Below are 144179 nucleotides of genomic sequence, written 5' to 3' on the forward strand. Positions count from 1 at the left end.
ACACTGAATCATACCCAAGAGCAGGAGTTAACTTCCTCGATCTTGCCTAGGACAAAACAATTATTTTCCACTTTTGTGTGTGATGTGCATTGGTGTATGCATTGTTGTCACACTCGTGTGAATGTATATTCATGTGTATGCATAGCAGTGTATGCACACCCAGGCTGGAGGTTGATGGCGGAATCATACTCCATTGCTCTTCAGTCTTATTTACTGAGAGGGTCTCGCAATCAAATCTAGAGCTCAGCAACCTGACTAGCCTCACTAGTTGCCATACTCTTACTCTGGGGGTTCTCTGCTGTGCCTTCTGAAGCTAGACTCATGGACGATGAGCTACTCTACCTGGCATTTATGTGGGTTTCTGGGGATCTGAACTCTAGTCTTCATGCTTGGCTCAGCAAATGCTTTAATCACTGAGCAATCCCTAGACCCCAAAAGTTTTATTTTTTTAGAGGTATATTCCTTTGGTGAGGAAAAAAAAACACCTCATTAATTTAGAGTGAATATATGTACTACATTTTAATCTCCTATTTTCTTTCAGGTTGTTTCTCTAGACGTAAGTTTTAATGTGGCCTCCACAGCTCAATGAAGACTGGAATGTGGCCAAGAAATCAGGACAAAGATGCTGGTTTGATTAGTTTGGAAGCAGTTTTAATGGAGATGAAAATGTTTATCAACGAAACACAGGTACCCCAAAATACAAATCAAAATATCATCTTCAGCTGCATAGCAAATATGATTTAAGAATTTAACATCATTTGATCACGAGCGTAAATATAAGTTCACCATAAATAAATGTAAATTCATTGTACAAAAATCCCCAACAACTCTTAATACAAATATGGTACACATTTGACAGTTTCTGAAACAGAATTCTTTTTAAAACATTTTAAAATCTAAGCTTTTTTCCTTGATTTTTAAATACATTAAAAAAAATCAAAAAGGTGGGGGAGGGGACAAGGACCACTAGAGAGGAAACATTAAAGTTGTCCACTGTCCACAGACAAGTGCTGAGGAAACGAGAGAACTCTACCCTCAAAGCGAGGACCTCAATTTATTGGGATCAAATCTCTTGAGACTGACTCTTCCCAGAGGGTTCATTTTTGGGGTCACAAGTGCAGGGTGGGAGGGATGAGCTGCCAGGCGGCGAACTTGTGAAGGGAATGGTCCAAATCTCGACAGAGCAGTGATGGAGGACTTAGAATGGACTCTAGAATATAAAATTATTATTCTGAGAGAGTCAAGTACTACTCCCAGACAGGACTGGAGATTTGGAAGGTGGACTCTGCCTCTGGATGTATCTATGGTCATCAAGGGAGACAAAAGATCACAATAGGAGGTGACAGTGCCAGACAGGAGGGTTGACCAGCTTCCGTTTCAAACCACACCCCTAAACTCCAAGTGGTGCCGGTTCTTCCTTAGAGAGACCTCTATAATCCACTTCCTATATTTTGGAGGCTCAGGGCTATGGCCTCTCTCTCTCTGCAGGTCAGATGACTAGCTCTGTACAGAGACAAGGACATCTCCGTAAAGATCTCCCACATGTGGAGATTCTGCAGGGGTGTTTTAGTTAGTCTGGGAAACAGAAGTCAGTCACACTCCTGTGACAGAATCCCTACCCCAGCACTGAGCATGCACAAAAGGAAGAGACCAGGAAACTGAGGGCAAAAGAATAAACTGCTCCCAGAATCTTTCAGCAGCTACCATGATGACAATTCCAGTTTCCTCAAAGACTTCTTTTGTGAGTGTGTCTCGGGATTGAAAGCATGTTGACAAGCTTTTTTCTCCTTGCTTCCCTGTCTGAGATGTTTTAGGTGTCTGTTGAAGTAACCCCTTAGCATTTTCCTCCTTGTGGGATTTTCTTGGATGAGGTCCTGTGTTAGGAAGTCACTAGTGGGTCACTAGCTTGATGGTATGTGTCGTGCCATGACTGACATGTCTATTACCCACGTGGTTCAGTGCTAAGCATCTGTATGAGGGACACGGGCACCTCATCTTCCCACCTGGTGACAAGACCTAGCAACTCTCCTTTGGGATCTGAACTTTTGGCCAGTGCTGACAGATATGCTTCAGCACAGCAGGTGTGGCCACTTTCTTCACCCAGTCCCGCTCAGTGTGATGCGGTTTTGAAAGCCTCTAGGACTGTTCTGTAAGGAGGGACTGGGGTGGGTCTTAAGAGACTGTGAAAAGGTCCTGTCCAACATCATCTATTGTCTTGACCATCAGAAATCTCTTCCTGGTTCACCAAGCGTCAAACCTTGGTGGTAGGATCCCTGACACCTAGAGTAGGAAGCAGCGTGACCAGGGAACTGGAGGGGGAAGCCACAGAAGTCGGGTCATGCTGACATCCCTGCTATGGCTATGCCCTTTTCTTCTCAGTCCCTAAGACTATGTGCTGATTCGCATACGGATACTGGGTTACGACGTTAGGAGGTGGTCTTGGGAAGCAATCACAGATGGGGTAGGGAGCTGCAGGATGGAAACAGTGGCTCTTCGATATAGTTAAGGTTAAAAAGAAGAAAACACACACTGCCCCAGGTTTTTGTTGTTTTTCACTTACACTATGGAAACCCCAGCATGGAGATATCACGGGAGAACATGCAGGAGCCCAGCCCTTGGGAATGTGCAGATGTGATGGGAGACTTCCTTTTCCTTCCAGGCTGGTTCCACACACTGTCAGCTGGACCTGCTGTAGGCTGAGCACTGTGTTCCCTCTCCTGCTTCCCCTCCTCCTCCATGTTGAAGGTCTGCAGGACTTCCTGCCTAGCAGGTGGTGGCCAGTGACTGGTGGATTGGGGGCTGGAAGCAGCGCACGTGCTCCACAGTGGAGCTGTCTGTCTCCACGGACTTCATGTACTTGTTCAGGATGGCAAAAACCTCATTGTTCAAGATCTGGTACTTCCTGATGCGGTCAGCCATCTTCTTCAGGGGCTGTGGAAGGGCCAGGATGCTTAGATTAGGATGGGAGTAAACCATGGATGGAAACCAGGTTCCCAAATAAGATGCTAAAGGTTACCGATAACCTTTGCAAGTTTCAAAGCTTACAATAAAGCTGCCATAATCAAAGCAGTGCAGCACCGTCGTGAAGACCAGGGAAACAGGACTGTAAGGCTAGACACAAACCCTCGTGTGCTAAATCTAATGACTTTAGAATAGGATGATAAGACCATCTGAAGTATGGGTGTGTCAGGGGCAACCTTTTCAACAAATTCTGGGAAAACTGGATGCTGACATGCAGAAGAACGCTGAACCATATTTTCTATACTGTATACAAGAATAAGTTGGAAATGGATAAAAGGCTTCAGTATGAGTCATACTATGACGTTCTCAGAAGAAAGCACTGGAGTAAATCTTCATGATGTTGAATTTGGCAGCCAAGGCAGAGTGAACTGAAGACTTCAGTGCCTTACAGGATGTCATGCATGGAATGAAAGGGTTTGAGAAACAGGTAAGAAGTTGTTACTCTGAATATATAAAGTGCTGTGATCCACGGTCAGTAAGATGGCTCAATGCGTAAAAGAGCTTGCTGCCAAGCCTGAGGATCTCAGTTCGATTCCTAGACCCTACATGTTGGGAGGTGAGAACTGACTCCAGTTAGTTGGCCTTAGACCTCCACATGTGATGCTGTGGCAGGTATGTTTTTTCAAACATACATGAATGCACACAAAAATGTGAGAACATTTAAGCAGCAATTAAAAATTACAGAAAAAACTTAAAGACATTTCTCTACAGCAGATACACAAGGACCCAAAAATATATGGAACTTTGGTGTTATTGGTGGGACTGTAAAACACATCCATTAGAGAAAACAGTATAGCCATTCCTCAAGAAATTAAAGAAAATTACTATATGACCCAGCATTTAGGCTTCTGAGTGTATATTCCAAAAAAGCAAAAGGTGCCTAAGTTCACAGTTTGTTATTATTCCTAACTGCTAAAGATGAAGTCAAGGCAAGGGTTCATCAGTAGATTGTGTTTTGCATTAAGATGAAATACTAGTTAACCATAAAAGCATGGGATTGTGACACTATAACAGGGAGAAGCCTTACAAGATAAGCCAGTCACAAAGGACAGATAGATACTGTGTCACTCTCTTATATCAGGTATGCAGAGTCCATGGACACAGAAAGAAAAATGGTACTGGGGGGTTATTTAAATGGACACAGAGCTTCAGTAGGAGAAAGTGAAAATGCTTGGGGCATGATGATGTTGGTTGCAAGATACTGTGAGGGTATTTAAAGTAACACTGAACTGTATACAAGGAAATGGTTAGTTACAACGACCACTACTCTTAAAACCCTGTGTGTGTGTGTGTGTGTGTGTGTGTGAGAGAGAGAGAGAGACAGAGAGACAGAGAGAGAGAGAGACAGAGAGAGAGAGACAGAGAGACAGAGAGACAGACAGAGAGAGAGAGAGAGACAGAGAGAGAGAACAGACACTTGACCGAATGGTTCCATGCTGTGGTACCTGCTCCCCGTGTCTAGAATCCATCCAGGCCACCCGTTTCATGTGCTGCCAGCCATGCTATTCCTAGCTCGAGCCCCAGCTCCTATGAAGACTTCTGACCTTGCCCCCACCACTGCTGTCTAGTTTAAGGGCTCTGTTTTCTCACAGCACCCATCCTCTCCCAGTGTCTGCATGACTGGAGAGTCCAGTGTGCTAGAAATGAGGGCCAGGACCAGCAGGGTCCGCCTGGGACAGGGGAGGGACATTTGACACCAGAAGTCCAGGCTTGCTTTCAGGGTGACCCACTCTATCTTGGCATGTTATGTGCAGGCCCTTTCCAAGCAGGCCCCCAACTTCTGAGTGTCTGTACACAGAATCTCCCTCCTTCCTGGAGATAGCCTGCTGCCAGGCCCGGCTTCCCAGGCCAGTCACATCTGCTTACCACGTTCTTAATGATTTCGTCCTTCCCGTCCTGCCTTTGCACCTTCAGCAGATGGTAACAGAAGTCAAACAGGTCAAAGCGCCGCTGCTGGCCCAGTAAGACGATAATGGAGCAGCCAGCCCAGTTCAGGCCGTCACCGAAGCACTGTCTGGAGGTGGGGAACGGAAAAGGTGAAATCTGGGAAGTAAGGACCTCTCCAAAGCCAGCAGTACAGCTGCTGAGTGGGCCTGCCCTTCGGTTAAGATTTTCTTTTGTAAAGTAGGTACAAGGCAGTTTCGAGGGTGGGTTTCTCCTTCTTTCCAGGGACTTTGGTTATGAGTCCTTCTAATGACAGAGGGGTGTTGGGCCCCAAGGAAACAACAGTCAGCATGGAGGAAAAGATGACTTTACACACACTCCCTCTCTCTCTCCCTCCTCCCTCATGCGGGGAGGCCAGAGGCTGTTGTCAGATGTTATCCTCAATGCTCTCTACCTTACTTTTTCAGTCTCTCCCTAAATTTGGCTTGCCAGTGCAGTGTGAGACTATCTCCTGGGCGATGAGCTTCCCGGCATCCCCACCTCAGCCTCTGTAATGTCAGGATTATAGGCGCATAACACCTCACTTAGCTCTTTTTGAGATGTGTTTTTATTTAATCACATGCATGGATTGCACAGGTTCCCACAGGGGGCAGAGGCCAGTGGTTACGGATCCTCCTAGGGCTGGACTTGCAGGCAACTGTGAGCCATCTAATATGGGTACTGGGCTTTGAACTCTGGTCCTCTGCCAATAGCAGTACAGTGCTCTTAACCACTGAGCTATTCCTCCAGCTCCTCTCCTGGCTTTTAAACATGGCTTCTGGAGGGTAGAACTTGGGTCCTTCAGGTTTGCTCGGAGCCATCTCCTCAATTCTAACCAGCCTCAGAGACTTACATTCAGGCTATAGGGATAAGATACTCCTCATACAGGAGGTCAAGAGAATCCCCAGGGCTTTCATAAAGCCCTACTGTGGGCCTCAACTCCCAAGAGACATGTGGATGACTGCAGGGTCACCCTTCTGCCATTTCTTCTGTTCAGAAGTTAGTAGCTCAGCCTGCCCTGGGTAGGTCCCTGCTTCTCTGTCACAGGGCTGGAAGGACATAACCCCCACAGCTTGCTGGGTTTTCTCTTCCCATTCCAGCACTACTTCCTCATGGAAACCTGACTTCTCCCTTGCCACCCCTTCCTTAACTGCTATTGGTTCCAAAAGGACCGGCTGGTCACCCCTGCCACACCACCCTCAGCATGGAGCTAGATGCATGCAGGAAGAAGGGGGCTCTCCTCCTGTTTCCTCTGACAGGACTGGGCAATCCAAAGGCTCTCTTGTCCCGAGATGGGGATGAGGGCATGGTGAGGTTCCTCAGGCTGATATTCATGGGGCTTTCTCACCTGTCCCTTGAGCCCCAATTGTGCTGACAGCCATTTGCTTAGTCTCCTGGACTTCCCCTTCCCCTTCCCCGACCCCATCCCAGACATGGCTACAGGATCAGCTCTAGTGCGAGAATTCGGGTCTGACACCTCCCCCAGCTCCATTCTCTGATGACTGTGCCCTATCCCACGTGACACCTTGACATACGTGCTTCCAGGTGACATTAGGCCCTTTTAACTTCTAGAGGCCAAGAACAGCCGCTTTTGCCTTGTGGAGCATGGACACAGCGGCGGGTATGCTTACTCTTACTGTTCATGCCACTCCAGCCCCTGTTCTCCTTCTGGGTAGCCCCCAGTAGCGAACTGCAGGGCAGGTAGCTGGGGCAGGGGTGGGGTGCACTCACTCAGCTGTGAACTCATTGGTCCCCACAGGGATGCAGTAGACAAACTGCATGGCACTCCACAGCCGGTGGAATTCCACACACTCGTCCACGTGCATGACGCCGTTGGTGGGTGGCGGGCCCCTCCAGATGGGGTCCTGCAGGTAGCTCCGAATCCGGGTCAGGATGACTTCGAACATGGACAGGCCGCAGCAGAGCCGCTCCTTGGTCAGCAGGTCCCCCTCCCGAGCAATGGCGATTTGCTGGGACGGGAAGGGTATATAAGCATTGCATCCACATCTGAGATCCCATCTGCCCCCACCCCCCCACCAGAGAGTCCTGAACTAGAGTCCCATTGCTAACCACATCTGGAACTTGTTCACTAGGGCTGGTACCCTGTCTGAGCAGGACACTGAAAGAGTAAGAACTAGAGGGCATGGTAGCCTTATGGAAACTATCACTCGGGGCAAGTGAAATCCAGGCACCCCCAGTAGAAGACTGGTTTTTGGAAATTACCTGACCACATACGGGCCTTAAATGCTGGTTGGGGCTGAGGGGGACAGCTCAGTGCAAGTACAAGGACCGGAATTCTGTCCTCCAGAACCCATAATAAGAAGCCAGGCATGATGCATGTGCCTGTCATCAAGGCACCAACCAGAGAGGCCAAGATGGCTAATTGGGTACACAAAAGTCAGCAGTCTTACTTACAACACTGCTAGAGTGTGTGTTTACAATGTAACACTGCTAGTGTGTATGTTTATAATGTAATACTATAATGTAAGGCTCTTGATGAGTAGTGACTGTTCAATTCTACCGGTCTATTATTCTTTCTAGTTCACAGATGAGGAAAACTGAGGCTTAAAGGCACAGTCAAGGAAAGGTACAAAGCGTAGATTCCGCTCAATGTAGCTGAGATCTACAAGCTAAATTATAACACGAATTCAGCAAAGTGGAGAAAATGGCATTTACTACAATCCTACCAAACACCAGCACAACCCCACAGATGAACAGAGCATGCATGAGGGGTGTGTGTGTGTGCATGTAGAAGACATTTCAAAAGGAGTCAAGTTCATCATGGGTGCAGATAGACTGGGGGAAATGGGTGAGCTTTTCACACTGAAAATAGTTTTGTGCAGTGGAACGTGCTAGAAGGAGCGTATGTTACTGCTTTAAGATTTGCCACTGACTTCACAGAGTTATTTTCACTCGTTAGAAACCCTTCTTTGACAATGGTGAATGGTCTCTATTAGTAATTCAAACAGGCTTCTCATCTGGTCCTGGCTACTGCATATCGAGTAATCAGACAGGCACACAGGCACATCAAACACACTACCGCCTTGTGCAACTGTCTGTGCTGTGAGTGAAAACATCTACGAGCAAAGGTGCTGAAAGCCATCTGCAAAGCACATATTAAAATCTAAGGTCAAACTCAGGTCTTCTCGTCTGGGAACAAAGCTAAAGAAAGCTAGTTTCTAAGACAGCCAGATTCTCAGAACACACACACATGGGATCAGCTCCCAGTTGGAGGAAGGGTTGGGGGGAGGGCATTTTGTAGGGAGTTAGGAGGTACCATGTGACCTCTCCCTCAATGTCCTCTTCCTTGGAGACCTCCCCCCACCAAGAGAAGCGGGGGCAGCCGCTAAGTAAAGCCAGGGAAGAAAATAAATCAGGAAGTATAGCCTGTGATGAACACAGGCCATGGGTGTCGTTGTCATGACAACGACAAAGTGAAAAGGCCTTGGAAGAAAATTAGTTGGAGAAGAGATGGTGGCTATGTGTTTGAAACACAAAGTGGAGAGGGCTCCCTGATTCATGGCGAGTCAATTTGAATCCACAGGCAGACACAGAGGACCACTCAAGCTGCTACGGGCAGCTGGAAAAAGCACTCTAAGATATCATAAAGCTGGCACTTGATTCTGCTCTTTTGTGCTTACTCTGTTCTCTGTTCACCACATGTCTGATACCCTGGAGATGCTCAGTAAATTAAAGACCCATGTATGTTCTCAGCAGCCAACTGAGAGACTGCTGGTATTCTAATTAACCTGTTGTCTGTTTGATTACTCAGGCTGCATTGGAGAATCCTACTTTGGGGGTGGGTGGGTAGAAACATTGGCAAATACTTTGTAAAGCCTGTGGTTTGACTCTCATCTCCCCATCTACCACAGCCAATGAAAGGGGCCTTGTCTTCACCCTTCTGTTTCTTTCTGTGAACCATAAAAGTAACATGCATTCACTGGGTAAAATTTAGGGGAAATTTAAATAACATACAAGAAAGATAATATTCCACTTATCCCATTACCCAGAGATGAGCTTTCTTAAAATACAGATATATGAATATTGTTTGCTGCTATGAGTATACATACAGGCATGAACACAACAGACTATATTACATTTTCATTTAGCACATCTCTAATTTAAAAACTCATTTCCATAATACATTCAGTGCCATGATCTAAAAACAGCTTCTGATAAATGTATTCCGTCCTCTACCCTTGTTGGTTATTTTAAGTTGTTCACAAATCTTCAGTGTTGGGGACAATCCTAGAGCAATTGTCTGTATACATAACATTCTTTGAGCATTGTCTCCTGTCATGTTGTTGGGTAAATCCTAGTATTAGAGGGGATGTAATTACTTTAAAGGGCTTTTGCTACATGATAGTGAGCCTCAGGAAGCTGCCCTGATAACTTCTCAGGGGAAGCCCATTCCTGTACTCCTACCAGACCAGCCAATGTGTTCTAAGGAAAAGGCCATTACCAAATGGAGAGATGAAATCGACCTTGGAGTATGCACTTCAGATGGCTGGTGATTGTTGAACTTTTTCCTATGTTCACTGGCATTTTTTTTAAAGTGAGCTTTTATTTGCCTTTTTTGGTAATCATTTTGTATGTGCATGCATGTGCGTGTGTGCACATGTGGAGGTCAGAGGTCAATTCTGGGTACCCTTTCTATTGTTAAATTGTTTTCAAGACAGGGTTTCTCTGTGTAGCCCTGGATATTCTAGGCCTCACTCTGTAGATCAGGCTGGCTTTGAATTCAGAGATCTGCCTGCATCTGCCTCCCAAGTGCTGATATTAAAGGTGTGTGACACTACCCCCACCTGGCTGTAGCCTTGGGTATCTTCATCTGATCCCTTTGCTTAGTTTTTGAGAAAGGGCCTGTCAGTCATTGAACCAGAAGCTCAATGTATTGGTTAGACTGGCTGCCAGCAAGCCCTTGAGATCTGCCTGTCCCCTCCTGTTGCTGGAGTGATAGGTGTGTCACCTCCCATGACTTTTATGTGGGTACTGGGGACCTGAACCCAGGTCTTCATGTTTGCAGGAAAATACATCCAGTGAATGATCATCCATTATTCTACCCTCATTTCCTTTTCACATAAAAAAAAGGCCATCTAGTGCTTGCTCAGATGTGACCAGTCTGTGGCTTGTCATCATGTATGGAGGAGAATGGTGCTTAAAATAGCTCTTACATGCATGGCTTCTCAATATTCTTTAACAGTCAAGAAATGCAGACCCTACCACATTGTGAGGACTCGAGTATGTGTGTGTGTGTGTGTGTGTGTAAATTCAATAACTTTTCTGCATACATCATCAATGTCAGGCTTTCCTGTCGTTTGCCCTGTAACGTTCAAAAGGCTGAGCCCTGAAAGTGCAGGCAAACTCGAGAACAGATATGAACAACTACAACGAGACTCTGGGGAAGAAAACAAGGTGCACACTGGTTTTTACCAAGTGGAATATCTGCAAAGACACCTTCCTTCCCTGGTGAGTGGCCGACCCTTTGTCAACCTGGAAATTATCTTCCCAGCTATCAATGGCATAACAGTCTAAAAGGTCCTAACAGTTTTAAAAAATGCAGGCCAGCTAAGGAGGCCAGCTATCATCCTATTTCACAGATGGGAAAACAAAGTTGGGGAAATAAAATGTTTCAGGTGAGAGTATGAGATTATGTGACACTTCAGGGTAGAGCTAGGACTTCAGTTTGTTCAGGAACAAATGCAGACGTCACACTGCTCAGACTTCCCTGGTTTAAATCTGCCATGATTGTTTCCTGTCACTGACCCAGATACCACACAAGATCTGGCAGACAAGACCTAGTGGCCAGCTTCAGTGTTCACAACTTGCTGGCATTTCTTTGGCCTATGGGCTGATGAAGTTGTATTTACTATGTATGGATGTATGCATGCATTTAGTATGTGTGCCCACGTGTGTTTGGCACATGTAGAGAGCTCAGAAGACAACCTGTATGAGTCATTCATTCCTTCCCTCATATGGGTCCTGGGATCAAACTCAGCCTGGCAAAGTTAGTAGCAAGTGTCTTTACCCACTGCGCCATCTCACCGCCCCCAAGTTTTCCTTTTCCTTTTCACATGTTACCTACACACATGCACCTTGATCCTACCCTACACTCTCTCCTCCATCCTCCTTTCCCAGCCCCTAGTAACCCAGTTCTACTCTCAGGTTGATCTGACTGTAGTGTTAGACTATCCCTTGAGAAGAAGCTGGCACGGCCTCTCTCACTAGGCTCCTGTTTGTTAAATACTCAACACTGGATAAACTGAGATTTCTATCAGTCCAACGGAAAAGGTGTTCATCAGAATGGGGGAAGAAATGCACAGCCATGAGTGAAAACACATGCCAAGCTCCCCCCAACCCCGACTCGAGAATCTGGATTCTTACAGGGTGACACCCCGAGAGCAGCAGGCATGCTGGCATGTCACTGGCTCGGGAGATTTCTCCCTAAAAGGAAATCATTTTTAGAAGATTTCCTCTGTTCAACGTCTGCTGCCAATAAAGTGGGAAGACTTTCTCCAGTGTCCGAGTTCTCTGCTGTGAGCTAAAGGCCCAAACCCCTGTGGTTAGTCAACACTTCCAGCAGGGCCTGACACACCTGTGCAGATGGGGCTTGTCTTGTGGGCAGTGGCTACCTCTTGCCCTCTGCTGAGAGTGCGGGTTCTGACCATGGTGATATTCCCAGAAGGGAACATGAGTCCCAGGGTGGCTTTAGATCCTGAACCGCTACAGCAGTCAGCGCAGCCAGCAACACAAAGCCGATGGATGGGTCATCCCTACGGTGTCCTGTGCTACCTCATCCCCTGCTCACCTCCAAATGGCAGGCTCACTTAAACCCACCTGAAACAGAAGTAGACATTTCGGGGCCTTCCCCTGTTTCTCTTTTGTCCTGCCTCCCTCCAGAGTCTGTGAGTGCTCTGAGGGCAGGAGTCCTCCCTTACCCAATTTAGTGTTCACAGTAACTGCTGCCATTTCTCAAAAGTTAACTTTTACAGATTCAACATGAGCCCAGGGAACTTTGAAGATATTAGAACATTAATTATAGATGAAACTCAAATTGCCTCTGATTCTTCATCTTCCCACCCAGTCCCTACCTCCATCATTCCTCAGAATTCACCACAGTGAACTGGTGTGCTGAATAACTTTATGTCAACTTGACGTAACCTGAAGCCATCAGAGAGGTGGGAGCTTCAACTGAGAAAATGCCTGCCTAAGAGCATTTTCTTAATTAGTGATTGACGGAGGAGGGCCCAGCCCATTGTGGGTGGTGTCATCCCTGGGCTGGTGGTCCTGAGTTCTGTGAGAAAGCAGGCTGAGCAAGCCATGAGGAACAAGCCAGTAAGCAGTACCTCTCCATGGCCTCTGCATCAGCTCCTGCCTCCAGGTTCCTGCCCTGACTTCCTTTAATGATGAGCAAGGATACAGAAGTGTAAGCCAACTAACCTTCTCTTCCCCAAATTAGGCTTGGAACATTCCAGAAGTTTTCAGAGGATGTTTTACTTACATGCATTTGGTATGTGAATGTTTTTAAAAACCCTATGTGAAATGTAACTTGAATTTAAGATCTGGCCACACTGAGTAATGTACTTAGATTTAATTTTTCCTTTTAATTATGCTTACCCAAAATGCCACATTCTACTGAGCTAACACTTCAGCCAACAAACCTTGTTACCACAGCTTCTTCTGATCTTAAGTTTCTCAAGAAAAATACCTAGATGTGAAGTGTGGACTTAGGTGTGTGCAGTTTGAATTTTGATAGATGGTGTTGCAGAATTCTTGGTACCTGGCAGGGGTGTTATGGGTACTGTTTTAAGTAGACTTCCCTCTTTCTTAGCACAACTCTTGACACTGAGAGAAGAAAGAACTCAAGCCTGAGAGGAAACCAACCTCATCCCAGCCTGCTGCAGCAGTTTTATGGTACTGAATATGCTCTTCCCTTCTCTGTGCCTTAGTTTCCCTATCTGTAAAATGAGGAGGTTGGGCACCAAACGCTCTATTCTTGGGACCCTTTGGGCCCGTGATACAGGGTGCGTACCTGAGGAGTTCCCAGCCGTTCTATCAGGGGGACCAGGTGAAGTGGGGCATACTTGGCCTCGAGACGCTTCATCCGGACTTCCAGGCGCTCTCCCTCTGCAAAAGGGATAAAGGAACAGAAAGTTGAGTGCGTGACCGGGGAGGAAGCTGTCTCAGAGGACCTGATGCTATCACTGTGTCCCCAAACTAGGATGGAGAGTGCAGAACCTCCTCCTTGGTTCTGGAGACTGTGATGAGACTTCATTATGAGAGACTATCCCTCCGTGAGCTTGGGTCAATAACAGAAGTGTCTGTCTAGTGAAATAGCCATTGCCCTATCACGCAAGCAGTTGAACTGACGCTAGACTGAGTGACATAGTAAGGTTAGCTTCAAAGGAGCAAGGCCTGGGGTGCCATTTCCAATCCCTTAATGATTCCACAGGCATCCAAAACATCAAACTCCTTCCTGGATGGCTGCAGTCCGAGTTGACTGGCATGAGGATGTGAGCACAGGGCTGGGGAAGTGTGAGGCTCCAAGTTTAAATCCCCAGAACCAGATAAAATCTGGATGACGAAGCGTGCACCTGTCATCCCAGCACTCTCACAGCGAAGATGGGAGGTAGAGGCAGAAGGCTTCCTAGAAGTCTGCAGGCCAGCTAGCCTGGCACACGCACAGGCAAACAACCAAGGGGTCCTGTTTCAAGCAAACTGGAAGGTGAAGACGACACCTGAGGCTGTCCTGACTTCCACATGTGTCCTGTCGTACACATTGCCCATACTTACACCAGTAGCTGTTTCAAAGGTGAGCATTAATTCAAATCCAGGAGGGCTGTCACTGCTAGTGGCGGTTTCTTACCTTTGATGTAGACTCTGGGCAGGATGTTCTGGAAGGGTGCAGCATGAAGCAGATCACAGACTTCCTCCTGAGACTGCAGAGACAGAGGGGGAGAGGAAGAGAGAACAATTTTCACCTTAAGTTAGAAGGATTTCATTCCGAAAATCTTGACTCCAGTTCTGCTGCCTCTAGCGTTCAAGTTCTCTTTATTAGCAGTGTGACTCTGGTAACTGAGTGGCTTCTCAGAGTCTATCTTCAAAATGAGGATGAGATCAGAATGTGGTTCAATGGGTTATTGTGAGGACCGACAATCCATAACCTATTGCTCAGTCCCAGCTCATGAGAAGGAGCTCTACACATCTTTACCATCATCTTATAAGGACTTTGCTGAAGAGTTAAGGTGAATGATGATAAGAGGGACCAGACATGGCTGAAGGCTACCAGACTCCATTCGGCTGGTGATGAGTTCTATGGTATTAAAGAAGGTAGTTAGGACACAGTAGGGTGTTGGGTGGGGAAGATGTCTCAGTTGGTAAAGTGCTTGACCTGAGTTTTATTCCTGCACATATGTAAAAAGTCAAGTGTGGTACTTTGTGCATATGATCCCAGCACTGGTGAGGTAGAAATAGGCAGATCTCTGGGACTCACTGGCCAGCTAGTCTACTCCACTCAGTGAGCTACCTTGTCCACAAAATAAGGTGGACTGCTCTTAAGGAGTGACATCTGAGTTGACTTCTAGTACATATGTGTGCATACATACACATACGAGATACTTGGGGCAACCCTGCCATCTGTTAGTGCAGAATGACTCTGGGAAAAGGTCTGTGTCTGGATTAGTTTTGGCCACATTAGTCACCAGCCAATGGGAGAAAAGTAACTAAAACTTAGGTCAGACAGGTTTTGATGGGGCCAAGACAGATGCAAACGCACCCTTACAACTAAAAGGAAAGTGATACCACAGTGGTGGGACGGCAAAGCTGGGTAGGACTAAAGGGAAGACAGGGCCAACAGCCTCACCATCAGCCTCTGACTGTTGACTTTAGGACAATGCAGGGAGAGCTAAGACAAGGGCCCCTCCGCTGTGTGTCTCCCTCCTCTTTCAATTGTGGGCCCCACATGAGATGAGATCCAGGATGCATTCAAACCTCAACTCTTAAGCGATAAAAGAATCAGGAACTCAAGACTGCAGGTGCTCCCGGGATTCCTCCACCCTAGGAGTGGATGGAGTTCTCCCACTGGGCATCTGAAGAGCAGCAATGAGAGGAGAGCGCTCAAATACCTTACTGAAAACTGTAGACCAGTTCCACGTCCCCCTTCAGCATCCCTGCAAGTGATACTTGGGACCATCCCTCAAGCGCTGATTTTCTCCCTCTTCACTTGTTTATCCTGTCTGCTCCCATCACTTGACAACACTCAGTACCTACAACTGACCAAACCTATGCTTCCATCCAGACTTAGACACTCAACCCCTTGCTGGAGTCCTCACTGTCTGCACCTCTAAGGCTGACCATTTCCCCTCATGCCCTGCCCGGCTTGTTTGCGGAATGGCACACGAACCTTGCCTTCCGTCACTTCATCACCTCTCGAGTGCACCTGTGTCTTGACTCTTTCCTCATTTCCTACTGTTACACTATGGCTCTTCAGGGTCGCGATGAAGCACCTCTGTTGTGATCTTAGTCCCAGCAATAATTTATGATCTAATGCCTTTTCTATGATAATTTATCAATAATCACTTCAGTGGGTAAATGCTTGTTACTCCTCATGAATAAACGAAGTTATCTGACTACATGATAGTCATACAAGCATGAGAAGACCGCCATCCATCCATTCATTCACCCAACAGATATTTATTAAACACCAGGCACAGTTCTTGGCTATGCAGGTATGATGCTGAACAAGTTAGACTAGATCGTTGTTCTCACGCTATTTAAATTCCTGTAGAGACTTAGGAACACAGATAACTTCAGATAGTGATTGCTCATGAGGGGAATAGAGAAGGAGGCAAGAGTTAATCTGGGCCACTTAGAAAAGTCCTTAGGAAGGAATAGAAGCTGAGCAGAGACTGGGTATGGGGGAAACTACCCACATAGATTTAGGTAAGACTATTCCAGTGCAAAGGCTAAGTAAATTGCAGTAGTGCCACAAAGAGATTCACAATACATGAGGCCCTAAAGGGGAGGGCAATACACTATGTGAGGGCTTAATGGCATGGTTTAGGTACAGATTTCATTCTCAGGGCAGAGAGGAGCTATTTAAGTTATTACAAGTACACATCACACAGTCTTGCCTTCTTACAAAAGATTCCCTTAGACATGTTTTGTTGCCAGAAGGCTGTCCACTGCCTGAACCACCAAGTTCTACTCCATTCACGTGGATGAACTGACCTTGGGAGACACCTGAGAGCTCAGAGGGAGGACAGAAGGCTCTGAAAGAACGACGCAGAAGCTCAGCTCACTTTACACGGTGAACTATGACTCTGGGGGAGATGAGGGCATTTCCTTTTCCCACTTTGAAGCCCCCTCTCTCCCATACTTGCACACTAGAGGACAAGGGAATCTTGGATGTGAATGTCTTTCTTACATGTCTTCTACTGTGTAAGCGTGGTTTGTCTAGGGACGTGAGAAGCCAAGTGAGAGGGAGGGAGTCTTCCGAGAGAGGAAGGGACATCCCAGAGGAGCAACCAAACAGCCATTTGCATAATGAGGTGGCTGCACACCTTGTGTGGGAGGTACTTGTTCGCTGTTCATTAGCTGAGGTCATTGCCACAGATAGAGACAGGCATTGGGCACAAAGGCCTGTGTGAAGGACAAACAAGCCTCCATTGTGGAGCCTGGGCTGAGGGCCGGCTTCCTGCTCCTCTGAGCAGTAAGTCAAAGCATCCAAGAGGAGCCCACCAGGCTGCGCCTCACTGGACAGGGTACTTTCATGGTCCGTGAAGACCACCCTGCAATGGTCCTGGCTCTGTAGTCACCCATCCATCACAAAAGCACTGGGTATCTAGTAAGTGATCAGTAATCACTCAGAATAAATGCTAAAGTTCAGGCCCTGGGGATATAGTTTAGGTAACAGAGTGCTTGTCTAGTATCTTAGTGCTTGGGAGGTGGAGGCAGGAGGATTATGAGTTGGAGGTCATCCTTGGCTACATGGCTAGTTAGAGGTCATCCTTGGCTACATGGCTAGTTGGAGGTCATCCTTGGCCACATGGCTAGTTGGAGGCCAATCTGGACTACAGGAGACCTTGTTCTAAAGATTTTTTTTAAGTGCAGGCATGTAACAGATTTGAGACATTAGAATCTGAGTTTGGGTCTTCCTATGTAGGCCTGGAAGTTTCTCTTTATTAATAATCTGAACTATGAAATATTTTGAACAAATGCTTCATACAGTGGAGTTTTCAGGTATTTCTACATTTTCTACCCTAGTCTTCTTGCTTAAAAAAAAACCTATATGTATAACCACTGCATTTTCTACATCAACCATATATTCCTCTGAAAACTAACCTTAGGGGAATAACACCTCTGCAGCAACTACTACTTAATTTTAAATCCATAGCTCCTGGCATCCTGCCCCTAAGAAGGAGACAGATCCTAGGCTTCGTCAGGAATGATGTCTGCGTAGGTGCAGTGCAAGCAGTATTTGATTGTTTTAGGCTACACTTAGGGGCAAATCACTGATGTAAAATAAAATATAGAACAAAAAGTTTAAAAAATGCAACATTGCTATGATAACACAAGCATGCAGCTGCCAGCAGCAAGAGGTAGTGACACTTGAGAGTGCCCCCTTCCTCAGTCTTAGGGTCTTCTTGGAATAGCTGCTATCCAATCATCCTTCTGAAGGAAGCTGTTGGAGGTTTGTGCATTCACTATGACTATAAGGAAGAACGGGAGAGGAAACGAGGAGAGACAGCATTGAGATAGAACCTCATCTTTCTAACCAGATGGTCCCTAAATACCACATTAAGTTGCTGTAAGGACAGGCCATCTTCTACTAAGCATTATGGAAAGAACAGAAAGACTGCGATTTAAGCAGGCCATGATGGGGACAGGGGTAGGTGGGGAGAGGCTCACTTCATCTTAAACAAATGTGTTTTGCTTAATTCATTATCACATGCAATTAAGAGCAATTTAAACAGAACAAGATGCAGGTGGGGAGTAAACGGTCCCCAAGGATACTTGCCTAGGACAAGGAGCCTCGGACAGTGCAATCACCTTGTTCTTCAGGGAAGTTGAGGCAATGGGCACTAACTGAGCATTTACTGGATGCTGACTATGTCCAGGGGCTTCCACTATTGTCTCTCACTACCTCTGTGCAGTAGGTCTTATTGTCACCATCCTGTGGCGGGAGGGCACTGAGACACTTGGTGACACTGGCTTCCTAGCTAGGGCTACAGAGGTGTTAAGCAGTGACCCAGGCCACCTCCCTTCACCACCCATAGTTGTGTGGCAGGTAGTCTCCACAACCATAGCTCAGACAATAGCATTGTGTGCCTCCAACAGAGCCCATGTTGAAACTTAATCACCAGTCCTCTGTTAAGGGCGTGTGGAGGTGATTAACTCATTGCAGCTCTGTAGAGCGAGTTCTAATAGGTCTCTACCTCAGGCCAAATGGGAGATCCTGTCTCTAGGAATCCTCAGACTGAATGTATCCTCAGACTGAATACCTAGACTACATCCATCTCTAAGAATCCTGAGATGGAAGGGGGCAAGATCCTGTCCTCCAACTGCCTCCTCAGACTGCATCCTTGGGCCGCTTCAGACTGACTGCTTCAGACTAACTGTTGCTTAGACTGCCTGAGCTCCTGTCTCCTCCCACCTTATATTCCTCCCTCTGTTCAGTCATATCTCTTTCTGTCTCCACTTCCTTAGAGCTGGGATTGAAGATGTTTACCACCATTGCCTGGCCTCTATGGCTAGCTAGTGTGGCTGCTGAGACTAAAGGTGCATGCCACCACTGCCTGGCCTATATGGCTGACTAATGTGGCTAGCTTTGCACTCTGGTCTTCAGGCAAGCTTTATTTGTTAGATCATAACCACATGGATCCATGAGCTAACGGTCATCTAGAGAGCTTTGTCTCTTGTATGATGTAGGATCACAGGTCCATTCACAGTGTGATCCTCTCTGTTACCCAATTCTCTGTCACCAACTGCAGGGTCCTGCCAGCAAAAGACCCCTTTACCATGAACCCCACACCCTCCAGAATTGTAAGGAGTTTACAAACTACAGGCTTCAGAAGTCAGAAAGACAGGTTCCCACATACGCACATGAGAAGAAAATACACAAAATTATCAAAGACCGAAAACTCACTTCAAATCTAACCATCCAAGAAACATTACAGTCTCACCCATATCTGGGAGGGGCATGCAGCTTATTGATTTACGGGGATCTTAGTCATAGCAACTTCTTTTAAATGTACAGAGAACTATGATTTTCTTACACAGTTTAAGGAAGAATGGAGTGGTGTCTCAGCGGGTCAAGCGCTTGCTGTACAAGCACAAGAATCCACTCGAAGAAGCCAGGAAGGGCAGTGTGCCTGTGAGCTAAGAAGGCGGAGTCAGGAGGCCTCTGGGCTTGTTAGCCAGCTAGCCTAGTTTAGCTGGTGAGTTTTAGGCGAGGGAGAAATGCTAGTTAACAACAAAAATGTGGGTGGTGCCTGAGGAACAATATCTAAGTTTGTGCTCCGGCTTCCCCAGGCATGTACGTTTGAGTGATGCGTGCGTTTGCCAATCCTTCTACCTGCCCCCACACAGGTTTTGTTTTCTGTTTTTTTTTTTTTCAAGACAGGGTTTCTCTGTGTAGCTTTGGAGCCTGTTCTGGAACTCTCTCTGCAGACCAGGCTGACCTTGAACTCACAGAGATCTGCCTGCCTCTGCCTCCCGAGTTAAAAGGCGTGTGCCACCACCGCCCGACTAGAATGACAGGTCTTAAACCACCTTCTATTCAAATAAGCAGGACATCATGGACATTGCTCTTCCCAGAAGTTACCTGTATCCTGAATTTGTGTAAACAGCATCATTGCAAGCAACTCATTTTTACGGGTCTGCTGATGAGATCCCACAGTACTGCACCTCTCACGGGGTCAGTTTCTGCCTCCCAGATCCTCCTTCCTAATGTCCACAAAGTTCTCCAGCCAATCTTATCTGCCTCTCTAAAGCTCAACTTTGACCTTCTGGGAGCTTCCCAAGCCAGTCCGGTCCACACTGTATTGTCTAGGACTCCCACCGAGACGCAGAATAAACTGTCCAGCCATTGTCCATGCTTCTGGTGCAAATGCTAAGCAATGGCCCCCGCAAGCACTGACTGACAGAGAATCTTCTCTGAGGGACCACCATGCCCAGGACTGGAATTTTGTCTGACAGAGAGGTCAGTGAGAAGAACGTAGAGCACGGAAGGGCCATACCATCTAGAGATAAAACAAAGTACCACACATTGACTGCTAGGATGGAGGCTGAGCAGAGATGGCCTAAGTCCTTCCTTCACACAGTATAGTAGGTGCTAGAGAAGGAGCAGAGGGAGAGCCAGACCCGACACAGGCCCCTTCTAAGGTCAGTGGAGGACACGAGTGGGTGGGGAATTCTGTAAGTCCTCCATGAGCGTGCAGCAATCATGTATGTCAGTGTGGCCACCAAAAGACTGGGCATTCCAAACCAGGAGTGAGTCACTAGCAGAATTTAGACACTGTGCTACTAAGTTCCTGGAAGAGATGCCCGTGGGTTGTGGTGCTGGTGATGCGACGCCATGCCGGCGGATGTCAAGGACAGTCACATCTGGCCCTGCTCTGAATCAGACCTGCAGTGTACCTCAGTTTACCTAGCCGCAGCTTCCCCTGCAGAGACTCAGCTACACGGCTGGACTGTGTAGCAGAGGGAGGGTAGCCATGAGAGGAGACCGGTGGGACAGAGTGATTGAGTTCTTCAGGCCTTGTGGGTCAGAGGCAAGAGTTTCAATTTCAGCCCAGTGAGAAACTCCCTGGCCATTTTAACTAGAGCAATACACCTGACTATGATTGTATGCGGATCCTCTTGCTGGCCCATGGAGGAACTGGCTTGGGCCATTTCATGCCCTGGCATTTTGCCTACCGGTCAACCACCTCCTCACTTTTCCTTGGTTTATTGAGTCTCACGTAGCCAAGGCTGGCCTTGAACTCAATATATAAACAAAGATGACCTTGAACTTTGAATTCTTCTGCAGCTACTTCCCAAATGATGGGATTACAGACGTGTGCTGCCACATCTGGCTCAGTAAAGTCCTCTTTTAGCATGTTCTTGACTCAGGCCTACCACGGAAAGGAGTGGCCTTCAGAGAAATTAGGTTCAACAGAAATCTCCCACGTTGAGCACAATGAGAAAGCACTGTTTGTTTGTTTGATGTTTTTCCCCCTAAAAGTCCCTGAAGCAAGTCCTCTCCCTGTGACCATGGGGGGAGGGAGGCCAATGGGACACTCTCTCAGGTCTACCTGCAGGTTCCACATGGCTTCTTTCTGATCTGGATTGAACAGCTTCCCAGGTGAATTAGGATTTTCTTGACCTTAAACTGACACTTCCTGGTGGTGAATCAGAGTTAGGGCAGAGCTCGTCACCAGCAGAGGCCTCTTCATAAGCGAGAGAAGCAGCAGCTATGCAGCATGTGCTACAAAGCAAACCCTCCATGTATGCGGGTAGCTGGAAGAAACACACACTTTGATAACTTGGCTTCTTCCTGGTGTGCTGTGACTACCTGTGACCTCTCTTCCTAACGTGCTGTGACTACCTGTGACCTCTCTTCGTAACGCTTTGGTCCTGGTCGGTTTCTTTGCCCTCCTCCAGCTTTGCATGATGATAGCCTGAGACCTGCCAGGGAAAGTTCCAGTGCATGTCTTGTCACACTGGCCCTAACTGTTCTGAATCATCCGAAAGACCACTGAAGACACTGAGTCATGCTAACCTCAGCTGTCTAAGCGTGGGGCTCCTGGGCCATACTGCTGCACAGTTATCTTCAATATTGAGTGTAGAGGGCACCTCAAAGTAAACACTTTTCAAAAGCCCAGAATGGGTAACCACACACAGTCTCATTTGTTCCTAAAGTATTTTTACAGTTTTTTAAAAAAACCAGGATGAATTAGAAAGTCTTTTGTGTGTATGCATGTGTATTTGTGCGTGTGTGCGTGCGTGTGTGTGTGTGTGTGTGTGTGTGTGTGTGTGAGAGAGACAGAGAGAGAGAAAGAGAGAGAGAATGCACGTGTGGAGGTCTGAGGACAATGGTGTTCGTGCACACATCTTCATATGTGTGATGGGCACGTGTGGAGGTCAGAGGACAACTCAGATGCTGGTCCTCACTCTAGCCTTAGACACTGGCTTTTGTTGGCTGTTGCACATACCAGTCTGGATGCTCTGTGAGCTTCCAGGGATCCCCGTGCCTCTGCTTCCCATCTTGCTATAGAAGCACCGGGGTTAATGGATATGCACCACTGTGCCCAGGTTCTGGGGTTCACAGATGCCCACTAGTGCATCCGGGTTCTGGGGATTTGAACACAGGACCCATTTCCCTAGCCTACAGCATGAGTTTTCTAAAGTGAGAAACTACAAGGAGAAATGTTTTGCCAGGACCAGTGGCCAACACCTGTGTATTAGAGTTGGGAAGGCATGAGAGGAGTTCGAAGCCAGCCCTGCTTGTATAGCAAGACCCGTCTCTGAAGAAGCAGCTTCTCTGTTTTGTCGCTTGGGGACTGCAGTGGAGCATTCTGCTTCTGCAGAAGTTGCTCGGGGTGGAGCTGATGAGTGGAGTTTCTATTCAGTGCCGTCTGTGCAGACCAAGAGTTATGCTAATGTTTATTATTCCTGTGACACCCACAAACTCAGTACGGTGAGGGAAGCAGTGACTAGAGAGCTAACAAGACCCAGACTTACCTTACCATTCCCTGTCAGCAGAGCCAAGTGAAAGTGACCAGGCTTTTGGCATCAGGATGCAAACAGGAGTTACTGTAAGGAACCCACATCAAAAGCCTTCAGAGGGTCTGATAATTTTGAGATGCTTTCTGCTTTAACCTTTTCTTTGCCTATTACACTTCATTTAAAATTGAGGGCCACACTCCAGTATGTTTGCAATATGCTAAATCCCTGAGGCGGGGGACTTGGCTTCTCTGGGCTAAAGGTTATTACAAGGATTCACTGTGCTTATGCTAAAAAAGACCCTGTGATCCTAAGGATGACAGATTCATGCAGAAAATAACATCTGACTCCACTAAGCTTCGCTCCTGGGTGAAAAACGGCCATTTTCAGCTGACCAATCTCAAAAGAGTGTTTTCTTAAGGAATATTTGGCTTTAAGTCTTAAGGCAATAAAAAGGCAAATTCCACTCATGTATTAGGTGTCTGTTTTTGTCAAATATGTAGAAGAACTGACTTAGCAAAGGAGACAAGGGCCTCCCCCTACCCCCATCTGGACTCTGGTTTTCTGGTATGAAGGGGGCTCGGGGCCAGGCCTAGCCAGCAAGCCCAAGCTCTAAACATTCCCTTATATGGACACATATGTTGTTAGTGTGAGTGCTTCCTGAAGGGCCTGTGGAACATGCCAGAAATCAGGCTTCCCACACCCACCACGACCCTCTGCATGGAAAGTACGAGCCCTGCTTTTCAATGCTCATTTGAGCCTCCATTTGCAGATAAAAGTCCACCCAGGACATGCCACATTTGTCTCTGCTGCACAGGCTTCTGGGTCTCAGAAGACTTGCTCTCTGCAGTGCAAACTAAATACATCTGTATTTAATTCTTCTCCTCTCTGGGGTGGGCTGCAGCATGGGTGCCAATTTCTTCCCCACTTCTTCTGAATAGCAGCATAGATGACCCTCACCCCCCCATACATTTGATTGTCAAGGGAATAATAGAACTATTTTCCTGAATCAGATCAGATTAATCTCTGGTCAACCCGGAAAAACCTGTAGCCAGGACACTGTGACCTACCAAAGGACTAATAACACCAAAACTTTCCTTTTGACAATCTGCAGGGTGAGCGAAGTCTTCATTTGGAACCAGCACTCGCCAACACTTTTTAACTTCTGCTCACCTAATTCTCTAACCCTTAAGATAACACACATTTAAGTGTGCAGATGTTTCCTTTTAAGGAAGACATAAGTGTGTACTGCAATAAATTCATGGGACCGAGACTGTAATGTAGGTGAAGTCCCTTCCATCCTCTCTCATTGCCATGCCCACCACACTCTTCTGAGCTTGGCTCACCAGACTTTTAAAACTAACAGAACAACCAATCTTATAGGGGGAAGGCTGGCATACAAAAATCTGGCAAAAAAAATCCTTCAGGACGTGAGCAGTGGCTATCGAAACACAGCAAGCGTGTGATTTTTGTTTAGTTTCTGCTTCTCTGAGGTTTCTGACAGAATTTACTCCAATTGTCCACCGAGGGGAAACACAAAGAAAAGTGAAGCAGAGGCAGAGGCAGAAGGCAGATGCGGGCTGGAAACAGATGTGGGCTGGAGGCAGATGCGGGCTGGAGGCAGGTGAGGGCTGGAGGCAGGTGAGGGCTGGAGGCAGGTGCGGGCTGGAGGCAGATGAGGGCTGGAGGCAGGTGTGGGCTGGAGGCAGGTGCGGGCTGGAGGCAGGTGTGGGCTGGAGGCAGGTGCGGGCTGGGTCACTCAGCTGCAGAAGGCAAAGCTGTGAGCACCCAGCTGCTGAACCTCACAGCCTTAACTAGCTGGACTGTGGGCGTGTCCCTGCCCCTCAGTAGGTGGCTTCTGCACTCTGAAACACAGCTGGCTCTCAGCCCATCTCTTGTGCTAGCCACAACCCTGGGGAAATTAGCATCCTCAGAGCCAAAATGTTTTTATCAAAAGACACTGTTCAAAAGGTCTCATTACAGAGAGACATCGTTAACAGTTCACGAAGATGTGAGGAAATCAAAACTCCCTAACATGGCTGAGTGAGAATAAAAATTAACCAGTTTATAAAATTGTCTGGCAATGTCTAGTTTCACTATCTGCAAAATGTGAAGTTGCCCTAGATGAGGGACTCTCAATAGGGTCAGGCAATATCAGGAGTCATCGGTTTATCTAAAGAGGATGCTACTGCCATCTAGTGGACAGGGTCCAGAAATGCTGCTCAGCATCTTCTGGGCATAGCACAGGCCTCCAACCAAGGATTATCTGGTCAGCAGGGCTGAGGCTGAGAGCCTGACCCATGTCTGATTCAGTGGGTTGGAATGATGCCCTCAGCAACACGATGTGCTGTTGTGTCTTTTGTGACTGTTGCCCACTGCACTGCAAAGATAGAAATAAGCAACAGCTATGAAGGTAGGTGGGGTGGCTGTCTCAGAGCCTGTGTGTGTGCTGGGTGAGGGGTCTTCTGTGTTTCCCCCAAATGGGTGTGTGTGGGTATAACACACAACTGACTGATGTTAAACACACACACACACACACACACACACACACACACACACACACACACACAAGTGAATCAGAACGTGGAAACAACCAAGGCTAGGCGATGATAAAAGAAACAGATTAAATTTAGTAGCTCAGTAGCTGCTAACAGCCTACTGGCCAGGTATCAATGGATACTGGATAAACAATCAAGTTGGGTGTGGTGATGTACACCTGTGATTTCAGCACACAGGAGGCTGAGGCAGGAGGATTTCAGGCTTTGAGACCTGAGACTGTCTCAAAACATCAACATAGCATTTACCAAGCACCTAAAAGGAAGACATTATTTCAATGTGAAAACAAACAGAATTGAATTTTTATCTTCTAATAAACATGGTGTGAATTCCAGATAATAGATTCAGTGGTTTGTGTCAGCTTGCAAGGCTAAACCAACCACAACAGGGGAAACTGATGAATGGATCCACCCTCAGCAGCAACTCCAGCTAAAGCCAACTATAATATATCTACTATGCATAGATAGATAATATGTAAACAGCACATACAAACCGATAAAGAAACACAACTAAGAAGTAAGCGAAAACTCTTAGCAACACTTTACCTAAGAGGGAGTCCAACCACACACAGCAACCGATGCCCTTAGATGAACCAAAACCAAAATGAGACGCTGAGACACACCTAGAATGACTGTGATCAAATTCAACTGTTTACCTACTGATAGTACCTTCCTATCAGAAGACACAGGCAATATTTGCCACATCTAATCCATAAGAGTAACCAACTGCCAACAGCCCCAAGGCTCACCTTGTTAATGACAAGATACCCTATTAAGTGAAGGAAGAAAAGGTTCTTTTGGTACTGTTTCAGGTCTCAGTTCATCATGGCAGGGAGGGTGTGGCAAGGCAGGGAAGCCTGAGTCATGATAGCCAGAGAGCAGAGAGAACATGCCAGCACTCATGGGCTTCTTTATTCCTTGGTTTGTTTTTTGAGACTGGGTTTCTCTGTGTAGCCCTGGCTGTCCTGGAACTCACTCCGTAGACCAGGCCTCGAGCTCGCAAAGATCTGCTTGCCTCTGTCTCCAGAGTGCTGGGATTAAAGGTGCATGCCACCAACTACTGGCCTCTTCCTTTATTCTTTTCTTTATTTATTTTTGGGTTTTCAAGATAGGGTTTCTCTGTGGCTTTGGAGGCTGTCCTGGAACTAGCTCCTGTAGACCAGGTTGGTCTGGAACTCAGAGATCTGCCTGCTTCTGCCTCCTGAGTGCTGGGAACAAAGGTGTGTGCCTGAGTGTTTGTCTGAGTATATGTAAGGGTGACACTTGCATGCAGTGCCTGCATACGTCAGAAGAAGGTGCTAGATACCTTGAAACTAGAGTTACAGATGGTTCGTGTGGGTGATGGGACTTGAACCTGAGTTCTCTGCAAGAACAATAATTGTCCCTAACTCCTAGCTATTTCTCCAACCCCATACCCTCCCTTTTCCCCCACCCATTGCCAGCCTATGGGATGAAGCCAGTTATATTCAGGATAAGTCATTTCCTGCTATTCCTCTAGTCAAGTCTCTTTGGAAATGTCCTTCACAGATGCATCTGGAGGGAGTGCTTCACTCACCTGCTAGGCGCTTGACACAATCAGACTGAGAGTTAAGATTAGCCATTAGCACCCAACCACTCCAAAACACTTTCCAATTCACCTACACACACAGTGAGCACCGTCTACAGCAGGAACTGCGCAGACAGCAGCGGATGATGGACATCAGACAGAAGGGCAAAACACACAGCACAATTCCACTTAGGCAGCTTCTCAGATAAAGGTGAGCTCCGGGGCAGCCCTTAGAATCATGGCTGCTTCGAAGCTACGAGAGGAGGCATGAGGAACTGTCTACAACGGCACCGTGACTGTTCCGGTTTCTAGATGTGGTGGTGGTGGGTTACACAGTTACACAGGCTTGTTCTTTTTCTTTCTTTCTTTCTTTCTTTTTTTTTTTTGGTTTTTCAAGACAGGGTTTCTCTGTATTGTTTTGGAGCCTGTCCTGGAACTCGCTTGGTAGACCAGGCTTGGTCTCGAACTCACAGAGATCCACCTGCCTCTGCCTCCCGAGTGCTGGGATTAAAGACGTGTGTCACCACCGCCCGGCCACAGGCTTGTTCTTGATCAAGCTGTTCACTTAAGATTTACACACCTGACTGCACATGCTCCTTAAAGAAAACACACAACCCCACAAAAAGAGAAGAGCCAGGTACATCATCTTTGTACCCGTATCACACCCCCGAAGTGGAGACTGCAAGTATTTAATAATGAAGAAAATACATTTATCCTCTTAAATGTGCATTCTGTACACCTCGACATTAAAGCTGAGTGTCCTCTGTCACTTTAGAAAGGCAGGTCACAGAATAAGAGAACAGGCCGTGCAGCTTTCTAATCAGTGAAAAACCACGACAAGTGAAAGCTGAAATCTATCAGAAGGCAGAAGGTGCAGCAAAGACACGTGGAAGGACTTCTCGCTCCCTGCAGCAGCCGTCCACTCCTACTATTTTTAACTAGTCTTTAGAGATCAATGCTAACACGCCAGGACGATTTCCAGGTAGGAAATTAAGTCATTCTTGGTAAGGCTAAGTGTCCCCATTGACCTCTAATCCAGGTCCCTTTCCTGAACTCTAGAGACAATGGCTGCTGATCACGCAGCCTGATGAGGAGTTCCTATTTATTCTTCAATGCATTATTTTGCGGGTTGCTTATTTTACATATGTGACCTCTCTTGCCATGCCTTGCGCTAAAGGTGAAAAAACTACTGCTCACACAGCTCTTCTATGGAAGGCTTCAGCTTTCCTCCTCTCCCTTCCTTTCCCCCGCCCTCCCACCCTAATTCCTTCCCTTTCTATTTTTCCTCCCTCTCCTCCCTTCCTTTCCCCATCTCCTCCCGTCCTTTCCTGCTCTCTTAATGGGAATAACTGACACACCACTTACATATTTAATTTCTGCTTTCTAAGCTAAAAAAAGCTCTGGGACTCTCATGCCCTATTTTCATCCCAGTAAGCACAGGGCAGGATAGATGGAGATCTCCCCATTTGTCAACGTAGAAAGCAGAGGCCGCAGCCTCGGTGAGCATGATTCCTGACTGTGTCACCCGACTTCATCCAGGGTCAGCACCCCCCCCCCCGTGTTTTTGTCTGTCTTGGCTGCTGACACGGTCTCCACACTATTGTGTGCATTCTAGGAGAGTCAGCTAGGTGAATTTAGAGCCCGGATGTCCTTCTGTCCTTAGTGATGGAGCTGGGAGGGATTTTTCCTCCAGGGTTAGCCTGTAGCCATATCATGACCTCCTGGTCTGAACGGAGGCTCTCCCTCACGGCTTCTCCTGAAGGGAGGGCTTACATGTCCTCCACCACAACTCCCCCCTTCTCCCTTCTCCCTATGCTCTTGAAGTCCTGAACAATTTTTTACTACTTCTCCCTGTGACTTCTGAAGACTATGTTGCTATAGCAACCCAGGCCCACTGAACGGTCTAAAGAACCTGTTACCAGAAAAGGAGCCCTTAGCTGTCTCAGGGTCCATTTAAGAGAGAATACAATGACTCCCCACAGAAGAGGCGTCACGGGACCATTTCAGAGCTTCTGGGGACAGTGAGGGTCTGATAGTAGCTGGTCCAAGTGCCCCAAATTAGGATGAGGACAGACACGGTGGCATACCCAGGCTCACCTGGGGTGATTCTCTCAGCTCTTAGTCCGTAGCCCTCAGAGTTACTTCTTTTCGTGTCTGCCATTGTTGCTGTGTCTCTCCCTACACCCACACCTCTCTCTTCCTCGAACCCAGGCCGCAAATAGTCATGTCCTTGTCCTTTACTCTCCTGCCAGTTGCTGCTTCCTTCTTGTGGCCAACAGGACCTTTGAAAAAGTCAAGCCCTCTGTCGTCGCCTGCCCGTAAGGCCCCTCTCCCCCTGCCAGCTTCTGCCAGTGTCTTGTGGCCAGAGGCCACCTGCCACCTGGCTGTCTCTCACCCTCTTTCCTTCTTGGCCTTTCTATGCCTGCTCATCCTGGATCCTGTCTGCTCCAGATCCTGTCTGGACACAGGCTCTGCCTTCTACAATAGCACATCCTCCCCAGTCCCTCACCATCCCTGCTGGTACTCTGCTCATGCGCTCTCAGTGCATGAGTCTCCCCATATGCAGTGTGTGCAGCCGCCCTTTTGTGAGATCTTTGTTCGTCTCCCTCTCCAGAATAAAGACAGAGATACTTGTCTCTTATTTGGGGCAGCTATCTACCCCCCAGAGTTACAATAAGCAGTGAGTTAGCTCTTCTAACTAGACTTTGTGTGCAGATGAAGATGCCCAGAGTGTGTTCCATCACACCTCAAGAGTTATATATCCCCACATCCCTCCATTCCCATGGCTGCCCCCTTCCCTGTCTCCTTCCACTGCCCAGGTCACAGGTACCTTGAGGACTGGGTCCACCACATATGGAGAACGTGTCGGAAAGGATGTGGAGAGCACAGCCTCCAGGCAGGTCACATCTGGGCCAACAGGGCCAGGAATGCAGATGACCCACTAGCCAGCAAAAGGGCTAGGCTTCCTGAGATGCTCTAATCAGCTCTTATGACGCTACGACTGTTTCACTCTTGCTGCCTGAACTTTACACACCCCATCTCTCTTCAGCCTTTAAGCTAGATGGCAGGAGAATTCCTTTGTCTCCTATCATAAGAGCTGAAGATGCAGGGCTGCCCTCAGCCAACAACAGTTTCTGTAATGAAGTTCCCACTCAGCCTCCGGGACACTGCAGGGAAGCCCTGCCTTAGTCCCCATGCTGTCAGCTCCAAAGGAAACTCCATTTCCCCAAATTACAGAAGGCAGAAGGGACAAATGGCTATCTGTGGTGTCTATCAGCACACTAAAGCACATGCTGGCCTCCAGGCTCTCTCTGTGTCACAGGCGCCTGTTACACATTTTAGAATCCATCCTAGTCCTTTTCACTTCCTTCCCTAGCCTAAAACTCCCCAGCTACTCATTTCCCTTATAGCCCTGTTATTTCAGCTATGATTTCTTTGTATTCTTCTTTTTGTCTGCCTCTCTGTCTCCCTCCTCCCCATCAGTGCTCTCCCATGCTCCTCCTCCATGTGGCCACGCCCTGCTCTGTTCCTGCTTGCTCATAGCCAGGTTTAGGATGCTAACTGTTCAGGCCACTACTGTCTCTGACTGCTCTGCAGACTTCCAGATGCCTCTGGCTATTCTCTCTCTCTCACATCTACAATAAAAACCTTTCCCTTAACCATACTATGGAGCAATCAAGTTGTCAGTTCATAATGTACCACACTGGCTTCTGTTTTTCTCTTCATGGACCCCGTGCTTGCCCCCACAGCACTAAAGACATTATAAATATCATTTCCATGACAACATGACAGCGCTAGGCCAGGCAGACACCTTTGGGGGCCTGTATCCTCGAAGTATTTTCTTTTACTTGCAGCAAAAACTTTAAGGTACAACTGAGCATGCCTAGAGGCATTTCTGTCCATCACACGGATTTTTAAACAACCTTTACAGGGACTAGATAGATGGCTCAGCAGTTAAGAGCAATGGCTGCTCCTGCAGAGGACCTGGGTTCAGTTCTCAGTACATACAAGAATGTTCATAATCATCCATAACTCCAGTTTCAGGGGATCTGATGCCCTCTTCTGACCTCTGGAGGTACTGCATACATATGGCACACCTATAAACATGCAGGCAAAACACTCATACACATTGAAAACAAAAATTCTTTTACACATCTTTTAAAATTATGATTTTAAGCCTAGCATGTTCAGGAACAGACCTTAACTGGTCATGCTTCTAAGAGTGTGGCTACTTGCATGAATATGCATAGGTTCCCTGGATAAAGTCCCCATGCTTTCTTGGTTCACAGAGAACTCAACGCTCTCCTTGCCTGCTGCAGATAGCAAGCTCTTGCCACTCTTCAACACCTTCGTTGTGATTATTTTGCCTCGCATTCACCAAGATGCAGGCACACACAGGAGACAGGCAGCAGCTGGCTACTGCCTTCCCCCAGCACAGTGCTGGCTGGTGATGTGCTTTCCAGGAGACAGGACTACGGAAGACTTGGCCCCCTGCTCTGAGGACTGGGCTCCACCAGTGAGGGGTGTGGCCTGGGCTGGATGAGGAGTGCGGCTGGGAGCCAAGTCTCCAGAGGTTCTGCAGCCTCTGGCCTTCTGACTTTCAGGAATCAAAGTGTTCACGTCAGGCCTGAAGCCCTGGGCATCTGGGTATGTATGGTCTCCCTCCAGCTTGGGGACACCAGGGTTTCTGTGGGTTCAGGACTTACCAGAGCTTGCTCTATGAGGAGACAGAACAGGATGGCATTGCCCACCTCTCTCAGGCTCTGGAACACATCTGTCTTGAGTTCTGCGTACTCGATGATGTCCTTCAGTTGATGGTGGAAGAATTCCAGGATCCCTGAGAGCCACATGGGGGAGGTTAGTGGGACATGGGCACTATGTAACCATACATGTGGGCTGTGCCAACTGGGCCACAGCCCTAGACTTAGCAACCCTCTGCATGCCAGCTTAAGAGTAGGATTCTATGCAAAGATCAATACTAGACAAAGCTCAGGAGGCTGACACAAAATATCTGAAGCAAAATAAAACATATCTACAATCCCAAATAGAACGGCTATAGGCTATCTGTCCCTCTAAAAGGGACTTGAATTCCTAACAGCAAGGTTATTATTTATAGGTATTATCTACTGAATTATGTGTATCTATCTATAATATCCTTTTATTCCTATAATATCAACTAGGTACTATCATCCTTTTTCACATGAGGTTCAGACTGGGCAAGTGACACATTCATAGTCACACAACCAGGACGTGTGCAGCTAGGCATGGACAGCCTCTAGCCTCATCCTTTTCTTGTTCTCAGTCATACTCTCATGGAATGTTATGTCTTAGCTTCTGGAAATAGAAAACAGAAGGCATCACATTTATAGCTTCTGTCTTTTGCCATTCCATATTGAGTGTTTTTTTTTTTAGAACAACAACCCATTTCCAGCCTCTGTTTATCTATGTCACATGGCACCCCACCTGGGGTACCCGCCACCTGTCAATAGGCAGACGGGAAGGCCCGCTAGAGGTGCTGGGGACCACACATGCAAACCTTCTCTTCTTCACACCGCATCTGGCCAGCAGTCCAGTGGGCATCCTCACAGGACCATTCACCACCCTGACAGGGGATGATACCACTGCTCACGGGACTGAGACAGGTTGGAGGCTAACCAGTCAGTGGCAGGCAGAGCCAGGGATGTCCGTTGCCTGGCTACTTAGAGACTGAAATCTCCTGAGGTGGAGGCCAGAGCCCCGCCCTACCTTGGGTTTGCGCCCTTCCCTGTCACCCACCTGGGGAGCCATACTCATGCCGAGGCAAACGGCATATTTTCGGCATCACTTCTATGAGTGTCTTCACATACTGCAGAATGGTGCCTTGGAGCTGCAAGACGACACAGACGAGTGAGCTGGCGTGAGCTAGCCTACTGTTACACTCTAGACCTCTGGGCCCAATGCAGGGCCACAGTGGGACGCTGGGGTCCTGTGGAGACCTGCGAGCAGAGGGGGTTATCCCCCTTGTCCTTTATAGACAGAAGAGATGTTATGAGGGATGTGGGGTATCCAGGTATGGGTTTCTCAAGGGTTGGGAATGCTTATGATATGAAGCTAAATGAAATGTAGACACGGAACTGTGGAGATTAATGCATGTAATCTAATTTAAGCATGGAAAATTCATAGAACATTCCTCCATGTGTCCAAGGCAAGACATCCTTAATCCATTACTGCATTTTTCTGTTCTCCTCTGGACTTGGCATGGCAGCCCTTAATGACCTATAGTTTCCCAAGGCTACTTCTAAAGAACCAGACTGAACGAGAATTTGGCTTATTCCTTACATGGTTGGTTTTAAATTATTTCTCTTCAGGAACTCAAGATTTCCAGAGAAATCTTGTTCCCATATTTTGGCCCTGCTTCAGCATCACTACAGGGAATTAAACGAGGTTTCAGACGACCATACTTGGGGTATACACAGAAAGTTGGTAAGGGGGTACAGAAGTCCCTGTATTACTGGTAGCAGTGGTCAGCAAGAAACCCCAGGACACAAAGTGTGATGACTGATTAGAGATGTCTGCCATGGTCATGAGAATTAAAAAAAAAAGGCAGCATATGAGTTGCAGGTTTGCTATGCTGCTGCTGTTGTTGTTGTTTGTTTTTAAAGGGCCTCATGTAGTGCAGGCTGGCCTCGAACTTACTATGTAGCTGAGGATGACCCTGAACCTCTGTTCTTCCTACCTCTACCTCCAAGATGCTGGGATTACAAGTTGGTATTACCATGGCAGCCATCTTTATGGGGCGGGGAGTACCCAGGGACTAAATCAAGGACCTTGTATATTATCAGGCAAGAACTGTACCAACTGAGCTACACACCCAGCCAATCATGCTAAATTAGTTAATGAAGAGCATAGTTGAATAGATTGAGTAGTGACCTGGCTTTGAATGTCAAAGTCAGGATTTCTCAATTCAGTTAGCAGAAACAAGGAGTGAATTCTGAACCACAAATGGGAGGCAAAGGCACAGGTCGAGAGGTCTATGTAGGGTTAGAGACAGCTCAGTGGTAAAGAGCGCTTGCTACTCTGGCTGAGGACCCAGGTTTGGTTCCCAGCACCCATATCAGGTGGCTCACAACTGCTTAGAACTCCCAGTTCCAGGGGTTCAATCGCCCTCTTCTGGTATTTGTGGGTACTGCATACAATGATGCACATATAGATAAGCAGGCACACACACATAGACATAAATTAAAAACTATATAAAGAGATATAAAGAAATACACCAAAAGGTGTGTAGAAACTACCAAGAAATAAGGACCAAGGACTCCCAGGGTGACATCAAGTGGCAGAGCTGGTGCTCCTGAGATTTGGTTTTCAGATTAGAAAAACCAATCCTGTGCACAGCTACTGTAGCTGGGGACATCCACAGCAGCATCCTTACCAAGCTCTTGACAATTTTCAGTAGTTCCTCCATGACCACGGCAATGCCCTGGTAGCCCAGCAGTCTGCAGATGGTCTTGAAGTGAGGGGGCCCCACGAAGTTCCTGTAGGAGCTATAGATGTGACTGTAGGCAATGTTGAGAGGCTGGAAACAGAGATTGAGGGAAAGTGAGTGAGGAACCCCTAAATGGAAGTTGAAGAGGGAGTCCTAGCAGGTTATTTTGCAGACAGAAGAAATGGGATCTTGCTGCTACCAGGGCTCCCTCATTGGTCCCGGAGTGAGATGTGGCCAATGACTCATAATGGAGCAAATGCCCAGTAGGCCAGAGAAGCTGCTCCCAGTGGGAGGGGGTAAGAGCTCCAAGGTAAACATCAAGAATACAAGGAAACCTGCCACCTGTAACTGTCCACAGACAAATCGAGCTGTGGTCCGGGATAGAGTGGCTGCCTTTCTTTCTCTTGAAGGTGGTTTTGTATCTAGAGGTTAGAAGTCAAGTCTGGGTAGCTGATTGGCCACTGTCCTCTGCTGTTTGCTGTTTCCATCTGTGATATGAGGGGATTTTGGACTGGCTAGCCCTGGGAGTCAGGAGATTTATTTCTGAGAGCCCAACAAGATCAGCAGGCTTTTTGAGCCTTGGTTTCCCACTCTCTGTGAATGATGGGTGTTGGATTAAGTTAGTAGTGTCAAAATTTTGAGATCAGCAGTCCAGCACAGGAAAGATGTCATAAGTACTCACATGCAGAGCATACACAGTAGAGCTGCTGGGCTGGGTACTGCTGGGGCGCCCAGAGCTCTAGCTTTGGGCTACCATCATCCTATGGACCTGAGGGATACTCTAACTGAATGAGACAGAGCTTAACAGGTCTTTCTGAGCTGGGTGTGGGGATGCACATCTGTAATCCTGTTACTTAGGTGGTTGAGGCTGGAGGATTGTGACTTCAAGACCAGCTTGGGCTACACAGTGAAATCCTGTTCGCCTAGCATGAATGAGGCTCTGGGTTATATCCATGGCACATTTGCTGGTGAAGATGCTGGTGACACCTGTCTGCCTGAGAATGCATGACCCACATCAGGTCCTGGATTGCTGTTTATGAAAGGCTGCTATACAGCAATCACTCATGCCATGCTTTGTCAGGTTTCCCTGCACATTTTCATTCAACACACACAACAAATGATTGTGATTTGTAACCATCTTAGCCCCATTTCACAGATGAGGCAACTAAGTCTCTGGGTAGCCAAAAGTTTGCTCACGGTCACAGAGTCCCTCGGTGAGTAAGCTCTGTTCTGAAGCAGGTATGGCTGATTCTAACATCTCCCATTCTTACTTCTTCCTCTACTTTAGGAGTTGAAATCATCTACCTATGACATTGAGCCTCTTAGCTAAGGTTTCATCTTCTTTCTGGGCATGCTTTTCTTACCTGGTATTAAAATCGTGTACAAGAGCATGCCAGTATGAGAAGGCTGCACCTGACAGTCTATTAGCCGATTAGTTAGAAATTCCACATGAATGAAACAGGAACCACTCTGATGCACCCGGAGGCCTGCAAGACTCTCCACTCCCTCCTGAGTCATTGGGGGAAGATTTAATTAGGTACAGTTTGCATTCTGAGTTTGTATGTTTGGTGATACACAAATTATCCTAACCTGTACAAAGTGCGCATCGTATGCTTGCACAGTAAAGATAAGTGAAGAACAATTAGTGTTCCCATCAGTAACTGGGGTGCATGGTAAACTGGGGCACTGTTAACTCACCGACTGAGTGTGTCTGGTGAGCTGACACCTGTACACGGGGAGGTGTGAATTGTGAGAAAGAACAGGATTTTACACCAGTTACAGAGTTAACTGCCTAAACCGAGGGGAGGGCATAGCCTACGTCATTTTTTAATGTACGGGGTGGTTTATGTAGGGAGGGAAATGCAGCTGATTTCTGGTTATGATGTCCACTAAGGTCGACGCTGACTCCTGAAAGTGTGTGGACTGTGTTTGCTAGAACCCCAGAGTCAGGTCATGTAATTTTTAAATATGCCTTCTAAACCTATTTCAGTGTTTCTGTAACAGGCAACATATCAACTGGGAACGTGGAAAGGGCAGTGAGGTTCATGTCAAAGCATAAAAGGATGCCCGTTTGCAGACCAGACTTGGATCTGCCAGCACCTTGAACTTGGTCGTTCTAGCCTCAAGAGCTATAAGTAATAAGGATTTATTATTTCAGCCACCTGGTCTATGGTATTCTTGCTACTGCAGCCCAAACGAAGCAAGCACAGTTTATTTACAGGGCAATATGAAAGTAATAAAGCCCCCACTTTTTATATCATAGCCTAATTTATTTGTTTTTCAAAGATTAAAATGCAGAACGATGCTTGCAGCCTTAACATACTAGGAGACACTAGAGGACAAAGCTTCAGCATGCTCGTGGCCAAGGAGATATGTGACACAGCTCTTGGCTGGTCCCAATAACACCCTCATTCCCACTCATATCAGGGACTCAGGCTTTTCCTGTGATCCCAGGGAAGGAATTTCTGCTCTGCACAGCAGGGGGATTCCAGATGGATACGGGTGATGGTGGCAGTAATTAGCTAATTGTCCTTTTCTGAGTCTCTATTTTTATGTTTTGAGACTACATGATGAGCTGTAGGGTAAACACAGTCATAGTGGGTTCAAATCCCAGGATCCTAGTTTTTTTATTGTTTATTATTATTACTGTGAGACAGAATCTTGTTATGTAGCTATGGCTTGCCTGGTATTCACTATGAAACCCAGGTTGGCTTTGAAGTTATGCATATTCTCCTGCAGAACCCTAATTTGTTAGTTGGAAGTACTTTGGAAAACTACTTAAAACCCTTGGTTTCTCCTAGGAAGATGACATTTGAAGTTTAACCGGTAAGATATATAAAGCCATAAACATGATGCCTGGCCCCAGAAGCACCGTGGAAACACTCATTAACCTAATTTTGGCTGGTAGAAACTAAGAAAGTAATGTCTTGCTCAACCCCTATCCTCCCAAAAACTAAGGCCATCCTGGTAAATCCCTCTATATGGACAGGTTCAATACACGTGGTCTAATTTATACAACATAGTGGGATACCCACAAGGGGACAAGACAGAAACCAAAGCTGGAAGCAGCTGATAAAATAGATTTTGTTCACCAACAACACATCACAGCAATAAGCACTGTCCATGAGAGGATGGACCAGAGGCACCCTGCTTTCCCTTCCAAAGTGCAATCCCCACTGCTCTCTTGATGGGTGCTGGTCCACTTTAGCAGTCTCTCAAGTCTCCTTCCTCCCCCAGGACCTCCCAGTGCCAAGCACCTCCTAGCAGCAGCACAAACAAAAAGTATTTTCAGGTATTCGGAGACTGTTTAGCAGGCTGTCCCAGTTTTAGGCAGAGGGGAAACACTTTGGAATTATTTTATCACACAAGGGTTAAAAAATGCCCCCCTCCAAACCCACTTGGTACACTTAGGAGGTCTCTGGTGCCAATCCTATGTCAGTGTAGATGGGGAGTTTAGCCTCAGTAGAACCAACATGAAATTTGCAGACTTCTACTTCACCTCCTAAGTGAACAAGCTTCCTACCCCATCCCCCAAATCCACCACATGCATGCAACAGGAAACACACACATGCAGAAAAAGACTTGAACACACACACACACACACACACACACACACACACACTCCCCAACACACCCAACACACACCCCAGGGCACCCCTCTGACCTGCTGGCTCAGCAGGAGGCTGGGCCCTATTGAGAAAATGTGGGAATAGGGGAGCCTGGGCATTTTCTGAGGGTCAGCAAAGAAAAACAAGAATGCAGTGTGACTTGGGACACTGGACATTTGCCACTCATTTCTCACACAACACCGTCTCCACTCACTGACTCAGGTTACAACCACTGTCTGCTGGGAAACAATTAGAAGCCCGTGCGAAATCGGATTTGTTTAGGCCTAGATGACACAAAGCAGGTAATCAGGAAATAAATCAACCTGACTCCGGAATTAATACTAGGCAGCCCAGGTTACAGTTTCTGAAAAAGTAGATGGCAAATTTCTTTCTTTAATTTTATGTGCTACCATTGTGTGTGTATACCACAGTGATGTGGAGGTCAGAGGACAACTCCTGGGAGTCAGTTTTGAACTTAGGTCTTTAAGTTTCACAGCAGGAACTTTCTTTCGCCTACTAGGTCATCTCACTGACCCCACAAACAAGATTTTAAGAAGAGAGAGAGAGAGAAAAAAAAGATGAGTTTGGTCTGGTGGGCACTCTTAATTATCACTAGTAGCCAACTTCTAAAAAAACCAAAACAACAAAACCGAAACTGTGAGGAAAATGTACCCAGTGTTACACAGTTATCACTGCACCAGTTGTGATGACTCAGGCCTGTGACCCCAGTGCTTGTGAAGTAAGAGCAGGGCTGTCTGGAGGGTAGGGCCAGCCTAGCGCCTGCCCCAAACTAAACCAAACCCAACCAAACCTAACACTGGCGGTCTGCACCATTTTAAAGAGTAGTATATATGGTCTTTAAATCTTGAAACCTCCGCCTCCCACCAGATGGTGAGCACAACCAGCTACTCCAAACAATGAGTTCTATTTATTTGGCTAACCCAATTTGTAAGTACTTTGCATCTCTGCTCTCTGGACTCATAATTACTGTTTCAGAGATTTCATGAGAGGAATTAAAACCCATCCTAACTTCCTGTTTGTGTTACAACTTCACTAATGGATGCCAGTAGTCCACTAACAAACATGGGCCCCTAATTGAGGCTGGAGAGCTAGTTAGCTTTCTAAACCACTGCAGGTCAATATTGACAGGATGTTGTGAGTAACATGCCATACCATTGACAGACAGTTTACAAGACAGATCCACCCAGTGGCAGGTTCAGATCCATTGCTAGAACTTGGGCAAAAGCGCTGATGTGCCTGCCTGGTGCTTTTTGATGTTTCTTAAACTGTGGAACCTCTGGTGTTCCTTTCTGGGGTTCTCGGTCCATGGAGTGACAGACAGACCCAAAAGAATTTCTGGAGAAATCTAAAGACATGATGCTTTTTTTTTTCTCTTTAGCCACGAGTTAAGTACATTGCAAAAGTCAAAAGGAACTGAATCTCCCAGCTCCTAGGGGTCATACCCACTCTAACAGTTAGATGTTAGAATTTCTGGAGGAACCAAAGCCAATTCTAAGTCAAAACCCTTTCTCTATAGTCAGTACTCATTTGATGACACACCACACGGACACATAAGGATATACTGCATCTCCATGAGGATATTTTGTTGTTATTGTTGTTTTGTTTCCAGACAGTGTCTCACTATGTGTTCCTGGTTGGCCTTGAATTCTCTATGGACACCACACTGGCATTAAAATCACAACAAATCTGCCTGCATCTGCCTCCTGAGTGTAGGGATTAAAAGCGTGTACCACTGTTTCCAGATCTTTTACTTTTGAACTCCTTCATGTTATCCAGCATGCCTTTTGCGGCCACCAAAAGAAATTACTACAAACCTGGTACCTTGAAACATTATGTAGCTATGAATAATAATAAAAAAATCACTACCACCACCAGTCCCACATTAAGATTAGCTTGTCCATATTCCTCCCAGAGGCGCTACAGGAGAATCCGCTTCTTGCTTCTTTTAGCTACCAGGGACTGCTACCACCCCTATTTTGTGACCACACCACTCCCAGATTCCAGTCTCTCTCTGCTCAGTCTTCCTTCCATGTCTTCTGCTGGGCTAGTCTCTCTTCTAAGGCCACTTGTGATGCTCCAGAGCTCACCCTGACAACGCAGGTTCTTACGCTCTGTCCATTTTAAGATCTCTCACTAATCATACCTGCTAAGATTTTGCTCAAAAAACAGGAAGAGTTCCAGGATGTGTGTGCACTGGCTGTCTCTGTGGGAACCCTTATTATGACAGCTGGCAAGGCAACACCAACTTCATTTAGAATAGGAAACCCGATGTCCAAATCCTGGACTGCCACAGTCCTAAAAGCTTTGCTGGGGGACATGGGAAGGAGTGGTGACTGTGCAGTTGTGGCGCTTTTTGATAGTGTTATAACTTGGGCTGGTGGCAATACCCCAGGCCAGTCAAGGTGAGATGTGTCGACATCTGGGCAGATGCTCTATGAAGATGGACCCAGTTGGTGAGAGAGTCTTGGACTCTCTGGACCATGACATAATGGAGATTGATGGAAGAGCTGGATGAAGTTTCTTTAATTAATCAACTCATGGCTGAAACAGAAGCGTTCCTTAGCTAGTGATGAACATGCTAACAAATGGAATCACTGTGTCTAAAAGCCAGAACATTCTTGGGAAATGATTCAAAGAATGAACAATTTGTGTTGGAATCTGCATCATTCTGAAGATAGCTTGATGATATTGCAGAGTGCAGTGATCTTTTTTAAAGCATCAGATCATATATTTGTCTTGACAGCATCCTCTTATGTGGCGGTCCTGAGGCAGGTGTACTTGGACTCCAGAGCACAGGATGTTCAGCCGAGAAAAAGCTTGCTGGACACAGCCCCCCTTCCCCTAAGCTGCTGTTGTCCCCAATTCCCTCTGTTACATTCAGACAGCTGCATGTTCTCTGCAGAGTCACTTAGTTCTTTGCTTGTTCATATCATTCTGGAATACATTATGCCACGATCTTGTCTCTACCTCTCAAGAGCTGGTAATACCAAGGTAAAGCAGGGTAGGGTTGAAGGATGTGGGCAGTACCAGTGGCCATCAGGAACCCAGGCTCTGTGACCACCCAGCCTCAGCTTGAAGCATTGTTGTCCTGTAATTTGGCTATGTGAGTCCAGTCAGCCCGACTTTCATCTCTGCTGTGTGTGGTGATGATGAAAAGACCCATGCTGGGGGGCTGGAGAGATGGCTCAGAGGTTAAGAGCACTGGCTGCTCTTCCAGAAGTCCTGAGTTCAATTCCCAGCAACCACATGGTGGCTCATAGCCCTCTATAATGAGACCTGGTGCCCTCTATTGGCATGCAGGTGTACATGCAGTCAGCACATGGTAAGCAAAAGGAGAAAATATAGCTGTGTACCACATGCTCCCAGGGGTTACTTCTGAGTTGTGTGATACCTTGAACCTTTCTATATCTTTTCATTTATATACAAGTGTATGCACTAAAAAAATAAAACCAAGGATGCTGATTTAAGGGAGGAGGAGAAGACAGTGACTGCAACTAATAGTGTGAATCTTGCTTCTCAGGGCCTCAGATGAAGCTGAAAGAACAGTTGGTACCCAATGACCTTTTCCTAGTATCAAGAACTACTGTGTCAATTGGTCCCCATAATATCATAGGAAGGGGCACTATTAGGAGGTGGGGCTTTGTTGGAGTGGGTATGGCATTGTTGGAGGAAGTATGTGGATGTGGGGGCGGGCTTTGAGGTTTCCTATGCTCAGGATAAGGCCCAGTGAGTCAGTCGGTTTCCTGTTGCCCACAAGATATATGACTAGCAGCTACATCTGTCTGAACACTGCCATGCTCCCTGCCATGATAATAATGGACTGAACTTCTGAAACTGTAAGTAAGCCACTCCAATAAAATGTCTTCTTTGTAAAAAAAAAAAAAAGAACTACTGTGTCTAAGCAGACATTACTGACATTCTGACTGTATAGTTGAGTGAGTCAAGGCACAAGAGACGGAGTGACTGTGCCAAAGGCCATACACCCAGAATTTGCCTCTGAGCTGGATATTCTAAAACAGTAGTTCTCAACCTGTGGGTTGTAATCCCTTTGAGGGGATTGAATGACCCTTTAACAGGAGTGCTCATATGAGATATTCACATTACTATTCATAACAGTAGCAAAATTACAGTTATGAAGTAGCAACAAAAATAATTTTATGGCTGGGAGTCACCACAACACAAGAATGGCAACATTAGTATTCTGGAAGGCCTTGCTGGTCAGAGGTTGCAGTCTATCATGGCCTGGCAGCTCTCTCTCAACAACATGGGGACTGACTCCCTCTTTGGTGAGACGTCCTACTCTCTACCTGCCTTTATCTGGAGACTGCCCCTGGATGCCTGGTTCATCTGCTAGAAGCATTTCCCCTGCTGCACATAACTAAGACTTGCACTAGGAGCTTTGCTAAAGGACCCTACTGCCACATACAAAGCCTTATTATAGGAGCCTGCCACTTAATGCAAATTAGGTGGTGCTCCAGCCACTGTCCCCAGCCTTTATATTGCCTTTTCTTCCGGGAATAAACAGGAATTGTTAACACTTAGACTGTCTCCCCAGAGCTGTCTCACAAGCCATCTGACCCTGCTCACTTGCTTGGGCTCCCTCTGCCCTTGCTGGTGGCAGCCAAGTATCTGAGGAAGAAGCAGAGCCACACATTAGGAAGGTTGAGAACCACTGTTCTAAGGCCTGCTGCCTGGGTACCATACCTTTCCCAAGTACAAGCACAGTCCTGGGATAGATAAATACCCTCGGGTCATTTCTTCACTGCCAGGAGGAGTCAGGGGCCTCACCCCACCCCCACCCCCACCCTCCCCCAGTCAAGGTTGATTTCCTCCGAGAGGAATTGGCCACTGATACACATCACCAACTGGGAAATACTTGGTCCCATGGCTGCCGAGGTCACAGTCATACAATGCTGTGGAAAGTGGTGCCTGATGGTGGAGAAAGAATGGGATAAATTGTCTCATTGGCCGAAAGGTTCCCTGGCTCAGGTGCTGCGGACAAGAGGTAACACTAGAGAAGCAAGATGAGGGGTGACACCTCAGTCATGTGGCCTGAGGAACGCCATGTCTTCTCTTGGGATTTTGTTTCACTTTTTTTGAGGCTGCTTCCCATAGGCCAGGATGACAGGGAACTTTTGTCTCCACCTCTTGGGTGCTTTGATTACAGATGTGAGCCACCACATTTGGTGGAGGAAGGACTGGGAACTAAACCCAGCATGCAAGGCAAGCATTCTACCCGACTGAGATACACCGCTAATCCCTTCTTCTCTGGGATTATGAGAAGAGGGGGCTGCTGTGCCTCACATGCCCTGACCCTCCTAACTCCTCAAATGAAGCACCTGTGGGTACAGATACCATCCACAGGCATTAGAAACAGACCCCCACTCTGTGGAGAAAGCATGGATTTTTGCAGCATCTCTTCCCAGGTTAACTCTGGTATTTTTATTCTCCTCACAATAACCTTTGAAAGGACACCTGCAAACTGCAGCGTTGGCCCTTCTGTGGAGAGAGGGCCTCTGCTCTGTGGGGCGTCACCATTAGCATTTGCGAGGTGACCTGCGCTGCGCATGCCCACAGCAGATTTAACACAGGCTCCAGGGAAGACTGAATGGCAAGAGAAGGCCAAGAGCACCCGTCGGATGGAGAACACTGTGCACCCTGGGACTCCACGCCTCCAGAGCCCCTTAGCCAGGCAGGTGGTGACTCACTAGGCAGCTTCTCCAGGCTTATTGATGATCACTGCTGTGGCTCATCAGGTGACCTTCACAAGCTCTACTTGGAGGCTTTGTCCAAGAACCAAGGGGGAGGAAGCTGACTTTCTAAAACTATATTTTATCTTTAATTGATGAATAGTCATTGTATATACTTAACGGATACAGCGTGACATTCAGTGCACAGAGACCGCAGAGATGACTGGCATATCCATATCCCAGACACCTTCTATAGAAAGTCACTCTGTAGTAATGAACTGCTGTCAATCCCAGCTATCCTACCATGGTATAGAAGAGTAGAAGCTATCCCTCCTATTCAACTGCACCTGTTTCCTACTTCCCTTCTATTTCCTACTCTCCCCAGGCCCATGTAACCAGCTTTCCTCTCTTTGAAATTAACTGTTTAGCTGCCATAAATATAGAAGTATACATGTACATCCTCTGAGGTCCATTGTAGCTAGACACTAAAAGGCAGGGGGCAGGGACATGGTTAGGAAATCCAGATCTAGGGCTCCCAGGGTGAAGCATTTATCATGTAAGTGTGAGGGCTGGATTTAGATCCCTAGCATCCATGTAAATGCTGGGGCAGGCACGGTGGCTTGCCTGTATCCCCAGAACACCGGAGGTTGAGACAGGGGATTCCTAGAGCGAGTTGGCTAGCCTGAATGGCTAAATTGTTGAGCTCTAGGTTCAAGTAAGAGACCCTGCCCCAATATAGAAGGTGGATAATGAGGAAGACATCTGACATCAGCTTTCAGTCTCCACACGGGGACACACACACATTCACATGCATCTGCACACACACACCAGAACGCACACGCATGCACACAGGCACTCATGAGTGTGCGCACCCGCACCCACACCCTACCTACTTACATGAAAAAAAGAAGTCAGAGCCCATCCCCATCCTCCATTTCAGACACCCTTGGGACTCCTGTACAGATGATGTCGATATGTTCTTGTAATGTTGAGGGAACGGGGAGGGGATCTGGGATAATTGGAAGGGTGGAGGTGCAGTCATGAGTTCTCAGAGAAAAGGCATACCGGGTGCCATCTGCCCTAAGAGCACTGCACTGTTGTCATTTCTCACGTCAGTCCCAGGTGACTGACTGGCAAGCAGCTGCTCAGATGTCTGTGCTGAGAATGGCAAGGCTGACTGTGAGTGAGCCCAGACAGAAGGAGAACTCCGCTCAATTCCTAGAATGCTGTGACAAATTAGCACAATCATGGTGCCACAAAAGTGACAGACGTATTTTCTCACGGTTTTGTGTAGACAAGAAGCCCGAGATCAACATGTTTGCAGGATCACGCTGCCTACACAAGCTCCAACGGAGGGATTTTCCTTGCTTCTCCTCCTAGCTTCTGGCTCCATCGCTCCCATTCCTGCCTCTGTCTCCACACAGCCTCCTCCTTTTGTTGTCTCCGTGTGTGCAACCCTTTCTCCCTTCTCTCAGGAAGACTTCAGTCAATAGAGTTAACCAAGGATGATTTCATCTTGAGATCCTTAACTAATTGGCACCCACGAAAACTCGACTTCTAAATAAGCATGCTCTGACGCTGACATTGAGGAGCCCCTATTCAACCCAGTTCGAGGGCTATAATGGTTGAGCAATCTTGACAAAGGTACAGGTATTTGAAATATTAGGGCCCATAATTTTCCCCTGTTGTGGTCATAGCTTTGTAGATGGAGGAACTGGGATCCAGACAATAAAAAGTCTTTCCCAGAACCACAACATAAGGGCAATGCAGGAAATAAGAAAAAAAAGGAAGAGGACATACAGGCGGGGGAAGATACAGGGGAGATGGGAAAGGATGGGGATGAATTTGCAGTTCATGTGGGACCGAGAAGGGCATCTTTGCATTTTGAAGCCACTATCTATATAAGATCTGCATGGAGTATGAAAACCATAACTAGTCAGCCTAGGAGATGGCTCAGCAGTAAATCCTTTGCCTCAATGAGCCAGAGGACCTGAGTTCAATCCCCAGGACCCATGTAAAAATGCCGGGTGTGGTGGTATGCATCTGTGATCTGAGAGCTAGCCATGGTCACTGGCCAGCTATCCTAGCCTGCTTGGTGAAATTTCAGGCTGATGAGAGACTTTGTCTCAAACAGAAAGCAGACAATACTTGAGGAATGGCATTCAAGGCTGCCGTGCCCTCTGATCTCTGCATAGCTATTACATGTACATGTGCACCACACACACACACACACACACACACACACACACACACCACACCAAGCCAACTACAGAGAAAACACAAGAACATCAGAAGAATGTGGTGTTGTGGATATCAACCTGCAGAACACTGCCTATTTTTGGCTAAAGAAATGAAAGCTCCTCTCACTGTGCAAAAGCCTTCTCAGACTGGTCCCTGAAACCATTGTGCGTAGATGCCTGCTGGTTGCCATGGTGAATGATGCTGATCTGAAGAAATGAATAATGTGAGCACCGGGGGCGACGGTGGCATTACTCAGTGGTGAGAGAGACATCCAGGAGAGCCTAGTGCGGAGGAGGGAGAAGCACATCAACTCGGATTTGGTCCATTCTCAGAGGAAGAAGTCTAACCATAAATACTGCCAGCATCAGGTAAGAGACATGAATGGCTGTCTTGAAAATGAAAATGGCTTTTCCTTCCACACTGCTTGGAGAAGGGCCAGGATGTGGGAACTGAATAGCTAAAACAAGGAAGAGTTTTAAAACCTAAGGCAGGAAGAAAAATAAATATGTGTAGTGGTGGGGGATGGGTTTATCTCTGGAAGCTGAAGATGCTGCTGGCATCCTCAGTAGAAGCTCCTAAAAATGCCTGCTGCAGGGAACCCAGGCTATAACACAGCCAGCAGCAGAGAGGAGGCAAACAGAAGGAAAGGCGTATGTGAGGATGGGATTCCCAATTACTCCGATGGGAGGGGTTTACAGAGAACGGTGCCGTGTATTTATAGGATATAATTCTGTTCCATTTATGGCAGTTGGAAGTGTGTTTGCTGGATGTAGGGGTCCCTGGGTGGGGAGATGAACATGTATGACGAGACCAAGGAGGGAAAGTAAATCAGTCTCCTTCCTGACAGTCATCTCTGGAAGGATCTGCACACCTGTCTCATCTTTGTCGTTTTCCATTTACTGGGCAGAAATTCTTAGCCTCTTCCTAAACATTTCACTGTCTTTAGGGAAGAAAGTCAAAGATTGAAAAACTACTTCACACTGTTACATTTTTCCACGGATCACCTACCCTAACAACACAAGCATAGAAACAGAAATCAGTTTGGCTTAGTATTTACTTTGGGCTACGGGCTGTCCGACTGTTTTTTACGGTATCATTTCAACCAGCAATGCAATCTGCACTTCTAGCTTGAGAGGAGGAATGCAGAACAAGGCATGGAGAGATGGTCACTGGAACATATGAAGGCTGACTACTGTTGTCTCTAGATTTTTGATCAGGGGGAATTCTCAGAATAAAAGAAAAACCAAAAACCTTGATGTCTCTGTTACCGGAGCAACAAGGCTGGCAAGCTGAACAGGGCTCATCTGACATGTTGGCACTTCATCTGGCAGTAACATTCTATTTCTAAACCCAGTGGCTTTGCAGAGAAACACAGTGCCTAAGTTCTCTCTTTTCCTGTTAGCTGAGATGCCGGTCTGCTCATCACTAAGATGGGAATGGAGTCTATTATTGCGTGAGAAGTCATCTAACAGAGCCTGGAGTCAGCAATGACTTACTTGCTGTGTGAGTGGTTAGACCAGTGGTTCTCAACCTGAGGGTTGTGACCCCTTTGGAGGTCAAAAGACTCTTTCACAGGGGTCACCTAAAACCATTGGAAAATCCAGATATTTATATTACAATTCATAACAGTAGCAAAATTACAGTTACAAAGTAGCAACAAAAATAATTTTATGGTTGGGGGTCACCAAGGCATGAGGAACTGTATTAAAGGGTCGTAGCATCAGGAAGGTTGAGAATCTCTGGGTTAGATAGTCACAAAAGTCATGGTACTGGGACTATTAGAAGTTAAGCTTTCCTGGGAGATGATGACCTTGACCTGAGAAACTAATTTCATGGTACCTTGGACTCTGAGACAAAACAAAACACTACCAGAAGCTGTGAGTTTGGAGGCAGCAGGAGGATGTCACAGTGAATCTCCACTAGCCATGGGAAACATACTCAGAGTCTAAAAAATCCAAAAAACCAAAAAACCCAAACCAGTCACGTGGCAGAATGTTCTAGGTAATGGCTCACAGCACTCACAGCAGAGTCAGGGTCAGGAAGCGGCTGATCTGAGAATTGTAAGGTAGGCCCTCTGAGATCCTCCTGATCTCTCTGCACGTTGCCTGTGCTTATAAGGGTCGGCATCAGTGTTGTAAGTAATGATTTCGGCCAGCACTAGTGTGGCTGGGACCATATGGATGCATCCTAGTCAGGCCTGACAGCGGCGACAAGCTTTGTCATGAGCCAGCCCTCACAGCCACTTGTATCCTACGACTTGTTAGCTGGCTCACATAGTAACCTCTGGGCCTCCGTAGTTTGGTCTGTATGATGCAGTTCGTGTTTGTGGCCATCTGAAATGTTCAGTCTGCAGTGACTAGATTGTGTTAAATAAACACTGACAGGGGGGAATGTCACTCTTCACTGTGATTTGGTTCCAGAACCGGGATGAACATTGAGGTTGGGAACGTGTCTTACACGGGAGCCATCATCTCCTGGTCGTCCTCAGAGCCCTGCCTGGAGGACTATTACCATATTATGTACAGGCCCAACTGGAACAGTATCTTCTCCGGCTATCTGCGCTACAGCTTCCACCACGAGGAGAAGGTGCCTCGAACCATCACCTCCGTGGCGTTGGAACACCTCGCCCCTTCTACTCTCTACTTCCTCTGTGTCAGCTGCAAGAAGGCTGCCTTCCCATACAGTCACTATTGCACCATGTTCCACACCCTGGATAAGAGTCCACTGGCTGCGGGGGGCTCCCTGGTGGACCCCCAAATTTCCCTTTGGGTGCTGATGGCCATCCTGCTGGCATGCTTCACTGCTGTGCTGGCCTTCATCTGCCTCCAGTTCTGGTGCATCCGTTGTCATGAGCCTCGATGGTCTTACAGAGCTGGCCACATGGAGGAGGCCAATGGGTTGGTAAGATGGCCTGAGGAGGCCCCAGCCCTCGGTCAGAGGGAAGAAGACTTGCAAGGGCTCCCCCTGGTGGAACTGCCGCGCAAGAACTCTGGGGCCAGAGCAGAAGCTGAACCAGAAGCGGAAGCCAACCAGGATGCCTTGGATGTGGTGGCCTTTGCAAGAGCGGGTGGTGACCAACCAGCCAGACGGCCTTACTATAGAGAGTGAGCAATGGGGAGGAGACGGCCCATTTCACACAGCCCCAATTGTTCTCTGTAGTGTGTCCTATGTGAAAATCTGCCTGTAGGCCACCCGCTTCTCTCCTCTCAAATGTCAGTGTTGTCTGGATGCCAAATGACAACGCTCCCCACGCTGGAAAACACAGACCCTCAAGGTACGTCAAGGGTGAACAAGGCATTGCTTTAGTTAAGAACTGCAGGCCTTGTTTCAATACCAAAATCTGCCATGGCTGTATCAGAGAGAGGGAAAGTACCTGGACCTGAGTCTGACACACTAGAAGAAATGTGGAGTCAGACGTGGACCCTGAGCCTTGCTTTCAGTCATTCCTTCTAAAAGGACGAAAACCCTGTTCTAACTTTCAGGCAATCGCATACCACATCCTGCACCTCCAGGTTCATTTTTTTTAGAGCTACAGACTGGCTTATCACTATTTATCATTAGCAGCTAACACCTAAATTGACCTCAGCTTTAAAACATAGACTCTTAGAAGATAGCTTTGTATTAACTCATAAACAAAAATCCAGGACCCTGTTGCTATAAACAGAAGGGAACATGTGTAAGAGTAAATGCGACTACTTCTGCCTGCCGATGCCTCTGGGCTTAAGGTCATCTCTCTCATGTCTGATCAAAAGGGAGGCAAGCATCAACACTAACATAAATGCCGGCCCTTTATATATCGTAAGGTTTAGAAGAGAACTGGCAAGGGAAGCATGTTTTTTGGTTTGTGAACCATGTGTGTGAGCCACCTCAAATGATGTCAGCCCTCCCCCTTTGGTGTGCCTGAGGGTACAATCTCACTACACAGCCTTGGCTGACTGAACTTGCCATGTAGACCAGGCTGTGCTGGAACTCACAGCAGTCCTACTGCCTCGGCCTCTCGAGCGCTAGGACAGGTAGATGAGTGCTACCACACCTGGGTTACAAGTTTCTCTTGGTTTGAAAGAATTACCTTAAACAGTTTGACTCCTCTGGAGAAGACCCCTGTCCCCCCATGTCTCCTCCTCACACCCCGAGTGCTGCATTCAGCACTTCCTGGGTTAACCACGCTCCTAAATCTGAAGATCTCTAGACCTCTTTCTTTGGTAGGAGACATGTTCCACTCTTAGAGTGGCTTTCCTTATTCCTCCCATATGAGTCCCTATTATAATTAAAACCTATACATATTGCAGCACTGGTGGAACTTGGTGAAAACTATTCCTTACCACACACGTGGACATGAAATTATAGGTAGTTGTAGATTATGTCTCTTCACCCTTGATGTAGACTGATAATACAGACTCTAACCCATGTCTGGCCTATAAGGGGTATATAGTAAATGTCATTGAATGAATGGGCAGATGGACTGGAGACTTCAAAAGGACCCTGTGGGGTAATTACTTGGAATGAGGATGTGCGCATGTGAACAAAAGCCACACGAGGCAGAGGAGGCCTTCCTCTCAGAGGTTGCCCCAGCTATCTACAAGGGCCTTCAAGCTCTGTCTGCAAACCCAGAATCCCAGAATCGCCAGAGTATGTCCTGATGAATCAACCAAGATCTGGGAGGATCTGAGAAGCAGCAAGGAGAATCCTCCTACACCCCATTTACCCCCAACATCAGCATAGTACTCACCCCTCACCTCAGCTCCCACCCAGCTCCCCAACCCCCCAGAGCCTTGTTTACTCCACCCCTGCTAGCTGTGAACCAATAAAGATGGACGCACTTGCCGTGGTTTCTGCCTGGCTCTCAATGAATCCCCTGAACAACACAGCGTTCGGTGGCTTTTCCGATTCTGGGACCAACTTTCTATTTCTTTTCCCCCACTCTGTCTGTCACAGGTGGGATGGGACATGACTAATTACCTTGGATCCATAGAGGTAATAAGGCTGCACATTGGCAGGTTTGTCTCGTTGTGGTTCTTGAGTGAAAGGGATGGCAGTTCGCACAAAACTAGAAGAAACGAGACAGCAAAGCAGTTAAATGAGTCTCAGTAACGTCCTTCAAGGGACAGGAGAGTGCAGTAGCCCCTCCCCACCGACACCACAGCACGTCCTAGATGGCTGCCTACAGAGGAGCTGCACTCTTCTGATACCCGCCCCCTTTGATTACTGTGTACTTTCCTAGTCTTCTTAAAAATGGGGCAACTTGGAGCCCAGGAGGCACAAGAGTCAGGGTATAGTAGGTCTGAAGATGGCCTTCTCTGGGGCTCCAGTTTGGTTTAAAAGATTAATCAGTAAACTCCTTCTCTAAGGGGCCAAGCAGAAAATTCTTTAGCTTTGCTGGCCAGATGTCTCGGCAACAAGGACTCGGCTCTGCCCCTGAGTAGGGAAACACCGTAAGCAACAGCACCCCAGTGAACACGTCTACATTCCAGCAGAGTTGTGACTTAAATCATCTTCATGTCAAGACTTCCCCTCTTTGGATTTTCCCCTGATTACCCACTCAAGATGGCAACACTGGGCTGGGGAGCCGGCTCAGCCGTTAGGCACTTGCCATATCAGCATGAGGACCAAAGCTCCTAGATCCCATGGAAAAATACTCGGTGGGGAAAGTTGCTCCCCTATAGTTCTAGCCTCGGAAGGTACAAGGTGAACTCAGAGGAAGGTTGCTAGGCAACCCAGCTGAACAAGAAAGCTAGGGGTTGATTGAGAGAGCCTGCCTCAAAGAACAAGATGGAAAGGGGGATGACTCCTGTCATCAACCTGGGGCTTCCGTGTAGGTGTGCTCATGCGTATGCACGTATACCTACATACTTGTGTGCCCACACATATTCAGGCATACATACATGTACACAGCAGCTGACACACCCAAAAATGGGGTTAGGGGTGGTGGTGCAACAAAGCACCCCCAAAACAGAGATGGCAACACCATTCTTGGAACTTGGGCTGTTCATAGCCAGTGTCAGTTCATGCACTGTTGTCATGGCTGGTGACAAGATGGGATATATAGTTTGTAGCTCTGACTCAAATGTGCTATAAAGTCAAGCCTTTATAAAGCTGGCATGTCTTGCTCAATGCGCAGATTCAGGGACACCTGTATATTCAGTCTTCCCATGTCCTTCCACTCATTCAATGTGGATTAGTACACAGCACCCCATCCGGACTCCAGGGGTTCAAAGACTTCACCCTACACACATTTCCACCCATCCTTTTGTTCTCTTCTCCTTGGCGGCAGGGAAACGATCCGGATGAGGTGAGAGTTGAAACTTGGGTCTGGCTGGACTTTAGTTAGCCAGCACTGGGCCAAAACTCCTGAAATCTGACACCAGGTGGTTTACTTTTTACACAGTAAGACTTTGGGGGAATGTTTCCTTGTGACAATTATCATGACAAATCTTTAGGCACAGCTACATCGAGACTCCTAGTACAAGTCTTTAGGAAAGCACCTGTGACTTTCCCCACAAGAAAAGGGTCTATTGACTGAGGAACAGTGCTCAGAATAAGGGCCCAGGGGGGAACAGTTTGTAATGAGCATAAGGATGGATTATTGTATTGACATAGGCTGCACAGTACATGGGACCTCTTTCATAAGGATGGGCTCTATTGACTGAGGAACAGTACTCAGGAGCTAGGGAGGGACAGTTTGTAATAAGCTCAACAGCAAACTCTTTTGCAAGTACAGGGGACCTCTGTCATGAGGAGGAGTTCTATTGATTAAAAAACAACGCTCAGAATTCTGGGGGATTTGACAAGGGCTGGCTTTATAGACTCGCAAAGATTGCCAGGAATTAACACTTGTGTTCCCAGCCTTCTGGATGGCAAACAGGTGCCAATTTCTTCCACTGAAGCAAAAAGCCTGCATGTTAGCAATTCTGGCTTTCTGGTGCTCATCTGTGAGCCTGTGTCCTCTACAGGCCTCCTTCATCCTCTATTCACCTCCAACTCCATTATTGTTGCCTTTATCCCTGCTTTAGTTGTGTGGCCCACAACAGACTTCCGCTGTTTGCCTTCCTTATTCCTGCCAACATTTTACAACTCACCTCCTGCATCACTTTCTTGGAGGAGAAAGTCCACACTGAGATTTATTTCATTCCTGGATGGGGCCAAGTGGTATCTGGTAGCTCACCATGGCATTGTTATATCCAATAAGAGTCTATACCCAGGAGCGGCTCCAGATAAACACTTGTCACAGGAATGAACAGAAGTGCTGCCCCCACCCCATTTGGAGGCAATTGACCATAATCTCTTTTCCTGCCCTGCTTAATGGCCTCTGCACTGGGGGGTTCCCTTACCGGTTTGTGGATCCATTATAGCAGTAGTTGGGGAGGAAGTCAAAGTTCAGCTCCCAGAAGACATGCAGGGTGATGCGGCCATAAGGGGCAGACACATTATGATTGGCTTCCCGGAACATGGCATCGAAGCTGTCTAGAGTCATGTGCTTACAGAGGAGTCGGTGCGTGAGCCGGTTAATCTCCAGCAGCCACTCTAGCTCCTGACAGAGAGAGAACCCGAGGCTGCTAAAGTGTTTCAGGTAAGTTCTACAACTTGTCAATCACTATTATCTGAAAGAATCAAAGTCCAGATAGAGAGAAGAAAACTCAAGTTCTGGGGCACCTGAGGCCACTCTGGTCATGCTTTGGCAAAGCCAGCTATGTTACAGAGGGGAGAACCAGAGGCTGAGAAGGTCAATGACATGCCCAAGGTCACGCAAGGACTATAAAAACATGCCTTGCATGACCTTCAGTCCTTATAGTCTAAAACCACATTGGGATGGCATGGACCAGCTTTCCAGTGAGCTCAGTGAGTCACTGGCCACCAAGACCTTGCTCCCTTCTCATCAGCCACGGTCCCCCCAAGCCCTCCGACCTGGCAAGTCCACTTTGGTAGTGTCAACCTCAGCCCACACTTCTGACATTGCAGCTTGTCCTCTGGAACTCGGGCTGTAAAGTGGGGATGCAGATAAAAACTGCAAACATTTACTGCAATGGGGCCAGGCAGGCCAAGAATGGGAGACTGGCAGGGGTGCAAAAGACAGTATTGGAGGATGGGATATCTGTGGCAGAGTGGACAGTCCCATCATACAGGGCCGGGCCTGTTGCTTTGACACTATCTGGTTCTTGCCATGTGACAATGGGCTAGGGAAGGCAGACCCTAAGTGTTCCCAAAGAATGTGAAAACTTAGATTTCAACCATGGAGTGGTCTCTGTACCAAGAAGAAAATGAAGGACAGAGAACAGACTCAGCTCTCTGTTTCAGTTTCTTGGGCTTAGCTGGTTCCTGCATCTCTATTCCCATTTGCTGAGGATGGTGATGTGGTAAACAGCAGTTAATGGTACCTGCTGATGACTTCATTTCTAAGATCACCAAACCCTTTTAGCACTCTGTTTGGGGGAAGATAATGAGATCTGGGGAACAAGCTTGTTCTATCATTTTTTAAGATTTTATGTTTCAGAAACTTATGTTAGTGTTAAAAGGGTGGACAGGAGGAGACAGTATTCAACTCTGCTATTGCTGGGATTGTGACACAAAAGCAGAATGGGAAAATAAGACAGCCAAATGGGTAATTTTGAAGAACCAGTGGCCAGAGAGTAGAGAAGGAGGGGCTAGCCACACCAGAACAGTCATAACTCTGAGAGGTCAGAGAGATGCCAGTAGGTATCTGGGAATTTAACACATTGGGGGCTGGCAGGCCTGTGGGGCTGCCTGCAAGTTCAGGAGAGCTGGGCCTGCTTAAGTCTCCTAGCTCAATAGTCAGAGCCGGGAGGTGGCTGTCATCTGGGGATGCTAGTCTGGTGCTCTCAGAGCTCCTGGAATCTTACTTGAATGCTTCCAAAGGTTACATGTTGACTCAAGATTTCAAGTACATGGTAGCCAAAAGAAAGCATAGCCCACGGTCTGCCAGTCTTTAGCTTCAGCATCTTGCTTAGGTTCCCTGCTCAGCAAGCTTGCACAGTGTGATGACTGAGTCCCCAAGTCACTACAGGGCCTATCTTTTCACATGCAGTGGCCTCCACATTTTACAACAGTTTTGAAGGTGCCAGGGCACAGTCCTTGGTTTGTTTCTGCCATTGTGTGGAGGCAGAAGATGCTCAGCCAAGGCCCACAGGAATCATGCCTACCTCCAAGGAGAATAGCACCTCCCCAGGGGGTCCTCTCTAATCCTCACAGGGAAGAGGATGTTCTGGGTGGGGATCAGGGCCGCATCTGATTAACAAGGCCTTTCACTGCGTGTTTTTCATTTTGTTCTAGCCAAGAGAACACTCAGTGTCTTCCAGTGAGTGGGAAGTGGCCATGGACACCTGGCCCCCAGACATTAGTGGAAAACTAGTGAGTTGAACAAAAGAGAAGAAACTCCAACTCCCACCTCTTGAGAGATAAACACCGAGGACATTTTAACATGTACAAAACAAAACTGAATCTCCCAAGCCAGAGGCGGCTAAGTGATCTCAGGAATGTGAACTATTCTACAGTTTTTCATAAGTGACTCAAGACTCAGGTGAGTAATTGGTGCACGCCCTCTGTAGAGATGTGTAGATATTCCCTCCTCCCCTGACCCCCCAGAGAACACTGCAGCCCCACAGTTCTTTTTCTCTTAAAGAAAAAAAGAGGCATTATTTATTTATTTATTTTTGGTTTTACGAGACAGGGTTTCTCTGTATTGTTTTGGAGGCTGTCCAGCCTAGCCTCGAACTTAGAGATCCGCCTGCCTCTGCCTCCCGAGTGCTGGGATTAAAGGCCTGTGCTTATTAAGTGTTTATCAAGTACTAAGACCCATTCCAAATTCTTTCCTGGTGGGTTCCTACTGTGGCCTTCACTTTCGCTGTGAGGAAACAGGCTTGGTGAAGATGCGTAACTTTCCCAAGATCACAGAGCTAGTGACTGTCAGGCACAGGGCTGGGATAATAAGTCTGTCTGAGTCTGGTGTCCTAGGCTCAATGCCCCGTATGCTACCTCTTGGAGAAAATTTTGATGGGGCAATTCCAACTGCTGTTTTCTAGAAGGGGACAGGTTTATTCCTGACTGTGCAACAGCGATAGATGCAAAATGAAAACTCAGGGTGCTGTTCAAAACCATTCATCATTTCATGATGGAGACAACAACGGAATAAGCAACCAGCTGTAGAGCCCCAGCAGACTCTCGACTTCAACATGACCTTGTGCTACTTTCTCTAGCCCGTGGGGACTCTGCCTGTCTGCACTACTTTGTAGAGCCTAAGAACACAGCCAAACAGGGATGGTCATCTCCAACACAAGGAGACTCTTCTCCATGCCCCACATCTGCCTGCCAGTCCAGAAGGATGGTTAAAACCATTCCTCTTCTATTCCCGTCTTTTTTCCTAGCCGCTCCAGTCAGGTGTGAAAGAAATCCCCTGCTTCTCTTGAACTGGCCCAGAACAGCTACAACCGTTTCTCACTAGGCATCGATGGTAGGCATCCCTGAACAGAAAGCTTGCAGGCCCTGAGTGTCTTACCACAATCGAAGTCAGGTCCTCACTCTCAAAGCGGCTGATGGCCTGGTCCAAGGATTTGTACATGGCAGCTGAAATCCGCTGGGTGATGAGTCTGTTCAAGTCGATTGATCTACCCAACAGCTGAATGGCAGAGGGAAGTGGGGTAGGGTGGTTACTTAATATCTACACAGGTATCTGACAACTAAACCCAAGGTACTGGTAGGAAACTGTACTAAAATTATAAAGAGTATCACCGGGACAAAGGGTGACTGTATGTAGAATATAGATGGATGATGAAATCTCTTAAATGGCAATTCTATTTAACTTCTTAATCTTTGTACATATGTATGCATGGTATACATATAAAGGTTTACGTATGATCTTTGTATATACGTGTATACATGGTATACGTATATGAATGTGCTTGAAGGGGTGCAGACATGGGCATGCCACAGCACGTGTGAGAGGACAACCTTGGGTGTCAGTCCTTACCCTGCACTTTGTTCCAGGCCAGGGTCTCTTGTCAGTTGCTCAAGTATGCCAGGTTGGCAGGCCCTCAAACCTACGAGATTTCTCCATTTCCACTCAGTGTTACAGGGATGCCAGCTACTGTATCTGGCTTTGCATTGGTTCTGGGGATCTAAATGGAGGCCCTCACTTCTCTGAGCCATCTCCCCAGCCCTTCTGCTTTGATTTTTATAAGAGAATGCCCTTGTTCTTAGGTAATACTGGCTCAGATGCGCATGGTGAAATATCATGACAACTGCAATTACTCTTAAAAAGTGAGAAAATGTATGTAGAGTAACACATGCGCATCATTTATATACACGTCACTGTATGTATGTAAGGAAATATACACATGAGAAAGAGAAAACTGAACTCAGTATAGTGAAACACTCATCACCGTGACTCTGGCTAGACTGTAGGAAGTGTGCATCTTACTATTCTGACTTCTCTGAAGGCTTTACATATAACCCGCTTAGGGAGAATATAACTCATTCAGGCTGTGGGAAGAGGCTTGGGGTGAGCTCCAACCTCCAGTAAATGTTTCTACTGACACCCTAGATTCAACCCAGAGGTTCATTCTGTGTCTTCCTGTGTTCAATTCATAGTTTCCAAGGAGCAGTAGCCACCTGAGCAATGGCCTACTTTGTGCCCTTATGGGAGTGATTTTAAAAGCAAGAATACGAAGAGCCAATTAAAGGGAGAGAAAAATATAACTTAAGACAATTTCCACTGGGGTCCACATGAGTATTAGTGAAGATGTTATGAAGACAACTAATAACCATTTGCTGAGTACCTGCTGTGTGCGCTATGCTTTGCCAGGCGCTAAGTGATTACTCCTAAGTATTATCTATCATAGGATAAATTTCCTACTAACCGATTAGGTCCTACTAGAGAACCCTGTGGCCAATTTTGGCTGCACTGTGACTGAAGACACTCATCTACTGAGCCTTGTTTTTTCTCTCCTGTGACTGGCAATGGATGTCCATGGAGTTCAATAGGTTCCTGTTCATTTCAGCATCTTTTTTGCCTCAGCTCTGGTCTTTCACAGAGACCAAGGACCACAAAACAACAACAACAGATATCATGGTACACAGGCTGTTTTGGTACCAGTTTGGCCACCAGCAGGGACAGTTTGGGGGTTGTGGTGGTACCTTTATGCCCTTCTAGCTCAGACGAGAATGTTTAAACAGAGAGAAGTGTTTGCCCCACATCTGGAGACAATGTTAACAGAAACCACTGCATAAAAACAAGACCCTTTTTACCCCACATTTAGCTTGATGTACTTGATTTAAAGGGATTGCGGCCCTTTTCATTTATCTCAGGGGTGGGTCTACCTGTCTCTGGGTGCTAATGAGGGAAGGAGACTGCTCAGGACGGCAGGCCACGGTGGTCACAGCTTCTCAGAGGAAGGCTGGAGAGGAGCCACCAAAGGAAACACACTGCTGTTTGTGGGGCTCTGAGGCTGCTATGTGTGGGGGCAGACACAAGGCAGGCAGGGAAGTCCATGCTGTCTCCGCAGAGTCTGTCCTTCCATCCCTCCCATCGTGGCCTTCCCCAACCATACCTGGACGTGTCTCTGTTTTAGCAGAGTCTCATAGCGGTTGGATGGTGGGTACGGGATGATCACTCCGTAATTCTTACATTCAGCTCTAAAGCGTTTATCCAACAGGACACTGGAAGGGAGCAACATGAAATGGGTGCACTGAACATGGTGGTAAATGGTTTCTCAACAGCCCAGCCACATCTATGCCAGAGCACAGGGTCCACCTAGGAAACACAGTCTTAAATATCCCAAACATAGCTGTGGCTGCTCGGGACATGGTTCCCCACATTTCTTTCCAGCCACAGAAGCTCATCATGTGAAATGGAATTTCTGAGTTCAAGACAGGTAACCCAGGGTAGAGACCATTACTCTCTTCTTTACTTATGAGGAAAACAACTGAGTGCATCCTTAGTATATCCCAGTGATAATTCTAGGTACCAGAGACTCCAAGGTCCTTCCTGTCCTCAAGTTACTGACTGATAGAGCAAGCAAGGAAACAAAATGGTTTGCAATAGGAATCTTGTGCATAGTGTTCATCATTCACGAGGCAATACATACATACACATTATTACATACACAGATACAAACAAACACACATTCATGCACGTGGGCACACATACACGCATGTCTGTATATGCATACACATATAGTTATTTTTAGTATCACAACGATTCTATAATCAGGTGTCCTATTTTTATTACCCACATTGAGGCATAGGTTGTAGAGTATCCCTAGTACTTTGAAAACAATAGAACGGGATCATTTTGAGTTAGGAATTATGGGAAGTCTCTGGGGGTTTTGTGGAACAGAAGCTAACTGACAATGATAAGGTGAGGGTAAAGTTATCTCACACACAAGGAACTTGGTCTGTTTGAGAGAAGGAACGTCAGTCAGGATGGACAAAGGGATGGAGGTTTGGAGAACAGGTTCATTACATCAGTCTACAGGCCAGATCTCAGGGGACCACAGAACCCTTAGAGAGAGGCAGGATGGAGAGATGAACTGAAAGCCATTTAGGTTTTAAGTGGGAAAGAGACATTTTAAACTTGCACTGTGCAAAGCAGCAGTCACCAGCCGTAGTGCCTATGGAATGCCTCAAATGAGGCAGGCCCAAACTGAGGCCTTGGAGAAAACAGAGATATGTCTTTAATAATATTTACACTGATTCCACGCTGAAATTTTAGTGACTTTGGTTTGTTGAATGAAATAAAACATATTATTAAAAAGTCAACTGTTTCTTTCCCTCATTAAAATAAAGCTGCTAAAATATGGAAGTCGGCAAAGGTGACTCTGATTTGTGGCAGCATTTTATTTCAGATGGTTGGTTGGCCTGTGTTACCCTTTCCTCCTAGTGCGTTTTCTGAATTTCCCAGCTTTTCCCAAATTTCACCCCTTTGAAAAGCACCCATCTTTCAGAGAAAGTTGCTGAGGGGTATTTCCAAATGGGGATATGTATTTCTCTCTCTCTCTCTCTCTCTCTCTCTCTCTCTCTCTCTCTCTCTCTCTCTCTCTCTCTCTCTCTCTCTCTCTCTCTGTGTGTGTATATGCATGCACGTGCAATTGATCCACCTAGAGTTACAGGTGGTTGTGAGGTACTGGGAATTGAACTTGGATACTGAGCCATCTTTCTAGCTCCCAAGATGAGAAGAATTTACTCATTAAGTACAGAAAAGTGCCCAGAATGTGACATGCCTGAGCTTGTTTACACAGAAAGTATCAGCGCATTCAGGACCAGCATTGTCTTAGAAATGCTGCTTCTCCTGCTGTAACAACATCCTACCTGAGCTGCTCACACCTATTAAGCAACTACTTAGCGATGCATGTGTCTTTGTGCTTTCTATCTGCTCATCGTTTAGGATTCATTCTCTTTAGTCAGTGCAGATCCTGTGTTCATGGCATCTTGTGTGCAGTGCATGTCTACTCCTATCTGAAATGTGTCAAGCCTGTCAAAGCAAAATGTCACTTCCATGGGGCGGGGGACGCCAACTGAGGTGGGGAATTGCCCTTGGGATTGCCGACTAGTCCATGTGGACTTCCTCCAAGAACCACGATACTTTTATATACATGTATTTTCCTTCATGATAGTACCACTGCAAGTTTTTTAAAACCCAGGAATTCCTTGGTGATGGGGTGGGGAGTTAAATCAGTATCTTCTAGTAAATACTGGTAAGTCTATAAACCTGACACATCTCCAACCCAAACTTCTCCACCCACACCCATCCTTAAATACCTTAAATACATTCTCCATATATTTATATTTCCAAAGAGTGAAGTTTAAACATAAAAGTCAAGCCAAGCCACCACCATGCTTCTGAAACCGTTTCACAGCGGTGTATCCCTCTCCAGGATCTTCAAGGTTCATGGCGCCAGGGCACACAGCCTGCTCTCTAGTGGCCTGAATGGCCACTGCCATTATGTAACTAAAGCTTCCCAGCTGCTGGATACAGACAAGCAAGCTATTATTTTTGTACTTGCTCCACCATGACTTTGACAAGAAGTTCCCTTTGGCTGCACATTCTGGACCCAACCCTCACCTTGTTTCACTTAACAGACACTGCTTCCTTAAGATGGCCTAGACCAGCTCAGGTTTATCTGTCATGCATGCCCAGAGTCCCATGCACTGTTATGATCATGAACTTCCTTCAGTTCTCATCACTCTCTGTCCTTCTACTGAACTGGAGACCTCATCAAGCATTTGTACACTATCTACCTATTTTCCTTCACAGTGTGTTTCAGTGCCTGGAACCATGGAAAGTGCTCGCTTTCCCTTAAGGGCTAAACAAGGGAGAACAGGGAAATTGTGTCTTCCGGGCACCAGGCTGATGAAAATCGGCTACTCACAGCCTATGCTCACCTACCTGCCGGCCATGGCTTTGTAGTAGGCAAAGATCTGGTCTGCCAGCTTGTAGACAAACTGATCAAAACACAGGTTCACCTGGTGAAGAGAAAGCAGAGAGGTCAGTGGCTCCCATCTGGATTGCTCACAGAACATGGGCAGTTGGGAGGGGACCAGGGCAGGGTTGACTGAAGTGCATCCTGGGGCAGCATAATGGCTTTGACAGAGAGGGTAAAGAGGGAAGCATCTGTCGTCTTGCAGAGATGCGGAGTCTGGCCCTTTGCTCTCAGTGTCTTCAGTTAGTTACCGGAGAGTCAAAGTTCAAAGGGGCCCAGGAACCAGTCTCCCCATTGCTCCCCCTGCTTGGCTGGGGAACACAAAGAAAAGCCCCTCCCCCTAAGGTCATGATTACCCCCTAGCAGCCTGCTAACCCGAAGACTCTGTCTCCTCCTTGTATTTGCTTTAATTGCTCTACAGAATATTTTGAGAATGTTCTTAGAAATAGAAAAGTCCCTTTCTTCCAGCGTTCCTTAAAATCCCTCTGACTTTTAGCGTACAAAGTCTGGCATGGCAGGGTTTCACAATATTCACAGGAGACTATGAAGTTCAGAGGGAAGACAAGCTCCCACCAGACATGAAGAATCGGAGCCACGTCTTCCATTAATGACCAGAGACATAAGTTGCCAAAATGGGACTTGAAAGACACCAGGCTCTGGCAACAGCAGGGCAGGCAACAGAGCGAAGTGGGGGGGGGGATCTATCTTTGATTCCTTCCTATTAAGTGTAAGATGACGTTTTTGTTTAAAGGTTTCTGTGCCTATTATTTGACACCCACTCTATTACACAGGGCAAAAAACCACAGTGGGTGCTGTGCATGGTGTGGGCTTTACACCCATGGTGTCGGCTTCAGCCCATGGTGCTGGCTTCATACCCAGGAACTGAGGCCTCTGGATGGCATCATTTGCAAGCCAAAGTGTATACAGACATGAAGGTTATGAAGCCCCTCATGGTATACAGCACAGACTAGGGATGAGGAGAGAAAGGAGTGAGCCACTGTACATATGTTTGATAGCCACAGCTTTCATAAATATTGTACAGTGGCTGACATCCCCCCCTCAGTTTGTGTTAATTGCTTAGTATTAGACAAGTCCAGCCTCTTGGGAGACCGCAGGAACAAAGGAAATGTGTCACTTGCCTCAGCTTCAATCTCATCATAGAGGAACTGTTTTTTGAACTTGGTGAGAGCATAGTAGGCGCTGTCATTGTACAGATCCAATGGGTAGAGGACATACCTGGGAAAGGAACACAAGAGTCACGGGGGACAAGTTACACTGACCTGAAAACACAAGGTATGGGCAATGAGGCAGAGGGCTTGGAGCTGAGGACAACTTTCCGCCCTCCCTGTGTTCCCGGCACCTCCATTTAGGAAGCGCTCTCCAGTCTGCACACAGATATTAGAAATGCATGATGCTAATAGATCCCTGTGGGCTCTTAAAACCTTAGCTAGGATAGCACTTCTTGGTTCCTTAGCCATGGTAATTTCCCCAGCATGGCTGCTACAAGACAGACAAAGGTAGGAAGGGCAGGTGGGCTGAGGCCTTTGGGCGGAGTACAATGCCTCATCTCTACTCCACGGTTTCTTCTGTAAAGCAAAGAGGTCAGTGGCAAGCCATCCTCCCACGCAACCCCAGGAGCTCCCTGGTTGGCCCAATCCTGCTTCTTACTCCATCATGGAAGGTTCTTTGGTTTCCAGGATATGGTCCGTTAGAATCCAGGGCATGGACATCTCAATAGGGAACTGGATTCGCCGGCCCATGGTTAACTCCAGGAAGAATTCTCGGAACCAGAGCTGGGAGAGGTCACAGCATTGCTGTAGAGCTTCTGGAAGCACAGGGAGAGAGCCTTGGCTTAACAGAAGTGCTCACACGCCACAGCGTTTGCTATCCATTGGCTGTCACCATGACTGACATCAGTGTGCTAAGGTGCACAGTGGGCATGTCATACACAGCCCTTCGCTGATCTTGCTGTCTTGTGCCTGAAGCCAGCTTAGTAGCATCTATGGGGAATGGCACCTGCCAACTTCTGAGACCGGGCAAGTGATGGGGGAAGGGGTGGTGATGTGTCCAAACATTTGCCTTCCCACCATTTCCACTAAATCCCTACGGAGCCAACTAAAGAATCGTGACTTACATACATGTGTGTGTTTTTAGAACACACCTACCAGGGCTCACTTTCAAGGAAGCATGGCTCCCTCATCCCCTGTGTGGTGACTCTGGATCCCTTACTGTTTGGAAGTTTTGAAAGCCCAACTTAGGCCTTCTTTAATGGAGAAGGCTGGACTGTGTCTTACAGGTGCACTGATTGTCCCGTGTCACTGAGTCCCACTTGTTTTTATCCCGTCCCAGCCAACCTCTCAGAGCAGAGGAAGAGGGCGTAGAACCCAGTTGCAGCCTGGAAGCCTCCCCAGCTAGCAGCAATGGGTACAACAGAGTTTGTAGCCAGTCTGACCAACAAAAGGCTGGACCAGAGAATGCTGGACCACACATGTGCACCCTTACTTGCAATCCCCCTCCTAAGTAGCCACAGGGTGATCCGGTGCACACTGGGCTACAGACATGCATCCTGTGTGATCCCGCTCCTAACTAGCCACGACTGTCTGCCAGACAAATTCATTTTGTCAGAACAGATCCAACAGAGCCTGGCCTTTCCTACCTCCCCAAGTCCACAGAAAGATTTTCCTTTTTGTTGTTTTTTAAAATAATCCTTTTGCCCTTGGAAGCAAAACGTGCCCCCTCCCCCATAGCTCATGATTCCATCTCTCGCTCCCGGCCCTACCACCTTGGTTGCCCCGGGAGGTGGAGGTATGTCCCGGGCCTTTCCCCCGGGCGGGGCCCTGAGGCTCACCGCTGATGTTGAGCAGGTGTGTAAAGAAGAAGGACTGCTTGTGGAAGTCCTCTATGGCGAGGACGATGGGTCCATCCAGGCTACTTCTGAGAGTCTTCTTGGAGCCGCTCTTGTCTGCGATGAGCGACTCAAGCATGGTACGGACCATGTACAGCTTGAAAAGGAGAGAAGGTCAGGTGAGGGAGGAGCTTGCTTTCACTTCCTATCTTCCTTGTTTTTTTTTTTTTCTCTGCTCTTAAAAAGAACTGTCTGAAAGAGGCCCTGGTTCAGGCAGAGAAGTGGGTTTGGAGCTACGGAGACCTGTTCTCTCCAGCACGTGGCAGGCAAGCATTCCGTCGCCGAGCTTGCTACCTGCCCTCGTGACAACCTCCCAGAGGCAGACTGACCAGCTTCGGAAAGTTCTCTGCCTAGGGCCCACAGCACCCCTAGGTGCACCTGACAGTGGCAGGCAGTTAAGGCCCATGAAAGGTCCCTGCCTGCCCTGCTTAGCCAAGGGCACGGGCATCCATGTCACTCTACAGTCACTCTCTGATTTCCCAGATGACCATGGTAACAGCATGGATGGGGCACTGAACCAGGAATCAAAAGAGCCAGGTTCAAAGCCAAGCACTGCCATTGACTTGCTGTGTGACCTTAGACGGACGACAAAGCCTCCACTCTGGGCTCCAGTTGCCTTATCTAACAGGAGGGATTGGACCAGAGAAGTTCTCAACCCAGTCTCCTTTGGCGCTAACATTCTGAGGAGTTACACAACAGACAAAGCTCAACAGCAACCCTCCCGCCAACCACCTTGTTTATGACCCTCAGTGTTGTGAACCCGTCAGTGAACGCTGGCGCCCTCTGGAGGCCTGGGCTGCACTGTACAGCCTTCTGGAGATGCTGGGTGGAAGGCCGGTTAACAGTCATACTTACACGGGAGGCTACTAGACACTACTCCTGCTTACAGAGTGCCCTACATGCAGAGGGCCCCAAGTGCAGCGGGGTTGTTCTTTTCTAATAATCTATATATTTTTTCACACCATTTGTCTTTGAATCAGAGGATTGGAAAGGGCCTTGAGGAGCCGGGCTAGTCTGTTCCTGCTGCCTCCCGCAGTAGGCACCCAAACCAACCCAGCCAGGCGGTGTTATACCAGGGATCGGCAGCCTCTTCGGCCCTGTGTGCCACCAGTGGGGTGAAACAAAGCCCTCGGGGACCACTGGCAGGCCTAAGACATAGATAGGAGAGAAGGAAGAGGGGTGGGAGGGCAGGAGAGACAGGGAGGAGGGAGAGAGAGAAAGAGAGAGAGAGAAAAGCGAGAGGTATTGTATACAGTGGGAAAGCCACCACAACAGCAGGGGCCACACGTGACACGCTCCGACCCCCCAGCAACCACGCTGCTCTCCGCTGCTTCTGGAAGGGCCCTAGTCTCACCCACCGTGGGCCTGGCAGTCACAGATCTGCATGCCAGGCCGCCCTATGCAGGGTCCCCTCTGTGGGGAAGGGATGACCACTCTTGCGGGTTTCCTACACAGCTCACCCTCTAAGGACCTGTCAGTAGGCCTGCCTCTCTGAGTATCGAACTATAGTGCTAATGATGGCTTTGGAGTCTCTCAAAGAAAGCGGGCTGTGGTGACTGGACTCACATCCAGTTCTAACTGAAGAGTCATTCATTCTGACCACTGTCATTTCTTTAGCCAACTGTATTCACTTATTAGGCATTTAACCCACCAGGACAGGCTACTGCCCAACTCTGTAAAATGCCTACATCTGCTGCATTCTGAGGGCTGCCATAGAGCCCTGGGGTGGGCATCAGGAGACCTGGGTTCTTGTCCCACCTCTACCTGGCACTCATCTTGTGACTTGGACAAGTCACTTCCCCTTTCTGGACCTCAGTTTCCCCATCCGCGATAGGGGGAGGGGTGAGTTTACCTCTCAGCATTTTTCCAGCTCTGGGGCTGTCTAGGAGTCAACTAAATATGTCTGTGCTATCGTCCTACCCCATGGCACCTGGGGCTGGGCTTTAGCTTTTGCAGTGCCCAAATTATCCATGGAGGTACATGCCCTCTCTCTCTGTCTTCTCGATGTCTATAACCCCTCCATCCTTCTCTCCTAGCTCATCTCGGGCCCTGTATTCATCTGCCTCTCAGGACTTAGAGAAATGCCTGCAAGCCAGTCAGCCACACTAGGGCACTCAGAAAGTTTTCTAACGTTCAAACATTTCAGAACCGTCTATACAGGCTTCTTTGGGATGTCCCACACGCAGAAGACCAAGTCTGTGCACACTGGTCATTGGAAGCTACAAAGCTAAGGGAAGCGATCGTCACCCTGCCAAACACTCACCTGCCCCTGCTCAGCCCCAGCCCTGCCCAGACACGGACACACACAGAAGGAGGGGTCAGAAGGGGCCTCAGATGGCCCGCTTCAGGTGATCCAGGGCAGAGACAGGCTTGAAAGGTCTTATAAGAAGGAGCTTCTAGCTTGGGGCTTCTGGAGCCTGCAAGACCCTGATGGTTACAGTAAGACACCACAGAAAGTAGACCAGGAAACACCTTGTCCTACATCGGCAGTAAGGCCTTAACTCCGCGATTCGCTCATTTTCCCCCCATGTAATTTTAAGTCTGCGCTGGATGAACATGAACACAGACATCGTGTCATTGCGGAAGTTCCAGCTGGGATCTCAAGAGTATTTCTGACAACCAGACTATCTCCGAGGGGAGGAGGCTTGCCAAGCTTGTGGGTTGTCTTTGGAAAGGGATGGAAAAACTAGAAAAGTGTTTTGATGGTAATATGATCTCATCCAAAGTTCTCATTTTTAGAAGATAAGCAGAGCTGAGAGAGGTTAAGCTGCTTGCCCAGGATCATACAGCAAGTCAGAGGCAGAACTCGTAAGTTCCCATGCCATGATGCCACTGTGGGCAAGGGCGCTGCAGTTATTATGATACACACGAACTCCAAGTTAGACCCCTCTGTGCTGCAGAATGTGAGCTTTACAGGGCTAGGAGACAGCTGGGGAGGTGGATATGGTGCTACCATCATTGGTCAGACTAGACAACTGAGGCACAGAGAGACCGTGTAACATGTCCAAGGTCACACAGGTGTCTAGGACTAGAACCCAGGTCTCCTGAATCTTAGGCCAGTGGTCTTCCTTTCACATCAGGAAAACCCCAGAGCAGCTGCATAGCCCTGCCCTTCCTCACACGGATCCCCATCCCACTACCCCATGCTTTAGCACGTTGCCCTTCCTTGGTCCAACTGGCCTGGAGTCAGAGAAGCCAGGCTGCCCGGGAACTGCTTACCTGTGTGCTGGACGGCCCCACGGCACGGCGGGGCACCTTGATGTCAAAGCCGCCTTTGGGATCCTTTTCCCCTCTTAAGCATGGGTCATTGGGAGGTTCTCGGCCTCCTTCCCAGTCACAGATGGTCTTGCGAATTGCCTGCAGGACACTGGGGAAAGAGGAGCGGGACTAGTCCAGGTGTCTACAAGGTTGTTTCCAGGACCCAGAGGGTCTCAGTTCCTCCTGCATTAGAGGTCTGAGTGTTTGGGATGCACATTCATCCCTGGACCCACTCAGGGATGCTCTTAGTGTGTTAAGGTGCTTTGAACAAGTGGCTCCTGTGGCTTTGGTGGCCACTGACTACCTAAGAACTCAGCTCTAAGTCATGTGGGAGACAGGACAGGGCCTGGGGAGAGGAGGAGCGAGCTACAGGACCATATCATCAGCATCACTAACTACATGGATAAAATTGTAATATTTATAGCCTGTTCTCTCTACGCCACATGTGCTGAATTCTATACATAGATTATCTCATTTCATCAGCCCACAGACACCGATACAGTGGGTACCATGATCCTATTTCACAAACAAGGAACTGCCATTCAGAGAACTCATTTGAATAATTCACTTTTCAGACAGCAGTAGGTTTGAGCTCCAGTCCTGAGTGTCTGGAAAATGTCCACTGCCAGAGGGTCTCTGTGTTTAAAAGCCATGCTGGAAGCCAACTGAGCTAGGAGGCCACTTCTTCCAACCCTGAATCCCTCAGTTCTGCTGTACCCTGAATGGGGCCATCCAAGGACCCACCTGATAAGGACATTCTTTTTCTTGCGAACTGCTTGTCGCAATGGCTCACGCAGTGTCACCTGGGCGAAATCCTGCAGGGCCGCATAGATAGTGTTGCGGATTGCCTGGTTGAAGACACTCTCCATCCTCCCCATGAGCACCTGCAGGCCCTTGATCATGGCGATCACCTGGTGGGCATAGAGTAAGGGTCAGCCTCACTATGGCTTTGCACGCCATCGGCTCGCTGTGCTTCACGACGCTGCAGGGAGGGGGCACTGGAGGTGCTCAGAGTGTGAGGCCAGTGCCTCTAAAACTCCAGGTCAGGACTAGGCAAAAATGGTGACAATGCACACAGATCAGAGCTCTACTCCCTCCATCAGTAGTAATCCTAAAGGGAAAGCACATGCACTGTGGGTGGGCACATCTATGACTTCTGCCATTACAGAAAAAGGACAGTGTTTCCTGAGAAGCTAGATATAGAAGTATCACATGATTCAGCCATCCTACGTCTGGGTGTAACTGAGGGCAGTGAAACCGGCCATGCTGAAGAAACACTTGAGCCAAGTGTTAACTGTCACACTAGTCACAACAGCTACAGACCATTAAGGTGGTCTTTGATGTAAGTAGAGAGAGAAACTGTGTTAGATAGGAATAATGCAAGATCACATAGTCATAAAAAAAGAAATTCTACCATATGCAGCAGCATGGGCGGAACTGGAGGACACTCACATATTACATCTGGCATAAAACAAGATGCAAAAAGAAAAAGAGAAGGGTTGGAGACAGTTCAGTCGGTGAAGGGTTTGCATTTCAAGCATGAGACCCAAGTTCAAACTCCAGGACCCACATACAAAAAGCTGAGCATGGAGATGTGCTGATAGTTCCAGTTGGGAGACATAGCAAGTCAGTTCTTGGGGCTCAATGTCCAGGTAGCTGAGTCTAATTGGGAAAAAAATCCAAGGTGGATAGCTCCTGATGACTATCACATGAAGTTAAGCTCTAGACTCCACATACATATGAAGGTATAACACACACACACACACACACACACACACACACACACACACACAAAATGATAAAAGAGTAGATGTCAGAGTTCTGGAAGGATACAGCAGTCAGTAATGGAGAGGCGATGGTCTCATGTATAGGAGGACTGCGGCTGGATAGGAGGGAAAATTCCCAATGCTACACAACCATGGGAGAGCTGCACTGCATAAGTAGCTGGATATTTTAAAACAGCTGCTAGAGAGGAATTTTTTCTGAATGTTCACAACAGCAATAATAAGTAGAAGTGATGCATATGCAGGGTTAGCTGAACTGAACTTTACATACTGTGTCCAAAATACTGAAAAAGTCACAGTAGACCTCATGTATACTTACAGCCACTATGTGTTAAACCAACGCAAGTGATATTTAAAAATGATACTTCTATCTTCTACAAAGCTAAGACTGTGCTTCATGAAGCAGCTCACCGTCATCGACTGAACGCCCCTAACTGGAACCTTGTGTGGAACAGGAAGGAATGAGGGGGTGAGCGATTAGCTTACACATGAGGCTTATTTCTTTCTCTAAAACGTTAAAGAAATAGAACAAAATAAAAAACAAGATGCCCCCAAACGAGCAAGCAAACCACAACAACAAAAACACTAGCATTTAAGGTAAGAAACCTGGTCAGCAGGCGAGGCTATCCCTAGAAGCCAAAGAGTGGAATGCTGTTGCTGCAATAAGGTGTTGTGAAAAGCACTAATAAGACAGACATTCAAATGTCGTCAGACTCTAAAAGATCTGGGCTTCTGGCCAGAGATGGAACACACACACACACACACACACACACACACACACACACACACACACACACACACACACACACACACAAATTCAGAGCCGGTGCAGCAGTTAACAGCATTAAGTGCTTCTGCAGACCCAAGTTCGGTTCCCAGCACCCATGTTGGGCACTTACAACTGCCTATAGCTCCAGCCCAAGGGTATACCTGATGGCTCTGGCCTCCTTAGACACTCATGTGCACATTCTTTTTCACACACAAATACAAAATTAAAGCACTGAGACAAATGGATGGATAGATAGATAGATAGATAGATAGATAGACAGACAGATAGATAGATAAGGAAGGGTTCAGAATAATTCCAAACACAGAGGGACAAGACCTGAGGGGGAACATCTTTACAACTTAAGACTAGGTAAAGATTTCTTAGCTAGAATCCCCCATTCACATAGTGTGAAATAATACTAAGGTAAACTAACTGGATTTTAGCAAAATACAAAACCAGTGTTCCTCAAAAGACATTGCCAAGAAAACAAAGAGGCAAAGTCACCAAATAGAGAAGCAATTTGCAACACATGCATGATGAAAGCCTTGTGATGAGGATACAGAAAGAATTCTCACAATAATGAGAAGGCACACATACACCCTTTAAAAATGGGCAAAGACTTTGATAGAATACATGAAATGAGAGAAGAATGAATGGCCAATGTATGCGAAAAGATACTTGGTACCATTAGACTGTGGGAAGTGAGAGTGTTAAGGATAATGAGACTCCCCTACACCACTGTTAGAATGGTCAAGATCATTAGTAAGATGGCCACCACCAAGGCCTCTGAGGGCACCGAACAATGGCATTCTCAGGGAGACTTGGCGGTAATGTGACATCCCCATTGGTGTGGCTGCTGAAGGAACACCTACGGTGTGAGTGCCCCAGCAAAATGTTAAAACTCAGTCAGGCTTGGCAGGACATGCCTGCAGACCCGAGATGTGCCTTGGCTACCAAGTGAGTTCAAGGGCAAATTCATGAGAATCTGTCTCAACAAAAACAAACAGAAAAGCCAAAGCAAAAGGAGTTAGACAGATATCCTGTGTCTCCATGCCCACAGCACTTTATTACGTGGGTGCTGGGGATCTGAACTCAGGTCCTCAGGCTGGTATAGTCAGTGCTCTCATCTACTGAGCCATCTTGCCGCATCATATAATTTAAACTTTTTAATTTATTCTTAGAAAACGTCATAAACGTATACATTATGCACTGTCAACTTGACACAAGCTAGAATCACCAGAAAGGGAGGAGCCTCGCTTGAGGAAAGGCTTCCATGAGATCCAGCTGTAAGACATTTTCTCATTTAGTGATCAGTGAGTGATGGTGGGTGTTGCCATCTCTGGGCTGGCGGTCCTGGGTTCTATAAAGAAGCAGGCTGAGCAAGCCAGGGGAAGTAAGTCAGTAAGCAGTACTCCTCCATGGCTTTTGCATCAGCTCCTGCCCCCAGGAACCTGTCCTGTTTGAGCTCATGTCCTGATTTCCTTTGATAATGAGAGGTGATATGAAAATGCAAGCCAAAAAACCCCCAGGAACCTGTCCTGTTTGAGCTCCTGCCCTGATTTCCTTTGATAATGAGAGGCGATATGAAAGTGCAAGCCGAAAAAAACCTGCTTTCTCCCCGACTTGCTTTTGGGTCATGGTGTTTCATCATAGCAATAGAAACCCTAACTAAGCCACATTATATTTTGATTATATCCATCCTCGCCCCACATCAACCTTCCTCAGGACCTCCCTCCTAATTTCATATCAACCTTTCATAAGCACTTACTGATCCATCTCTTTATGGTGCTTTTACCCAGTGTGTCCAGTCAGTGCTGCCCATACACACACGGGCACGGAGTCATCCACTGGGGCACCGGGGAACCAACCAATGGCCACACTCCTACAGAAAAATGACTCTAACTACCCCAGTAACAAGCAACTGCTCCTCCACTAGGGGCAGGGCCTCGGGAACCCTTCAGAGTTAATGCTGGAACTTTAAACTAGCTGGCTCCCTCATCGTTTCTCAGTAACTTTTGACAGAGGACAACCTGGATGGGGAAAGTCAGAAAAGGCAGCACATGAAAACGACAACATCGCCGGGGGAACCACAGGGAGCAGCAGTCTGGGGGTAGGTGGGGAGAGAAGGGCGTCGGCACCCACCTCCACAAAGGCAAACTTCTCCTCACTGGTGTAATTGTAGCGTGTGGCTCTCTCATACTCTTCCGCCGTGCCTGGGCAGTCCTTGTTGCAAAACTTGTCTGTGGGGTGAACCAGCTTCCAAGAGTACTGGGGAGAGAAGAGACAGCCGACGCCCATCAACCGAGGGATGGCAAGCCAAATGGCCGGGCCTTTAGCACACTAACAGCCGCAGAGGGGAGAGCACCCACTGTGCAGGATGGGGATGATCTCGACAATACAAGGTAAAAAGCTCTAGACACAAAATACCACATGCTCTGAGTCTCCATACGGTGAATAGCTAAAGCAGGGAAATGTACAGTGATAGAAAGAATACTGAGAGCTGGAGGGACGGGGTGACACAAGTGGGTTTTTGTTTTGAAGATTCGTTTTTAAAGATGCTTATGTGCATATGTGTCTGTTTGTGGGGATGTGTATGTTAAGTGTGGGGTCTCACAGAGGCCAGAGGCATCAGGTCACCTGAGCTGAGTTACAAGAGGCTGTGAGACACCTGATGTCAGTGCTGGGTCCTAGCCACCCCTCCGGTCCCGGGTGTGGTTTTATCTACTTAAGTGATAGAAATATTCTTAATTTAAGGTTATACAGTTCCAGGAACATACTTAAAATGTAGGTTTCAGCTGGGTAAGAGGCGTGATATATGAATTATGTTGAAAGACAGAACACTGAGTAGAGATGATGGTCTACAGATGTGAACTAGGTCAATGCGAGGGCTGGCACCTCATGACACCTACCACCTCCATGACATGGGCACTCCACTTGGATAGAAGCTGCAGGCCTCGAAGGGCCAGGTCAAAAAGCTCCCGGTACTCTTCATCCGACTTCTGGCTGTCCAACCCTGAGCCTGTCACCACCTGAGGGACAGAGAACTTCATACTCATCTCACGCTCCGTGGGCCTGAGACTCGCGAACATTACTCCTCAAATCCCCCTGGAAAAACTGTGCAGTTGTTACTCTCTTTGGCAGTTGTCTTGCTGAAGGCCACGTCTTGTAAGTGGCTGGGTGTTCTAATTCAGGAGGCATCATTTCAGATCCCCATTTAACCCTCCACCTCCAGCCTTACAGCAATAGCTATCCTGACTATTCACGACAGGAAGTGCAGCCTAGTAAGGGAATCATCTTTGCAGTGATATTAAATATGTGTGCAAGCAATGACTTTCACACAACGCTGTGACTTCAAGGGGCTCCTGCTGGTTTCATGCTCTACTTCACATACAGTGCTAACCGCAGATCACTAAAACGCTGTCACAGTTCATGACTAGCTGTGATGCACTGGTTAAAAAGATCTGATATGGCCCGGAGGGGGTGGTGCACGTCTTTAATCCCAGCACTCGGGAGGCAGAGGCAGGAGGATCTCTCTGAGTTCAAGACCAGCCTGGTCTACAAGAGCTAGTTCCAGGACAGTCTACAAAGCCACAGAGAAACCCTGTCTCGAAAAACAAAAAACAAACAAAAACCCCAAATGTCTGTAGGTGTAATACTCCATCCACATCATACGCATGGATGTATCCACATGACATATGCATATATATGTGTGTATATATGTACATATATGTGTGTACATATATATATATCACATGAATTTTTGCAGGTAGTCATGACAGACACTATCTTTGTAAATTTGTTTCATCACTACTGTCTATCTGTAATTTCCCAAATTCACTTGCAGCAATGTCTCCATCCCCTGCAGATGTCTACATGTTTCAGTGGAATAGAGGCCTCTGCCTTTCTGGTTTAGCTCTCATTTTGCAAGCCAGCATCTTCTAGGTTGCCTAAACAGTGTCAGGATGCCCACATTTTTGTGCTTTTAATTAACAATTTCAAACAGGACCGATGTGCTGTGCCGGTGGTTCTCAACCTTCGTAACACTGGGACCCTTAAATACAGTTCCACATGTGATGACCCCCAACCACAACATTATTTTTGTTGCTACTTCATAACTGTAATTTTGCTACTGCTATGAATCGCAATGTAAATATCTGTTTTCTGATGCTTTTTGGTGACCTCTGTGAAAAGATTGTTTGACTCCTGAAGGGGTCGTGGTCCACAGATTGAGAACCACCGTGGTTGCTATGCCATGTTCTACCTGCAGGAAGGCTGTGACAGACATGTTATGAAACAGTTCCTTCAAACAGAAGTCATGGTGTCATTGGCCCTCAGTTAATGTTAATGAATCAACAAAAAAACATCACAAAGGTATCCTTAGATAGAAATGGAGATGAAACAAGATTCTGTGCTGATTAAATCACTGTGGCAAGAGGCTCATGGGAATTCTGAATTTCTTTGTGGGCAATGGTTCATAATTTTTGAATTCAGAGTTTATGGAATTTTACAGATTGCTACTACTGAAATTCATGAAAACTGGTAACATATATGCACATAGCATGTTCATTTGACTCTATGTGTCTGAGGTAGTCTGTATTCAACAAATTCATGAAATGGTAGATGGAAAATATTTGGGGAAAATGCTGTATCTATATCTTGACACTGTATATATGATCTTGATACTGTCCTCTACACAACAATTTATGTTGTGATAGTTAGGTTTTTTGTTGTCATTGTTTTTTTGGTTTTTAGAGACAGGGTTTCTCTGGGCTTTGGAGGCTGTCCTGGAACTCGCTCGGTAGACCAGACTGTTCTCAAACTCACAGAGATCTGCCTGCCTCTGCCTCCCGAGTGCTGGGATTAAAGGCGTGCGCCACCAACGCCCGGCTGTGATGGTTAGTTTTAATTGCCAACTTGGTACAACCTAGAGTTACACTGGGAGGGTATCTCAATAAGAGATTGTCTACATTGGGTCAGCTTGTATGGCCCATGGGGCATCATCTTCATTAAGTTAATTGATATGGGAAGATGCAGCATACCGTGGGTGGCACCATTCCCTAAACAGGAGGTTCTGAGTTGTGTATGAGTGGAGAGATTGAGCTGAGCATAAGCAAACAAGCCAGAGAGCAAGCATGCATCCATTTCTTTCTACTCTTAACTGTGGTTGTGATGTAAGCAGCTGTCTCAAGCTCTTACCTCTGTGACTTCCTCAAAGTGATGGGCTATAACCTGGAATTCTGAACTAAAATAAACTACTCTTTTGGTTGCCTTTTCTCAAGAGTATTTTATCATAGTAACAGAGATGAAACTAGAATATGACATCTGCACATTGTATTAGGTCATAAAAAATAGACAATTTATAATATATTTAAGTATGCAAACAGGTTATATGAAAAGCAATGACTTTTACAAGGAACTGAGCATCTGTGGACTCTGGTGTCAGCAGTATTTCCTGTAGCAATTGCACATTAATAACAAGAGGTAATTGTAATAAAAATAAAAAAACAACAAAAAAAATTAGTCTCAGATGACACAAACATACAAATTCTGGCCTCAGGACTCAGGGCAGATGATTCTCCTGCTTATCCCAGATGGCCAGCACATTTGGTAAGAAAGCTATGGGTTTGACTTGAGCTGGTCTTTGTATGTTCCAAGCTTACTGATCTACACTGCCTGTATTTGTCAGACTGACCCCATTTCAAATGATCTAGGTTATGATCAAAAGCACTACCAGAGCTGGGGTTTGGAAAAAGATGATCACTACTGCCATTGGCCACACGATGGAGCCAGTGAGCACATGTGGCCTATTCCACACTGTGGGAGTGCAGATCTGGGAACCTGTGTGGGCTTAAACAGCACACCTTATGTATCAGTGAGAAAGGCCTTTATGGGAAGGGACCCACAAAGATATATGACAATAAAAGTTAGTTCTGAGATGGTAGGATTCCATGGGCTTGGTTTTCTCACCTTTTGCATATCTAATTTTTTCTTAAGCCTGTGAAATGGTCATGTTTTTATATTAAAAAATTCAAAAACACAATCATTGGGATTGCAAGAGCTCTTTGTGGTGCACGCACATGTGGACCACTGTGGGTGCCAGTTTTCACTTTCTATTTTCTCTTTGTTGTGGGCCATTGCATTCACCAGGTAGTTGGTCCATAAGCTTCCTACGTGGCTGTAGAAACTCCAGTATTGCAGAAACGCTGTGCTACCACTCCTGAATTTATGTGAGTTCTGGGAATCTGAACTCAGCTGTCCCTCATGCTTGCACAGCAAGTGTTTACCCACGGAGCCAACTCCCCAGCCCTTTATGGCTTTTTTCTTCTCTGATTCCAGTTATGATATTTTTGCAGTGATCATGTATTATTACATAGCTGTGCATATTTAGATTGGGGTTGGGAGCAGGAGTGTTCAGAACTGTGTCTCTGGCCATTGATAGTGGAGATGGGATGAATCCGATGCAGCTAGAATGAACAGTTACTGGGCCTTCCAGGCACAACACCCATGCTAGGCACCCTATTAGTTTTCTCAGTGATCCTTTCAAGATAAATGTTATCATTACCTAGATTTAAAAGATGTCTGTATTATTTTTGATTGATACCATAATTGTAGATATCTATGGAACACAGTATGGAGATTCAACACTTGTATACAATACGTGAAGAGCAGATGGGTTACCTGGTGTATCTATCACCTCTGATGCCATTTCATGATGTTGAACTCTATTGTGTGACAGAACATTGTAAGCGATTCCTCCTACTTGGCTATTTTAAACCTCTATTTTTCTTAAATGTTTGCTATTTAGTAAAAGTAGAGAAAGGGAACTATTTCTCTTACCTGACTGTACCCTGTACCTGCTAACAATCCTCTTTCCATCACTGACTCCCTGCCTCTCCCATCCTCCTCGGGCATTCCCAGCATTCTATTCGTTTTGCAGATGAAGGGGTCGAGGCCCAGAGCCCAAGTCTGACTCTGAACCACTTGCAGCAAGCCCACCCTCCGCCCCCGGCAGTGTTTCCCCCCACCCTACATTGCCTGCTCTTCTTCAGCCTCTTTGTACTTTGCTGGCCCTGGACCGACCACAGAACTCACCTCGCTGTTGCTATAGCGAGCCAGCTCAGAGATGAAGCGGATGTGGTCATCCCGGATCTGAACCATCTGCTCGCAGATGTTGTACTGGGGGCTGATGCTGCTCTGAGTGCACGTCCACCTGGGGAGAAACACCACAGGGTTTGTGTGGGTCCCGGCTCCAGGCACCTGTGTGGGACAGGCTCCTTCTGCACACTAGCTGTTCCTGGTCCTCAGACAACATAGCTGGTCCCCTGGGTGGAACCAAAAGTTCAAGTGGCTGTCTAACCCCAGAGCCTCCTCTGTGGGCACCATGACTAGAAAGGAGAGTCCGGTCTTTCCTTCTCCGGATCCTACCACAGGTATCTCTGGACACCAGCACACCATACTTACCAGTTAAGTGAAAGAGCGAGGACCAAGATCACAGCCTTTTTATGGTCACAAAAGGCTAGAATTGCAGCTGAGCAAAACCGAGATGGGGAACCTCCCTGTCTTTCCCCAAAGGACCTGGTGCCATGGATGTACCCACGGTGGGAGACTTCCTATCATTCTGAGAGGCATGGTTGGCACCTCCTCCCCACCTCTTCCTTCTTCCTTCTCTCTTCCCATTCTCCTCCCTCCTCTCCTGTCTCCTTTCTCTTCCATCCTTTTGAAAGAAGTCATTAGGAAAACCTTCCTGAATCAGAGAGGAAATAAAAGCCCTCACTCTCGGCCCCTCTTCCTCTGTTCAGAACTAGTGGCTCAGCAGACAGAACAAGAGACTGGGAAGCCAGCAGGCAGGAGAAGGGTTTGGACAGATCTTCGATTCAAAAGAAGAGGAAAAGGGACTCTCATAAGGATTATGTATAAGTGGTGACCCTCCTTTGGCTTAGACTGCTAGTTTTTCCATTTTGAGCTACTTGCAATGGGGACACAGTCACTCAGACTTCTGACTTTCTGCCTGGTTACAAGTTGATATCTGATCCAACAAACTCCTCCCTCTGAGACTGCAAGACATGGTCTGAATTTCTCCCAAAGACTCATCTCTGGCTCTCCAGGCAGACACAGGTTGTAGGTCGAGGACCCCTCTGCAGGTATCCTAGGCTTTTTTGAGACAAGGTTTTGAGGCTGGTCTCGAGCTCCTGATCCTCCTGCCTCTACCTCCCAACTGCTGGGATTACAGGTGCTTGCATCATTCCCAGGCTCTGTTGGTATCACCTTAATCCCAGCTACTAAGAGTGGCTGAGACAAAAGGATCACAAATTCAAGGTATCCTTGGGCTACAGATTGAGTTCAACTTAATGAGATCCTAACTCCAAATAAAAAGCAAAAAGAGAAAGTGAGGCTACAGCTGAGTGGTAGGGTGCTTGCCCAGCATGTGGCAGGCCCATTGCCAGCACTGCCAAACTAAGAAAGACACCGACCGAAGGGTGGCCAGCACCAGGCCACACAGATAGACCATACTCTCTTAGTTGTAGGTAATATGCATGTAGACAGACCACCCTATGTCTTCTGAGATCAGAGGGACCCCTCCCCCACACAAAAAATCCCCTCTAGGAACTACTGACTCACTCCCAGGTCTTAACATAGATTCCCAGAACTATGATTTATTAGATGACATAAGGGGAGGCTACCAACCCGTGTCACAGCTAGAACAATTCAAGTCACACGGTTAACCACATACTTACTGCATAGCCACAAAAAGTGAGCAGAGCCCTGAACCAGTGTGATGACTGCTACTGTCCTGTCCTTAGACTCCTAGACTCCTGCTGTCCCACTGAGGGGAGGGGGTTACCGCAGAGCAGGACAAGGGGCGTGGCTATGCTCTAAGCCCTTGAGAGCCTGGCAGCAAAAGGCTGGAGCAAAAGGGCTCAGAGCACCCTCGCTATTCCCCTCCTGGCATTGCTGTTCTGCGGGAATCCACCTGCCCAGGGCTCTGGGGAGGGAGGAGGGACTGAAGTGGTCCCTCAGCTCTCGGCCCAGGCTGGGCGTCCTCACAGGAGCCGAGAGACATTACGGCAGGCACTCACTTGGACTTGTTCTCTTCATAGTGAGCACTGGTCTTAATGTATCTGGCCAGCTCTATCTGCATGTCGCCGAAAAGGGGCACCACCTGCAGCTGCTGCAAAGGAAGCAAACAGAGCATGTGAGATGCCACAGGCAGGGCGGGGCTCATGTACCAGCGGGGTGGAAGGCTTCGGTGACTACCTAGGGCCAGTATTTGTTTATTTCTAATGGTGTTACCATGGGGTCCCGGCATCTAGAGGAACCCCAGCCAGTATGCAGGCCCTTTTCCCTTGCCTCCTACCAACTGCATACTTCAAGTGATTGACACCAAAAAGGCAAAGTGCTTGTCCAAGGTCACACAAAGTAGATGAAGCAGACACCGGATGGCCGGCCTCCTCCCAGTACAGGGCCCTTTCTACAGCTCAGAAGATTTCTATGGCTCCACACTGGACTAGGAGAAGGTGGCAGAGGGCTACTGCCTGGGAGTGGCCTTTCTGTGACTGTTCACCTGAGACCTAACGTTACAGTGAAGACATCTCCTGACCAAAGCCCAGGACATGTAGAAGGGAGGCTGCTGTCTACCCACATCTGTCTTTCCCATACGGGATCAGGCACTTTACAAACACTGTCTCAGCCGAGCACGTCTGCACAGGCCCATAGTCTCCACTATTCATGACACCAAAGGCAAGAGGGTCCTAAGTACACAGACTCCCCTGGGCAAAGCGGTGAGACTCTACCTTAAGACAGAAAGTGGAAAACAAAGGTTGGGATATAACTAGCAATGGAAGACTTATTTAACATGGGCAAGGCCCTGGGTTTAATACTAAATGCTACAAAACCCAACCACCAACCATCCACTATCTCCATCTACCCACAAACAAGTGGGGTCAGAACTGTCCCAATCACATTGTACCAGTGTGGGATTGACACATAGGAAGTAGCTTAGTCTGTTCAGGAAGCCAGGCCAGATGGAGCAAGAGCTGGGATCAGAACCCTTGGCGCAAGGAGGCCTAGTCTATGCCTTTTCCAAAGCTACTCAGATAAAAGGTAACAGCCAGATTAAACCCTGGCATGGGTAGGCCTGGTTCTACCTCCCTTCCTGCAGGTTGAAGGCAGACACTGCCGTTTCCCAGCGTGGGGCCTGTTTTCACCTGGAGCAGCTCTGGAGAAAAACTAAGGAATCAAGCCACAAGACCCCTCTGAGGACTCATGTTTCCACATGAATCTCAATGTAGCTAGCCTCACCGAGGGTCTTTCACAGTAACACCCCCTCAGGGCAGGGCTCATATTAGAGTAGATTCCGGATGAGAATTCAGTTGCAGATGTGACATCTCCTTACTGAAACGCCAAAGGTTTAAAATTTATCTGCAAGTTTTTACTAGAAAGCTTTGGGGCCGTATGGTCAGATCGCAAAGGCGCTCAAATGGATTGTGCTTAAGGAGAATGCTGGTGAGCTATTATGCCTAAATGGTGTGGGAAAGTAGCCTGCCATGGGCCTCAGATGCCTACAATGGCAAACATGAATCCACTTAGAATTTAGTGTTTAGAGGATGGAGAAATAGCTCAAGAGTTAAGAGCATTGCTGCTCTTCAAGAGGACCAGGGCTTCTTGTCAGGTATCCATATGACAGCCCACAACTATCTGTAACTCCAGTTCCAGGGTATCCAACGCCCCCTTCTGGCCTCCATAGGCCCTGTACACACATGGTGCAGACATATGAAGGTACAATACCCAAACATATATAAGTAAATCTTTAACAAAAACAATTTTGTCTTTAGCTCTCCTTCCATGAGCTCTGGGGTATAATGAAAATTAACACAGGCACAGTCTTCTAAGATACAACTTTGTCTTCAGACAAAAGATTTTAGGAAAGAGAAAATGAGCGCATGAGGCCTCTGGTGGAACCCCAGCTGAGTCTGGAGACTGGGCATCATCCACATGTGGGCAGCCTACCTTGCTTTGGTGGGAGCAGCTGGAGCCTGTGCTTTTATCTTTCTTTTCCTTGAGGAACTTTAGATGCTTCTGGACCACAGCACTCTGGCTAATTCCCTTCCTTCCCCCAGGGATCAAGACGTTAGTAACTCTCCCCCTGCCCAACCCCAGTTCCAAGTACTAACCTTAAAGAACTTGTCGATTTTGCTAAGGTTGATTCTCTTCTTGGCATCCAGTTTATAAATGTTACTGACATTTCCATCCATCAGGTAGAGGCCAAAGCCCATCACCTAGAATGAGAAAGGCCCCGGCGCAAAACTATCACACCCCCAGAGCAGCTAACAAAAATAGAGGTCCATGATTCATGCATCACATGTGTGCAGGGTTGCACAAATTCACTGGCATCTTGTAGAGACACACATGCTATTTCAAAATCATTCACATCTCCAAATTAAAACAGGAAACATAGGCCTAATTTCAATAAAAAAGGTAGTATATTATTATAGAGCCACTCTGGGCCAGGGACTATGGTTAGGTTTAGCAGATGTGGTCTCAATTCCCATAAAACTCTTAGGTGCATCATGCTATTCTAAAGAGAAGGAATCAGATACACAGAGAGGTGAGCTATCTTGCTGAGTCACATGAATAAGCTGCAGAGACTATCTGCAAAGGGATCTGCTATCCAAATGTGCACCTAAAGGTCTGCTAACATAGAAAGGACTTTTTTGTTTCCCGGGGTGTCAAGGCACAGGCATTAGAATAATAGTAAATGGCCATAAAATTCCCCAGGAAAACAACAATGAGAAGGCTCCTGAGGAGTCTTGGGGGATGCTTTAAGAGCAAGTCTCTGCCTGAAGATGCTGGTACTCTTAATATTTTGGCTGACTTGTTAGTTCCTTTAGTTAAGTGAGCTGCTGGTGGGCATGGTCAGCTGTGGAGACACGGGAAGTCACTCCCCTCCGTGCCTTTATCACCCCGGGCCCTAAGGGAAGGAGCAGAGAACTGTCTGTGACAGCTGCTTCCTGCTTGGCGCATTCTGTCCAGCAGCATCAGCACCAGACTGTCCAGTAAGGGCTTCCTACGCCCCCTGGTGGCATCTGAGCTCACTAACAAGCTGCAGAGAGCTGAGCTACAGCACTAAAACAATGCCAGAAGCCTGTTCATGTCAGCTGTGGGAGAAAGGTTAGAAAGGACCAGAGTAGCCAAGGGCAGAACAACAGGCGAGGCGACAAAGGTTCTTCCGGATGATGCCATTTATGCTGGCACGACATCCCAAACACAAGTGACTGCACAGGATAGAAAGCCCACATGCAGCAGGTGAGATGGTGTTGTGGGAAAGGGGTTTGCTGCCAAGCCTGACGGTCCGAGTTCAATCCCCGGGATCCACACAACTGTCCTTTGACCTCCACACCAGCACTGTGGTGCACAGGTGTTGAAGTACATGCATAAATAAATTCTACACGCAAAGCTTTAATCCCAGCACCTGGGAGGCAGAGGCAGGTAGATCTCTGTGAATTCAAGGTCAGCCTGGTCTACATATTGAGCTCCAAGCGAGTCAGGATTAAATTCAGTTGAGAACCTGTCTCAAAAACACAACGAAAACAACAAAACAAAAAAATTCTACATTCTGTGTTACCTAATTTTGAAACTATATAAGCAATAAATAAATAAATAAATAAATAAATAAAAGACATACACCAAAGTGATGAAAGTATTATCTTTGATCTCTGGGAGAGAGGATTCTAAGAGTCCAACCATTTTTATGTTTTCCTGCATAGTTTAGAGTCTCCATAATTATAACAACAGCTTCATAATTTCAGAATGAAAACTGAAAACCATTGGAACAATTTTGAGCATTCTGACAAAATATGGACTCTTCCTTCCCTATAAACTAGGAATTTCTCCTTCGGGAACTTTAGCCCTACAAAAGTCGTGTTCAAAGGCTATAGCATCGGGGTTTTCAGTGTAGTCAAGGATTTAACCACAGGAAATGTTGAAAAAAACAACATCCCCATAAAACGGCTTCTTAGCGTCAACTAGAGATGGCACTGGAGAAACACCTGTCATGACATTTTCGGTGTGTGTATGGCACATCAAAGCAAAGAGAAGATCGCAAGTCAGACTGTGGTCATCGGCTGATACTTTAAAATATTCTTACGAGGGGGCTGAGGGGATGGCCCATCAGTCACGTGCTTGGAGCACAAGCATAAGACCTGAATTCAGTCTCTAGCACCCATGTGAAAACTGGCATGATGGTGCACGCGGGAAACCCCAGTGATGGGGAGGCTGAGTAAAGCCAGTTCCTGGGCTTGCTGGCCAGCTGTCTAGGGCTGATGGGTGAGCCCTGGGTCCCAGTGAGAGAATACCGGGCTGGAACGGTGGCTCAGTGGTTAAGAGCGGTTACTGCCCTTGCAGAACGGCTCACAATACTCTGTAACTCCAGTTCCAGGATTTCTGACACCCCTGGCCTTCCAATGCACTTGCAGTCATGTGCACATACCCACGTATGCATATGTAAAAGGACAGAAATTAACCTTTAGGTCAGATGATGGCTGGCTCCTGAAGAATGACACCTTTGGTCTACACACACACACACACACACACACACACACACACACACACACACACACACACACACACACACGTGCACACGCAGAAGGAAGCCGTGTGAGATGGGGAAGAGTTACCTTGAGGAGCATATGTTTCTCACTGGGTGTCAGGTACATCTTATTCTCGTAGTAATCCACACAGATGTTGACAATGTCCGCCAGCAGTTCTTCATAGCCTGGAATCACTTCCAGTTGCTGGTGAAGACACTAAACAACACCACCACCTGCTGGTCAGGCCGAGCAAGCCTCCTCCCGCACCACCCAGAAAACCCAGCGCTGGGCAGGATATATGAGCACTTTGATCCCTCCTGAGGTCCCAGAAGGAGGGAGCCTTCATGCCAGCAGGTACTGATACCTGACTCCCCTTGATGCAGGACAATAGTTGGTAGTTCCTGCTCACCTCCCTCAGCGGGGACCTAGCCCCTTGGGTCTCCCATGTTAACCCTGGCCTTTCTGAGGCTAGAGTGCACTCCGGGGCAGCTCAGCTTTACAGAGATCCATCGGGCCTGCAGTAATTGCGGGTTAGTTCTGAGGGTGTGGACTTCTCTACTTCAGACAAAGGCAGGAAGAAGACCCACCCAGCAGAAGGAGTAGCAGTAGGTAGGTAGGTATCTCCTTGCTGGCAGGACCCAGGAACATCAAAACAGTTCCTGTTAAGGAAGGTTTCTCTATAGCCCTTTCTCCCCCCTCACACACAAACTGGGCCCCAAGGGGATACTCAGTGGTAGCATTGCTGGAATTCTCTACAGACAGCAGGGGCTGAGACTCCATAGCCTTCTGCAGTGACCAAAAACGTCTCAGCCACCTCCAGGCCTTTGAGATAGGGATATGAGTCTGAGAGCTCTTGGGGGCACTGGGGTCCCTCTGTGTTGGCTTGGGTCCTGCGGATACTCTTATTAGTACTGAACCGACAGGAAGACAGGTCCAGCTATGACAGGCGCAATGGGAGAGAAGTCCAATGGATACACATTGGCAAATGGTGGTGGTGACTATAATTGTGCCTTTTCAGGCTCTTGGTCATGTTCTGAGGGCTTTTTGTTCACATTTCATTTTTTAAGCGAGTCCTATGAGATCTAGTCTCATAATAGTTCCAAAATAATATACCCACTTTGTAGATGAGTAAACTGAATCTCTGACTTTGCCTGAGGTGTGATAATGGACCCATGGTAGGCTTGTTCTCAACCTAGAGGCTGATGTGGTATGGGGCCCACAGCCCTGTCTTGGAACTTTCCAGAGAATCAAATAGAGAGAGGTCACTGGCTGTAGCTTTACTTTACTTTCACAAAGGGCAGGGGAGACAGTGTGGACTGAGCTTATGTGCTGTCCCCTTGGAGCCCTCTAAGCCTCAGGCCCTCTCCTTGCTTCCTTGACATGCCAGGCAGGACTAACCAGGAACCTGTCCTCACCTGGGTGATCCTGTTGTGATTGGCCAGGAACATAGACAGGTTCTGAGACTCCTGAATGGACTGGGGGTCCGCCATCTTCCTTAGGAACTGGGCCGCTCTGAAACACAGGGGAGGAGGTGACAACAGGGTGCATAGGAGTTTGCTCCCACTCAGCCTAAAAGAGACGCCACCCTGTCGTCATGAGGCTCTGAGCATCGCAGGTGGTTCCAAGGTCAAAGGAAAACGCGTTTGGCAGTCCTTTCTCTAGTTAAGCCCCCGTGACAGCTGCTGGGAATTAAAAGGCATGAAAACATGGCTGGAATCTTGGGACAGTTAATGGAAACCAGGAAGGAATGATGAGACAGGGAGGGGGCAGTGTCCTTGAGCCTGGCCAGGACCTCCAGGGAAGCTGCACAGTGAGTCCTGTAGAATGATCATAGGCAGGAAGCTTCTTCTTCTTCTTTTTTCTTTTTTCTTTTTCATGGGTTCTGTTCCCTATAGAAAATCTCAGCATCCTATTTTTTGACTTTGTTTGTAGTACCAGGGATAGGATTTAGGGCACTGTGCATGCCTGGCAAGCACTTGAATTTTCAGCTATGTCCCCTACTATTTTTACTATCTTTCAGGTTTTTCTTTCCTTTTTTTATTATTTTTTACATTCCAATCCCTTCTCTCCTCCTGCTCCCTCCCTTTCCCCCCTCCTCCCATCTGCCCCATGGAGAGGGTAAGTCCTCCCTTAGGAAGTCCACTAAGTCTGTCCCATCATCTGGTTGATGCAGGACCAAGGCACCCCCCCCGCCAACACCTCTGTGTCTAGGCTGGGTAAGGTATCTTTCTACATAAAATGGGCTCCATTTTGTGCATTAGTATCTTTCAGTTTTGAGACTGTGTCCTAAGTTTTTCATGCTGGTATCAAAATCACTCTTCGGCCTAAACCTTGAACTGACGGAAACTTAACCGAGGATTATAGTCCTGTGCCGCTAGGCCCAGCTGATGATTCTCCTGCCTTAGCCTAAGTAGTATGGATCAAGGATCCAGTTTAAGTGCAACACTCGCATGCACAGCACAGCATGGCGGCTCAAGTGCCTCTACCCTGACTGGATGACAGATGGAAGGAGGAAGAACACAGAGAACACAGGCTGATCTTAACAGTGTGTCCCAACTTAACCCAGCAAGGCACAGCTCGCGTCACAGCAACTTGTGAGAATGGGACAACACTCCTGCCTGGCTCAGGACACAGGTGTTGGCTGTGGTCACGATGGAATTGGTGGGTCATCACAGGAAGTGTATGGGGAAGGATGTTGCACTGGTGGCCATCTGTGACATCCTGATTTGGCCTTGAGATGGGTTCTAATTATTGGGCAATCCAGGTTTCACATCTGACCAAGGAGAATAAAATTGTGAAATCCAATCTGTCACATTCTTTTTCCTGTTACCTTGAAACATGGGGAGGTGTGGCTCAGAGATAGGGTCATTCTCTGCTAGTGATATGGACAACCCTTCCAGAAGGTATGGACAGACAATGGCACTCAACTGAGCCTCAACCAGCTCCCGGGAGTCTGTTGATTTGATCTGTCACTTTGCAGGGCTCCCTGTCTTTGGGTGGCTATAGCCTGGCTTCTGGAGATGAATGAGCCCAGCTCAATCCCAGTCCTTTTTTCAACAACAACAACAAAGACCCCTAACTCAGCCACCCCCTCATATAACCTCCACCCTATTCAGCGTCTGAGGGAAGGATTAGCAAGCTGGATTGATGGCTACCTGGCTTGGATTTTTTAAATGCATGTGGAAAGTGAGGAGTTCTTTCCCAAAAAGCTGGGGTTATGCCACAGGCTGTCAGGAAGTCATCTCAGGGTTCTGCCTGAGAAAGAAGCCCACAGAGAGGCGGAGAGGTGGTGAAGAGACCCAGGTAAACGCCACTGCTGCTGGGGTAAGTAGAGGAATGTATGGCTGGGCTTTGCAGTTCTGGGACATAAGCGGTGACTTTCTGTCTGTCATAGAAAGTGACAATGTGATTGCTATGATAATCTTTCTGCCATGAGGCAAGCATGCTGTTCCCCAGAAGGGGAAGTGAGGACCAGATTCCATCTTGGGACATCAAGCCCAGCCAACATCTACTCTTCCAAAGCCCCAGCTCAGAATTACCTTCCTCAAACCACCCTGGCACAGCATCTGGGTTTGGGGACAGCTACTCTTACCAGGGAATGGGTCTGTGAGAAGGGCTGGGGGAGCAGGGCGGGCTCCTGACCTCTTATAGGCAGAGTGATCGTTCTTGACGCTGCACTTCATGTTCTTCAGCTCATCCAAGACGGCAAACATGTTGATGAACTTGCCCAGGGTCAACAGGTACGCCTCCGAGACAAAGTCCTTCCTGCGCTCGGCGTGGCACAGCCGCTTCACCTCGCTACAGAAGCGCTCGATGGCCTTGCGCTGGAGACAGAGGGGCAGTGGTGAGGACGGGGCAGCCTGGTGACGGGGGAGCCTCAGTGCACTCTTGGGTGGGAACAGGTCAAGGCTCTCCTAGGGCCCTCACTACAGCAAAGGTGGAGAAAGAAGGACACATCTGCCATGCCAGGCAGTCTTTTTCAGAGACGTCCCTGTTTCCAAAGCCAACTGTGACAGGGTGCTGAGACCTGTTTGAAGTGAGTTTATCTGATGAATTATTCCAAAACACATTTGCTAAGAGGCATTGTATCCCCAGTGTGTGGCATGCAGGGGAGACAGAGGTTCATCCAACAATCAACTGATAACTGAGCATCTACTGTATACCATATAGCCGTCCTAACTAAGGACTGAAGTTAAGCAGAAATCAAAACAAGAACAAAAACTGCTCAAAGGATCTTACATGCCGATTAACAAAATGCAGAAAACAAAATAAAATACTTGCAGCAGAATTCCGTACTTGATATGGAAGGAAATGAAGAAGGGACAGAGGTTGACACGGGCTTGAAAGAACTGTCCCTCTATGGAGAAAGACAGAAATCTCTAAGAAGCGACTTTCAGGGAAGCAATTTTCAAGAGAAGGAGGAAGACAGGAAAAACAGAAGCATGGGCTGCCAGTCTAAAGGCCTGGAGACATGTTGGGAGGACAGAAGGAAGGACAGGGCTTAGCTCTAGCTGGAGTGAGTGCAGAGAAAGAGCGAAGCCAACACTGGAGGCGCCCTGCACCCTCAGAGGCTCTTATGAGGACTTGTGCTGTGACAGAGTGAGGTGGGCGAGGCTGGGGCTCTAGCGTGGCAGCTTGCTGGCTGCAGAGGGGACGGCAGACTGCAGGGCAGTCGGGAAACTTGCACAGCTAAGGTGGAGTCACTGAGTGACCCAGCCCTCCACTTACGGGAATCTGTTTGTCCTAGTTAGCTGTCTACTGTTGTGATATCCTGACCAAGAGCAACGTGGGGAAGAAAAGATCTGTTTCATTCCCAGCCTACAGTCCACCCTGAAGGAAGTCAGGACAGGAACTGCAGGCAAGAACTTAGAGGCAGGAACCGAAGCAGAGACTGCAGAGGGTTCAGAGTGTGGTCAGTTTGCTTTCTTATACACCCTAGGACACCTGCCAGGAGTGGTGCAGCCCACAGTGAGCTGGGCGCTCCTACACCAATAATTAAGAAAACGCCCCACAGGCTTGCCTATGGGTCAATCAATAGAGGAAAGTCAACAATGGAGGTTCCTTCTTCCCATATGACTCCAGCTCATGCCCAATTGACAAAAACTAACTAGCACACAAGCCAAGGGAAACACGGGAGTCTCTAACAACGCACAAGCCCTTACACACGTGTTCAGCTTTTATTCCTAACAGATCCCAAGGGGAAAAACAGCCTCATCTATTGCCTGGTGGATAGAAGAATAAAATACGGTGCACGTGTACAGTGACATGGCATTCCATCATAAAAAAAAATAGATTCTGATGTCTGCTACAGTACAGACGACACTCAAAAACACCCCACCAGCGGCAAGAGGCCAGCCATGGAAAGTCATGTCCTGTATAACTTCATTTGCAGGAAAATGTCTAAACAGGAAATCCACAGAGATAAGAAGTGGTTTAGTAGTTGCCTGGAGCTGAAAGAGAGGGTGCTGGGGATAGCCGGGAGTGAAGGCTCAAGAGATTTCCTTCAAGAGGTAAAGATACTTTAGAACAGATTATATGATGAACTCTGTGAAGACACTACAGTTTGCTGGGCTGTTCACTCCACTTGGGTGGATATTAAATGAGATATAATATAAATATACTATAGTAATGGAGGGGCAGTGAGCATGAGAGGAGGAGGAAGAAGGGGGAGGAAGAGAGGAGGAGGAAGTCGAGAAGGAGGAGGAGGAAGAGCACAGGAAGGTGGGTGTGAGGAGACGAGGGTGTGTGCGGATGTGAACTCTGCTCCCCTTCCAGGGCCTACAGGGCTCACATGCCAGTTCCCCTCCCTCAAAGACCAGGCCAGACCTCCAGAGTCTAAGTCCAGGTAGGCTTCCTGCCACGGTAAACTGTTCACCACAGCAATGCTCACCATAATGGCGTGATGGTTATCTTCACTTTCAACTTGGTGGGATTTAGACTCACCATGGAACCCCTGGCTGTGTCCATGAAGGATGTGGGTGTTTCCAGAAAGGTCTAACTGAACGAGGAAGACTTACCCTGAATGTGTAAGTGGTGTGGCATGACCCCACGGACTTGGACCCAGACTGAGTGAAAAGGACGAAGTGAGCTGAGCACCGGCTTTCACCGCTCCTTCCTTCCCGCCCCAGCCACAGCCTGGCCCGTGCCGCACGCTCCTGCCACCATGCTTTTCCTGCCACCATGAACTGTACCTTTAAACTGTGAGCCAAGCGACTCCGACTTCCTCGAGACCCCTGGAATGTCTATTAGGCATCTGGCCCCAGAAGTGAGAGGAGAAACTAATATGGATGGCCCCAGTAGCTACAGGGTGCTTGAAGTGAGCCTTGTGTTGCTGAGGAGAGTCCCTTTGAACTTACTACTGTCTATACACACAGTCTATGGGCCCAGTGCTTGGTACGCAGCTGTGAATCATTCCAGATCCTTCCTTCCATTCACACCCCTTGTTGGGGAGCTCTGCACTTCACACCCAGTTTCTGACGGCTCTCCTCTCTTGACCTGCTTCCCAAAGAGACTTTAGGCTCTGGGGAAGTCAGGCCACCTAGGATACTGACACAGCTGTGAAGCACAGCAAGCTGACACAGGACCCTGCTGGGCACCTACAGATGGATCTTGTTTGTCCTTTCCACTACCCTGACAGGCAGGCTTCATGTCCTATGCTTGCGTGTGTGTGCGTGCGTGCGTGCGTGCGTGCGTGTGTGTGTGTGTGTGTGTGTGTGTGTGTAGGCTTCATTCCCAAATGCTTGTATATGTGTCTGTGTGTATCTGTGTATGAATGTGCATGAGTTTGTGTGTCTGTGTGTGAGTATGAGTGTGTGTGAGTATATCTGTGTGTGTGTGCAGGCTTAATTTCCTGTGCGTGTGTGTGTGTGTGTGTGTGTGTGTGTGTGTGTGTGTGTGTGTGTGTGTGAAATGAGTCACACTCGGTCAGACAACAGCACAGCCAGGGTCTGGCCTGGCATTATTCCTTACCCAGGCTGAGACACCTCCCCAGTGCAGTCCCAGTTCTTGTCTGGATGCTGAGTACAGGGTGGATTCTGGCTAGGGTCAAGAGTCTATGAACAAAGCTCAGCCCCGCAGGTGGATTATACACTGGGTATGACTTGTGCAAGCTATGTCACCCACTGTGGGGTAAAGACTGGCTTTGAAATACTCACCTTGCCACCCTCTTGGCTGCCAGTGAGACCCCAGCAAGTAACTGACTGCTCACACCTGTCCTTTCTTGCTACCACCTAGCCTTCCCTATCACCTGGGAAGGCTCTTGGCCCTCTCCCTGCCCTTTGTCCTCTAAACAATGGCTCTTCCAGAGTTCTTGACTGGTCTCTGGCTGCTGTTGCCATGCTCCTCTCTCATAGTCTCTTCCAGCCTCCACCTCCTAACCATCTCCTACCTAGCAGCCAGATAGCCTGAAACCTCAAATCAGCTCACATCACCGAATCCAAACTTTAAGCTCACAGAACCCCATCTCACTGAGTCCTGACCCTGCTCCAGCCTCTTTTTGAACCCCTTCTTTGGTTTTACTGTTCTATAGTCCGCTCCCTTACTGTCCTCTATTTCTTGAACACACTGGGGCTTTGCTGAACCATCTTCCTGGAGCCCTGATCACCATACCATCATACTCCTGCCTCTCCTGTGACCCGGTCACAGTTCTATGCACTGTCCCTGAAGCACCAACTATATGTAGCTACTCTGCAATCTACAACTGTTGTAAATCGTATTTTACTCATGGCCCTCCCCGTGTCCTAAAAACCACTGTGTACTTTTGGAGCTACACATTCTTTGTGGAGGTGGGGACACCTGTTGGCCTGGCTCACCCACAGGCGTGTAGGGGGCCCTTAAGAACATTAGCTGGATGAAAAAAAATGACATGGCTCCAAAGTCTAGTGAGTGGGCGGGCAGGCGTCTTTGTGAGCCTTCTGCCGTGGCCCCTCCACAGCCCACTCACCTGAAAGTACATGAACTTCATGAGCTTGGTGACCTCTGGCTCCAGCACTTCCACTGTCTTCTCGTAGATCTCCACCCTGTTGGGCTGTTCATTGCACTTCACCTGTGAATGTGAGAGGCAAGCTCATCACCCAGGCTCACAGCTACTCTCTCATGAGACTGGCCTGCAGCTCACATGTGACACCTCATCATGGGTGATAATGGCTATGGTCACCCTAGTGGGAGGGGACTGAAGAAGACTGACTGGCCCTAGAAGAGATCCCTGCACACTGGTCCCAACACTGGGCCCTCCTCCCTTTCCTGCTGGTCTGTGCCCTTACAGTTGGCTAGCCACGTATCTAAGGAGGTGGGCAACATCCTCTCCCCTAACCTCATATACAAGTGGTGAGCTGGCCTGTCCTTGCTATGCCGTATGCCTGGGGCAAAGGTCCAAAGCCATATCCAGGTGAATGATGGCTAACTGAAGCTGTGACATTCAGGGACCCACTTCCCCTGCCCAGCGCTTTTAGTCGGCATAGAACCTTAGTACCACATGGCAGGTGTTCATTGAACACACACACACTAAGCAAACACATTTCTTTTTCTTTAGATAGTGTCTCACTATGTAGCTCACACTGACCTGAAACTCAAGGTCTTCTTGACTCCTATGTGTTGGGATTATAGGCGAGTACCACATGCATTGGACAAGAACTATCTTTTACAGTTCTCAAGGGCTATATAACTGCCAGTGGGTCATTACATGGACAAGTGATACAATCGTATTCTGCCATTACCATTACAAACACAAGAAGGACTAAGGTGGATCTCTGGAAGTAACATAAGTAGGTGTCCACCACAGGGGACAAGCAAAAAGGTCACAGTTAAGAGATTTGATGCCTGTTTTATTTTTGTTTTTGCATTGCTGGAGAGAGAATCCAGGCCTTGAACCCCAAAACCTTGGATATGTTTTGCAATGCTTTGCCACTGAGGCACAGCTCCAGTTTGGTCCCTTTTTCCAGAAAAACAAAATTCTGAGGCTGGCCAGATGGCTCAGCAGAAAAATGTACTTGCTTGCATAGGGACAGACCCGATTCCTGCATGTGGTCCTCTGACTCCCATGCACACCATTGCACATTATACCCTCCCCAGAGAGAACAAATACATGTAATAAAAATTCTGACAAGCAGGCAAAACATCTGTGCACATAACATAAAAATAAGGTTAAAAAAAGAAAATCAATTGTTCAAGAAAAACAAAACCAGGCTTAGAAAAAGAGGAAATGTACAAAATTTGTTGATAATAGTTGTCCCTAAATATGAGGGTTAAAAGAGAGAATGGTACCTTCTGTTTATTTTATGCTCGTGAGGTTTGTTGATTTTGTTACAATGGGATCCACTAATTAAATGAAAATATCAATGACAATTAAAATAATCTATATTTTCAACAAGCCCATGTCAGTGTAAAAAAACGAGACACAGCATGGTTCTGTGATAACAATTTGGCTTTATAAAATATGTTCCTGCTATAAGAAGATCCCGAACAATGTGAAGCCATGTGCACCGTGATTGTCCTGTGGCCGGACATGGGTTTGGGTGGAGGAGTGAGCAGAAAGCGTGTTTGCTACCTTAGACACTCTGCAATGGGCTGGTGGGAGGCGGCAGATACTGCTTGTGAAATACTGTGCACAGTATGTGCTGACAATTGCTTTTAAGACCCCAGGGGCACGGACCTTCTCAGTAGTATTATGGGAAGCTCATTAGTATTATGGGAAGCTCTTTGGGTCAGAAGCCCAGATTTACGTGTCACACAGAAAACTCAGCCCTCTGCGTTGGGCTTGATTGGGCTTGGGGGCAATGACGCCCTCTGCAGGGCAAAAGAAGAATAGCAAGGATGGTCTCACCTGTGGGATGGCCCGGGAGCAGCTGCGCCAGGTGTACAGCATGACTGCATACTCGTGTCCCTCCTCTAACATTTCATTCTGCAACGGCAAAGCACTTTCGTCAGCGAGAAACGACACTAGTGTCACGGGGTTCTCAAGTCTCATCTACACCGAGTAGGGTGTGGTCTGTGGATGGCAAAAGCAGCATCACCCAGGGTCTTGTTGACAAAGTTGGTTGTTGAGCTGTCCTCTCAGGGTGTCTGATTCTATGATTAAGAACTATAGTTCAGCACACTTTTAATTGCAGCACTGGGGAGGCAGAGGCAGGTGGATCTCTGTGAGTTTGAGGCCACCCTGGTCTACAAAGCAAGTTCCAGGACAGCCAGAGCTGTTACACAGAGAAACCCTGCCTTGAAAAACCAAACCAAACAAACAAAAAAAAAAAACCCCTATATTCCAGTGAAGTCCCCGTGTAACTCACATGCACCTTCCATTTAAGGCTGACCTAATACGAAGTTCAGTGAAAGCCAGACAGAAGGCCACACATTCTGATTCCTTTAGATGAAATACCCACAAGAGGTACAGCCTTAAGGACAGACAGCAGTTGATGGGAGCACAGGGAGAGAGGGCCCATGTGAGATTGCTAACAGCCTAGGGCACACGGATAGGGTAATGGAATTAGATGGTGGTGACAGTACTATAATATTGTGGAGACGATTAAAATATTCACGCATACATTTAAATGGTTTCCAGTTATGGAAAGCAAACCTCAAAAAATATTAGGAGAAAATAATTAGTGTTATTCTTCCTTTCCTTATAAATGTTTGTATCTAGGGAAAAATGAATTTTAAATTTTAAATCTATTTACCATATCCACTTTAGGTTATTAGGGTAGACTCCAACTTAGTTTGGAGTTTGTTACTTATTGTGATTCTATTCAATAGCAACGGTTTCAATTCTTAATTTAGAACTCAAGTCAGTAACATGCTGTCCTCAAGTTCAGAAACAACCAAGCCCAACCTTGGGCCTCCTGCTTTCTCTTCTGCTTGGGAACATGTGTCTAAAAGGGGAACTGACAGTAATGTAGAGGAGAACACGAGGCTGTTCTCAGCCCCCAAATGCCACACCAGGCATAATTTCATTGGGTTTACAGAGGCTGCAGGAAGTGCCTTCAAGTTTCAGGCTCTCTCTCTCTCTCTCTCTCTCTCTCTCTCTCTCTCTCTCTCTCTCTCTCTCTCTCTCTCTCTCTCTCTGTGTGTGTGTATGCATGCACACAATGTGCCAGAAACAGGACTAAGAACCAAGATGTGCACTCTGCCCTCTAGACAGTGCAGCCAGGGTTGCTGCATAATGAGCCCAGAATACAGAGGTCAAGATGCCATAGTGGGAAGAGCCCTGGATGGGACCTTGGGAATCTTGAGTTACTGATTCTTTTTAGGACCATCTTTTATGTATGCATGCATGTATGTATGTATGTAGTATATAATATATATCTATTCACACAAACATGTGTATATATAAACATATTAAAATACATCCATTTATTTTAGAGGTATGTATCCCAGGTTACCCTTTCTAGGTAACTGAGGATGACCTTGAACTTCCGATCTTCCTGTCTCTACTTTTCAAGAGCTAGGGTTATAGATATTCATCACTGCACAGTTTATATGGTGTTGGGGATCAAACTTAAGGCTTTGTGAATGCTAGGCAAACGTCTATTAACTAAACCAATTATGCAATTTCTCACAGCAGCATCAGAAAACAAATATAATCATGCTTAGAGCCAGCCTGTCCCAGACTTGCCTCTCTGAGCCTGTGACCTGGTATATATGGGACACCTCAGTCTGCCTGGTCCCAGTTCCCTCCACCCCTAAGAATCATTATACCCGGTGGAGGTGATGATATCATTTCTCTCATGTACATGATCATTACAGCTCTCCCCTAAGGCCACTACCCCCACCCAGCCTGTCATGCCTCCGGCAACAATCATTTGCAGAATCTCATCCAGTTTATGCCTTTCATTCACTCCTCCATAACTCATTCCATGAGTAGTTCATGGTTAATGCATGGCTGAAGCAGAGTTCTGCGCCCCTCTCTCCCAAGGTTGAAAATCGCCCACTCTATTCATTTAGTTTGTTTGTTTGTGACAGGGTCTCTAGTCCAAGCTAGCTTCAAGCTCCTTATATAGCTGGGAAAGTGATCTCTCGCTTCTGATCCTCCTGCCTCCACCTCCCCAAGTGGGATTGCAAGCATTTGCCACACCACGCCCAGTTTATCTGGTGCTGTATATCAAGCCAGGCCTCTCTGTGTTCGAGATAGGAACTCAGACAACTAAAACTGAGCTACATCTCCAGCCTCCGATTGGCATTTTCATTAGATGGATAAAAGCTCTCAGTTATAGGCTCCAGTCCTAAACCTGGTACTCGACACTGACTCTATTTGTAGATGGGCCCTTTTGAAAGGTGATGAGACTCAAAGGACATCACGAGGGCCCGTTCTCGCTCAATCGTACTGTCATCATTCTAAAAGGGGAGTGGGTGCTTGGGTACACATGGAGACATCAGACACGAAAGAGTTTGTATGGAAAGAGCCAGGGCAGCCAAAGAGACAGCAGGAGAAATCAGCCCTGCTGACCCTGGTCCAAGAGTCCCACCCTTGAGGGCTGTGGGAAGGAAACACGGTTTAAGCTAACTGGTCACAGCATTTTGCTATGATGGCCTAGGCAGAGAATGTGATCTCCATGTATGGACTCCTTATCTCAGTCTCCATAAATGGTATCTACAATACCCCCCCACACACTCTCACATGCACTCCAATTTTGGACAGTCTCTGAGACTTCTGTCTTTGCTGTGCTGATATTCACCTGATGTCTCCCTGCCCATCTCATTTCTGACTGCTACAATCCTGTGAGACATAAAGGGAACCACAGAAAGATGTCAGGACTTCCCAGGTTCAAGCAAGGACTTACTAGTTGCAGGACCACAAGTAACTTGCTTATTAACATCTTCAGACCTCAGTCTTCTCATCTCTACATTAGGTATAATGATCCCTTTGCAAGCCCTGGAGGTATTATGGGCTTCTGATGATATCGCACAGCAGATTGCCCTGAATACATTTCAAAGAGCAGTGTGCACCCACCCTACCATTACCCTCTCAGAAGGTTGTATTCAGAAGCGGCTTCCTCCACTAAGCTTCCTCCAGTCTCCTCAAGGCCCCTTCAAAACTGCGCTCCAAACTTTTACCACGACACTGAGTGTTTATACATTTTTATTTGCCTGCAAAGAATAGTCCAGAGTGCCAAGCTATGTCACCAGAGAGCTCCAAATTTAGAACTACCACCCATCAGCTGTGAGGCCCTGAATTAATTTCTTACAATAGAGAGGCTCCAATTGTGGCCGACTGAAATTTCGGGGCTGCCAATCACTGTATGAGAATTAAATGTGATAATGAACATGAAGTAGCTGCATAGAAAAAGATGTTTGGTTGTCTCTTCTCCAACTGACTCACTCAAAACTGAGATTGGCCCAGACTAATTCTCGAATCAGCTCACAGCAGACACACAATAGTAAATGAATGAGTTGGGTTTTTAGAACATAATCCACACAGTGAGAAGGGTCCAGAGAAGTGTATGCAGGGGCCCTTGGAGGAGGAATCTAGAATTCTGAAAACTGTAGATAAAAAGGGAGAGGAGAAATCGCCCTCTTAGGGTCAGATCCTAAGAAGGAAAACAGTGGCTCCATTTATGAATGATTTAGGCCAGTAGCTCCCTTGAATCAATAAATGACATTTTCCAAAGCCACCTCACTTGCCATTTTTACAAGGATATTTTTTTCTTTGTCAAGAGACCAAACAATGCCCGCCCCCTGAAATCTGTAAGGATAAGATTAAAGTAGGACTTAATACCATGTGTACCTAAAAAGACCTGACCTCGGGGAAGTGAGCAGTGAGGTTTGATAGACCTACAGTGAGCAAGATGAGCAAGGCATGGAGCATGCCCCAAGGCGTAGAGAGGGGAGTGGGCCTGGGTTCCAGAATGGACTTCCTTAGCCCAGCTCTCTAAGGCGGAGCACATTGGGTTAGCTAAGGCCAGGCCTGCTGTGGGAAGCTGCGCATGGCTCCTCCTGCGTCAGCAGGGTGAGCATCTGCAAATGTGGGTCATGGAGACTTACCATGCTGGAGTGGACCGTTGCCTGCTCAATGTACCTTGCAATGCCCGTGACAAACGCATTCCTGTCCTCGAAGTTCGTGTCAAAATTAGCCTGTGGAGGTAGAGGACAGGAGGGGACACTTTGGTTATTGGAAAACGCATCTAAGCTGGCTGGATGTCTAGGGAGTGAACAGCCACCAAAAAAGCCACAAGCTTTCTGTGGAAATCTACTGCCCCGCGGCTGTCAAATACTACCCCTTACTGCCTCAACTTAGCTGATGGACAACACCTGCTTCTCACAGGTGACTGGTTTCGCTCAACCAAGCCTCAGAAGTAAATGTTTAATTCCGGATTGACTCTTTTTAATTCCAGTTAGTAAGGATTAACTAGGAAACTTCGCCGATTTATTCCTGTGATAAGCACACTAAAATCAATCTGTTTCATATGCTTGTCGTGATGAATAAAAGCCCCAGCACAAGGAAGGCATACTTCCAGGGAAGTGTGCAAGTGTAAACAACTGCTAAAAGTCAAGGCGGGCATGGCTTTGATCCAGCCATTCAGACACACGTGCCTGAGGGTGCACAGGCTGGATGTGTAAGCCACGCCGCCGCCGCCGCAGTTTTTACAATTAAGCAATGACGACTAGCCAGCAAAAGCTGAAGTAGACGACAGTCTTTCTGGGCTGGAAGGAGCAGGAGCTGCTTGAATGTAAGGTGGCATTACTGCAGCACTGGCGTCCAGCAGCATCCATAGACGTGTTTGCTGCTGCGACTTTTGAGACAGAGGCTCTCTCTGTAGCCCAGGCTAGCCTAAGGCTCACAGCAATCCTCTTCCCTCAGCCTCCGGAATACTGGATTGCATCTGTGAGCCACCATCACGTCTGGCTCCACAATAAATGTTAAGGAAAAGATGAATCAGGACAGTTTTTCTATATTTACATTTAAATATATACCATGAATTCCTGTTTTTAGTAAAAGAAACAGTACATATACCATATATATATTTAATAAAACAAAATTCCTGTGTTCACAGAGAAGGGTATATCAGTATGAGAAATTTATTTCTGTGGTGTACTTTTCCATTTTGTTAATAATGAAAATGTCTCTCGATAAAACTAAAATCAAAATATACTTGTATAATTAAAATTATAATCTGTGTTAAAAGCTATGAATAAGTCAGATTTAGGAACCAAATCTTGAAGTGAAGATTCATTTAACTGTTGAATGAAATGAAAAATATATAATTATACTTAGTCATAGTTCACCATCCAAGATTCAGCAAAAAGGTCTAACAAAGTCCCAATTTTCAAATTAACACATTCCTTCTTAACATGGCACTCAGCCTGGCACACCGACAAGGGGCTTTGGCCAGGCTGCCTCCAGCTGACTGGATGCCCTCCTCACCAGGCCTGCCAGGGTCATAGCTGTGTGTAATGGGATGGTGGCTTATCGAAAGATCTGATTTAGGGCCAAAGCAAATAACTGTGGTCCACTTCCCTGAGACACTGGCTGCTGTGTGGACTTGCATGGGCTCTTGTCATACACATTCAGGAAAAGCAATTATGCAGGCAGGCTCCACAGGCTTCCAAACTGTGATATTTAATTCATGAGATTGGGGATGCCATAACCTGGGTGATGCAACAACAAGAACAGCCCCGAAGGAATTTACGGTTAGGACAGATCAACAAATGCTCCCTAGGGTAGGGATGTGAACCTGGCGCACATTTTTAGTTAACTATTCCTTCAGCGGGGCTTCTAGAGTGCACAGGGGCTCCATCAGCTCCTGCCCTTTCACGTTTTAGATGTAGACCTACTCTTCCCTACACTTTGAGGAGGTCCTCTTACAGGACCTCCAGAATCCAGGTCTTTCCATTGCCTGCTGCCATTTCCATTACCTGGTACATGATGGAGGATGGCGGGGGCTCGATGCATGGCTGCTGGTCTGGGAGGGGCAGTTCCTCCAGCAGGTCCACATTGGACAGGGCATCTTCCAAAGTGACGTGGGTGGTCATGGCTGCGGTGTCTGTCTTCCACACTGACGGGAAGGAAGAAAAGGACAAGGGAGAACGTCAGGGTCCTCCAGAAATTTCCTTTGGCCTCACCATATCCAAACTCCATTTGGAGGGTGGAGAGGGCTAAGAGTCATGTGGGCTACTATCAAATGCCAGTTCTTCACAGATGTCTTGGAGGCTCAGAGCTGGTGGGATGGCTCAGCGGGTAATGCACTTGCTGCTAAGCCAGATGACCCGAGTTCCATCCCCGGGTCCCACACATGGTGAAAGGAGAGAACAGATTCCTCCAAGTTGTCCTCTGACCTGCACACACCCACCATGACATGAAATGCCACACCACCACATCATATACACACACAAATAATAAATAATAAAATTTGAGGGGCCAAGCCTCACCACACTCGTTTTCTACCCACGCAAAGCTGGATTCTGCCAACACACAAGCAGTAAAGAAACAGCTCTGAGAAGTAATACGACACCCACACAATCAAGTAAGCAAGGGTAAAGAATCTGGATTGATGCTGGGCACAGGGACACAGGCCTCCTGTTCGCCATAAGGACATTCATCAGTTCCATTCTTAGATACCGGTGCAGGACAAATATCCGTGACTGAACAGTCAGGACGACCAAGGAGACCTACACCTAGATTTTAGAGGCTAGTTAAGCAGGGTCTGTACAGTTGTCAACTCCTGTAAACCAGCCTGCTTGAAGCAATGAAGAAGCTGCAGTTTGTTCCTTGGTCTGAGGACATTTTATGAACCACACCAAAGCAATCAGCCCTTAATAGGTATTTGTGTCTTGGGCCCAGGCAGAATGCGGCTGGTTGGAGGATGACTCTGCCAGGCAGTGAAGCAGAAAGGACTGAGCAGGGCAGTTAACCAACTCATGCTAGTTGCTATTTTAAGAACACAGCACCATGCAAGCAGAAGATTCATTTTTTAAACCCCCAAATTACATGTGAAAATGGATTAAAAACTTACAATGTATGATTTAGTGTATAAATTGGGTTCCCACAAGCAACCTCCAAAAATGATATGTTAAATCAGGTGTGGTGATGCCTGTTAAATCAGGGATTGTGCCCTGTTGTTAGGAAAAACAGTGTCTGAGGCCAGGCCACATGGGGACTTCTGACATGTAAATGTGGTCTAGGGGCTGCAAAGAGCTGGAGTGCATGGCTACAAAAAGCTGGAACCTATACCCAAGGTCACACTGCCAAGGAATATTCCTTCAAGTCCAAGGTCGGGAGGGCAGATGGGGGCTGGGCTGCTGCAGAGCAGTTGACTAGAATTCACACCCCACTGAGTTCTCAAACACACCTTCTGGGCATGTACCCAGCCAGCCTCCAGTAAGGACACCTGAAACTCAGCAGTGACCTACTCCTCTGCCTGTCTTCTCATCCCTACTCGGAATTCTAAGTGTGGTGCTCAGCCTTCTTCCTGGCGCTACTGTTTTTTATTCATATTTTAAAAATTATGTGTATGCATGTGTGCCTGTGTGTGGGTATGTGTACATGTGCGCAGGTGTTGGTGGAGCCCAGAAGACATTATCAGGTCCTCTGGAGCAGGTGTTACAGGCAACTGCGAGTCTCTAGATGTGGGTGCTGGGAATCAAACTTGGGTCCTCTGCAAAAGTAGTAGGGACCCTTGACTTATAAGCCATCTCTCCAGCCTTTCTTATATTTCTGTTAAGTCCACTTGAGGAAGAGATGATGATTTATAGGGTATATGATCTACAACTACAAAGCCCAACAATTCCCTTCATTACGTCAAACAATAATAAACCTTTCTCGGTGCTAGACATTGCTAGGGTTTACCTGTTTGCACAGCCTGTCAGTCATGTACCGTGGGGACCCTACTTGATAGAGGAGTGGTACTCAGTGTTTAGGAGCATGGCATTAATGGATTTTGGCTCTGTTTGTACCAAGAATCACATAAACAGCTCTATCAATATCTGCCTGGGATTCACCCCTTAATACTAAGATGACATCCATTAAAAGCATACTGTTTCATTTGTAGTAAGAAATCCAGACTGCAATTACTGATCAAACTCTCATGACCACCATGCCAATGACCAGTTTTCAGAGAAGCTGGCTCTTGACCATACTGTTGGTTGGGGTGTAAAATAAGCAGCTGTGACTAGGCAGGTGGTGATGGTGCATGCCTTTAATCCCAATGCTTAGGAGGAAGAGGCAAGTGGCTCTCAGTGAGTTCAAGGTCAGTCTGGTCCACAAAGTGAGTTCTAGGACAGCCTGGACTGTTATACAGAGAAACCCTGTCACAAAAAACAAAAAACAACAAAAAAACCAGACAAACTAAAAAAAAATGCAGTTGTAACCGAATGAAAAATGCAAACAACCATCACCACAGGACGGCTGGAGCCCCTCCCAGTGAAGACCAGGTAGCAGTTAGACAGAGCAGCAGCAAGCCCAAGGATGTGTGTGTGTGTGTGAGCTTCATGATCCCATTTATCCTATTGGCGAATGCATACACATATACAAACACATTTATTGAGACAAAGACTCAAGGATGGGCTATATAAAGACAGTTGAGCTTTGAGGAAGGAGGAGGAAGAAAGGTAGGGCCTACAGAGGCAGGGAAACAGCTTAGGATTTCTTGAATACACCTGGTTTTCCATTACTATAAAAGTAAGGTTTAAATTTAAAATGCAAATCCCTAAAAAGGAATAAACGGAAAGAAACGAATGTGTATGTGAACAACTTGTTGGTTCAGTCACACAGAAGGAACTGTTCCAAGTAAGTAATTCTATGATTTGGATGTGAGCATGTGAGTGTGTGTGCGTGCGTGTGTGTGTGTGTGTGTGTGTGTGTGTGTGTGTGTGTGTGCATGTTTGTGTGCTTGTGAAGGCCAAAGGAGAACACTGGATCTCTGACCCCCTTACTTTTTCTACACTAGCTTGAGACAGGGTCTCTCACTGAACCAGGGGCTAGGCTGACGGTCAAGAAACCTTAGAGATTCTCTTGTCTCTGCCTCCCACAGCACTGGGATTATAGAAATGCATGACCCTGCCTGGCTTTTTATGTGGGTGCTTGTGTGGCAAGCGCTCCTACCCACAGAGCCAGCTCTCCAACCTCTAATTCAGTAATTTGACGGTAGATCCTGCTGGGACACATCCTGAGAATGACAAAAATAAAACAAGGGGAAAAGAAAGTTAAAAAAATAGCTTATCAAGGCAAAGTAGTGCATGCCTTTAATCCCAGCATTCCAGAGGCAAGGGGATCTCTGAGTTTGAGGCCAGCCTAGAGAGACAGAGAGAGTTCCAGGACAGCCGAGATGCAAAGAGAAACCCTGTTTTGTAAAAACAAATCAAAACAAAAACAAAAACAAAACTTACTTTATTTTCAGTGCCATACTGGTGTATTACTGTGACATGTTTGGATGTATTATGAGGAAATAATGATTATGAGATGTGCTCCTTGTGTTGTTGAGACTAAGACTTCCTCCCTGACATGACTAAAGATACATATTTACAACTAAAGAGAGTCATTAGAAACCAAACACCACAGGAAGTTACTGTGGTCTGAAAGAAAATGGCCCCCTAAGGGAGTGGCACTATTAGGAGGTGTGGCCTTGTTGAAGCAGGTGTGGCCTTGTTGGAGGAAGTGTGTCATTGTGGGGGCAGGCTTTGAGGTCTCTTTTGCTCAAGCTTTCTCAGGGTGACACTGAGACCACTTCCTGTTGCCTGCAAGATATAGGACTCTCAGCTATTGCTCCATGTCTGTCTGCAGGTCACCATGTCCCACAATAATGATAGTGTACTGAACTTCCGAACTGTCAATGAGCTACCCCAAATAAATGTTTTCCTTTCTAAGAGTTTCCACGGTCATGGTGTCTCTTCACAGCAATAGAAACCCTAAACTAAAACGTGGTGGTTAGCTTTGACAGTGAGCTTGATACAACATGGAATTACCTGGGAGCAAAGTCTCAATGAGGGATTGTCTCCATTGGGTTGGCCTGTAGGCATGTCTATGGGAACTGTTTTATCAGAGTTGACTGATGTGGGAGGACCCAGCTGTGGGCAGCATCATTCCTTAGGCAGGGGCCCTAAATGATATAAAGGTATGCATGCATTCATTTCTTTCTGTTTCTGAGTATACAGTGTGACCAAATGTTTTGGGGTCCTGCTGCTATAACTTCTCTGACAAGGTAGACTGTAGTTGTTAGCTAACATAAACCCTTTCTCCTTGGGTTGCTTTTTGTCCTGGTATTTTATCACAACAATAGAAATGAAACCAGCACAAGTATGAATAAGAGGTACCCAGAACTTATATGGTAACAAATGTGTACACATAAACATATGTGTTTATATTTATATTTAAAATTAAAACATATTACAAAGTCTTCACTGACACAAATACATATTTACAAAGGCACACATGATATTTATCTGTACAAATGTAAGTGTGTACATACACCTGTGTTTTTGCCCACTGAAAAGACCTGGAAACAAATCCCAACCCATGAACAAAATGCTGAGTCCAGTCTGCAAATATGATTTCCTACTAAGGAATCAGGGACACATGAGCCCAGGTCCAGTACAGAAAGGTTGAGAACTTTCTCGGCATAGCAAGGACACTGTCTGTTGAAGATAATGGGGCTATGTGTTTAACAGATCTAGAGGAGACCCCAAATCAAGTTGCCAGTGTCCCAGGATGGGACCACGTGAGCACCCATCAGCTAAGCTACAATGGACCAGAGCAAGAGAAAAGCCTTTATGTTAGTGAGATCATAGATTTACCAAACAAAAACCTGGCTTTCATTACTTGAATGGTGCCTGTGATCCAACATTTATGTTGAAAAACGGAAAAACATGAAGAGGTAACTTGTCGTTTCTAGACAAAATAGACTGCTGGTTAGGACCATCAAATCAAAGGAAAATAATTTGTTTTCCTTTCTTAGAGACAATGCCAATTGGAAGGCCTCGCTTTCAAACCACTAATGACTAAGTGGATCCACTCAGTGCTCCTCAAGACCGCCAGCATCTCTAAAGGAAAACAGCCAGGTGAACTGTGCACCTCCTGATGAACGCAGATGCCATCACCTGGGAAGAATGCTGGACCCAAAAGGCACAGAGGAATCTGTTTAAGCTTTTGGCTCACAGGGAATATGGAGGGGCAGAAAAACACACTGTAACACAGCACAGGTAAGTCAATATGGAGGATGACCCAGCGTCTTCAACAAATAAGCTGAAAAGGGGAAAAAGAAAAGGAAGTGAAGAAGAGAGGAGACAGGAGACTTCATACTCTGACATGGGCTTGTTTGGGTCCTGGCTGGATTCTATTTCAAACACATCACCCTCAAAACAAACAAACAACAACAACAACAACAAAAAACCCAAAACAAAAAAAAAAACTGGAAAATGAATCCTGACTGCAAACTCGATACTATTAATACACTGTTTGTTTGTTTGTTTTGGGTTGTAATGTAGTACATTTTAAAACACAATTATGTTTTAAAAATGTTTTCTAGAAATATCTACTGAAATAGGAACAAAGCGATACAGGGGTTTACTTCCTAATAATACTAGACGGGGAAGAATAAAACAAAATCGTGGGCAAGTAAGAGTGCCGAGTAGGTAAAGGAGCTTGTAGCCAAACCTGGGGATCTGAGTTTGATCCCAGAGTCACGTAATTTGTCTTTTGACTTTAAATATAACTTAAAAGCTCAGCCAAGAGTAAGAACTGTCGCTGGTGTGGGATTTCTCCCGCTTTCCCTCTCCACCTGTATGTCTGTCTGAAACTTTCTGCAAAAGCCTCTAGCTCAGTGCATCAGTGCCCAGTTCCTATTGGAATTCCCCTCTCCCTTCCTCCCTGACTCCCATTCTCTTCTACCTTCCTCTCACCTTTCCCCTAAAACCTGGGGTTCTCCAGGACCTCATAAGCCTCAAAATGCATTCAGTTTTTCAAGAACAACCCTTAAGGCTTTTCCCTTCAAAATAGCACCTCATAGTCTCCTTGAAGAAAATCAGTAAGTGGGCTGCCTAAGAAAGCCAACAAATTAAGTCTTTTGTTTACATAACACAGCCTTTCTTTTCTCCTTGGAAATACAGTTTCTGCAAAGGCTCTGCCTCTGTAGATCACCTGCTGCCTAAGGGAGGTGCAAATCAGACATTTTTAGCTCAAGTGCTGGAAGTCAGTGCCAAGCCACATCAATAAGAAAGGAGGATGCTCTAGACTTGAACAGAGGTATACGTGAAAACAAGCATGCCTTTCCTGGCTCGGGAAGCCAGCCTGTTATGCAACCTTCCATGTGCGAATGATCCCACATGTTCAGTCCAACCACGTGTGGCTGTTCTGTCATTTTGAATGGGAGAGTAATAAATAGTTTTCAGATTCACTGTGTTCTTGAGGCCTGGTTTACCTCATGCAGCGGAACATCAGGGTTCGGTAAAGGTCATTTAACTCAGTGTATTCACAACCAACCTGGCCTGGCTGCTGCAAGATAAGCAGTAGCTCATGGGTAATTTGCTTCTAAGTGGGGAGGCAGGGCCTCCAAGGCTGAGATGACTGACAGACAGCAGAGTGACAGGGTTGGCACCAGTGCACGATGGGAGCTAGAACCTGGCTTTGGAAATGCAGGTTCTGCCTGCCATTCATGGCTAAAGCAGGATCTCACAGTCATGCTCCCTTTTACTTTCTGGAAGGAATGAGAAAGCAGGACAGTTTTACCAGGGTGGAAAAGCAGTGGGTGGAGCTGAGCCTGGGGCTGAACCTGTAACTCAGCACTGAACAGCCACTGGACCATAGGCTTGTGATTTAACCCCGAGACCCCAGATTCCTTATTTGTAAAAGGAGCACATTTTATAATAATAATGTCTGTCTTTTGTTCTGAGCATTTTATACCTTGACAGCATGTAGAATATTTAACAAGGCAGCCTGGACCAGATCAATCATTCAGGAAATAGTGTCAGAAGATAAAAGTACAAATTATCAGTTTACTGAGCTCTTACAATTGATGAGTCATGGCAGCCTCCATTCTCTAAAACAGAGAGCTCTCTTACACAAGTGTAGAACATCGGGTAAGGTAGGAGCAGAAAGATAAATGCTACACACACACACACACACACACACACACACACACACACACACACACACACACACACAAAACCTGTCCAGGGACTGGAGAAAGGGCTCAGTCGTTAAGAGCACTGACTGCTGTTCTAGAGGACCTGGGTTCAATTCCCAGCAACCACAGGGTGGCACACCGCTGTCTGTAACTCCAGTTCCAGAACCTCCAACCCCCTCACGCAGACATACGTGCAGGCAAAAAAACCTGTCCAGTTAGCAAGTTCACTCAGCCCATAATGTGTTTGCTGTGCAAACCTGAAGACCTGAGTTCAATTTCCAGAACCACACAAAGGTCAAAGAAGAGACCTCACATGCACAGTTCACAGACATATGCACTTACTCTCATACTCTCCTAGTTTGCTTTCTGTTGCTATAAAAGCACTCTGACCAAAGGCAACTCAAGGAAGCAAGATAGGCACTCAAGCAGGAATATGGAAGCAGGAAGTGAAGCAGAGACCACGAGGAGCCTTGCTTACTGGCTTGCTCAGATACTTTTCTTATAAGGCCAGGCCTACTTGCCTAGGGATGACACCACCCACAGTGGGCAGGGACTCCTACATCACCTGCCAAGGGATGGCACCACCCACAGCGTGCTCCTACATCACTAGGAATTAAGAAAAAGTCTCACAGACATGCACAGGCCAATCTGATGAGGCAGTTCCTCAGTTGAGGTCCTTCCCAAGTGACTCTAGCTTGTATCAACTGAAAAAAACCAATGATCCCCCCCCAAGACACACACACCCAGGCACCCACACCACTAATTTTTTTTAAATAAGACTGGCTCACATTGGATGACATTTTGTAAAGGTTAAAGCAGAAGGGCCTTGCTGATTGTGCTAACTCAACTACACTGGGTTCTCCTGTTTTCAGAAAAAAATAACAATAACAAGCTGGTTTGTTTGCGGATTCAGCCCCTGCTCAAACTAAAGCAATGGCTTCTCATTGACCAGCGCTGAGATTCATGGTGTGTTAACCATAGAGCAGACAACTGCCACGATTTTCCTATCCCTGCCCCAAAGCACTGTCGCTGAGATGTCAATTCTGTACGGCTCTTTCAGCTTGATTTCCCATCACCACAGACCCACAAATTCAGGAGGGCTGCTACTATGTGATGTTTTTCTCAGGAGGTCACCATTACTAAGAAATAATCGCTTTCATTCATATTAGTGATTGGCAGATGCCCGAACATAGGATATCTTTCTAGTTCCATGTCCTGTTAGGCCATGTTTGCTTTTGTACCTTTTTGGAAAATGCTAAGCTCATCGCCACCTCCCAGTTTGGCTGCTTTTTCCTTCCTCAGGACCAAAACTCTCCCAAGTTGAAAAGATTAGGAAACTGTCATTTGGGAGATCCACAAACACCTAGAGGCCAGGATATTTTCCCCACCTATCCAGCTACCCAGCCAGAGGATACATACAAAGATGCCCACAGACATATATATTTATATATATGTATATGTATATATATGCACATATATTTATATATGGAAAATATGTGAATATATGTTAAAATAATAAAATAAAACAATTAAAAGGGAGATGGTCCCATTATTAGGATAAAATGGGATGCATTTGAGTGAGCAAAACTCAAGGGTACAGCCTCCTTTTCCAGAGTGGCAGGAAGCTGTGTGGGCATAGAAGGTGACCACGGCAGGGCATAGAAGGTGACCACGGCAGGGCATAGAAGGTGACCACGGCAGGGCATAGCTCCATGCAGACCAGTGCCCTGTGGAGCAGAGCCCCTTCAAAGCTCAGAACCAGCTGAGTAGGAAAGTGATTATTCATCTCATCTTGTAGGCATTCCAGAGCGTGCCATGATGGACCATGCTACCTCTGCTGAGTGCATTAGGCATCAAGAGTTCTGCAGGAGCAGTCTACATAGACATGTCAGGGTTCCCAGCTGTCAAACCTATGGGAACCTTTTGGAGCTTCTTTTAAGGGCTAACCTACATTGGGGGTACTTAAACTTTTTCTCCTATGATAGCTTTCAAGCCAAGAAATGTTGACACAACTATAGGTATATAGATACATAAGACAGGTATGCAAATCAAATGCTTACTGATAATAAACCATAAGGAAATTTATTTTAAAACAATTTCTTGGAATATATATAATATATATATAGTTACCATTTATTAAAGGTGAAAGTAATTTGCCTACTGATGGGCTGAATGTGTGGTGTGCATATACCCCACATCCATGTTCCCATGTATATTAGCACATGTGTATGTGCCAACCTGCATGTGGAGGACAGAGGCTGACTCTGCATATATTCCACAACCACTCTCCACCATACATGCAGAGAAGTACTATCCCTCAAATCAAGAATTTGCAGACTTGGCTACTTGTGCTAGCCAGCTTGCTCGAAGGAGCCCCTGTCTCCAGGCTTCCATGTCCACCTGGCATTTTACACAGGTTCTAGGGATCCAAGATCTGGTTCTCCTGCCTCACCGCAGGTCCCTGAACGAGGTACTCATTTATTTTTACATAAAGAGTTAAGGTTTAGTCAAATATTTCTCACTGCAGGATATCTTCAATGTTTTTCAGTTTATCAATGGTTTGATTTTCTGATTGTCAATGCTGAGAACATCACTCCACAAATAGATACTACAAAATAACGAAACCAAAACAAAACAAACAGTAACAACAAACAAAAAAAGTACATTTAGAGCCATTTTGGAAACTTGAAAATTCTGTCCTAATACCAAGTCAAAAATTCATTTAACAATCTGTTTTTAAACTCTGCAAATCAGTAATTTTAGAAATCGAACATTTAGCACAATACAATCTGATGGCATATTAGTTCGTTAAATGCTAATGAATGATAGCAGGAAAGTGTTGAGGGTTTTTGTTTTCTGTAATTAAACCATGCTGCTTTTGTAAAAGCAGAAAACTTTGCAAAGTAAACTCACTGTGATTGGAATGGGAGAGATGGCTCAGTGGCTAAGAGCACTGGCTGCTCTTCCAGAGGACCCAGGTTCAATTCCCAGCACCCACATCGAAGCTCACAACTGTCTATAACTCCATGGGATCTGACACTCTTTTCTGGCTTCTGTGGGCATTGTATGCATGTAGTACACAGACATACATGCAAGAAAAACACCGATATACATAAAATAAAAATAAATATATTTTAAAAATCACTGTAACTTATAATACATAGTAGTGCCAAATGTGGGCTGAGGTGGTTTAGACAGTGTAGCAGTGTTGTGTGTTGGGATGGCATGCATGCGATATGTAAATGCATGTGTGCCCATAACCAGGCTGCAGTGGAGTTGCAAAATGCAAGCCCATGGGCGCTCCCAGAGACACTTCAGACTCTTGTGGATTAGGGGTTTTGTTTTGGCTGCAGCATGTTAACGTGGCCAGGTCTGTTACATGGCCCATTCTGGGGTTGTGACCCACAGTCTAAGAAGCTGGAATTGACACCAATCTGTAGAATATAGTCATATGCTTGAGGCTGCCCATATGCTCAGAGAGCAGCAAGCCTAACGCACACATTGAAAGACAACAATACAAGACAGGGAGAGGGCCACTGAGGTCTGTAACTTGGTCAACTGAGTGCAGAGCCAAGAACTCCACACAGCACAACTCAGAAGCATCATCAATGCTGTGGTACACAGGACGGAAACCCATCGCTGTCAGGATGATTCTGGGACTGGGAGAGATGGAAGGGAATGACACCCTCTTGTCTGTGAGAATCCCCGTCCAAGCATCATTTCCTTCGGGCCTCACTGAACCTGCACGTTGCTTCCTTGTACTACATAGGACAGCTTCCTAAGCCATTTGATATGTCCTCTCCCCTGCTCTGGAACTAGGTTCCCTGAGAGGAGGCGTGTGTCCAATTTACACTCAGTAGCTCCATTAACAACACAGCTGCAACTCACTTAGGCTTTGTCAACTGGGCGGGCGGGGGTGGGGGGGATGGGTGGGGGGTGGGGGGGGAGGGATCACACCTTCTTCTGATAAAGGAACTAAAGAAAGAAAGAGGGAAAGAAACCAAATAAATAAAAAAAGCCCATGTTATACAGGGACCGTTCTCAGCCTGATAAGGAGCAGTGATATGGGGGAGGGGGACTAGCCAATCCAGATTTAAGGGGAAAATGGAACACTTTCCCCCAGGACCAAGACAGGCCACCTGCTCTTTTTCTAGTTAGTGTCACACTAGAGAGTCTAGCTGCAAAAATAAATAAAAGGAGCCAGATTAGACACGAAGAAGGAAGGAAGCTTCAGGGCAGCGGTGAAAAGGCTGAGCAGGTAAAGGTGCCTGCTGCCAAGCCTGAGGGAGTTCAGTCTCTGAGACCCGCAAGGTAGAAGGAGAGAATTGATTCTGGCCCGTTGTCCTCTGACCTATGGCACACACAGTCAAAGAGCCCATAAATAAATAATAAATACATAAAATACAGTAAAAACTAAAAGTCTTGTAAATGAACATTCATAGCAACACTATCTACAACAGTTCAGAAGTGTAAGCTATAAGCACTCCAGATGTCCGTCAACACACGGAGAGATAAAATTGGTACCACTGTACATGGTATCCTTCGGCAACAGAAAGGACTTTAGCCCAGATACATGTTGTGACCCTGAGTACACGCAAGAGCCGTGAGAACATTATGCTGAAACAAAAGGTTCCACACTGTGTGCTTCATTTACACAGTGTGTCTAGAAGATCTATGTAGACACAAAATGGACCTGTGGTTGCCTAGGGCTGGGTGTGGGTTTGGATGGAATCACTGGTACTACTTAATGGCATGAGGTCTCTTTTGGGGATGCCGAATATGTTCTAAAATTAACCGAGATTGTGGCTTCCCAGGTTTGTGAGTTACTACAAATTACGCAAGTGTATGGTTTAAATGGTAAACTGTCAACTATTCCAACTATGCCTTAACAAAGTTAAGACACCCACTCCCAAACTTAGTAATTTTATGAACCTATAGGTACAACATATACCCCATAAACAAGTGGAGTACAGAGTGAGCCAGAGATGGAGCAGGAGACAGTGGGAAGGCTAAACAGAGGAACAGATAGCCCCACCCCGTGCCATGGAGCAGCCCCTAAACTGGCTGTTAGCCTCTCCCCTGCCTGGTTGATTGGTGTCTGTTTCAGAGGGTCTCACTAGAGTCCAAGCTGGCCTGGAGCTCACTGCAGTCTGCTGGCCTCAGTCTCCGTGGTGTTACAATGTAGGTACACACCACCACACCCACTGCCCTACAATGTTGACCTCACAGCTTCTGCATGTGCTCCACTCTGGTGGAAAAACTTCTCAGATGATAGGAAACCACTGGGGCAGGGGGATGATAGGTTCTGAAGCTCAAAATACATGAAAAAAGGGAGTAGTTATCCAACAGAGTTCCCTTCCCAGTGATGAAGAAACTGGGACCCCCACACGGCTCTTGCATGCAGTGACAGGGCTGCTTAGGGACTGGACTCACACAGCAATCTGGGAAGACAGTCTGATGCAGAAGCTGACATTTAACTTGACATTAAGAAAAAAAAATCTGATTTCCCAATGAAACACAACAACACCAAGTAAGAAAAGAAATCTAACATCACTTAGCCTTCCTGCTCTCATCAATGATGCACCTTAACGATATAGATGTGTTACATGTGATTTGGTTAAAACAGACATCTTAGTAGAGGCGGGGTGGGAGGATAGGGTGTGACAGAAGAAAGTGAATCTCCAAAAGAGACAAGCCCAGAGTGTGAACACAACATTAGAGACTGCATGTAGCTACTCAAAGAAATAGCCCCCAGAAGCCCCCCTCTGCAGAGTGTCCTGGACTAAAAGTCTTTCAATCCTTAATTTTGCAAAAACAAAACAAAACAAAACAACAACAAAAAACATGTGCATGCATTGCTTTGGGCGGAATTTTAAATGTGAAAGACAACCCACAGACCTCCTTGCTAGGAGTTGAGACACCTGGCCAGTACACAGCACCGGCTGGCTAGGCGGTGCCTCACTGCACTGTCTGTCCCCTGGGACCAGAAGCCCTGTCACCTGCAGAGTCTCTGTTCTCAGGGGATCTGAGGGTGGAACCAGGAAGCATAAGTCAGCCTCCACATGAACATCTGCAGGAAGCCCATCTAGCCTTCTTGTTTTTCCACAAGGAATCAGGCCACTTTTCTCAGCTGCTTCCAGGGCTAGTGGGGTTGAGGAAGGCTTTTTGGTGACAACCAAAAGTAAGCAAATGCCACATGCTCAGGGCCACAGTTCCCAGGCCTTTATGAAGGAGGAAGTCATCCCTCCATGGTGCCCAGCTGATTTTGCCACCACTAGGGATTACAGCAGCTGCCACATGAGTAACTGCAATGAGACTTGTATGTGGGGAGGGGAGGAGGCTTTCAGAAACTCCGGCTAAAGGAACCATCTGCCGAGGAAACCAAGAGGGGACTTTCAGAGTCAAGGACCGTGTGGTACCGGTTGACTGCGGGTTCTTTCAGGGTTGGTCTCTAGGTTGGAGGATGCAGACCTTGCCTTCCTGGGTGTGGGCTTGCAACCTGAACATGGTTCCATTTGAGGCTGACTTGGGCTCCCAAATCACATCCACTGACTTTCCAAGGGGCAGTTTCTCTGTGAAATATGGAGACTGGGATCTGGGGGAAAGCGTATTAGGTAAAGTGCCTACTGTGCAAGTATTCAGAATAGAGTTTGATCTCCAGGACCCATTATTTTAAAAAATAAAATCTGGGCCTGCTGGTACTTGCTTCTAATACCAGTGCTGGGGATGTGGGGGCAGGCGGGTCCTTGAGGCTCACTAGTCAGCCAGTTGGGCCTAATTGGTGAGCTCCAGGCCCATGAGGAACCCTGAATCTAAAATTAATATAGTAATAATAATATGAAAACAAAGTGAACAACTTCCAGAGGAATGACACCCATGGTTGTGGGGTTGATCTCTGGCCTCCATATGAACACACACACATGCTTGTGAAGCTATACACATATACACAGAAAGTATGGAGGCTGCTGTGCTAGTAGGCTCAACCACGATGTCAGAATCTGTGTTGCAGAGATTGTTGCAACTCACAGCGAAAGCACTGAGGCCTACCAACAAGCGACATTTTATTACGCACGAGCAGAGGTTTCAAAGTGTCCCCCATCACATCACTGATTAACGCCTTTGTCCTTTCTGTGGAGTGTGGCGCTGAAGCAGTGTGAGATATTGATCACTGCGCCACTGAACCTCACATGTACTTCAAAAAAGAAAGAAAGAAAGAAAGAAAGAAAGAAAGAAAGAAAGAAAGAAAATGGAAAATCCCAAGCAACCAGTTAAGAATCACTGTATTTAATCTTCTCTCCCTGGGCCTTTCCAACCCGTAGGCAAATGATTCTGATGCTAGCTGGGACATTTACCTCCATATAAGGGACAGTCTTAAAGCCACACTTCCGCAGCTTGGACCATCTGCCCAGGATGGCCAGAGTGTACAGGGTCATCAGTCTGTTTAAGGACATCCTGGCTGTGTGCCTTCACTCAGACTGCTGCCACAGCTCTGTGGCTTGTTCCCTCCTCTTGTCAAATCCTACCCTGTGCCAAGGCTCAAGTCTAGATCAACCTATTCTGAACGCATAAGGAAAAGGCGGCTTGTGTATGCAGTGAAATAGATTTTTTTAAGCCATAAAAATGAAATCATGTCATGTGCAGAAAAGCCGATGCAACTGGAACTCATTATATTGAGAAAATTAAGTCACTCTCAGAAAAGACAAATATCACATGTCGTCTCTCATTTATGGGTTCTAGGTTTTATACAGATGTATAAAATCTCACATGGACAGATAGGCATGAGAGTAGAAGCAAAACTGTCTATGGGGACAAAGGGGACTAATGTGGAGGAGGGGAGGAGAAAGGTGATGAGGAGTAGGGGGTAAATATGCAAGATGTATGTTATATACTTGCATGAAAATGGCCTTACACAGCCAGTCTAATAAAACAACAATAAACAGGCCAGCCTCTTCCACAGCAGAACTCATGGCTAGAACCCACCATCTCCTGTCTAATAAAACAACAATAAACAGGCTAGCCTCTTCCACAGCAGAACTCATGGCTGGAACCCACCATCTCCTGTCCCATCACAAACTTCTTCACCCTTCAGGCTACCACTGCTGCCACAAATAGACTTCCTTTTTGGATTTGATGCCTTGATCTATCACAGAGGGAGGGGCACTAGGCACTGCATAGTTCATTAATGTTTAATGATTTGTTTTCTGCATGAGCCAATGACCCAAATTCATGTCCTCTGGTTACAAAAAAAAGGAAATTGAAAATATACCATGGTCCCTCGAGGCACCCTATCTACAGAAGTTTTACTCATCTAAGAGTATAAGAAAACTTCTGTAGATAATCCTTCCATCTTATGTCCCTAGTTTGCATTATAAGAAGTGACAACGTTATCTCTTTCCCACATGGAGCTGTGACAGAATTAGAGGCTGAGGGGAAACTTTTAGATCTTAATTCTTACCTCACTATTCACACTTTGTTGAATTCAATCCTAGAGCATCACGTTTTAAAAGCACAAAATGAAAAGTGTTCTCAGAATCCCTCAGCACTGAGATAATGAGTCTCTGTAATGAGGGTCTGCTCTGCATGCTCTTTGATCTCATGAGCATTCAGGGAAAGCTGGGCAATTCTCAATCAGCCCCAGCTTGTTTCTTAATCCTGCAAGAGGAAACTGGTCCAAACTTTGGGAGTCTCCGGAAGTTTCCTAATCAGGCCACCACCTTTACTTTCTGGGGAAAGCCTCCAATCCTGTCATAGTTATTCGTCACTGTCGTGTGACAGGACTTAAACTCTGAAAAACCTACCCTCAGTGTTGAGTGAGTGGCACTATCCCGTGGGCCTCAGTCACAGAATAAATACAAAGGGATAATAATAATAAAATAAATAATAGTAATAATTAATAATAAAAAGCAGGCTGAGCACCAGCATTCATCTCTCTCTACTTCCTGACTGGGACTGCAATGTGACCAGCTGCTTCGTGCTCCTGCTGTCATGATGGGCTGACCCCCTTTAAACTGCGAGCCAAAGGAAATGCTTTCTTCCTTAAGTTGGGTATTTTGTGACAGCAAAACTATACAAAACTCCCTCCATTTCACCTGGAGACTGAAGTCTGAGAACCCCCACTCTGAGAAGACTGGCCACTGAGGCCAGCACCCAACCAAAAGGCCCCACGAATGAGGTCATCATTGGGTCTCTTCCTCTGGAAGGTTCCATTTGCTTATCCCTGTCATCACACTGTTTCTGAGCTGAAGTGAGGCTTTCAGAATGTCACCCAGGCAGAAAGAGCCCCGCAAGAAAGCCTGCTGCACTAATCTCTGTCCTTACAGACCATTCATCTCAATAAATGCACCCAATTCACTTCTGTCACCAGAGCCCAAGAAACATGGCACAAGTGGATGGCTTCTGAGGCATATATCACACACACACACAGAGGGAGGGGAGGGGGGAGGGGGAGGGAAGAAGGGAGGGAGGGAGTCCTTAGTACAATGGCCATAGCTACAAAGCTACTGTGCAAACTTTTGCATCCTGGGAGTGCCCCCCCCCATACAAATAAGGACACTATAGAACTTGTGAACCACAAAGTGCCTTTCAGTTTCCTTTTGGCTCCATGGCACAGAGAAGCCACAGATTCAACTTGTAAAACGGACGCTCCAACTACACTTAATAAACAGTCCCTTTAGGAATGGAGACTACCATCCAAAAGAGCCATGCTCAGGAGTCTCTTTCTCTTCCTCTTTCCATGACTTCTTCTCCAACTGGGGGTTCACAGACATTATCTCATCCCGGGGCTTTAGTGGCGGCAGACAGGTAACAGGGTGAGCAGACTGCTTTCCATTGCTCAACTGCTGAAGTCAGAAACGGCAGTGCCCATGTTGAAGGTACACAGCAATCCTAGGAGAAATCCCCCCGTCCCAAGTCTACTGCCCTGCTCTGTCTGTCTGTCCCAGAAGTAAAGCCAAGCTCGCCCTTGACATTTTGGTTTGGTTGCAAAACGCTGAATACACACAGAGGAAGAACTTCTTCCTGAACTCTGTGTGCTGAAATGTGAGAATTACCTCTGCTCGCTTACTCCCACCCCCTTCCTCCTGCCTACTCAAGTTCTACCACATTCACTTTCAGCAGCTGCCAGGTGAAGCCCTGGCCAACACCTTGTCTGATCACATGCCTTTTCAATGTCTTTGGCACACACCGCAATTGACCCGGCAGACCAACTCTCCTTGAAAAAAAACAAGATTCAGGTAAGCCCCAGAGGTCTGGAGAGGTTAGAGGGGGCTGTGAGTTAACTGTGCACATGAGCCAGATTCTCAGTGATCTTGTAAATAATGCATCGCAACAACAGAGACATAAATAGGGAGTGTTTGTGTGTCACGCGTTCTGTCCAGCACTCTCCTGCATCCTTCATTTACTAAGAACATCCAAAGACGTACCAGCCCCTCCCACCACAGCTGGCCTCCCATTCACAGCCTGCAAGGCACATACTGCGGCCTTCCCTTTCCACGAACCACCTCCAGCTACAAACGCAAGGCCATCCGCTGGACCCTAGATAAGGCTTTGCCTCTCAACTTGAGGAGACCAAAGGCCTTTCTCAAAGGCTCCAATGAGGTGACTGACGTCTGGTTTCGTCAACTATAAGTGAATAATTAATACTTGCCAGTAAAGAAATAGACTCATTGTTATGGTGGCCACATGGAGGCTACAAAAAGGCCATTTTGTGAAGCTCTTGGGGGAACCCTGGGGCTAACAGTGGCCCAAAGAAGCCTCTTGGAGCATGGAGGCTGAGGCTGGAATGTGAGGACAGGAGCCCTATACTGTTTTCCAGTAACATGGTTCCCAATGCTAATTAGCTTGCTGCCTATTCATCACCTAATTTAGCTTTCAGGTCAATGACAGCCTCAGAGGCCCACAGAACACAGAGGGGCCACAATAATCAGAGGGTGCGTGTTCTGTTGCTGGGGCCCTTTGCTAGTTGTTGAATTACTTCTCCATGTGATCTGATTTGAGCAAAAGTCTCTGAACCTAGACAGCTGCATACCCCCACCCTTGGCCTAACGCCTAAGTCATGCTTTTCTTTTCCATTTTCCACCACAGTGCGAACAAGGCAGCCTTGGGTTCCTATACAACCAGTCAGATCTGGCCAGGAAATGTAATAAAGAAGCTTAGTGAGCTAATGCCACTAGTCGAGGGCTCAGCAAGCAGAAATACCCAGAGGCACTGGCTTTGTATGAAGCAGCATGTTGATTGTGGCTTTGTAACAGTCAGGGCAGATGGCAGTTAGCTTCAGTGAGGAAGCTATGGGAAAATTTCACACCCCACAAGTAGAGACTGGTGGTCAACAAAAGCCTTCTGGTGACAGTAACCCCTGACCTATTGCTCACAAACGTGTTCTCTCTCTCTCTCTCTCTCTCTCTCTCTCTCTCTCTCTCTCTCTCTCTCTCTCTCTCTCTCTCTCTCTCCTTCCCTCCCCTCCCTCCCTCCCCTCCCTGCCCACCAGGCCAAGGCAGCCAACAGCTGCTAGATATGTCATTTTGGTGACAGTATCACGCCCACATCTAGCTTACATCTGAAAGTCAACCACCAGAGATAACAAATATTTTGACTTTGGCATTGTTTCCTATTAAAATGTCTCCTAGCCTCAGCTCCCTTTCTGATCCCATGACTTCTGAGGCACCTGCTCAGCATCCAATGGGAAACCCTTTTACATTTAGCTCTTCAAGATAAACAGCACTCACTGGCTCCTTTCTCAAGCAAGTTTGACAGGAGACAAGAGAGACATAGAGCATTGCAGGGAGGGGGAGAAGGCTGGGGGGGGTTCAATGGTGGTGGGGACAACTCCCTTCAAGGACTTTACAGTCCTGACTACAGATATGAGTCTATGTTTTTCGTTCTACAAGGGGGGTGCACTGAGTGCTAGGCATGGGTTCTAGCAGGGCCTGTGACCAAGAGTAAGGCTGGTCACTTCCTGCCCTAAGGGTAGGGGGCAAGAGGTAGAAATGGCAGTTTAGGAGCCAATAGGCTCTTGACTTGAGTCCCTGCCTGCCGTCTGTCCTGCAAGTCTTCTTGCCCAACTGTGGGGTTGTGGGCACTAAGAAACGGGGCGAGCCAAGTTCAAAGTCAGGTTCCCTGGGCTGGGAAGCACCTGGACAGTTGCGCTAGAAAAACCATCATTCGGTTGGACCATGCTCCCTGCCCCCACTCTTAAGCACAGCCTACTCCTTCCCGTCCTGTGCACACAGGAGGACTTCCCTCCCTGGGGGTGATATGACAATCTCTCACAACAGGCAGGTGAGCTGCTACATATGAAGGACACCATGTCCCCAGGGATTTCATCACCCCACCTCTTCCCTCCCCCCAGCCAGCCGGGAGAGAGGTACTAGCATAGGCCAGAACGCTTGGAAGCAGGTCAGCCATGCCTCCCGGCTCATCGGAGGCCCCCTCTCTCAAACCGCGCCGCTGCGGCCCGGGCCCCGCCCGGCTCCGGTTCCCCGCGGGCACCCAGTACCCCACTGCCTACCAGGCGGGCCCAGGCGGCTCTCGCTGGCCTTGGTGGAGTGGGGTAGCCGCGACCGCAGAGGCGGGTACCCACCAGAGATCTGCGGTACCTGGGCGCAGGGATGTGGCCCCCACAGGTGCTCATGGTCCTTGAGGGTATCCCTGTCTCCCCTTGGGGTGGGCGGCTCCAGCCCAGGCCACGCACCTGCTGCTGCGGTCGCCGCGGGGACCTCCGCGCTGTACCGGCGCCTCCTGGGAGACGCTCTCTGCCCAGGGCGCCCGGTGCGGCGAAGGAGAGAAGGAGCAGCGCGGGGCCTGCAGCTGGGCCTCCAGGGACCTGGGGCCGCATAGCTTCGGGCGCCAAGCCAAGCGCCCCCAGCGGACTGGGAGAAGCTGTGCCCGCCCCTCGCGCATCCTCAGGAGCGCATCCTCCGCCTAGGCAGCATTTCGGCCCCGGCCTCAGCCCGGACATCTCCAATAGTCCCTTACCTGGGTCGGTGGCAGGTCCAGGGGAGGGGCCCGAGGCTACCGCAGGGCCCCGCGCCGGGGCGCAGGATGCTCAGCCCCGCTCCGCCGCTGCGCCGGCCAGCCGCCGCGCCCCGCCTGCGGCCCCGCCCCTCCGCCCGCGGTGGCTCCTCCCCTGGCCTCCGTGCCTGGCCCCTCCGCCGCGGCTGCTGTCACACAAAGAGCCGGAAATGGTTGCGGTGAGGGGCTCCCTGCGCACCCCTGATCTGCAACCTCCGGCTCCTAAGGGCCGCGCTGGACTCATACCTTCCGGCTTTAGAGCATTCAGCTTCCCTACTCTGGAGGTGGAGAAGGAGGGACGCCTTCTCTGCTGCTTGCCTCCATCACCAGCGACACCTGCCACCCCCGAAGGAAGGAAGCTTCGGCTTCATTCGCATCTCCCCAGAGTCAAACTATTTTCAAGTAGTCATTTCTCCATCACATCTTTATCGACTACCTGTTTTGTTCCAAGCGTCTTGTCCAAAGCCAGGTATGCACTGGTGTACATAGAGCCCCTTGCCCGCTTGGAGCTTATTATCTAGCAGCATTAACTGACCCAGGTCCAGTGACAGCTGGGAAAATCAGCTAAACAAGGGAGCAGGCTGAGCTAGGGGTTGGGACCTCCCCCTAATTGAGCTTTCTCCTTAGTGGCCCGCTTGTGGTCAAGAATAAGTTCTCCTGGGGCCTGTGGCTCAGAGGGTGAATGAAGGTGCTTGCTGTTAAGCCTGTTAACTTTGTTAGATCCACGTAAAGAAAGGAGAGAGAGAGCTCCTGTAAATTGTCCTCTGATCTCCACCCACATGCACTCACACACATATGCACACTCACATACACATATGCACACAATGAGTAAATGCAGTAATTTAAAAATAAAGAGAAACTTCTCCCACTTTTCCATTTCTTAGAGTAGAACCCTGAAGCTATCATGTATTGCCTTGTGAACAAAATCATGATATGCAAACTTTTAGGAAATTCAAGGAAGAAGCTGAGGGAACAGGTACTTTTTTTTGTCTTTAGATACTGCTCAGGGCTGTTCAAAGAATCTGTGCTCCTTAAGATGCAGCCTAGAGGCCTTTAGATAGGGAGGCAGCGGGCTGCATGGAGTCCTCCTGGCCTGTAAATTTAGCCCAGGAGAACTAATTGGAAAGTACTTGAGACAGTAGAGTGTGTGTAGAAATAATAAGTAAAGCCTTGGGTCGAGGGAACCTTCTGCAATGCTTGTTAGAGTTCACAAATTTGGATGTACCCAAAGTTGTTCCCTATAAATGGCTACTGATGGAGAAACAGCTTTATGCAAATCTCAGGGAAGTACTCGAGAAGACTTCACTGATCTCACATACTTCCCCCAGGGCTCAGAATTCACGGTCCTTTGTGGTTTGATGTAACATCACTGGTCTAATTTAGATTTCTATTTCAGAAGTGATGACTTACATATATAGAGACACACATACATTCCCACCTCTGATGCCATGTGAGAAAGCTGTGGGGGTGTTTGTGGAGGATGGCTTTAAAAACAGAACTCCAGTTTCTTTCTTTTCTTTTTTTCACTTTTAGGTGGTTGTGAGTCACCCTGTAGTTGCTGGGAATAGAACTCAGGGCCTTTGGAAGTGCAGCCAAGGCTCTTAACCTCTGAGCCATCTCTCCAGCCCTTGAAATCATTCTTAATGTACATTGTTGGGCTACAATATATTAAAGCTAAAATATAAAAGAGCTGATGAGATGGTTTAGTAGGTAAAGGTGCTTGCTGCCAAGCCTGATGATATGAGTTCGATTCCTGGGACCTACATTGTAGGAGAAGAGAACTGACTTCCACAAGTTGTTATCCGGCCTTCACGTATGCACCATGACACACATGTACCCACCCATAAACATACAATAAGTAAATGTAATCAGTGGAGGCAAAACCAAGTATCATTTGAAACAGAAAAAGAAACAACACTGTGTATTACTACATGTAGCACTTCCTATTCGATTCTAAAGAAACATAATCAGTTATGTAATTTAGATTGGTTGCTATATAATACTCCACATTGCCTCATTTTCTAGATGGGATGTCCAGAAAGGGGAAAGGTCACAGAAAGGTGGCTGGTCCCAGACTCTAGATCTTTCTCTAGGGAACTAGGTTGCTGTAGTTTTTCTTAGACGCTGAAAATATTTGCTAAGGAAAACATTCACCTGTCACCTGACATTCATTGACTGCTTATTTGGCGCCAAGCCCTGTGCCAGGGCTTGTGTATGGACGGGCTCCTTCCAGGCCCACAAAATTCTAATATGTAGCTTTGTTACATAATAGATGGAACTTTAAGGACTTGTTTTATGGTTGAGACCTGGCTGCTCCATCCACCTGAACAGCACACCTTTCCCTGTTGCATTTCTGTCTTTGTGTCTGTTTCTGACACATCAAGAGACCTAGCCCACCCCCACCTTGAAGATTTCATTTCTATTTAAACAAATCCCACTTATGAACATTTCAGATAATAACTAAAAAGAAGGGTGTTACAAAACCTGAGAGTGAAAGTCAGGCACCGTCCCAGGTTCTCTTGCACTCTCAGAGGCCAGTGAGGGGCTCCATAACCCTGTCACACAGTGGTTGAGAGCACTGGGAATGGGGCTTTACTTGAAGCCCCATCTTCTAGTTCCTATGGTAGGACCATGAGTGATTTACACAACTCCCTGGGTGGGTCTCTTTATTTGTAAAATTGGGAAGATATTATTGGACCCTTTCCTTAGGCTCTTGTGAAGATAAATGAAACAACTCCTCTAACAGGCTAAGAGTCTAATACATGGGAAATGTTCAAGAACAGGATCTAGTGTTGCTGCTGTTAAATGCGGATTGCATTTTGAATGATCCTTGAAGAAGTTCAGAACTCTAAGTTTCACGGTCCAACCTCTGCAACTCAAAGTATGTGAGTGACTTCTCTGACCCTGCTTCCTCCTGTGACACACCCACTCCTGAAAATACCCCACAGAGGATGGGAAGATCAAATTAGGCAAGACAGTGCTTCTAGAAGGCCAAAACAGGAAAGCAAGCAATGTTTGAGTTGTTTGTCTCGGCTTGTGGGCTCATCTACCCCCAAGTCAGCCTTTGAGAAGCAGGAAACTCCATAGCAGCTCTGAAAGTGTATAGGGACCGGATTGGCTCATCAGCCAAGAGTCTGAGGCGTCAGGATCTGCCAGGCTCCTTCAGCCAACTCTCACGTGATTGTGGCTGTGCACACGTAACACAGAAACATAGTAGGTGTGTTAGTCACACTGTACTATTGCTATGAAGAGATACCATGACCCGGCAACTCTTACAAAAGAAAGTATTTAAAAGAATATATAGGAAATATAAAATAAAGCTTACAGTTTCATAGGCTTTGGCCCTTATTATCATGGTGGAGAGCATGGCAGCACCCATGGCTCTGGGGCAGCAGCTGATCTGCAGGCAACAGGCAACGAGATTGGCCCACCCCCAGTGACACACCTCCAACCAGGTCATGCCCACTCAAGGCCATGCCTCCTAACATTTCTAATCCTTTAAAGAGTTCCACTGCCTGGTAACTAAGCATTCAAATAAATATATGAGCCTATGGCGAAACATTTTTATTCAAGCCACCACAGTAGGTGAATAGACACATGTGTGAAATAAATTGTCTCTACACTGCTTCTAACAGTATCTGCATAATTCATGCCCTGATGGCCTGTACTGACATTGTACAGTAAATTCTGTGTGTCCGACTCCCGGGGACAGGTTGACGATGGCATGGTTGTGTCCATCCATCCTCCAGTGTGGCAGAGAATGCAACTGCTTCTCAAGCTCGACAAAGATCTAGAACATGCTTTACCTCACAGAGCTTGTTGCCAGCCAAAGACACACCTGCCGGCTTCATCTGCCTTCTCCAGAGTGGTGAGGTAACAGTGAGCGGTGAGAGGGAAGACCGGGATGATGAAGAGAGTAAAACTCAGCCACATCAGTTGGATGCGGTTGGACCAGCACAGCATACAGGTCTGACCCCCATTCCCCACACCCCCATTCTGCAACATGGTACAGCCTGTCATGAGTTCTCTGTGGCTCTTGCCCACTCCGATCACGTCAGATCACTCTCTGTAACCACGCGTTTGTTTGCTAAAACTCAACCTAATTTTCACACACAGTTTCTGGAGGCATCAGTGTGCTCCCTGCACAAGGGACCAAATAAAATGGAAATCTCGTTTTCCTCAGCTGTGACTCAGAAGGTCTCTAACCCTAGTCAGGCAGATGGTAAGTATTGGCTGTTACCATCAAATAGAAAAAGGTACCACATGACTGACGGGATGAAAAGGAAGAGATCCATGGTGTTAAAACCCAGGGGAAAGGCCCTGGGCTCGGAGGGACCATTTTAACCACCATAGCTTTTGTTTCTTGGCGTTGTTGACCAGCCAGTATGCATAGCTTCTAGTCAAGTTATGCAGTGACTGGTAAAAACAGCTGCCAGTTTGAAATGCCAGCTCTGTCCTCCATGTCACTACCAACAATCAGGCCTTACCTGGCAGTGCTCTTCCTTTCTCTGCCTTATATAGCAGCATTATGCTTCAATATATGAATTCTTGAAAATAGTTGACACCAGAGCTCTCCAATGATTCTCAGAGCATCAGCCACAGATGGGAGCCCCGCAGTCGAAAGCAGACAGAAGCCACAAAGTTCAACAGGACAGCAGTGCTGGGGGGGAGTGGACAGTGGGCAGTGAGTGGGAAGCAGGTCTCAGTGGGAAGCAGGGGAGCCGGGGTCTGGAAGAAGCAGCTACCAGGAGGCAGAGCTAGTATCTCCAGTAGTACCACTTTTTTTTTTTTTTTGGTTTTTACGAGACAAGGTTTCTCTGTATTGTTTTGGAGGCTGTCGGTCCAGCCTGGCCTCGAACTCACAGAGATCTGCCTGCCTCTGCCTCCCGAGTGCTGGGATTAAAGACGTGCGCCACCACCGCCCGGCTAGTAGTACCACTTTTAAGGCCATTGGAAATTAATATGAATTCTAACCTCAGAACACATGCTTACCACGCAAATACAGCATCCTCATCTAACCACACTCCTCATCTGGGGTATCTTCTGTCTTGTCCTTAAAATGGTGGGACTGTGTGTTGGGAGAATCAGGGAGCAGGGGCCCTGCAGGAAGAATCCTGAGAAGCAAATCTGTCTGTCCAAGCTCCTTTAGAGCTTTCCCATGTGATTATATCCTAGTCAGGCACCAAGCCCAGTGTGGCGTCCTAGACACAGTCCAGTAGAAGTCCCATGCTTTCCTCCCCCTGGCTGATGGCCCATAGAGCAAGGGTGCATTCCTGAACTGAACTTGGGTATTTGTGAGCTGAGACACATTAAATGCCCAACACACCCAAACCCTGAAAACCAAGCTTGCAATCCATGGAAGTTTTAAGAGGAGTAACTACTTCTTACTGTCAGGAATGGCAGAGGAACTTGGACTTACAGTAGCAGCATGTCACCCACACAGCAGACAGTGAGTGCGTATGGTCAGTGGCCTAGCACTGTGTGTAAGTGCAGGCTTGCTTCTCTTCCATCAACTTTGCCTTTCTCAATTCAACTCATTCCACTGCTGGCAGAATGTATTTTAAATGCAAATTGGATTCCCTCTTCCTGATCCATCAAATTTTTACCTAGAGAGTAAAATTTCATCTTCCTGGGCTTTTAAAATATGCCTAGTTTTATAGTTTGTTTCAATGTAGCCACTGATGGCCATTCTCACCATCCAACAGCAAATGCTTGCACACACACACACACACACACACACACACACACACACACACCAGAAACAACAAACTCATAACTTCCCCAAATATTCTGTTTCCTCAACTTGCAAAATACTTCTATTAGTTCTGCCCACTTCCTAAAAATACCTGTAATTTATCTCCAAAATTAAGTCAGATTTATACTCTCTATGGGGATGTTTCTTAAAGTTAGTGTGAATTATCACTGCCTGGATCTTGTTGAAACGAAGATCTTTTCAATAGGTAAAGATGAAGCCTTAGGCTCTGCTCCTGACCTGACAATGTTGCTGCTGACCCTCAGTGGACAGTTTGAGAAATGAGGTGCCAGAAAATCTCCCCCAGGTCACTCTTGCCCAGACTAACTTTATCACCTTTCCCCTAGTTTTCTCTGACAGACAACCCTTCCATTGTTGTCTTAATTGCTGTATTCTAATCTTACTTGATTCTGTGTCTGACTTCTCAGCTAGGAGCTTTTAGACTTCTTAGTTTCTGTGAGCATCTGTGCCCTGTGTTGAAAAAACTTGATAATGTGTTGGATGCATGTGGCATGCCACTGATGGTTAGGTCTCAAGCAAATGGCCAACTGAGGTGCCCATTTAATATAACAAAGGGGACCTGGTCACCAGGTTCTCCCAGCATCCCTCAGTCTCTACCTGTTACAGAATATGGCTGGCATATCTTTCCCCTATCCTAAACTTCTCCAGTCCAGGGGTTGGGCTGCCCTTCCCTATATAATCCAGCCATTTTGGCTACCCTGCCCCTTTTCATCTACTCTTTACTCTCCTGGCTCCCCTCTCTCCATCTCCTCACATGGCACTACTCAAGGTCATGTCCACTCTGGACTCTCCCAGATGTCTGCACCTCTGGCTATGCTCTCCCTCATATCTACAATAAACATTCTCTTCCACTATACTTAGGAGCAGTCATGTCCTTTCTTTTTCTTTCTTCCTTTGGTTCTTCATTCAAAAGCCATGTTACCATTTTTATTTAAGCAAAAATTGAGGTGTCAGCAATTTGGAACTCAAGCCACAGACCCTATATTTGTAAAATATATAGCTTTATTTTTTGCCATATGCAGCTGTTGACTTGTGGCCTCTATAGAGGATAAGGCATATATGCAGTATTTTTTTTTTTGAGACAGGGTTTCTCTGTGTAGCTTTGTAGACCAGGCTGGCTTTGAACTCACAGAGATCTGCCTGCCTCTGCCTCCCAAGTGCTGGGATTAAAGGCGTGCGCCCCCACAGCTTGACAGTATTTTTATCTTGTACATGAGCAATAAATACTCTCAATCCAGGCATAAATACATAGTCCCAAACATTACAAATTGCAAGACCTACAAAGTACAAGTGGAACCCAAACTATGCATCGGGGGATACAGATGAATACAGAGCACCATTTGCAAGAATTAAGAAAGAAACCAGCTGACGAGAATCCCATTCCCATGCAGGACCCTGGAGAGGTGCACACAGGTCTGTCAGAGCCTCCTTGGATCTGAAGTTAAGGAAGACAATACCACCATATGGAGGGCAGTCTTCCAAACCATACCCCAGTCACCTCTCAGTGCCAGTGTTTTCCTTCTAGATTGAATGTCCCAGAAACTGCCTCTAAATTAAGGGTTCCAAATAGAGAATATACAGTAGGCTGAGAAGTAAACAGGGATGATTGTGGGCCAGTTGAGGAAGACCGTTTTCTGAATGACAGAGTTTTATCTGGATACCGTAATTATATCTGGAAGTGATGCATTTGAGTCTCAAGCCTGCCAGAATCCCATGTGACCTGGAAAGAGGGATCCACAACTCTGATCATTTCTCTGGAAGCTTTATACCTTAGGAGAATCAAGTATGCCTGGCATCAGGGAATAGTCCTTCTCTCAAGGAATCCAACTGGAGGCTGACGGGATAATTACAGGAAACGCTTGGCAGGAGACTGGTTGAAATCCCCTTTGAAGCTCTTGTATGAATGGCCTCAGGCAAGGTGACTCTGGTAGGTTGGGAGAATGAAAGGGTTAATTCCGGATGGCTTTGAAGTTGTGAACTCAGATCCAGGTGAGGGTGAAGATGAAGACAAGAGCCTCTTTCAGTTTGGAGGGTCCCACTGCGCCCCCCAGTGGTCTATGCAGGAGCAACATCATTGGGTAGTGCTGCACTGCTTAGGAGCTGACTTCCTCTCTTGTATTAATCGGCTCAGCAAGCCAGTCTCAGTAGGAGGCAGTGTTGAGAAGAAATGAGGTTGCTCTGGAGTTATATTTGGGGGGGGGGTATTTCAATCTCTGTCCTTCCCAGTTCTGTCACTCCGGGCAGCTGTCTGGCCTTTGAAAACACTGAGTTCCATGGTGTCGTCCGGTTGATATGAACTGTGATTCTCCAGGAATGGCTTGTAGCTCAGGATATATGCATGTGACCTGTGTAAGTGCCAATCAACAGTAGACATCTTGTGCATTTTGAAAGCACCTTCCAGTGCTCGATTCTATTTCCTTCCAGATAGTCTGAACGAGGACAACAATCCTCCTCCTTTTGCTAGGATCTTGAGATCCTTGAAGTCTCAACCTTAAAACTGCTGAACTCCTGAGGCCTAAGAGAACCCCAGAGTCTCAAGGGCACACAGACCAGCACTGTGCTGCCCTCTCTTGGTTGAGATGGGTAGTGCAGAGTGGATGCCACTCCTGAGAGGCTGGAAATGACGAACATTCTGTAGTCATTGCCTCATCATTCTGCATAGAACAGGAGACCAGTCACCCACGTGGCTCACTACGGAAACAGGGTCATTGGATCGGTAACAACCCAATGCCTTGCTTTGTACCTGTTGATTCCCCATCATCAGAGGCCCTCTGACCAATCTCAGACACACCGTGGTCCAGCCATGGGGTTTGAATGGCTCCTTCCACTCTATCCACCCAATGAAGCGCTCCATGCTTCATCAAAGAGGGATGGCAGTGTGCTTCTGAAACCTCATGACATCCGGCCTCTGGCACAAGCAGCCACTCCACCTCATGTGAGGCAGGAAGTTGTGGCTGGCAGTTTCCCAGTAGCAGAACCCCCTGGTTAATCACCTCTTCCATTCTTCCACACGTAAACAGGGATATTGTCTCATTGAACCAAATAAAAGGCCCCTTGAATATTTGACCTATGCTTAAAGTAAAAAGAAGCATGTGGCCTATTACTGCTTCTCCCTATTGCTAAGAAGGGGAAGAAATGAGAGCAGGTGATGGAGTTTTTAGATAGCATACGACACGAGGCTGGGGTGGGGTCGACACAGAGACACTGCTACTGTTGTAGCTGAGTCTATGGCCCAGTGGCTGGCCCTCCAGCCTTTTCTAGGATGCTGCAGTCATAGCTATACAGGGGCTGGCACCATGGTCCAGGCACCTGTCCGGGGTCCTGGGCTGGTGGCAGCTTTTAATGCTCTGGTAAAAGGACATGGTTCCTTCACTCAGGATCCACGGCTGTGGCTGGTCAGTGAGTCCCTGCTAAAGTCCAGATTCTGCGATTTCAGCCAGCTGACTTAACAGCTGGGAGAACGGTGGCCGGTCTTCTGGTTTCTGGAGAGTAACAAAGAGATCTCTGTGAGTTCCTCATACCTGTGAGTCCTGCTAAGTGCAAAGCAGACCTGAATCCAATAACAGCATCTACTCTAAAATCTTCCCACACCAGCTGTCTTGGAGGCAGGATGCCCTTACTGTCCATAAAGGAGGGTCTGAGACCAGATAACCTAGTTTTAGATTCTCCGTCTCTTTTTTGTTTTTTCAAATGGGGATTAAACCCAGAGCCTTGACGCATAAATCTCGACTCTCCCATTTGTTAGTTGTGCGATACTGGACAGATGACTAACCCTTTCTGAACATCAGTTTTGCCATCTGTAGAAAGGAGATAACATACAACTCATAAGATTGCTTTGAGAATAAGTAAGTCATGCATAAAATGTATCCTAACATTATCGTTAAGGAAATATTTATCTTTAAAGCTCACACAGTACATGTGGGATATAAATGAGGAAAATATAAAACTCTGGTAAATCAGAGATGACTGAGCTCAATACTAGGGCTATTGCCTCTTCTTTACAACTTCATCTATGGATTCAACGCAGTGTGAACCAAACCTCCTAGCAAGTGATTTTGTGGTATCAACGAGCTGACTCTGAAACACATAAGGAGAGGCAAAAATCTCATCAGAGAACTAATACAATGAAGACAAAGAAAAGCAGAGTTGGGAGAATGATACATACCACCCAAAGTCAGGACTTACTCTAAAGTCACAGTATTCATGATAGTGCGACATTGGTGAAAAGATAAACAATGGATCGGGGGACAGAATAGAGGGCTGAGAAACAGACCCTGAACACAGCAAGCAGACAATGGAAAGAATTAGAGAGAACAACAGTGCTGTAATGGCACACCCCTGTAGGAACCAGCAATTTGAGTAACAGATCTTAGGCTGCTCGCAAAAAGTAGACCCTAGTCTATCATGGACCTAAACGTAAAAAGTGTAACTGTAAGACAAGTGATTTGAAGAGGGAAATGGGTGAAATGGGGGAGGCAGCCTTGATTGGTGATGGGAGAGAGAGGTCAATAATAGGAAGAGTGCCAGTGAATAACTAAGGATGTCTGGAAAAAGCCATCAGAGATCGTATTATTCATTTACCTAAAATTATATTCCATATATATAAGTCTCTGTGTATACATATATAGTATAAGGGAAGTTATACCACTTGGGCTGACAATACTCCCCTCACCCCCATCATGAGTCATAGACTATCTAGTAAAAAACCCCAAATACCAGGCATGAGAAACTCCCTATAGAATTGCTGGTTATGGGAGTCCAAGAGACTCCCCAAACAATATAGACTTTTTGTTGCCCTTGGTTGCCTCCCAGAGGTTGAAGCCAAGTGCCTGTTGCTGAAGACATTGAGGAACCAAGCTGGACCTGACTTGAAAGTCTCCTCTCTCAGGTTTAGCTTTCATTACATTGAAAGGTACTATGCAGTCTTCCCATGCCTACTTTTAGCACAACAACTTTTAGCATGGCACAATAACCCTAAGGATGCAACCATGGCACTCATATCTTGGCAGTAACCACTGGCTCTCCTATTAGACTTAAAGACTACTCAATAGGAGGGGAATCATGTTTGGTACTGGAAACTTACCCAACTACATGGGGCTAGTGAGGTCATAGATCCTAGAGAAGAACCTACTACTGCCACTTTATTATACCAAATTAATTCCTAACTGCATTCTATATATCTGTCTTTATACCCACATATAAGTCCAGCTATCTTTCTTCATAGAAACCCAAACCAGAACCATCTGTTTGCAACAGATGGAGGCCATTACAGAAAACCATAAGTGGTCAAATGCAGGGAACAAGTGTATAGCCCCAGCTAACACACCCATGACACAACTCAGGAACATTGTGGAGGGGGATCAGTAAGAGTCAGAGGACCAGGAAATCTGTTAAGAGATCGTGTCTCTTAGAAATGGCAGGGAAGCTTTACCCATGACGCCTCAACAATATGGATGCCTAAACGAGATCTGGAGAAGTCCAACACCAATAAACATGATAACATGAAAGGCAGAACTCTCACGGGTCCCTACCCCTAGACTGGGAATCACAGGAAGTTAGGGGATGCCAAGAGTGGGAGAAGTAGTCTTCCCCAGGAATGAGTCCCATAAGTGGTTTTCCAAGACCAAGTGCTCATCCCTGAAACTTTATATATACTAGTAGCATTAAGTGGACTGAGGAGGTTTTGTTTGTGTATTTGTGCACACTTGCGTGAGTGTAGCAATCACAATTAAAAGGAGGTCACATGATTTTGAGAGGGAGCAAATAAGGCGTGGAAGAAACTGGAGGGAGGAAAGGGAAGGAGAAATATGATATAATCACTTTTTAATTAAAAAATACAAAATTAATAAAATTAAATTTCCATGTGATCATCTTGGAAGAGACCTGGCCTTTAGCTACAACTTCAAAGGCAATTCATGGAAAAAAATGATACCAAAACTGCTGTGTGATATTTTGTTTGTGTTCTGACAAGTAAAACTTGCCTGGAGATCAGAGGGCGGGGCTAGCCACTAGTTAACCATAGAAGTTGGGCGGTGGTGGCTCACGCCTTAAACCTGGTACTTGGGAGGTGGAGATAGGAAGTGATAAGGTGGGGTGGAGACAGGATCTCATCCTTTTTGGATGAAGGAATGAGACAGATAGGAAGCAAATGGTGGCTGCTTCTGGTTCTCTGATCTTCCAGGTTTTTACCCTGATGTCTGACTCCTGATTTTTATTGATAATTTTTATTAATAATTAGATTAATGCTTCACTGAACTTTGTTAAAATTGGAAAACTTCTGTAAGAGGCACTGTCAAGAGGGTCAGTGAGATGGTTCAGCAGGCAAAGGCATTTGCCACCAAGCCTGACAACCTGAGTTCAATCCCTGGGACCCACAGGTTCAACTCCTGAAAGTTGTCCTCTGTCCTCCTTAGGCACATACTAACAGTGAATGTCTCCTCCTCCATTTCTGTATACATATATACACAAAATAAATAGAAAATTAATTTAAATGATATTTAAAGATACAAACCAAGGGTTAGGTGCACTTGCTGGGATCTGGGTTTGGTCCCCAGCACCCACAAAACTGCTCATACTCATCTCTGACTGCAGTCCCAGGGTATCTGATGCCCACTTCTGTCCTCTATGGAAACTGTGTGCACATGGTATACAGACACATGTGCAAGTGCATACATAAATTTTTAAATTAAAAATTACAGACATTATTAAGAGAATGAAAAATAAACTGTAGGCCTAGAGAAAATATTTGCAAAACATATAATGATAGGAACCTTTTAAAAGCAAATACAGGAAATAAACAACCCTGCTGAATGGTGGGCAAAGGATCTGAGTGAGCATTTTATTAAGAATATTAGAGGTGGGAAATAACCATGAAATGATGCTCAAGCCATTAAAAATGTCAATTCAGACAACAGGAAATACAGTTCTACCCCTGCTCTGTGAGAAGGGTGGATGTCCAACATGACCAGTACTGATGTATATAAGAAGCATCAGAACTGAGTATGGTGGCACCCATCTTTAATCTATTCCCTTAGAAGGCAGAAGCAGAGGCAGGTGGATCTCTGTGGGTTCAAGGTCAGCTGGGTCTACATAGTGAGTTCCAGGACAGCAAGGGCTACATAGTGCCAAACAAACAAAACAGAACAAAACAAAATGAAACAAAGCAAAAAGCACCAGAAACACTCATCACTGGTAAGATTTGCAAAAGGACTTAGGAAGACAACCTGGCAGTGTTTCACAAAACTAATAGTCTTACCATTTGATCTACCAACCACTCCTAGGCATTTACCTATAAATGAACATTTATGTCCGTGCATAGATGCACATAAATGGATCCATTTTTGCAGCAAACATGTATAGAAGATTTAGCATAATTATAGCATAATTGCTGGAAACCGAAAACTACAAAGATTTCCTTTAGCAAGCTAATGAATAAACAAGCTATGGTATATCCATACAATGGAGTATCATTGAACAATAAAACATAAATAAACAAGAAAACCAAGAAAACACACAAAACAACATTAAATGAATATTGCTAGCAGAAAGAGGCTAGTCTGAGAAGGCTACAACTGATTCCATGATTCCAACCATGGGACCTTCTGGAAAAGGCAAAACTATGGTGAAAGTGAAAGCATCAATAGTTGCCAGGGTTTGGGGAGTGAAGGCAGAGACTTTTAGGACAGTGAAACCATTCTATTTGATCCTATAATGGTAGTTATATGGCATTATGTGTTTGTCAAAAATCCACTGAACACGTTTGTACCAACAGTGAACCTTAATCTATGAACTTTGGTCAACAATAATGTATCAGCAGGTGTTTCTTTAAAAATGTTTGAAATGAACCAACTTCTTATAAAGTGCTAATAAGGCAAAGTAAACTGAGGCAGGAGGGAAATATGGGAACTACTTATACTGTTTGCTCAGTTTTTCTAGATATACAGAATTCTAAGATCTGTTAGAAAAAAATAGACAGTTGAGGTGACTCTTCTTAGGGCAGCTCTCACCACACTCTTGGGTGTGTCCTTCCTGAGAACCCTCTCCTCCATGTAGCATGTGTGCATCAGGTCCATATTCAAATTGTCTTTTAATGAATTCTGCCTCATGAAAAATAGCTAACAGAAGCCGGTGGTGGTAGCTCACGCCTTTAACACCAGTACTCGGGAGACAGACTCAGGCGGATCTCTGAGTTTGAAGCCAACCAGATCTACGTAGCGAGTTCCAGGACAGCCAGGGTTACACAGAGAAACCATTTCTCAAAACTTCTCTCAACAAAAATAGCCAAAAAAAAATCAATGCTACTATTATTCTTTCAGTATTCAAGATTTCTTTCAAAGAATAAGATTTGTTTTGTGTTCCTGTTTATATCTTTATTTTTTTGTTTCTGGTTATAAATTCCCTGTGAACTTATAGATTAAGCATTACTTGTTTTGTAAGACAAAGAAAGGAGGTTCAGAGGCATGCCCATGGTAAAAAAACTGTTAGGACTGAGATTGTACTTGAGTCTACTAGACTTTTTGAGATTCTGCCATGCTGTTCTTCAATAATCTGAGGGTCTTTAAAAAAGATTATCCCACCATTTATGGATACATGTTCAAAACAAATGATGTTGGTTTATTAAAGAAATACATGCTTGCCAACGTTTTTGGTGCCATATTTCACAATAGCACATTTCCATCAACTTAGGTACCCATCAAGAGATTAGTCAGCACAATCAACAGATAAGGTAGTTGTTTGTATGTATGTATGTATATATATACATACGTATACAAATATACATATATGCACGTGTGCATATACATATCCACATATATACTTATAACTGATTATGTATATTATATATATATATAATGGAACTTTGGTAAAAAGAAGAAGAAATTCTTGTCATTTGTTGCAAACTGGAGGATATTACATGGAGTGGATGGTCAGACACAGAAAGAAGCTCATATTCTCTATTATATGTAGAAACTGAGAAAGCTGATGTGAAAGCAGAACAGTGATTCCCAGAGGATGGGAAGCTGTGAGGAAAGAGGTGGAGAAAGGTGGGTAATGAGCACTAAAACACCGTCAGATAACGGAGAAAGCTGGACAGTCCAGTGGGAGGCTGCAGCCCACTAGCTGTATTTTATGAGTGGCTAGAAGAGAGGAGCTCACAGGCTCCAAGCATGATTTAATGATGAGAAGAAATGACTTGGATTCATTGATCACCACACATTAAAGTATCATGCTGTACTCCACACGGATGAATAATGAAAACATAAATAAACAAATAAATATAGATAGATAGACAGACATACAGATATATAGATAAATAGATACAAAATGTTCAGCCTGTTTATTATGGTCATCCTTGGTCGTTGCTCCTAGGACATGTTCTTTCCCTGGTCACGGAGGCCTGAAAATGTGTGTGATGATACAGGAGGGACCACATCGTGTACTGACCTCCTTCCAGCAATGAGTCATGATCTGGTAGACGTGAGAGGAGGCCAGGCGGGGCTTGTATAACCGAAAGCCAGTGCTGATGTCTTCCACGACCTCTGAGTTGCTTCGGTTTTCATATGGGATTTTACCTTCACTGAAGACTTCCCACATTAGCACACCTAGAAGCAACAGTGAGCAGAACAACAGCTAAGGGCAAAATGCACAAGTACCAAAGAGACTCTTCTACAAATCATAAAAGTCCTTGGAGTTAGCATCCAAGACACCCTATAGACACTACAAGTACAGTATCTGGCCCACTGGAGACTTATAGGGCTGTCCCTTAATTTTTTTCCATTGATTGATTAACTGTCCTGTTTTAAAGGATTTAGTTTTTACTTATATGTATGTGTGTGTTTCTATGAATGTATGCCATGTGTGTACAGGTGCTCGGTGAGTCTACAAGAGGCCACCAGATCTTCTGGAGAAATTGTGAAGTGCATATGAAATGAATTTATGACTAGACCTTGGCTTCATTTCCAAGCTCTCCCCCTCTACTCCTCTCTCTCCATAGCTATAAATACATATACCTACATGAAATATCTCGAATCTAAAGTCTAAACCATTTTGGTGTCAGGCATTTCATACATTGAATCTTAACTTGTACTGTAGGTACTGAGGAGAAGGCTCCTTCCGGTAGTATGTTTCCCCAACTCTGCCATTCTCAGGGAGGCTGTTCCGGCTTTGTCTTTATCATTTACTAACATATCACAGACTCCCAGAAAGGAAGGGAAGTTGACAACACCCTAACCAGAGCTTTGCAAGGGGTAAGTCCAGAGGACTGTAGGACAGAGTTTCCCAAAGTCTGATCTCCAAGCATGCAAATAAGAATCTAAACTTGTTCAATTGGCAGACTTCTGAACCCCAACCTAAAACCCTGCTCCTGGGGTCACTATCCTACAGGCTCCTCTGAGGTCCCCGAGGACCTGGAAATCCAGACTCTGACTATGAAGAAGGATGTTCAGTATTCCAAGATGCTAGGACTTCTAGTGAGACGCCTCTTGAAAGTGAGTCATTATCATTGCTGAAACACAGTTTGGGGTGACCGTTTTAATATGAACCATCTGAACCATGGATGAGGTAGAGTTCACACAAGCTACTGACTTGCTCGAGAAGCCAATTAGGGTAAAAAACAAACTTTATTTTGACAAAGCCCGCTGGGCTGAGACAGGCAGGAAGCTCTCAGGCTACAGGTTGTTGAAATTTGAATGCTGCTACTGATTTCTTTCTTTTTCTTCCCTTCCTCCTTCCCTCCGTCCCTTGAAATGGGGTTTCTCTATGTGACCCTGGCTGTCCTGGAACTTACCCTGCAGACCAGGCTGGCTTTGAACTCAGAGAGCCTCTGCCTCTGCCTCTGGGAAGCTAGGATGAAAGATGTATGCCACCATGTCCAGCTGTGGCTAGATCTGTTTCTGCTCTTCATCTATGCCTGTCAAACCCATTCCTGGACTGCCTTCAAACCACACATCTCATATTAGACTAATCTTCTGGAGAATAGCAGAAATCCTCTGACTGACATACTATGATGTCACAGACTCCATTCTGAGTCTGCAGATGGAGGTACAGGTATGGCTAGCATTCTGAGCATCTTTGTGAGGCCCTGCCTTGGCAGTACTCCATTACCCACAGAGAGATGGCCACACACTGGCCCTAGCCATCCTCTATACTTGTGGACAGTTCTGCAAAGATGATGCCAGAGCAATTTCCCCCAAAGTTCATTCTGTAACTTGTACCCAGTTAAAAGAGTAACAGTCCCCAGCACTCGGGAGGCAGAGGCAGGCAGATCTCTGAGTTCGAGGCCGGGCTGGACCGACAGCCTCCAAAACAATACAGAGAAGCCCTGTCTCGTAAAACAAAACAAAACAAAAAAACAAACAAAAAAAAAAGAAAAAGAGTAACAGCCAAGCCTGGAGATAGGGGTGGAATTAAGGAACAGATGAGAAAGATAAAAATTAACAAGTTCTGGGTTCTCGGGAATGGGCATTCTACAGTGTGACGAAAATCCTATCACTGGTTCTTATTCTGGGATATCTGATTGGCCAGTATATCCCTTGCTTTATGCCCTAGTAAACATTTCCTACAGAATGGTAAGGTCAACCTGAAGCAGTTTCTCTCCAAAGTTCCCTCTTTACAGCTATCATCATATCAAAGATGTTATTAGGTACTTTTTCATGTACACTGTCATGTGTAGAAATTATGACTTAGGCTGACAGCAAATCCAGCAAGTCACATGTCCTTTCCCACATGTTGACATCATCATCCATCATCCATCCATCCATCCACCCACCCACCCATCCATCCATCCATCCATCCATCCATCCATCAATCCATCCATCCACCCACCCACCCTTCCATCCACCCACCCACCCTTCCATCCACCCACCCACCCATCTATCCATCCATCCATCCATTATAGCCCACCAACCATAACTGCCTTTGTTATCCCTCTAACTCAGTAACTCCTGTTCTGAGCTTTTACCCTTTATGGTTCCTGTCAAGGATACAGCTCACCATGGATATTTGAATGGAGACATTTGTCTGAGAAGTACCTCCTAGAAAGGCCTTTCCAGACCATACTAGTTAAAACAGACTCTTCCTCCAACCTAAATCCTCCCTGCGCCATTGCTGTTTTATTTGATTCATAACACTGACACAAACCTGACTGAATTTTCTACCTGCTAGCTTGTGTGATAGTTGTCTGTCTGCTCCAAAATTTAGCTTCAGGAGGACAGAAGTCTCTGTGCCCTAGAGTTGCCCTGTTTTATAACAGACATTCAGTAAACCACTGTTGAGTAACAGATGCTTACTGAGTACTAAATATGGAGATGTGATGTTGGGCACGGCATGGTCCCGCTTTCAAAGGTTTCATATTCTAATCTCCTGACTCCTCCAGCTTTCCAGTTCACAGAAGTGACCACAAGACTCTTCCCCACTCTGATCTTTAATTTCTTAGCTGTTTCAAAGATCTCTAGAAACAAATGCAATAATAACAGCCACTTTGAACATTTCAGGTTGATCCTACACAGGCCCTCAGTGGGTTCTTTCTCCATTCAGGTATCAGAACAAAATAGAATTGTTTGAATTTGAGAAAGAAAGAGCTGGTCCACAGTTCTAGATTGCACAGGGTGGGCTAAGGATGACACTCACCAAATGACCACACATCCGACTTGCTGCTATAGCGGCTGAAAGAGAACACTTCTGGGGATGCCCACTTCACTGGAAATTTGGTGCCGGTGGAGCTGGTATACTGATCATCAAGGACAAACCTGGGAAGAGGCGAGGAAGAGGTCAGAACACACTCCAGGGTTGAGTGTCATTCTTCAGAGTCTGCTGACACCACATCCCTGTTACCTTGTCATCCCGAAGTCAGACACCTTGATGACTTGGTTTTCTCCCACCAAACAGTTTCTGGCAGCCTAGAGGAGACAGATAGGCAAAGGAGAAATGAAACTGTGGGGATAGCCAGTAGCCGAAGAGTCTCCCACTCTTAGTGTTTGCCGTGCTGCTGTACAAAGGCGTTGCAGGCCTATCAGAGGTCAAGTATCCTCAGAACCCCGCTGAGCTAGCAAGAAATTCCGCCAGCTAGCTGAACGTGCAAGCCCCTTTCCCAGGATAAGGAATTTATCTTCATTCCTGATCCTAATTATTAGAGAAATCCAGTGTTGTCCAGCCAGTGATTCACTGGAATGCAGTGTGATATGGAAGGCAATGCTGACATGGGCTGACAGCAGTGTCTCCCTAGTGATTAGTATGAAAGTGTTCAGAAGCTAATCCTCTTAAAATTCCCCTAAATAGCGGGAGTACCACTCTCAGTATCCCAGAAGGCAGGCAGTCTTGGAAGAGCCCTGGGAGAATAGAGACTAGATGAGTCTCACACTTCAAAGTGTTTCCGTGTACACATGGGGACTCATGTGAATATTCATGAACCGCCATCATCAGAGGTTCCCAGGCTGTCTCTCAGGTTATCTAGTGCAATTTCAGTAGAAAAACTGTTTCAGCCCAAGTGCCCATCAGTGAGAGAGGGGTTAGAGAAAAGATGGTGTGTAAAGCCCCGGGGGTAGGGATTTATTTAGCCCTAAGGAGGAATGAAATGACATTAGCTGCTGGAAAGTGGGACAGAACTGAGGATCATCAGGTTATAGCTACCCTTAGGGACAAACAGCATGTGTGTTTTATCTCATACATGGTATCTGGACCAAGAAATAAATAAAACGTGCAGGCAGAAGCGGAACCATTTGTGAAGAAGGGAGTCAGTGAGACCAGGGACAAAAGGTGGCACAGGAGAACTGAATATGATCAACACATATGATATGCACTTAGGAGAAGTCATAAGTGACTTTGTACAATTAACACATGTAATTGTACAAAACTCTCCTTGCCCATTTCCTTCATTTTTCCAGGGGGAAACTGAGGCACAGGGAGGCTAATAAGGAGTGACTTTTAAGTTGTACTTTGGAAGAACATAAACTGAAACTCAAATCGCAGCACTCAGGAGGCAGAGACAGGTGGATCTCAGTGAGTTCGAGGCCGACCTGATCTACAGAATGAGTTCCAGAACAGCCAGGACTGTTAAACAAAGAAACCCTGTCTCAAAAATCAAAACAAAGCAAAGCAAAACAAAACCCAAACAAGCAAAAAAGGACTAGAGTGTAGTTCCAATCTGAGTACTCCTAGAATACTTCCCTACTAGGGACCTCCTGAAGTGACTGGAGTAAAAAGTTGAGAGGAGGGAAGGCCACATGGGACATGTCACTTAGTGATGCTCTCTCAGTTTTGGTAGTGCTACTTTTCAGGGGAAGATGCTCCTTTGTCTGTGCTTGCAGGTGCTGGCCCCAGGCACTTGGTCATACCAGGTCTCTGTGGATGACACAGGCCTTTTCCAGGTAGGCCATGCCCTCACACACATCCAGGCACATGCCCAGCAGAGTCTCTGCAGCAAAGAGTCCCCGCTGACTTCGCAGGTAATCTGACAGGCAGCCATGTTCCATGAACTCAAACACCAGGCAGATGGGGGCTTGCTCCAGGCACACCCCATAGAGCTGTACCAGTTTGGGATGAGAGAGTTTCCTGGAAGAAAAAGGCAAGAGATAAGATGACCTAAATTCAGTCTCCCAAAAGTGCTGAACATGTTGTGGCACTAAGGTAGATGAAAGTCACTTTACCCAGCTCATGGTTCTGAGAACAGAACCAAACCCCAAACCCGAACCAAAGACAGTCATGGACCCAAGGTCTGAGGATAGCAGGGAGTCAGCTGGAATGAATGAAGATGGACAGAGGCCAGTGTGGGCCAGATGGGAGGAGAGGAGACTGGATGGTCAGACCATACAGCAGGTCCTCCAGATCACGCTGAAGGGCAGCCAGCTCTACATGTGTGCATGCATGCATGCGTGCGTGCGTGTGTGCGTGCGTGCGTGCGTGTGTGTGTGTGTGTGTGTGTGTGTGTGTGTGTGTGTGTGTAGGCCAAGGTTCAACAAATGCCCTTGTGGCACTGTCAACCTTTCCTTTTTAAATTTTTTTTTGAAAATAGATTTTTTTTCTCACGTAATATATCCTGATCATGGTTTCCCCTTCCTCTGTTCCTCCCTGTTCCTCCTCCCCTCCCATCTGGATCCACTCCCTTTCTGTCTTTCACTAAGGGATAATAATAAAATAGGATAAGATAAACAAAAACTAACATCAGAGTTGGACGAGACACAAACAGAAAGGAGAGGGCCCAAGCAAAGGCACAAGAATCAGAGCCCACACACCCAGGAACCCCATAAAAACACGAAAGCAGAAGCCACAGTGTATATGCAGAGGATGTGTGCAGTCTCTTGCAGGCAGGCTCTGTGCTTGCTGCCCAGTCTCTATGAGTTCCTATGAGCTTTGCTCACACTGATTTAGAGGGCCTTGTTTTCTTTTTACGGCAGCAGTATGTATGTGCACCGTGCGTGTGCCGTGCTGATCTCTTAGAACTGTAGGCACAGCTGGTGGTGAGTTACAAGTACTCTTAACCACTGAGTCCTCTATCTATCACCCACCTTTTCATTCTTTGAAAAAGGATCTCATTGGCCTGGAACCAGCCAAGCAAAAAGGCTGGCATGCACTCTCAGGATCTGCCGTCTCCAGCTCCCCGGCACTGGGACTCCAAGTACTAGCCACCATGCCCAACCTGTTTTTAGTGGCTGCACTTCACCAACTGAGCCCTAATATGGTTCCTTCTTTTTTTCTCTCCCTGTGCAGCAGGTTCTACTACGGGGGCATGACAGACATCAGAGTGGAGCTTTATGAACACAGCCCAGAGCCTCCCACCCAGGGTGCCTGCACACCCCTGCTTTAACTCACATCATGACCTCGGCCTCTTCAATAAAGTCCTCTTCTGACATCGCCCCTTCTTGAATGGTCTTGATGGCCACCTTGTCCTTGTTGAGCCAGTAGCCAAGGTGCACCAGCCCAAATTGCCCACTGCCAATCTCCTGCACAAAAGTTAGCTCCGAGGGGTGGATCACCCACTTCCCTGGGACAGAGAAAGCGAGGGAGGAAGTGCTTTTAGAGTGGGTAATTAATAAGGTATAGGACTCTCAGAAATACATACAGTTCTATCTAGCCTATGGCTACTATAACCCAAAAGTGGTATAGACTGATACAGGTAATTACTGTAACATAAGGATATGTTCTTGAAACTGTCATAATGTGGGAGGGGGAGCATGGAAAGAAAAGGAAAATGATGTAACCTATGGTAAAGAATACAAATAAAAGGATAATTATAAGGTCCCAACCTTTTTAATCTAATTTTTTAGGCATATTTCTTTTTCTCTTGAGACAGAGTCTTACCGAGTCTTATTATGTAGCTCAGGCTGGCCAGGCTGGCCTCAGTCTCCAGAGTGCACAGAGGCTTGCAAATACCATGCCTATACTTTTATTGCCATTTTTGCAGTGTTCATCGATTCACCGAGAGTCTCTCTGTGCTCACAGCTCTCTGCCAGGCTTTGACCAGAATGGAGCCTGAGAAGGTGGCTTCAGAGGGGACTTGCACAGAGGCACACGCGAGCTGTTTCTAGCAGGTCTCTTTTTTTCCTTAAGGATTCATTTTTATTCATTGCTTATGTGTGTGTGTGCATGCCTGTGTGAGAGTAAGGCACAGGAATGCAGGTACCGGCAGAGGCTGAGGAAGGGCACTGGATCTCCTGGAGTGGGGTTATAAGAGGAGCCAGGAAATGCACTCGGCTCCTCTGGAAGAACAGTAAGCACTATTAACTTCCCAGCCATGTCTCCAGGCCCAGGGTAGGCTCATGATAAGTGTTTAATAATCAAGTGAAAGGATGCAGGCCTCGATTTTCCTACTGATAAAGTAAGTGGGCTGGCTAAATAATCTCTGTGGTCCCACCCAGCAGGACCCTTTAGGATTCAGCCACATTAGAGTAGCTTTCTTTCAGGAGGAGGATAACGACACGTTATGCTTTCCTGATGCCTGGCCTAGAAACAGCCAGGTGCCTATTAACCTGAGATACAGACCCAGGAGTAGACAGCACTCGAATATGCTGCTGGTTGGACAGGAAGAGTCCACAGCTGTATTTCTCTAAGTATTTCCCTGCCAGCTGGGTCAGAACTGCCAGTCAGCTTGTTTATCATGCAGAGCCTAAGGGAGTGCTTTGGTAAGCAGCAGGGAGTGTCCTGGAACCAGCATTTTTGATAAGGGTTTGGAAGGATTTTGATGCACACTGACACATTTATTGAGCACCTACTTTATACAGAGCTCTCTACTAAATGCTATTGGAAAATGTTGGGAAACAAACCCTTGGCACTGTGGCATTTAGTAGAGAGCTCTGTATAAAGTAGGTGCTCAATAAATGTGTCAAAATGAGCCTTTCTTTAAAACCAGAGGAAATTGATTCGGTCTTCAAAGATGTATATGAACACACACATTTCTTACACAACCGCATATGATCATTATCCTACCATCTCTCCAAGTCATCTCAAGACTGGAGAACAGTTAGTCTAATGGCACATCCCCTTAGAATTTGTCCTAGACATTTAGGTATGGGCGTTTTAGCTCAAATTGCCAACATTTGCTGCTTACCATATCTTAGCCCTGCTGTTACCGGGGCTTTCTGCCTCCAGGAGCATACTGGATACCGGAGTCGAGTGACCAAACCTAGGTTGACAGAAAAGTCAAAGACTGTGGTTAGGGCTTTGCTATAGCAACTGTCTAGGTTAAATAACCAGGAAAAGAATGATATGTGAAACAGCTACTTTCAAATTCTAAAGTTCCACCACGGTTTTCACACAGCCCTTGAGAGGATTCCTAACGGCATGGTAGATGATGTGACCTCCGTGATGTGCAGAGCAGACCACCGGTGGTAGGCTAGGGGAATCATATGGATTTGGAACTTTGTTTACTTCTGTTTTTGTTTTTATTTGCATCTTGAGTTACTAGTTATGGCCAGCTTGTGCAGCATGAAGAATCAGGTGAGAACTATGTCATTTCTTCCCTAGTTTCCTTGTGAGGGTCCCCTTCTGGCTTTGTCCCCTAGAACTTACCTCCTCCATTGTACTGATGATACTTGATGAGGAGAGGGATGGAGTCAAACACATACTTCTCAGCCACATAGTATCGCTTGGGGTTGTCATTTGTTTCTTTGATATGATAATGTTTTATAGAGGGGTTCTCACTTGAAACAAATGAACACACAGTCATTACCAAGAAGCAATAATGACGCATAAAGACATCAATTGGCATCAGAGTCCCACTGTCTTGGTATGGAAATTCCCACCAGGAGGACAGGTGCACAGTAGTTTAGTTATGTACCAGTCTTGGCAGGCTGGAACTGGTGCTGATGTTGTACTAAGAAACACTTAAAGACTGCATCTGGATATAAGAGGCAACAGTGCTGAGATGAGTTGGTGTTGGTAATACTCATCCATAGTCACAAAATGTGGGAAAAGCACTGTATATGTTATGAGTACAAATGGAAACCACTCTAGGGTCCTCCATCCTACTCCAAACTGAATGGCTGTCATCAAGCAAATTGATGATAAATGCTGCTGGTGGTGGTGGTGGTGGTGGTGGTGGTGGTGGTGGTGGTGGTGTGTGTGTGTGTGTGTGTGTGTGTGTGTGTGTGTGTGTGTGTGTTTAGGAGAACCCTCCTGATGGGAATGCAAACTAGTGCAGCTGCCATGAAAGTTAGTAGGGAGGTTTCTCAAAAACTTAAGATAGAACTACCATGTGCTCCAGCTCTTCCACTCTTGGGGGTGTAGCAGCAGGACACTGAGCCAGAATAGCATAGGGACTTTTGAGCACACATATTTATGGCTGCACTATTTGCAACAGTCAAGATACAGAGTCAGCATATATGCCCCTCAATAGAGGAATGGATAATGAAAATGTGACCCATAT

At 46.7% G+C, this 144179-nt stretch overlaps 3 protein-coding genes and 1 long non-coding RNA gene across 7 annotated transcripts in view; 2 read left to right on the forward strand and 2 right to left on the reverse strand.

Moving 5' to 3' along the window:
* Window positions 1-634: 634 nt before the first annotated feature.
* Cyfip2 (cytoplasmic FMR1 interacting protein 2) lies at window positions 635-119638 on the reverse strand. Of its 3 annotated transcripts, none has more exons than XM_005071897.4 (32): window positions 119518-119638; window positions 99347-99486; window positions 97475-97564; window positions 93327-93404; window positions 91449-91550; window positions 87149-87330; window positions 84922-85018; window positions 83594-83722; window positions 81092-81196; window positions 78998-79089; window positions 77013-77130; window positions 72830-72949; window positions 72063-72188; window positions 68112-68278; window positions 67329-67476; window positions 65183-65257; window positions 64053-64206; window positions 62873-63029; window positions 62344-62440; window positions 61171-61247; window positions 58334-58442; window positions 56284-56403; window positions 53105-53304; window positions 50736-50823; window positions 34163-34306; window positions 32527-32617; window positions 31458-31588; window positions 13811-13883; window positions 12977-13071; window positions 6676-6914; window positions 4888-5035; window positions 635-2931 (listed from the first exon to the last, which is right to left on the reverse strand). In XM_005071897.4, exons 2-32 carry the CDS (start codon window positions 99461-99463, stop codon window positions 2764-2766), a joined length of 3837 nt encoding a protein of 1278 aa, XP_005071954.1. In that variant the 5' UTR covers window positions 99464-99486; window positions 119518-119638; the 3' UTR covers window positions 635-2763. The 3 variants fall into 3 exon arrangements, with proteins under 3 accessions (XP_005071954.1, XP_012970215.1, XP_040604425.1); XM_013114761.3 differs by lacking the exon at window positions 119518-119638 and adding an exon at window positions 119234-119372; XM_040748491.1 differs by lacking the exons at window positions 65183-65257; window positions 119518-119638 and adding an exon at window positions 119234-119371.
* Fndc9 (fibronectin type III domain containing 9) lies at window positions 45848-50600 on the forward strand. Its single transcript, XM_005071896.4, has 2 exons — window positions 45848-46144; window positions 48197-50600. The coding sequence occupies exon 2, from the start codon at window positions 48204-48206 to the stop codon at window positions 48882-48884; it is 681 nt and encodes a 226-aa protein (XP_005071953.1). The 5' UTR covers window positions 45848-46144; window positions 48197-48203; the 3' UTR covers window positions 48885-50600.
* A 3680-nt stretch (window positions 119639-123318) lies between the features above and the next one.
* Window positions 123319-141169, forward strand: LOC121141303. Of its 2 annotated transcripts, none has more exons than XR_005878180.1 (3): window positions 123319-123520; window positions 135707-135810; window positions 141029-141169. It is a non-coding gene; the product is annotated as an uncharacterized LOC121141303 (long non-coding RNA). The 2 variants fall into 2 exon arrangements; XR_005878179.1 differs by lacking the exon at window positions 123319-123520 and adding an exon at window positions 123529-123775 and having other exon boundaries at window positions 141026-141169.
* Window positions 126311-144179, reverse strand: part of Itk (IL2 inducible T cell kinase) — a 61791-nt gene continuing 43922 nt past the window's right edge. Inside the window, exons 10-17 of the mRNA XM_005071895.4 lie at window positions 143324-143454; window positions 142863-142937; window positions 141128-141299; window positions 139654-139870; window positions 138155-138219; window positions 137951-138069; window positions 134768-134925; window positions 126311-128808 (exon numbers count right to left, since the gene is read on the reverse strand). Of these exons, the coding sequence (XP_005071952.1) occupies window positions 128737-128808; window positions 134768-134925; window positions 137951-138069; window positions 138155-138219; window positions 139654-139870; window positions 141128-141299; window positions 142863-142937; window positions 143324-143454 (1009 nt within the window). The 3' untranslated portion in view covers window positions 126311-128736. The remainder of the gene's footprint in view (window positions 128809-134767; window positions 134926-137950; window positions 138070-138154; window positions 138220-139653; window positions 139871-141127; window positions 141300-142862; window positions 142938-143323; window positions 143455-144179) is intronic.

The sequence above is a fragment of the Mesocricetus auratus genome, unplaced genomic scaffold (genome assembly GCF_017639785.1).
Source record: "Mesocricetus auratus isolate SY011 unplaced genomic scaffold, BCM_Maur_2.0 Super-Scaffold_100007, whole genome shotgun sequence".
Classification (NCBI taxonomy): Eukaryota; Metazoa; Chordata; class Mammalia; order Rodentia; family Cricetidae; genus Mesocricetus; species Mesocricetus auratus.

Excerpts from the sequence above, each read along its gene's own strand:
- Fndc9 (XM_005071896.4), top strand. The coding sequence starts at position 48,204 with ATGAACATTGAGGTTGGGAACGTGTCTTACACGGGAGCCATCATCTCC.
- Cyfip2 (XM_005071897.4), bottom strand. The coding sequence starts at position 99,463 with ATGACCACCCACGTCACTTTGGAAGATGCCCTGTCCAATGTGGACCTG. Across the intron at positions 81,197-83,593 it reads AGAAACATATGCTCCTCAAG|GTGATGGGCTTTGGCCTCTA; the intron begins GTAACTCTTCCC and ends TTCTCATTCTAG. Across the intron at positions 79,090-81,091 it reads AAATCGACAAGTTCTTTAAG|CAGCTGCAGGTGGTGCCCCT; the intron begins GTTAGTACTTGG and ends CTTCCTTTGCAG.